Source organism: Pseudophryne corroboree, chromosome 1, assembly GCF_028390025.1.
Source record: "Pseudophryne corroboree isolate aPseCor3 chromosome 1, aPseCor3.hap2, whole genome shotgun sequence".
Lineage (NCBI taxonomy): Eukaryota > Metazoa > Chordata > Amphibia > Anura > Myobatrachidae > Pseudophryne > Pseudophryne corroboree.
In genome coordinates, this window is record NC_086444.1 from 800,860,900 (window position 1) to 801,005,078 (window position 144,179).

At 43.3% G+C, this 144,179-nt stretch overlaps 1 long non-coding RNA gene across 2 annotated transcripts; it reads right to left on the minus strand.

Moving 5' to 3' along the window:
* Positions 1–10,883: 10,883 nt before the first annotated feature.
* LOC134948112 (uncharacterized) lies at positions 10,884–79,459 on the minus strand. 2 transcript variants are annotated; one of them, XR_010182919.1, is made up of 6 exons: positions 79,235–79,459; positions 77,873–78,009; positions 15,204–15,279; positions 15,023–15,080; positions 13,999–14,072; positions 10,884–10,953 (listed from the first exon to the last, which is right to left on the minus strand). It is a non-coding gene; the product is annotated as an uncharacterized LOC134948112 (long non-coding RNA). The 2 variants fall into 2 exon arrangements; XR_010182915.1 differs by lacking the exon at positions 10,884–10,953 and having other exon boundaries at positions 13,880–14,072; positions 79,235–79,456.
* Between the last annotated feature and the right edge of the window lie 64,720 nt (positions 79,460–144,179).

Here is a 144,179-nt window from a genome sequence, read left to right on the forward strand (position 1 = left end):
ACCGGCCCTGTCACCAATTTAGGATTTTTTTATATTTTATCTTTTCAAATGTAACATGCCACCACATGTAACAGGCCCCCAATTCAGTACAGGGGATGGGCTCCAAAACATACCCTTGCTCCAGGCAACATGACACCTGGCTACACCTCTGCTAACAGCAATTTATTGTATAGAAGTATGTGGAGAGACAGTGCAGGACTGCAGGAGGGGAATGTTATGATTTTTATAGTTGGTTCCTGTGAATGGGTGTGTAGGAGCCCCAATGCATTGCTTCCCTGGGCTTACAATGCTGTAAACATGGCCCTGCACGAGAGGAAGCCAAAACTAACATATTATCGCTCCTACAACTCCACCATCAAACACAAGAGCAGCATCTACTACGGAATCAGGCCCTATTTCTCAATTAATGTTTCTGATTGATTAAACTATTATTTTTTGATGTATAGCAAATTTATATGCATCACTTAGTATTATAAGGAGACAGAACAATCCTTGTTTTTTTGATTTTTTTTTAACACTGCAAGATGAAACTCTCAATTTATATTAAAATGAAGAATTTCCTAGGGGACACATAGAACAGAATGAAACAACAAGCAGAGCTTTAGAGGCTTGCTGTGTAAAGTGACAGTGGTTGCTACAGTATATGGTAGGTTTTCTTCCACAGTGGCCCAAAGGATAACAGTAAGAGTTATAGCTTGAGCCACAGTAGCTGCATGTTGGCAGCTTTATCTGGCTTAAGCACTTGCTAAGATGCTTTACAATGCATGGCCTAATAAAGTACAGTGACTTTTCATCCCGGCCTGTCTTAGGTTGTATGTCATTGTGATGAAGTAAGAGATGACTGAATGATGCATCGTCTTTCTATGTCTGTTTAGCATCAGTGAAAATAGATTGATCAAGTTATCGCTTCTTATCCCGTTCAAGGTGCTATCTTGTTTGTCTGGGTATATGCACCTGATTTAGCTATTGTGATTCCAAACAGTTAATACTTATTTTTGCATGTAAACCTGACAGCTCAGCTTCAGGCAACATAACAAATTCATTAATCTCAAAATCCAAAGCAGGGAACAAGATAGCAGATTTTACAGAATTTGCAATGGTAACGTACCATCTTGTTGGGCTCAGGACTGGCTGTTTTGAGAAGCTGTTAGATTTGGAGGAAAACATATATAATTTAAAGTGAATCCACCAAAATCCATGTTTAACTGAGACTCTCAAGGCTGGATTTCAAAATGTATAATTCAAAAAGAGATATCACTGAAAAAAGCTTATAATTAGATATGCAACGATTGGTGCTTTGTTCCTTAACATGTGATAGGAAATCTTAAACTACAGAGTCACAATGCAGAATAATATTAAAATGTAACTTTATTCAAGACATGACAAAAACTCAAAAGATAAGAAATATGCCAAAGAAAGAAAACAATAATGACTTACCGATATACTCAGGAGATATTTATTGGATTATATATATCAGAAGATGTATCTGGGTCAATAAATATTTTAATTGAATAAGTACTGTATTTTAGAATGTGTTCTAGTTAGTATAGTATAAGCTACTGCAGTACAGGTTGAGTATCCCATATCCAAATATTCCGAAATACGGAATATTCCGAAATTCTGACTTTTTTGAGTGAGAGTGAGATAGTGAAACCTTTGTTTTTTGATGGCTCAATGTACACAAACTTTGTTTAATACACAAAGTTATTAAAAATATTGTATTAAATGACCTTCAGGCTGTGTGCATAAGGTGTATATGAAACAGAAATGAATTGTGTGAATGTACACACACATTGTTCAATGCACAAAGTTACAAAAAATATTGGCTAAAATTACCTTCCGCTGTGTGTATAAGGTGTATATGAAACATAAATGCATTCTGTGCTTAGACTTGGGTCCCATCACCATGATATCTCATTATGGTATGCAATTATTCCAAAATACGGAAAAATCCGATATCCAAAATACCTCTGGTCCCAAGCATTTTGGATAAGGAAAATTCACCTGTATAATTTATTGTATTTTGTATAATTTTTAAATTGGTAGAATTTCTATATCTATTCTAAGTAAATGCTTCTTAGTAGAGATCAGATTAAGGTTCTCAGAAATCAAACTTATTATTCTTTATCATTAATTTTCATAAATGCTTCTCGGATTTTGTGTAACAAATATAGGGGTTATTCAGATGTTAGCAAACCAAAAAAAACCCCACTAATGAGCAAAATCATGTTGTACTGCAGGTGGGGCCGATGTAACATGGGCAGAGAGAGTTAGATTTGGGTGGGGTGCATTCAAACTGAAATCGAAATTGCAGTGTAAATATAAAGCAGCCAGTATTTACAATAACAATATAACCTACCCAAATCGAAATCTCTCTGCACATGTTACATCTGCCCCACCTGCTGTGCAGCATGGTTTTGCCCAATTGCTAACATTTTTGGTTTGCTAACAACTCTCAATAACCCCCTTAAGCAACTAGTTAAAAGTCCACACAAGGGCTGGATTATAGGGTGTGCAGTCTCTACTCACACAGGAGCTGACGGGTTTCTGGAAGTCCTGCTGCTGGGAGCCAGTGCTCTGTCATGCTGAGTGTGTGTGTGAAGCATTATCTTTTTATACATTTATATATATATATATATATATATATATATATATATATATATATACATATATACATAATATGTATATACAGTATGTATATATATATATATATGCAGGGGCGTAGCTATGTCATTTGGGGCCCCATAGCATAATTCCATGCCCCCCACCCCCCTGACTGCACAAAGGTGCTCCCTGTGGATTACTCAAAAATACTTCCCCCCCGACCACTTAAACAACCCCTTTCCCTGTGGCTGATCAGCAGCACTCACCATTGGGGCTGCATTTGTTTTTAACTTGTCAGCAGCGTGCTGCTACACTGCCGTCACATCCACTCTCCTGGCCGGCCCGTCTCTGTCTCCTGTCTCCTCACAGATGCTGGGAGGAGGTGTGGGCGTGGTCCGGGGATGTCCCTGCATACTCAGCCACGCCTCCTCCCAACATTGGTACCCAGGGTAGCTACGCCCTTGTATAGAAGCTGTATATCTGTAATGAGAACGCAAAAATGATGCTGCACTATATACACCAGTGCTGACAAATGTTAGATCACCAACCCTTCACAGCTCCCGGCCAGTCTGGGCGTAGAGAACACCAGTAGCCACCAGCACCTGGCCAGAGGGTCTGTGTATGGACTGTGTGAGGTGTGGGAGGGGAATGCACAGGACCCTGGCCCTCCGCCGGCATACAGCAGCTGAGCTGGTTATCTGCCTCCTCCTCACCAGCATCTTCTGCAGCACAAGCACTGACTCCTCCTGCACCTGGTCACCGCACTGCTCACTCCACACAGGGTCTCACCCCTGTCTGCTGGACTGATTCACCTTCTCCTCCCATCGGTAAATGGCCACATTTGATCCCAGTGCCTCTGCTTTGAGTGCTGTGGGACCGTCTGGTGGTCCTGCATCCGATTCCTGGTTACTGCTGCTGCTTGTTGCTGAGTCCCGGGATGGAAATAACCTGGAGTTGCAGCATAGTATATAGAGGAGGAGGTGCAGAGTATGCGGTATACAGCAGGAACAGTATATGGAGGATGGGATTCCCTGTATATAGGGGGCACTATATGGAGGGTTAAGGGGTGCAGTGTATATAGGGGCAGTATATGGTGGGGGCGTGCAGTGTAAATAGGATGTGTGTGTGTGTGTGTGTGTGTGTGTGTGTGTGTGTGTGTGTGTGTGTTCATGTCCTGTATAGAGGTCCGCCGGGTGCCCACCAGTGGCTGGCGGCGGAAATACAGAGTTGAAAAAATCTGCATCTCTCTCGCTCTGTCCCTATCTGCCCCTACCACTCCTCTCTCCCCAGTCCTTAGCTGCCTCTGCCCCTCCCCCTCTCTCCCTCCTGCCAGTCCATATCTGCCCACTGGCGTGCGCAGCACATTTTATTAGGGGGTGCACTGTCGGAGGGGTGTGTCTAGCACCGCCTTTTGGGCGTGTCTAGCATCATCTATTGATGGTCAACGCATATAAAATATCCACCTTTGTACCAATTCTAATAAAGCAGATGCATTGTCAGATGTTGTGGTGTGCACCAAACAAACACCCCTGATGGCACTCACTGCAATTACACTGCTCCTCCTCAGCCTGGTCTGGACCCCCTCTCTTTCCCCTGCAAGCTGCAGCAGCTTACTTACAAGTCAGTCACTTACTGACACTGACAGTCACAGACTAGTACTGCTGCTGCTGGAAAAATGAGTGACATGTCAATGCTGCTGCCGACCGCCTCCCAGTATTGAATTTGTCTTCCTAAGAGGAACCCTGACTGCATGCTGCTCCTCATCAGTGGCTGGCGTTGGCATAGCATAGAAAGAGAGAGCTGTGTATGTGGCGGGTGTGACGGGTGGGCGTGCGAGCAGCATGACGTAATCACGTCACATCACGCTGTTTTTGTACATGGAGGCGGAGCTGGAAATTTGAAAGCCGGTGTCAGTGGCACAATTGATTAACCCAGGCGTCCGGCCAGTAATGCAGTCCTGACAGGGTGCAGCGCAGAGGGGACAGTAATCAGCCTGCTCGGCGATCGCTGCATCAGGCATGTGAGATTGGGGTGCCAGACATTAGGGGGTGCCTGTGCGCACCAGGCACCCCCCCTGCGCACACCTATGTATCTGCCCCTACCATTCCACTTTCTCCATAGTCCCTATCTACCCCAACCCCTCCCCCCTCTCTACTCCTTGCCAGTCCCTATCTGCCCTTACTCCACTCTCTTCCCAGTCCCTATCTGCTCCAACCCTCCTGCCCTCTTTTTTCCCCAGTCCCTATCTGTCCCTACCCAACTCTGCACCCCCTCCCCCCAGCCCTTATCTGCCCTACCCTCACTCTTTTGCTCCCCAGCCCCCTCTCTTTTACGCAGCGAGTGTGAAACAGTCAGGTCAGGATTATTAATATGAGCAGCAGCATTGTAGAAGGCAGTATCACTTTCTCCTGTTAGTCATTTGGTCCATGTGGCAGCCTCTATTGGCACACATAACAAAGGTGAGGTGCAGCCTTAGCCTTTTATTATATAGGATGTACAGTAAACACTCACAATATTTCTAATGAAATCATATGTTGACACAATCAACTACCAAAACATATATAACATACTTATAAGAATGAACAAATACATTTTCTACCAATGATAAAAATTACAATCTTATTTTCTTATGCTGATAAAAATATAAACACAAATATTGCAGCTGGCATATTGTACATGCAATTAAAATAGTTGTTGCTTAATTACCCATTTCTGATGTACAGTATGATATAAACATGTTTGGTGCAAAGAAATAAGACCATGCTCTTGTAATCTATCTGTCTATCTGTCTGTCTGTCTGTCTGTCTGTCTGTCTGTCTGTCTGTCTGTCTATACAGCGGTAACAGGCGGCACTCAGACGACTTCACAAAAAATCTTCAATGAGCCCCTCTTATGTATCAGGGAGTGCCGGCTTCTTGTGGATTTCTCTCTCTCTCTTTATATACAGTATACTGTATATATATATATACATATACATGGTTTTTTTTAATATATATATATATATATATATATACCAATCGAGGGTTCCTTCAGCTATTACAGCATGTCCCCTAGCTGCATGAAAGGAACCAGGCGGCACTCCAAGGATTTGATTAAAGCCAAAAAAAACTGTATTAAATAGAGGTGCAAACCGGGACTTATGACTCACCCGTGACTTCTCTGAATGGACAGATAAGCTGTATTAATTTTTATATCTTGTACGTATGCTACCTGCATTTGCTTCGGGACATTTTTAATATCCACCAATAGGATTGGGCTGTTGCTCACCTGGTGATTCCGTTTGTGGACAGATAAGCTGTATATACAATTTTATTCTTGTACGTGTGCTACCTACATTTACTTCAGGATTTGTTATATTAAATTGTTTGTTTTATAAATTCGTCCAGTCCTTGTGTACTGGAAATAGTACCTATCATCCAGCTTATTCATCCATATTGGGACTAGCAAGGTCCCTAAAGTGTTGAACATTGTATATAATCAAACAGTATACACTATGTTGGTTTTTATTTCTGTTTTACATGTCCTAAAAGTGTCATCAGACTGAAGCTGTTCCCAAGGAAGCTAAGTCAATCCTTCTTAACTTACACTTTGCACTTTTCACATGGTGAACTGGTTATATAGAAATCCTATAAATCCAGAATCCTGATAAACACCAGTAGGCGCTCTATTGCACTTCATTTTTTACATATATATATATATATATATATATATACATATACATATACATGTTTTATATATATATATATATATATATATATATATATATACCAATTGAGGGTTCCTTCAGCTATTACAGCATGTCCCCTAGCTGCATGAAAGGAACCAGGCGGCACTCCAAGGATTTGATTAAAGCCAAAAAAAACTGTATTAAATAGAGGTGCAAAATATTTCAAACAGGCATAGTGCAAGCCACCAACGTTTCAACGCCCGACCGGCGTTTTTGTCAAGGTGCTATGCTATAAAGTGCAGCGTGAAAAAGCATAAACAATACTAATATTTATCCCCGTTTCTCCACATTTATTTTGACCACATGGAGGATGGTTTTGCCATGCGGTTCACAGTGGCCAAAAGTGACTTCCGGATTTGCGTTCCAACTACCGGATGCGGTCCATGTCATGTGATGTAAACTTCCAGATGTGTACATCTCATGCTGATCCACGCAGGGCAGGGACGAATGAGACGTGCGGTCTCCAAGGAGATGAACATAAACAGGAAAAGAACGCTACCTGGCTTCCATAGCGTGGAATCACATGGTGGACGTGACATGTTGAAATCATGGACACTGTTACCCTGGAGTGAAATGTTGACACATTTAAAAAAGGAACCTAATGTATCCATTAGGGATTTTTATAAAACCAAATTAGGATAATGATGAATTTATATGGATATATTTTAATGTAACGTTAGATAGACAGCAGTGTAGGGCTATTGACATATGTAGGATATTGTATTATGTTTTTTAAATACCGTGTTTGTGATACTTACACATTATGAAGGCAGTGGAACCCCATTGGCCGACTGGGACATGTGTCAATGTCCAAGAGGTACAAAAGGACCAAGGGGGTCACTTCCACTTCACACCCCGAGGAAGGATTATATCCGAAACGCATTGGTGTTATCACAGGAGGACCTTGGGCTTGACCATACCACTGATGTTGATACCTAGTTTAATGGGTATTGTTTATTCCAACCTCAAATTGGCTGGTAACATTCCCGATTCCATATAAGGGGTGCTAGTGGTAGTGGCCTCTCTGGTTTACATCAGGGTACCTCCTGGTTATGTTTTTTTATGATTTTATTTATATTTTTGATGGATCACAGTGTTTGTGAACATTAATTTTATTGTAATAAAAAAATATTTTTTTACTATAATTTGCTGTTCTATCGAATACATTGGAGCCATCTGTTGGGGTACAGGAGGTCTATATACAAGCAAGGACCCAAAGACACCTTTCAGTGCACAAAGGGCTTATTTTTAAGGTAAGCCATGTTTAGATGGGTCCCACATTGGAAGTTTGAAGTTACAAGGAGTTTTAAAAAGAAACCTTTATGGGAATGCGTCTTTTTTAATGCAGGTCAGTTTCCAGTGGCAAGATTCAGGATTTATTAAAAGTTTTGAAATCTGCTAATGGACGGATCTTGCATTATGTTTTTTCTTTGAGGAACACAGGAATACACAAACCTGAACTGTGTGTAGCAGCGCTTGGAGATCGCTCTTCTGTATATCATTGTATCTAAAAAGAAGTTATGCTCTTTTGGGTGATTTTTGAGCTGCAGCTAGGGCGCAAGTTACTATTTCACTTCTTTTTTGACTCGTTGACACAGGTGTATAAAATCATGCACCTAGCCATGCAGTCTCCATTTGCAATCATTTGTGATACAAAATGGGTCATGCTGAAGAGCTCAGTGAGTTCAAGCGTGGTACTGTCATAAGATGCCACTTTTGCAATAAGATGCTTCGTGAAATTTCATCCCTGCTGGATATTTAACTGTAAGTAATATTATTAGAAAGTGGAAGTGTTTACGTAGGAGCAACAGCAACTCAGCCATGAAGTGGAAAACCACGTAAAATTACAAAGCAGGGTAAACGACTGCTAAGTTGCCAGTGCTCTGCTGATTTCATAGCTGAAGAGTTCTGAACTTCCACTTACATTAATGTAAGTACAAAAACTGTGTGGCAGAAGCTTAATGGAATGGGTTTCCATGGTCGACCAGCTGCATGCAAGCCTCACACTACCAAGTCCAATGCCAAGCGTCGGATGGAGTGGTATAAAGCACACCGACACTGGACTGTGGAGCAGTGGAAATGTATTCTGTGGAGTGTCGAATCACGCTTCTCTGTTTGGCAGTCAGATGGACGAGTCTGGGTTTGGCAGATGCCGGGAGAATGTTACCTGCCTGACTGCATTGTGCCAACAGTGAAGTTTGGCGGAGGAGGCATAATGATATGGGGCTGTTTTTCAGGGTTTGGGCTAGGACCCTTATCTCCAGTGAAGGGCATTCGTAATGCTTCAGCAAACCAATACATTTTGGACAATGCTATGCTTCCAACTTTGTGGCAACAGTTTGGGGAAGGCCCTTTCTATTCCAACATGACTGTGTCCCAGTGCCCAAAGATAGGACTATAAAGACATTGTTTGATGAGTTTGGTGCAGATAAACTTGACTGGCCTGAACAGAGCCCTGACCTCAACCCCATCAAGCACCTTTGTGATGAACTGAAATGAAGATTGCAAACCAGGTCTTCTCATCCAACATCAGTGCCTGACCTCATAAATGATCTACAGAATGAATTTGCACTAATTCACCACAGAAACACCCCCAAAATCTTGAAGAAAGCCTTCCAAGAAGAGTGGAAGCTGTTATAACTGCAAAAGAGGGACTATGGTTGTTTTGGAGAGCGCCTTGGTATTATTATACAAGAAACCTCTCACCAATTTGTTGGGAAAAAGAGTAAATAAATAGTACCTTTAAATATGATGTGAGTATTCTGATTATTCCTTATAATATATTTCTGAGTACACCCAAACAAATTAATCCTAAGCATAGATGTATACCTTGTAAACCATTTCACACATAGTGCAAGTATAGTTCATTCTTATGGCTACATTTTATGTATATTGATGCCGTCAGTTAACCAGATTTGATATTGGCCAGTTCAATTCATTCTACAGCAATAATAAAATTTTCAGATAATGCGTTTCATCGATAACTTCTTCAGGGGTTTTAAGATTCTAAATCAATGGCCTCTCCTGTTTGGATAGCAGCACAGTTGATCAAATACAAAAAACCTACAACAATTAAGGTTTTCTTAGTCAGTTCCTCAAGTCAGACTACTCTAGGATTGCTAGATTGGTTATCTATACAATCTCTCAAGTTAGGTATTTCTGTGAGTATTTTGAAATGCTAATTTAGCAAATATGTGTTCTCTCTCCTCTCTGTGCAGTCTGAAGTTCAAGTGAAAAATTTATATATAATAAAATTAATTTAATTTGCATACCCAGCTGTAGACACCTCAGACTTTGCTTTCTTAGGACCATTGTTCAGATATGCTATATTTGTCTTTTGTCATGTATTTTTTCATTCTTATCTTTTTTGTAGTATTTATAAAATACTGCTCTTAGAATCTGTCTCTGTTGTGTGGTTCTGGAATGTGGGTCTTATTTCAGTTTAACCGCTGCATACTAAGCCAGTTTCCATTGGAAAGTTAGAAATTGGAAGTAGAAAGCAGGATACAGATAAGATTTTATTTTCTTGCCTGATGTACAAATAATTTATTGTTATCATATGGTGGCAAAATACTACAGTACACCATCAGTGATCACTGGCTTCTTTTCATTTCTGGTTGAAGACTACTGAGAGAAGCAGGGAATTTAATCTAATATTTTATTACTGTCACTCTAAAATATTTTTGCTGAACATTGGAAAGGGAATAATTGATATTGCATAATAAAATACTGTAATTTTTGTGTTAAGTATGTATGTGTTTCCCCTTTATTTCTCTCACAATTGACCTGCATTCATAGTTTAATGGTCATTTATAGAGGTAGAGTAGGATACCCTCAGTTATGTCACAACATTTATTGTCATGCGGCCGCTACTCAGTAGCAGGACACGACAGAAGAGATTATCCCAAGTTAGGATGTCACCAGATCCCATGATGCTATCATTCATTCTTTGACCACTTCTTTGTTGAGGAACATCTCACTGCTGTCCAGTTCCTTCAGCCACACCTCAACAATTGCAGCAATACACACAAAGGACTGCTGTCCTAAGTCTTTTCATTTAATCTATTTGGCTCACACTCATTTTCTAACATGATTTTTTTTTATCAGGACACTGTGCAGTAAATACAATTAACATGAGTATTAATAATTTTATAAACAGTTTATACCTGGACTGAATTATTAAATCAAGCATCATTTACCATTTTCTCTGTTTATCCCTGTAGGCAGTGGAGAGGCATCTAATCTCTGTCTTCAAGATCTCTCTGTGCTTGAACTTTGATTCACAGATTGGTCTTTTCTAACCTCATGGGATCACCAGCCTTGTCCATTTAAATCCCTCTGAGTCGATAGATGCAATAATAGCTTTGGGCACATTTCCACTGAACCCAGAGGGAAAATGACCATTTCAATAAATGTAAAGCTGTGCTACACACAACCTGCACATTATGTAAACTAGGCTCCAGGGAACAATTCCTCTATTATGATCCTAAATAATGTAAGGAATTATTTCCTCTTCTATATACAATAGCATCTTCACTCACTTACAAGTACCATGTACAATAAACAGTTGCAAAAATAATGTAAATAAAATGTACCAGGGAGTGCTTTTATAAATTCTTCTTCTTTGTGATGAACATTAAAAAAAAAAAAGTTTTTTTGTGTCAATCACAATCCTTTCACATTTGTAAGACACTGTTATTATAGTTCATGGTGAATGAAACACTTGTTAAAATGAATTTTATATTTGCATTTAATTATAAATTTGGTGTAGTACATAAATGTTGTCATAGTGAACTTGCATTACATGAAAATCATCTACTAAAGGAACACAAGCATATAAGACACTGTATTTGTGTCCATGTCCCTACATACAGTAACTAACCTAGGGGGCTCCGTAGCAACATTTTCAAACACAAAAAAACTTCCAAAGTTGTGCCACCATTACCTTCCACTATAAGCTTGCCCCCAGACTCCCATTGGGTAGTTCCACGGGAGTCTTGGAGAGGACTTATAGTGGAAGGAGAATAGAAACCTAATGCTGAGTCCTGGGTACAGCAGCGGCTGTGGCACACACAGTACTGTTGATCCCTGGGATAAACAGCCAGCACATATATTACATACAGCATAACAAGTGTGTTTATATGTGCTAATCACCCTCCCTATGCAGTGTGTGGTTGGCACTGCAGCCAAGGGGCAGCAGCCACCACTGTTACATAGCTATTTTAATCGGTAGGCTGACTCCATACCGATGGACGGGATCCCAGATGTCACAATACCAACACCGGGATCCCGCCAGAGGTACCATACCACCACTGGAATACCAGCCAGGTAGGTAATTCCTCCTCTGTGGGTGTCTATGAAACACATAGAGGGAGAATAGAACCTGTGGCGAGCTGAGCTCGCCACCGAGCCGGCAAAGGGGCTTCATTGCCCTCGCCTTCCCTGCTGGCATTCTAATGATTGGGATCCCAACATCGGTATAATGAGATACTGATCCAATTTAATCTATTAAAATGAGAGATGTGCAGTTCGGTTTCCTGAAATCAGATTCTACCCAAATTTCGTGGATCCGAACCAAACCAAAACCTGGTTTGGATCTCCTGCGGAAATCTGTTCCAAACCAAGTCCCAGCTCAGATCTTTCTGCCGTTTGGAATTCGGATTTTAAATCCAAATTCTGGATTTTGGATTACATGATTTTATCTGTTTTTATCGATTTTCATTAATGATTATTGATTTTTAACCAAACCGAAAAACGAATCCGAACACTTGAGGGTGTTTTTTCTCCAAAACAAAAACACAATGATGAATTACAGTAGAACCAAAATCAAAACCAAAACATGGGGGTTCGCACACATCTCTAATTAAAACATTGGTCGTATGTTGCTGGTGTATGGAACATGCAAAACGTATTAGCTAATCTGCAAATTTTTACCAACATAAAAAAATAAAAATCCTACTGATGATGAGCAAAACATTTCATTAACCTTTTATTTAAATATAACTGAACTATGCAATTTCATTATTATCCACTATATTTAATTAACAGTTATTTATATAGAGCACACATACTATATGCAGTAGAATATTTAGTCATTTACATAAGCATGGTTGGTGTAATGATTAGTATTGCTGCCTCACAGCACTGAGGCATATGGAATTCACTAGAACAGTGATTCTCAAACTCGGTCCTCAGGACCCCAAACAGCTAACATTTTCCTTATCATCTAGCAGGTGCACAGGTGTATTCATTATTCACTGACACATTTTAAAAATATACACATGTGGAGCTAATTATTTCACTTGCAATTCTGTTAAAATACTTGGAAAACATGCACTGTTTAGGGTACTGACTGAGGACCGAGTTTGAGAAGCTATGCACTAGAACATATACAACGCAAGTATGTTTAAAAATACTGTATGTTCAATGAAAAGCAGAAAAGCAGACATATTTACTAGCAATGAGGTAGTTAAGTGCAAATTTATACTAAATAAGCAAGCAAACATATGCATTCACTGTCTAACGTGCAAGCTCATTGCGGATTTGTTACTCCAGTTTACTGCAAGTTTACAACTATCAACAGTATTAACAGAAAACCCTCCATTCCCTAAGCATGTCCATGTCTGCTCTTCAGTGCAACGGTATCTGTTCAATTTGCCGGCTGTCGGTATCCTGGCGGTCAGGATACCGACTTCGGAATCCCGATAGCCGGCTATGCCAGCAAAACAGGACTATTCCCACTCGTTGGTATCCACGATGCCCACAAAGTGGGAGTAGATCCTGTGGCAAGTGCAGCAAGCCCGCAAGTGGACTCTTTGTGCTCGCCCCACTGCCGGCATTCAGGCAGGTGGGATGCCACTGTCGGGATATGGACAGCCGGCATCCTGTCCGCCGGTAAATCGTATGTATTCTAGAACTACTATATGTTTAGAAAAAACAAAATTTCCAATCTAGAAGCCTTTTATTATTTGTATTTTACAATATGCAAGTACACTTAAAAATTCACAAGAACCACATTGTATACAGTATGTAATTTTTTTAAGACCTGAATTGTTTACACGTTATAAATTTATGAATATATCAGGCTGTCTGCCTTTTAAATTCATAATCAATTTTAAAATGGCTTTTGAAATCCTTTTTGTGTGCTTATTTTAATTTCTTTTGATATATCTGCAGTGCAGTGAATACATCTTGAAAGTAAAGTATCCCCTCCAGCAAATTCTTTTAGTTGTTTTGCCCTTGAGACTTTTGCTTTAGGAAGAAACAAGAAAACTGGAGCAACTAAAATTCAATAGTCCACAAGGTTTTCCTTCAAATGATCTATGTATAACATAACAGTTCAATAGTTCAAAGATCAATAACATAATCAGCCAGCTGAGCGTCTTTATTTTATCATATTAGCATTAACATTTGCATCAACTCTTTATACTAGTTTCTTTGAAAACTAGTACTTTCTTTTTTTCAAAACACAAAGTTTTCAGAAATTATAAAAATCCAATAAATATATTACTGTCTTATACAATTCTAACATGTGTTATATAGGGAAAATGTATACAAATAAAAACATTGCTTCTAAAAAATTATGTTATCATTTAACAATATGAATATATAAGTAATAAAAAAACTCAGTTTTTCTAATTTCTTTTAAAATGATAGGCCTAGAATACCTTTCACTGTGGAGAACTTCTATATCTCTGAGCCAAATGTTTGGTATTGGCATCATATGCATATGGTCACAGCACTGAGGTGGAAAAAAGTAAAGTTTGAGGGTCAGAAACAATTTCCAGAAATTAAGGAAAAATTATAATTTGTTGACTTTACCTTCTCTTCATCCTACTTTGACCTGAATTGACAAGTAGCACTCACCGTTAGCACCACTGTGATATAAAGTGAACAAGGGCACCACAATGTTATATGGTTGGGTGACATTAAAAAAAAATTGGCACTCCCCCAATGATTACACCCCTCCCCCCCCCCCCCATATGTGGGGAGCGTTTACTGCCAGATCACCGTGGAGAACGGGGGGATCACTGCGGAAACTCCAGTCCTACTTTGGAAAGTCTGCTGCCACTGTGTGCTACCCCAAGCCCTATGTCCTGGCTGGCTCTTCACACAGATGCATTACTGGGAGGAGTCGGGGATGTCCCAGCAGGCTCAGCATGGGCACGCCTATTCCCAGTAATGATCCCCCCATTCCGACGCCCCTGAAAGTGACCCACTTATATATAGGCAGTTGGCTTTTTAATACAATACATTTTAAAAGTTATTTGTATAATGTCCAGCTGAATTATTATTATTATTATTATTATTATTATTATTATTATTATTATTATTATTATCTAAATTGTATATTATACAATGCTCATTTAAATATTTTGTTTTATTACACCTATTTTTTATGTATTCATTCATTCATTCATTCATTCAAGTAATGTACATTTATTTATTTTATAAAAGAAATCCACAGCCTTCAGAGCCTGGTATACTGCCCCTAGTGATAGTAACCACCACTGTTGCAGTGGCTAGCAGCATTGCTAGTTTGCAGTATTGCAACAATGGGTTTCAATCCTTACATGGTGTAGTTTGTGTAGAGTTTAAATCAATGCCCCACCCCCTCCCCCATGCATACTATATGCAGTCCAAAAATAAATAATTGTGATTAAACTGTACTTCACGTGTACATTTACATACCTGTGGCAAAGATATGAGTGTCTAAACAATTTCTGTACAGTGCTGAAAAATATGTTTCCTGCATACAAATATAAAGTAATAGTAATGATGCATCTGCCAAATTACACAATGTAACATTATCAAAATCCATGTTATCTGTCAACTTAAATTCAATTTCAATTATGTAGTTGTTAGTACATACCTTGCTATTCAATATAAATATAATGCCGATGGGGCAAGTCATCAACTGCACCTTGTAGCATGCTGCTAAGTGCTGCCTGAGTTGGAAACAGAAAGATAGCACAGGCAATCCAGGATGATATAGCAAAATCTTCATACTGTATTAGGCAAAATGGGGATGTTACCTCATAAATTATAATTCTTCATGAGTTTTTTTTTTATATTTTCCACTGCCAAACAGAATAAGGTCATGTTTATTTAAGTCTACTGAATTAATAATTTACAACATTATTGATACATTACTGAGAGAGAGAGAGAGAGAGAGAGAGAGAGAGAGAGAGAGAGAGAGAGAAAGACCAAGGAGGGAATGTAATAGGGTGTGAGAATCAGGAAGTGAAAGATTTTGTAAGAGTTCTCCTGTTTTTTTAAAGGTGCAATCATTTACATGGCAAAATCAACATGGTGAACTCTCACAAAATCTCTCACTTCCTGATTCTCACACCCTAATAAATCCCCCCCCCCCAAAAAAAATGCAATTTATAGTCAATAAATAAAAGCCAACCTGTAGTGTAATAGATGTTTCAATAAATAAATAAGTAAATTATTATTATTATTATTGTTGTTATTATGTGTGTACCAAAGGTATTGACAAATTAAGCTCATGCATCTGGAGTTTTCTATGCCTCCTTCACACTGTTCATCTGTGGTGAAATCCAATGAAAATCGCCTGAGGCTCTGATGGCACCTCAATATCTTCTAGGGCTGGATGCATGAAGAATCGCATTTTGCATGTGATGCATTCTGCTACTTATCGTAAGCAAAACAGTGTTTAGTAACAGTATGTTTGAATAAAATAAAAAAGGACAGCTATCTTGTTAAGGGTAGTCACTTACATGTGCACTGCAGGAGACACTGTTAGGGATCTGATTGGGTCCATCTCAGGAAACAGTGCAATTAGAAACCCATAGACATCTATTAGGCAACACCATCTACTGAGAGCATTGCCTACCATGTCCAAGCGGAGCTTGGTGCATATAAAAAATGTGTTCAAACCAAGGTATATGTATCACTTAATATTGACAGAGCAGCTTTCAACAACTCATGTTGTCATCAACTGAGAAACCAGAAACAGTCCAGGGTTATCTATTATCTATAAAGAACAACAACAAAAAGGAGGCTGCACTGTAAAACACTTATAAGAAGAACAATGTCAGAGAGCAATATTAGATTTCTCTAATTGAGCAATTTATTAAAAGAAAATTCATTCAGAAACATATAAAAACATATATGTCACATATGGATTAAAAAGAATGAATTCATACTAGGTATTGGGATAGGATTACCCTTTGTAAAACGTGTGGAACAAATGAGGTTTGAGCTGGAGTTGTCTGTTCCTAGTGCACCCCTGTATCAAAAGCACTTCGAAAAAGCTGCAAGCTGAATGAATGTTTAAGATGACAGACCTAAAAAATTGTCTCTTAATGTAGAGTGTCCATGTCGTAAGATCTGGACTATCCCCTGGATACAAACAACTACCCTCAGTCCCTCACCCTGAGAGGATTCCAGCATTTGCCTTTAAACAAGAGAATCACCCACACCGTAATGCATGAGGAGCTCATTCTAGAGGTACCTTTGGAGCAAACTTTCCTCTAACGGTGAATGTTGCCATCTCTCCATTGGACTCTCATATGTGTATGGGACATTGTTGAATGGACCAGTGCTTTTGATGCAGGGGTGCACTAGGAACAGACAACTCCAACACAAACCTCATTTGTTCCAGACATTTCACAAAGGGTAATCCTATCCCAATACTTAGAATGAATCCATATGTGACATGTATGTTTTTATATGTTCCTGAATTAATTTTCTTTTATTAAATTGCTCAATTAGAAAAATCTAATATTGCTCTCTGATATTGTTCATCTTATAAGTGTTTTACAGCGCAGCCTCCTTTTTGTTGTTGTTCTTTATGTTCACAGTGGGAGTGACTTCCCCTGTTTTTTGAGGCAGCTGCTGAGTAAAGCATCTCATGTCATAAGCGCCTACTATACCTTGGTATAATTTTCTTATCTATTATCTATGAATCACAGTTACAGCTCAGCCAATACATGGGATCTCAGTATATCTGGATTCTCAGCAAGAATGAGACTGCTTGCATGCTAAGAACATTAATGTGGTTCTAGAGTTACAGTGTCTATCAAGATTCATACAAGGATCCTAGGAAATGTTTTGCATGACAAACACTTTGGCACATTGAAAAGGCTTTTGCTAGTAGTTACTTTATGTATGGTGGCCTGGAATCAATGTTCAGATGGAAATAGTGAAGGATGTAAAATGATTAAAAATGCTCCTCAGCAAACTTCATTACATGGCTCTCAACCCCATGGCAAAGACTTCATAGTGATTATGCTAGTCCTTTCATGTGTCAAATATTCCTTTCAGATTTCTAATAGTTGTGGATGAACATTCTAAGGGGCCTGAATTCAAGAAGAAGTCTACAAAATTCCTTATAAAAATGAAATTCTACAAAAATTCATTACCTATTAAATTTATATGGTAATAATGGGCAATAGTTTGTTTCAAAAAAATTCCATGACCCTCAAGGCCATGGGCCACTAGCAAATTATTCTACAAAACAATATTTAAAAATTATTATTTGATTAGTTGAGATACTACTTTGGGTAAACACTATGAACAACACTAGCTGAAAGAAGAGATCTTGTTGGGATTTACTGAAACTAGAAGTACTCTACATAAAGAAGTTCATAATAAACAATTAAAAAAAATATGCATCAAAGTCAGACACAGACTAGAAATGTCAGTGTTGGTCAGGAACTGGTGCTACAATAGCATTAGATATTTAAGATGACATATCTAAAAAATTGTCTCTTAATGTAGAATGTCCATGTCGTAAGATTATTATTGCATAGTCATTTAGATCAAATTCCTAAAGCACAAGGGTGAAATGTCATGATCTCAAATATTGAATCAATTGAAAAGATGAAATGTTGAATAAAATCAAGAGCCAAATGTACTGTTAGTTGAACATGCCCAGGATTCTTCTACAGAAATGTCTATTCAACAAGATATAATCCCAGAGACTCTAGTTGTTACACCACTTATCCTACAAGAAAGTGAATCTTCACTGCATAGGTCAGATCTATCAAAGTGAGGAAAAAGATAAAGTGGAGGGTGAGAAAAGTACCAACCAATCAGCTGCTTAATGCCATGTTACAGGCTGTGTCTGAAAAGTTACAGTTAGGAGTTGATTGGTTGGTGCTGTATCTCTCTACATTTTATTTCATCTCTCCCTATTTAAGAAGAACAAGAGTCTCCAAAGGTAGTGCAACTTTCATACTCCTGTGCCCCAGGGTTTAACATCTGTTACCCTGAAATGCAAGAGGGACCTTTCTAAAGACAATTTATAATCCATAGTATTGATATAGTGAAATATTTGACCTGATTCAGAGATACACACAGTCCAGATGTTCATGTACTTGAGTGATTTTTTTGACAACTTTGCATGCATGAAAGTCGAAAAAATATTGCAATGTGCCTTTCGTCCCTTGGACTTACAACAATCCTTCACTTTAGACACTGGAAGCCTTAATGATGCATGAGGAAGTACTTTTTTTGTGTTTCCGCTAAGAGTCAAGTAGTATACTTACATCTATTATACTATTTTTATATTCTATTGTTTAATACAAAAATACAATGTTGTGATATGACATAATATTGAATATACTACATATATGGTATGCACTTGTAGTTTTCTCCTTTTTTGCCATATCCTTCTAGGTAGTAGAGCAGTGTCCACTGCACATGCAAAGTAGAGATTTAGGGGGACATTTACTAAGCAGTGATAAGAGCGGAGAAGTGAGCCAGTGGAGAAGTGCCCATGGCAGCCAATCAGCATTGAAGTAACATCTATAATTTGCATACTACAAAATTATACAGAGCTACTGATTGGTTGATGGGACAACTTCTCCACTGACTCACTTCTCCGCTCTTATCACTGCTTAGTAAATGTCCCCCATAGTCTTCGGAACATGGCGGGCACTATGTTTCCAGAGATTTGCACATGTGGAGTAGACTCTGGCAAAATGCCATAGTCTACTGCGTCATGAAGAGGAGAGTAACCCTTCCTCTGTTAAAACACAGCTGGAGTAGAGTATCCCTTGAAACTCCTTAACTGTTAACTAATTGGCATGTAACATGTCTATATACTAGCACAGCCTGTAATTTGTTTGTGTCGCTATGGTGACTTAAAATGTGCAAAACCCATTCAGGTGCACACACTAAGAATTGTTAAGGCAAAGCATGGGGCTTTACAGGCGGGAGACTGGGAGGTAGCTAGTAATGCATGCAAAAATAATCCGCTCATGGGCATGTTATGGCAGTGTCATAGGAACTTCACTGAAAGTTACTGAGTACAGAGATGCTCAGTCGCTTACATAGAAGAACAAACTCAGAAGGAGAAACTGCATCTGCCATAGGGCTGGTCCAAGTTTTAATAGTGCAACCGATGTTTGTTGCTTTACTCTCCAGGAAGCAATGGAGTGTATATAGTATTTCAGTCCATGCACATTCAGATGCACGCTTTCTCACAGAGGAAGGGCTTTGTAGTGATAATAGCATAACGATGCAGAAGCGACTGCGGCAAAATACGCAAACAAGGATGATGCTGCATCCATCTCTGAATCAGACCCATTGTGTGCAAGATAGGTGGACTACTAAATAGCTAAATAAAGGTAAATGTTAGCAGTGTGCTGAGAAATGTGTTTATATCATGTACCAAACTGGCATCTTTGTATTGCAGTATGTGCATTTACAGAAACGTAACTGATTCAACAGCTGATGTCCCTCACAGTTCCCAAGTGGTTAGTGTGTTAATTCTACACCACATAAATCAGTGCAATGTGCTGTCCACACCTGTGCATGCTCACCTATATTATTAATAGATAAGGCACTTTTTCTTAAGATTATTTGGGTTATTGATTACAAAGCAGAAATGCATTTTTACCACTTACAGTATTGTAGCAATAACAAAATCTGTAATCACTGCTTTTTATAGGTTTTGTCACTGTACTTATTAAGGGATAGTAGGTTGAATAAGCCAGTAAAGCTCCGTCTCCTGTGCTCATTCCAAAATCTGTAATCTCCCTCTCTCTCTCTCTCTCTACTTGTATCTTTCCATCACTGTTCAAGCATGCAGTAACTACCCCCATTCTGAACCCCCCCCCCCACAATTCTGACCCTAAAGGGGGGGGGGGGGCGCACGCATAGCAATGTGTGCTTAAATACTAAGCAATCTGACTAGATTCCGAAGAAATGAAGCACACATCTCTCGGTGTGTATGCCCCATAGCGATAGCGATGCGTGGCCCCACACGTCACTATCGCTGGTTCTAGATTGGCCTGTGTGCTGAGCAGGGGGAGAGATGTGTGCTGAGCAGGGGGAGAGATGTGTGCTGAGCGGTCTGTGCTAGATCGCTCAGTACACATCGGTACCCCCCTTAACGCTCTCTCAAACTACTATCCCATCTCTCAGCTCCCTTGCCCAAGCTACTTGAGAGACTTGGCTACACTTGCCTCACACACTGTCCATACTAATATGGGCTATTCCCAGTTTGAAACCTCAAAGCAAATCATACATGTTGCAAATGCAGAATGCAGAGGTACAGAGCTCTTAGTCTATTAGTGTGAGGTAATCCTTACCTTGTGCCATTTCCTGCATTAAACTTCAACTACATCACACATCCATGATGCAGTCAACAGCACAGGTAAATGCAGGAGGCAAGAGATGGATGTGTGAGTTAATTTGAGGGGATGTGAATTGTTGGTGGTGGGAATGATGGCATCAGCATATGTGGCAATTCTGTTGGTACCTTTCTGAGTAGTGTCATGTGTAGGTAATAATGAGAGTACCTTTGATATGCATAGAAGTTCCTATGACAGTAAAAACAATGTCTTAACCATGGGGACATAAAATGCCTGATGGGGGACATATGCTGTATATGGCTGGTGGATGGTTTAAAGGATGATATGGCTGGCTCAGTAGCTTGATTCCTCTGGAGATGGTCAATGTCCCATTCTTGCTTCGCTATTTTGTCTGTTATTTGTCATTTCAACATGCTGGTCACTAGTGATGTGCACCGGAAATTTTTCGGGTCTTGTGTTTTGGTTTTGGATTCGGTTCCATGGCCGTGTTTTGGATTCGTACGTGTTTTGGCAAACCCTCCCTGAAATTTTTTTGTCAGATTCGGGTGCTTTTTTTACAAAAAACCCTCAAAAACAGCTTAAATCATAGAATGTGGGGGTCATTTTGATCCCATAGTATTATTAACCTCAATAACCATAATTTCCACTCATTTCCAGTCTATTCTGAACACCTCACACCTCACAATATTATTTTTAGTCCTAAAATTTGCACCGAGGTCACTGGATGGCAAAGCTAAGCGACCCAAGTGGCTGACACAAACACCTGGCCCATCTAGGAGTGGCACTGCAGTCTCAGACAGGATGGCAGATTTAAAAAATAGTCCCCAAACAGCACATGAGGCAAAGAAAAAAAGAGGTGCAATGAGGTAGCTGTGTAACTAAGCTAAGTGACCCAAGTAGCCGACACAAACACCTGGCCCATCTAGGAGTGGCACTGCAGTGTCAGACAGGATGGCAGATTTAAAAAATAGTCCCCAAACAGCACATGATGCAAAGAAAAAAAGAGGTGCAATGAGGTAGCTGGGTGACTAAGCTAAGCGACCCAAGTGGCCGACACAAACACCTGGCCCATCTAGGAGAGGCACTGCAGTTTTCTAGCGAGAGGATGAGTGCTTCCATCCTCATGTGAATCTGAACCACTAGCCATGAACATAGGCCAGGGCCTCAGCCGTTACTTGCCACTCCGTGTCGTAAATGGCATATTGGCAAGTTTTCGCTTCTCATCAGATGCTGTTAATTTTGATTTTTGGGTAATTTTACTGAACTTTTGTAGTATACTTGACAACACGGAGGTAGAGCAGTGGACTACTGTACCGTACTGCTATATATATATACTGGTGGTGAGCAAAATTCTGCACTCTCCTCCTACTATATACTGCGCACAACTAAAATGCAGCACAAGTATGGATGCATAGTATACTTGACGACACAGAGGTAGAGCAGTGGACTACTGTACCGTACTGCTATATATATACTGGTGGTCAGCAAAATTCTGCACTGTCCTCCTACTATATACTGCGCACAACTAAAATGCAGCACAGGTATGGATGCATAGTATACTTGATGACACAGAGGTAGAGCAGTGGACTACTGTACCGTACTGCTATATATATATACTGGTGATCAGCAAAATTCTGCACTGTCCTCCTACTATATACTGCGCACAACTAAAATGCAGCACAAGTATGGATGCATAGTATACTTGACGACACAGAGGTAGAGTAGTGGACTACTGTACCGTACTGCTATATATATACTGGTGGTCAGCAAAATTCTGCACTGTCCTCCTACTATATACTGCGCACAACTAAAATGCAGCACAGGTATGGATGCATAGTATACTTGACGACACAGAGGTAGAGCAGTGGACTATTGTACCGTACTGCTATATATATATATATATATATATACTGGTGATCAGCAAAATTCTGCACTGTTCTCCTACTATATACTGCGCACAACTAAAATGCAGCACAGGTATGGATGCATAGTATACTTGACGACGAAGAGGTAGAGCAGTGGACTACTGTACCGTACTGCTATATATATACTGGTGGTCAGCAAAATTCTGCACTGTCCTCCTACTATATACTGCGCACAACTAAAATGCAGCAAAGGTATGGATGCATAGTATACTTGACGACACAGAGGTAGAGCAGTGGACTAGCAAGGCAGGAAAATCCGAGGCTGCCTCGGAACCGTGTAAAATGGGTGAAGTTCGTTGGGGCTCGGATCCCGAGAAGAGGTAGAGCAGTGGACTACTGTACCGTACTGCTATATATATACTGGTGGTCAGCAAAATTCTGCACTGTCCTCATACTATATACTGCGCACAACTAAAATGCAGCACAAGTATGGATGCATAGTATACTTGACGACACAGAGGTAGAGCAGTGGACTACTGTACCGTACTGCTATATATATACTGGTGGTCAGCAAAATTCTGCACTGTCCTCCTACTATATACTGCGCACAACTAAAATGCAGCACAGGTATCGATGCATAGTATACTTGATGACACAGAGGTAGAGCAGTGGACTACTGTACCGTACTGCTATATATATATACTGGTGATCAGCAAAATTCTGCACTGTCCTCCTACTATATACTGCGCACAACTAAAATGCAGCAAAGGTATGTATGCTATATATATACTGGTGGTCAGCAAAATTCTGCACTGTCCTCCTACTATATACTGCGCACAACTAAAATGCAGCAAAGGTATGGATGCATAGTATACTTGATGACACAGAGGTAGAGCAGTGGACTAGCAAGGCAGGAAAATCCGAGGCTGCCTCGGAACCGTGTAAAATGGGTGAAGTTCATTGGGGTTCGGATCCCGAGAAGAGGTAGAGCAGTGGACTACTGTACCGTACTGCTATATATATACTGGTGGTCAGCAAAATTCTGCACTGTCCTCCTACTATATACTGCGCACAACTAAAATGCAGCACAGGTATGGATGCATAGTATACTTGATGACACAGAGGTAGAGCAGTGGACTACTGTACCGTACTGCTATATATATATACTGGTGATCAGCAAAATTCTGCACTGTCCTCCTACTATATACTGCGCACAACTAAAATGCAGCACAGGTATGGATGCATAGTATACTTGACGACACAGAGGTAGAGCAGTGGACTACTGTACCGTACTGCTATATATATATATATATATACTGGTGATCAGCAAAATTCTGCACTGTCCTCATACTATATACTACGCACAACTAAAATGCAGCACAGGTATGGATGCATAGTATACTTGATGACACAGAGGTAGAGCAGTGGACTACTGTACCGTACTGCTATATATATATACTGGTGATCAGCAAAATTCTGCACTGTCCTCCTATTATATACTGCGCACAACTAAAATGCAGCACAGGTATGGATGCATAGTATACTTGACGACACAGAGGTAGAGCAGTGGACTACTGTACCGTACTGCTATATATATATATATATATACTGGTGATCAGCAAAATTCTGCACTGTTCTTCTACTATATACTGCGCACAACTAAAATGCAGCACAGGTATGGATGCATAGTATACTTGATGACGAAGAGGTAGAGCAGTGGACTACTGTACCGTACTGCTATATATATACTGGTGGTCAGCAAAATTCTGCACTGTCCTCCTACTATATACTGCGCACAACTAAAATGCAGCAAAGGTATGGATGCATAGTATACTTGACGACACAGAGGTAGAGCAGTGGACTAGCAAGGCAGGAAAATCCGAGGCTGCCTCGGAACCGTATAAAATGGGTGAAGTTCGTTGGGGTTCGGATCCCGAGAAACCGAACCTGCTCATCACTACTGGTCACACATCCACTCCTGGCTGTCCAGCTTAGCATGTGCTTCCTCTGGGAGCCGTAGCTTCATGTTACACAGTACAGTATGCATCTGACTATGCGCACACATTATATGACTAGTCAATATGCACATAGATTGGATTTGGGATTGATGTTCCACTAATGAAAAATATAAAATAAATAATGTTAAAAGACAGATAAAAAATATATTTTTTTATTTTTATTTTTAAAAAGATATTTGAAAACTGTTGCCTAATGGAAAAATGTTGCACATATGCTTAGGGTGCATACACCTTAGATGATATATCATGCGATATATAGTTCAGTCGCAGATTGGAATGCTAAATCATCCATGTCATATACAGGGCTGTAACTAGGTGTGTGCTAGCGGTGCTTTGCACACAGCGCATCTCCACTGAGGACTCATCCACTAGCACACACAAGAAGTGGGCAAGCAGGGTAATAGCATTTACCCTGTAGGCGCTGACCCTCCCCCCCCCCCCGCCCCACTGCCAGCCACATTTGCGACCTGCAGTGCTGCGCTACCATTCGGTAGTGTCTAGTTTCTCTTCGTGGAGAGGACATTTCACATAAGCCCCTGGGTCCATGTCCCAAACTATTTAGAATAGTAACCTGTGGCAAGCAAAGTGGGGCGGAGCGAGACACCGAGCCCACAAGGGTACAATGGTGCAGATATAAAATTAAATAACCTCAAACAAACAGAGAATGGATAAAAGATTAAGCTGCTGTAAGGGTGGAAGTTCTCTCCTGCCCTCTCATGGTGTCAGTTCCTCAACCTGATCAGGAAGGGAACATAGACACAACCGCTGCTGTTCCCACCCAGCACCCCAAGTCGGAATGAGCATGGCATTCTGGGAGTGGCAGTGGGAGAATGGAGAAGAGGAGCAATCAGCAACACACCGCAGCAGCGCATCTCGGCGTTGGGAGTGGCCACAAACACTGGTGCGCTGCAACCCACTTCCATGATGGAGCCCCTGAATAGAGAACAGCTGTGTGACAGATGGACCCAGGCTGACTGCGCTGAGACAGAGTTTTTTCCACCTGCTGAAACCACAGTCCCCTAAGTGTGGAGGAGAGGATTTCTGTAAGTGTGCTGTCAGGGTGGGTGGTTGTGGGTGTGTGGAGGGGTTGTCAGTGTCAGGGGGGAGGGGAGGAAGGTGCTTGGATATGCTGTATATGTGCTATCAGTGTGAGTTTGAAGCAAAGCAGTGGAGGTGTTTGTGTGACGGAGCTGTCAGTGTGGGTGTGGTGAGAGTTGTGTGTTTGTGTGGGGGGAGGGTTGCTGAGTGTGTTAGATTTGATAGTATTGTTAGTGTGAGGGTAAAATGAAGTTGGGAGTAAATTATGGGGAAGCGAGAGGAGATAAGGTAGCGTCAGGTCGGAAGAAGAGGGAGATGATGAAGCGACAGGTGGGGAGGAGGAGGAGATGGGGAAGCAAGAGGTCGGGAGGATGGGAAGGATATGGGGTAATGACAGGTTGGGAGGAGGAGGAGATGTGGAAGTGAGAGGTCAGGAAGAAGTGGAGGATATGGGGAAGTGGGAAGTCGGGGGGAGGAGAAGAAAATGGGAAAGCGACAGGTGGGGAGGAGAAGAAGATGGGAAAGTGACACGTGGGGAGGAGAATATATAGTAGTGACAGGTCTAGAGGAGGAGATGTGGTAGCGACAGGTCTGGAGGAGAAGGAGGTGGGGTAGTGACAGGTCGTGGGGGAGGAGGATGAGATGGGGTAGTGACAGGTCGGGGGAGGAGAAGGGGTAGTGACAGTTCCAGAGGAGGGGATGTGGTAGCGACAGGTCAGGAGGAGCAGAAGATGGGGAAGCAAACAGGTGGGGAGGAGAAGATATAGAAGAAGCGATAGGTCGGGAGTAGGAAATGGGGAAGCAACAGGTCAGGAGAAGATATAGAAGAAGCGACAGGCCTGGAGGAAGAGATGGGGAAACAACAGTTTAGGACAATTATCAACTATATATATTAACAAATATATGCACATTTATTTCATGCTTGACTAATGTAATAGCCACACACCTAAAAAACTAAATTGTTGCTTGTTAACGTTAAAGGGGAGGAACAACTTAGAAAAAATGGTGAGAAAGCAAAAAGTAATTAAACTTAATTCATTATGTTATAATTATACTGTAGTAGTTAATAATTTTCTGAGTAGGGGTTAATTAATTGCTAATGAGGAAATTTAATTGTATAGTATCAGAAATACTCTCTATTGTACAGTATGTATGCTTTCTTTTAAACCCTTTGTATTAAAAAAAAGCAGTTACTGTGATGCTTTCTGTATTTTGTGTCTCTCTACCTGCCACCTTTTTCTCTCTCTCCCTCCCAACCCTAACTCGTGACTCTACCTCACGTAATATGTAAAAGGGGACTCTACCTGCCATAATGTGTAAAAGGGAGCTCTACCTAGTGTAATGTGTAAAATGGGGCTCTGCCTGGCATAATGTGTGAAAGGGGCTCTACCTGGAGTAATGTGTAAAATGGGGTTCTACCTGGCGTAATGTGTAAAATGGGCTCTACCTGGTGTAATGTGAGTAAGTTTCGCTACTGTGTGGCGTAATTTGAATAATGGAGGCCACTATGCAGCGTAATATGAATTTGTATTATTTTGTGGTATTTTATTGTCAGTAATAACCTCTGCATTGTACAAACTGTGACTTTCTGTGTGTGCATTTGATAGCTGAGAGGTGTCCATTTTGTGTCTTTCACTCATCTTGCTACCCCCATATTCCATAACCTGAGGGGGCTTGGTGCGTCAGGTGTTATCTAATATAGGATTTTCACAAAGATATACTGTATTACGTATTTTTCTCTGTGATTTAGTCACCATATCTCTCCTTTATCTCTGCTAGTGCTGACTACACTGCGCAGGGGTTTGGGTTTAGAGGTAAAGTGCTGCTGATAATTGTACTGTGTTACCTCATACTGCAAGTTATATCATGTCTGCTTCTGAGGGTAACGGTTCTGGGGCGGAACACACTGCTGGTGTTGCTGAAGCCACAGACAAATATGAGGAGAATATAGCAGCTGTGGGCTCTGGTTCTGGGGGCTTCTTGCCCCCCAGTGGGACTGTGGCAGCGGAGGCACATACTGACCCACTGTGAGCCGCTTTTTCCACGCTTCTGCATACGCTAGTTCATAAACTGACACCCCCAATGGGACCCCCAATGCCGATACAACCGTATGTGGTCCCTGCAGCTAACCCGCCGTGGGCGGACGATTTATCTGCTCAATTAAAGAAGTTGAACCAGTCCTTGACTACTAAAAAGTCTGACCAACGCTCGCCTAAGTCCAAGAGGTCCTCTAAGCGAGCACTTGTCTCCTCACAATCCACTGCCATCACTGACACCTCGTCTGATGAAGACGGCACATATACTGACCCCACAGATTTTGACTCAGATACGGCTGATGGGGAGGGTAGTTCACAAGTGGATGTTCCTGATCTTTTGGAGGCTATTAAATTAATTCTACAGATTACGGATGATCCCGAGCCATCCGTCCCTCCTAAGAAACCAGATAGGTTCAAGCGTCAGAAGGTGGTTAGACAAGTTTTACCTCACTCTAATCACCTAGTGGATATACGTCAGGAACCCTGGGAAAACCCGGGTACGAAGTTTGTGCCTCAAAAGAAGATGCAGGCTCGCTATCCCCTCGTGCCAGAGCTGTCTAAGAATTGGGAAACGCCTCCTCCAGTGGACTCACATGTGGCTAGGATGGTGGTTTCCTCAGCTCTACCTGTCACTACCATCACGTCTCTAAAAGAGCCTACGGATAAATGTGTGGAGCGTTGTCTGAAAGAGATTTACACCCTCACGGGTGCTGCACAAAGGCCCACTATTGCAGCTACATGGGCTGCAGAGGCTATTAAAGCATGGGCCTTGGAGTTAGAAGCTGAAATCTCCTCTGACCATGCTAGACAATGCTTGTCTTATATTGTCACAGCTTCTCGATATATTAAAGAGGCGGCTTCTGATGCCGGTATCCTAGCAGCCAAGGCCTCTACTACATCAGTCCTGGCTCGCCGGATATTGTAGCTGAGATCCTGGTCTGTGGATCTGGACTCGAGAAAAACCCTGGAGGTACTCCCTTTCAAGGGAGGTATTCTGTTTGGGGAGGACTTAAAAAAGATAGTGGTTGACTTGGCTACTGCCAACACTGCCTGTCTGCCTAATACCGCTCCTTCTGTGTCGAAGGCTAAAGATACGTCCTTTCGCCCCTTTCGTCCTACTGGTAAAGCAAAAGGTCAGGCGTACCATAAGCTGGCCCGCTCTTCCAAATCTGGTAAGCCGAAGCCCAAAAGAGCCTGGGCTGCCCGTCAGCCAGCTGCCAAGATCGATAAGCCTGCCACATGATGGGGCGGGCCTCCCCCTGGGGGATCCCAGGGTGGGGGGCCGGCTTCAAGGGTATACCCAGGAATGGTTGAAGACCACTTCAGATGCCTGGGTACGGGAAGTTGTCACTCGAGGTTACGCCATAGCCTTTAAAAACCGACCCCCTCATCGATTTTGCCAGACAGACGTCCCATGGACCAGACAAAGGCAAAAACTCTACACTCAGTGGTACAGACCCTCCTGGATACAGGAGTCGTAGTACAAGTGCCTCTTGCTCAGAGGGGCCGGGGGTACTATTCTCCGCTGTTTCTAGTCCCGAAACCGAATGGGTCCTCCCAGCCCATTCTCAACCTCAAGGTATTAAACAGGTTTGTGAAGATTTCCAAGTTTTGTATGGAAACTCTTCGCTCTATAGTTCTGGCCTTGGAACCTGGGGACTACATGGTCTCCCTGGACACACAGGATGCTTACCTGCATATTCCTATAGCAGTGTCACATCAACAATACCTGAGGTTTGCTATTGGCAACATCCATTACCAGTTTCGGGCATTACCTTTTGGTTTAACAACGGCTCCGCAAGTCTTCACCAAAGTTATGGCGGTGATGACGGTGGTACTCCGCCGTCAAGGGGTCAGGATACTGCCGTATCTGGAAGACTTGTTAATCCTGGCAAATTCCCCAGATCTTCTCCTGCGTCATCTGGATATGACGGTCCAGTTTCTACAAGCCCACGGGTGGCTCATCAACTGGAAGAAATCCTCCCTGGTCCCTGCTCAGAGCATGGTGCACCTGGGAGCGCTGTTGGACACTCACAACCAGAGGTTGTTCTTGTCTCAGGAGAAAGTCCTGAAGCTTCAGGACAGGATTCGTTGCTTCCTTTCTCATCCGCAAGTGTCGATACATTCGGCAATGCAGGTGCTGGGCCTCATGGTATCAGCATTCGACATAGTGGAGTATGCTCAATTCCACTCTCGCCCCCTCCAGAGGCTGATTCTAGCCAAGTGGGATGGCCTGCCTCCCCGGATCAGATCTCAAATGATCTTATTGACTCCGGAGGTCTGTCTGTTGCTGCTTTGGTGGCTCCGGGACAAACAATTGTGCAGGGGTCATCCCTTCTGGATATCCAACTGGGTCCTGTTGACGACAGATGCCAGTCTAAGAGGTTGGGGCACGGTGCTGGAGCATCACCCCCTTCAGGGTCGGTGGACCAAGGAGGAATCTCTCCTCTCGATCAACATTCTGGAATTGCGGGCGGTCTTCAATGCGTTGAACCTGGCCCAGCATTTAATTCAGAACCATCCTGTTCAAGTACAGTCGGACAACGCCACCACAGTGGCTTACATAAATCATCAAGGCGGCACTCAAAGCCGTTTGGCAATGAAGGAAATCTCACGGATTCTATGTTGGGCGGAACGCCATCTACCGGCCATATCGGCAATATTCATTCCGGGAGTCCTTAATTGGGAAGCGGAGTTTCTCAGTCGTCAGGACGTACATGCCGGCGAGTAGGGCCTCCATCCAGAAGTGTTTCAACTCCTAGTGGAAAAGTGGGGTCTTCCAGATGTAGATCTGATAGAATCTCAACACAATCACAAGGTTCCTGTCTTCGGAGCAAGGACAAGGGATCCTCAAGCAGCATTCGTGGATGCGCTGGCGGTACCGTGGAGGTTTCGGCTGCTGTACGTGTTTCCTCTGGTGTCACTCCTGCCCAGGGTAATTCGGAAGTTCAAGCAAGAAAGAGGAAATCTGCTTCTCATAGCTCCAGGGTGGCCCAGACGGCACTGGTTCTCAGACCTGCAAGGCCTATTGTCGGACCGTCCACTTCTACTTCCACAATGCCCAGACCTCCTCGTTCAGGGCCCCTGTGTCTACCAGGACCTAGCCTGGCTATCTTTGACGGCGTGGCTCTTGAAGCTTCCGTCTTGAGGGCTAAGGGTTTTTCTGAAGAGGTCTTTAAAACTATGTTGCGGGCCCGGAAACTGGCTTCTGCTCGGATTTATCATAGGGTCTGGCATTCCTACTTTGTTTGTTGCGCATCTAACAATTATGACGCTTCCAAGTTTAGTAAAGCCAAACTTTTGGCTTTTCTGCAGCAAGGCCTAGATTCAGGCCTGCGTCTGGCCTCCCACAAGGTTCATATTTCTGCCTTGTCGGTATGGTTTCAGAGAAAAATTGCGACTTTACCTGATGTTCATACTTTCACTCAGGGTGTGTTGCGTATCCAACCTCCCTATGCCCCGCCTGTGGCTCCTTGGGACTTGTCGGAGGTTTTGGAGGCGTTGCAGGAGCCTCCATTTGAACCCCTTGTTTCAGCTGACCTTAAGTGGCTTTCCCTTAAGGTGTTGTTCTTGCTGGCTATTGCCTCTGCTAGAAGAGTGTCAGATCTGGGTGCCTTGTCTTGTAGTTCCCCATATCTGATTTTTCACCGTGACCGGGCGGTTCTTAGGACTCGTCCCGGATATTTACCTAAGGTGGTTTCTTCGTTCCACCTTAATCAGGAGATTGTGGTTCCGGCCTTTGTCTCTCCTGATTTGTCTCCCAAAGAGCGGTCTTTGTATGTGGTATGGGCTCTCCGTATCTATGTGAAGAGAACTGCTTCTATTCGAAACCTGATTCTCTCTTTGTTTTGTTTGGATTTCACAAACGTGGCTGGCTTGCTCACAAGCAGACCCCGGCCAGATGGATTAGAATGGTGATTGCACATGCTTATGTGAGGGCTGGTCTGTCTGCTCCTGCTCACATTACGGCGCATTCTACTCAGTCTGTTGGACCTTCTTGGGTGGCCCAATGTGGTGCGACCCTTGATCAATTGTGCAAGGCGGCTACGTGGTCCTCAGGGAACACGTTCATAAGGTTCTGTGCCTTCGATACTGCCGCTTCCCAGGATGCTTCCTTTGGACGCCGGGTTCTTGTGCCCACTACAGTGCGTCCCCTCCCATAAGGAACTGCTTTAGGACATCCCCATTGTCCAATCCTTGTGGAGCCCAGTGTACCCCGCAGCAGAAAATTAGTTTTATGGTAAGAACTTACCTTTGTTAAAACTCTTTCTGCGAGGTACTCTGGGCTCCACAAGGTGCCCACCCTGACGCACTTAGCTTCTTTGGGTTGGTATGGCATTAGCCGCTGACATTTCTCCTGTCGTGAGAGTGTGGTGTATGTGGCTACTAACCATTGTCGTCTCTTTTCCTGCTACTGCATTGGGCTGGTTAACTAAAAACTGAGCTCCTGTGCTGGGAGGTGGGGTGATATAGGAGGCGGCGCTGTGCATTCTGGGAACAGTCAAAGCTTTGAGCCTAAGAAATGGGATAAGAAAAAGAGAGTGGCTGTGCAATGAGCCTTTGAGCCTGTTGGTGCCTCGGATCAAGATCCTATTCTACACCCCATTGTCCAATCCTTGTGGAGCCCAGTGTACCTCACAGAAAGAGTTTTAACAAAGGTAAGTTCTTACCATAAAACTCTTTTTTTTTTCTTTGTGAAACACCAATCTCTTCAGCTTCATTGTCCTCTCTGGCTACAAGGCATTAGTTTCTAGGAGTGGTTAATATTCAGCTAAAAACCATTCTTGTAACAGCAGTTTTCCTGTGCCACTGAGTCCTACAAAACCCAACTGCCTTATATATCCACTGATGTACATGATGAATATTTCTTTAAGTGTGTCTTCCTTTTTCACTAGATGCATCCTGTATTCTGCTTGTGGTAGAACAGTTTATGCTTCATTTCTTTCAGTTCAATACATTTGTCAAAAAAACTTCAAGCTGGCAACTTTGTTGATAAGATGATATTAATGAATTATTATTGAAAACTCTCTTATGAAGATTATTGATGTTTAATAAGCAACATCGTACCCTGGGCCTATTAACAAATTACAAGTCCTACGGGTTGAGGCCATTGCAGCCCCGTTGCACCTGTATTTAGCATGCAGGGTACCAGGACTGGCACATTGCAGCCTTCGGATGCTCTAGGTGTACAACTTCTGCCAGTGGCAAACTGCCACAGAGCTGCCCGGATGCTCAACTTTTGCCTACATTGCCCAGTGCCAGCAGCAAGTTACCGTAGATACACCATTGACCTAGTCTGGATGGTCACACCCCATCATTGTGATATATATCACTTGTCCAAGGGGATGAGCCTGCGCAGGGCACATTGTTGCCCGGTTATTGCCCTCACAAATTGTTTGTTTGTTCTCCAGGTCTTGCTTTGAATTTAGCAGTTTTATATAACTTCAGTTTCTTCATATTTTGACAGATGAATTGAAATTTGGATTTTGAAAGTGGACAGAAAAACAATCTCATCCTTGGAGGCAGGAAGGCAAAATAATTTCTTCAACCCTTGTAATGTCCCTATCTGATAAACTGAAACCCAAACATATCAATCAACCTTTTGACCTTATTAACAACTTTTTGTAAGTAGTAATAAATCAACTGCAAGGGTCAATAAACCTCTAAATGTGCCATTTACTTTATTAATATTTTCCATCTGTTTAATAACAAGTAACATAACTATGGCCCTCATTCCGAGTCGTTCGCTCGGTATTTGTCATCGCATCGCAGTGAAATTTCGCTTAGTGCGCATGCGCAATATTCGCACTGCGACTGCGCCAAGTATGTTTGCTATGAAGAAAGTATTTTTACTCACGGCTTTCTCATCGCTCCGGCGAACGTAATGTGATTGACAGGAAATGGGTGTTACTGGGCGGAAACACGGCGTTTTATGGGCGTGTGGCTGAAAACGCTACCGTTTCCGGAAAAAACGCAGGAGTGGCCGGAGAAACGGGGGAGTGGTTGGGCGAACGCTGGGTGTGTTTGTGACGTCAAACCAGGAACGACAAGCACTGAACTGATCGCACAGGCAGAGTAAGTCTGGAGCTACTCTAAAACTGCTAAGTAGTTTGTGCTCGCAATATTGCGAATACATCGGTCGCAATTTTAAGATGCTAAGATACATTCCCAGTAGGCGGCGGCTTAGCGTGTGTAACTCTGCTAAATTCGCCTTGCGACCGATCAACTCGGAATGAGGGCCTATATTTACAGGACAAACTTTCCTTTTAAATTGGTAATAAAATTTAGACATTGAGATTTTGTTTACATATATATTAATTGAGATATGCAATTTGAGAGGTGAGTAATTTGCACATCCTTATAAATATTTATCAGATGTTAAACATTTGTCACATTTTAAATATGGATAAACATGTACTGTATTGAGATTGTGCTGTAAATAAATATTGATTTATCATTTTCTATGCTTTTGTCTTCCTGTATCTGACTATATACTGTCTATTCTTATCTTCAGTAAAGAACACCTCTGTAAAGTATGTAAAAGGAGCAAACTCATCCACTAATAATGTCTGTGCCAACATTACTACTGAAAGCATTTATTATGTCTATTGTAATTAATATCCTACTGAGGGAAAAATAAGAATTTACTTACCGATAATTCTATTTCTCGTAGTCCGTAGTGGATGCTGGGGACTCCGTCAGGACCATGGGGAATAGCGGCTCCGCAGGAGACAGGGCACAAAAATAAAGCTTTAGGATCAGGTGGTGTGTACTGGCTCCTCCCCCTATGACCCTCCTCCATGCCTCAGTTAGGATACTGTGCCCGGACGAGCGTACACAATAAGGAAGGATATTGAACCCCGGGTAAGACTCATACCAGCCACACCAATCACACCGTATAACTTGTGATCTGAACCCAGTTAACAGTATGACAAACGTAGGAGCCTCTGAACAGACGGCTCACAACAAATAACAACCCGATTTTTTTGTAACAATAACTATGTACAAGTATTGCAGACAATCCGCACTTGGGATGGGCGCCCAGCATCCACTACGGACTACGAGAAATAGAATTATCGGTAAGTAAATTCTTATTTTCTCTAACGTCCTAAGTGGATGCTGTGGACTCCGTCAGGACCATGGGGATTATACCAAAGCTCACAAACGGGCGGGAGAGTGCGGATGACTCTGCAGCACCGAATGAGAGAACTCAAGGTCCTCCTCAGCCAGGGTATCAAATTTGTAGAATTTTGCAAACGTATTTGCCCCTGACCAAGTAGCAGCTCGGCAGAGTTGTAATGCCGAGACTCCCCGGGCAGCCGCCCAGGATGAGCCCACTTTCCTTGTGGAATGGGCCTTGACAGATTTAGGTTGTGGCAAGCCTGCCACAGAATGTGCAAGTTGAATTGTGCTACAAATCCAACGAGCAATCGTCTGCTTAGAAGCAGGAGCACCCATCTTGTTGGGTGCATACAATATAAGCAGTGAGTCAGACTTTCTGACTCCCGCCGTTCTTGAAATATATATTTTCAATGCCCGGACCACGTCCAACAACTTGGAATCCTCCAACTCGTTAGTAGCCGCAGGCACCACAATAGGCTGGTTCAGGTGAAACGCTGACACCACCTTAGGCAGAAAATGAGGACGCGTCCGCAGTTCTGCCCTGTCCGTATGGAAAATCAGATATGGGCTCTTATATGATAAAGCCGCCAATTCTGATACTCTCCTGGCTGAAGCCAGGGCCAGTAGCATGGTTACTTTCCATGTGAGATACTTCAGCTCCACCGATTTGAGCGGCTCAAACCAATGGGATTTGAGAAAATCCAAGACTACATTAAGATCCCACGGTGCCACTGGGGGCACAACCGGGGGCTGTATATGTAGTACTCCTTTTACAAAAGTCTGGACTTCAGGAACTGAAGCCAATTCTTTCTGGAAGAAAATCGACAGGGCCGAAATTTGAACCTTAATGGACCCCAATTTGAGGCCCATAGACAATCCTGTTTGCAGGAAATGTAGGAATCGACCCAGTTGAAATTCCTCCGTGGGGGCCTTCCTGGCCTCACACCACGCAACATATTTTCTCCAAATGCGGTGATAATGTTGTGCAGTCACCTCCTTCCTGGCTTTTACCAGTGTAGGAATGACCTCTTCCGGAATGCCTTTTTCCTTTAGAATTCGGCGTTCAACCGCCATGCCGTCAAACGCAGCCGCGGTAAGTCTTGGAATAGACACGGTCCCTGCTGAAGCAGGTCCCGTCTTAGAGGTAGAGGCCACGGATCCTCCGTGAGCATCTCTTGAAGTTCCGGGTACCAAGTTCTTCTTGGCCAATCCGGAGCCACTAGTATCGTTCTTACTCCCTTCTGCCGTATAATTCTCAGTACTTTTGGTATGAGAGGCAGAGGAGGGAACACATACACTGACTGGAACACCCACGGTGTTACCAGAGCGTCCACAGCTATTGCCTGAGGATCTCTTGACCTGGCGCAATACCTGTCCAGTTTTTTGTTGAGGCGGGACGCCATCATATCCACCATTGGTTTTTCCCAACGGTTCACAATCATGTGGAAGACTTCTGGATGAAGTCCCCACTCTCCCGGGTGTAGATCGTGTCTGCTGAGGAAGTCTGCTTCCCAGTTGTCCACTCCCGGAATGAATACTGCTGACAGTGCTATCACATGATCTTCCGCCCAGCGAAGAATCCTTGCAGCTTCTGCCATTGCTGTCCTGCTTCTTGTGCCGCCCTGTCTGTTTACGTGGGCGACTGCCGTGATGTTGTCCGACTGGATCAACACCGGCTGACCCTGAAGCAGGGGTTTTGCCAGACTTAGAGCAATGTAAATCGCTCTTAGCTCCAGTATATTTATGTGAAGAGACATCTCCAGGCTTGACCATACTCCCTGGAAATTTCTTCCTTGTGTGACCGCTCCACAGCCTCTCAGACTGGCATCCGTGGTCACCAGGACCCAGTCCTGTATGCCGAATCTGCGGCCCTCTAACAGATGAGCACTCTGCAACCACCACAGAAGAGACACCCTTGTCCGTGGCGATAAGGTTATCCGCTGATGCATCTGCAGATGCGATCCGGACCATTTGTCCAGCAGATCCCACTGAAAAGTTCGTGCGTGGAATCTGCCGAATGGAATCGCTTCGTAAGAAGCCACCATCTTTCCCAGGACTCTTGTGCATTGATGTACAGACACTGTCCCTGGTTTTAGGAGGTTCCTGACAAGTTCGGATAACTCCCTGGCTTTCTCCTCCGGAAGAAACACCTTTTTCTGAACCGTGTCCAGAATCATTCCCAGGAACAGCAGACGTGTTGTCGGGGTCAACTGAGATTTTGGAAAATTCAGAATCCACCCGTGTTGTTGCAGCACTACTTGGGTTAGTGCTACTCTGTCCTCCAGCTGTTCTCTGGACCTTGCCCTTATCAGGAGATCGTCCAAGTAAGGGATAATTAATACGCCTCTTCTTCGCAGAAGAATCATCATTTCGGCCATTACCTTGGTAAAGACCCGAGGTGCCGTGGACAATCCAAACGGCAGCGTCTGAAACTGATAATGACAGTTTTGCACCACGAACCTGAGGTACCCTTGATGTGAAGGGCAAATTGGGACATGCAGGTAAGCATCCTTTATGTCCAGGGACACCATAAAGTCCCCTTCTTCCAGATTCGCTATCACTGCTCTGAGTGACTCCATCTTGAACTTGAATTTTTGTATGTACAGGTTCAAAGATTTCAGATTTAGAATAGGTCTTACCGAGCCGTCCGGCTTCGGTACCACAAATAGCGTGGAGTAATACCCCTTTCCCTGTTGTAGGAGGGGTACCTTGACTATCACCTGCTGAGCAAACAGCTTGTGAATGGCTTCCAATACCGTCTCCCTGTCTGAGGGAGACGTTGGCAAAGCAGACTTTAGGAACCGGCGAGGGGGAGACTTCTCGAATTCCAACCTGTAACCCTGAGATACTACCTGCAGAATCCAGGGGTCCACCTGTGAGCAAGCCCACTGTGCGCTGAAATTCTTGAGTCGACCCCCCACCGTTCCTGAGTCCGCTTGTAAGGCCCCAGCATCATGCTGAGGGCTTTGCAGAACCCTGGGAGGGCTTCTGTTCCTGGGCAGGGGCTGCTTGCTGCCCTCTCTTACCCCTTCCTCTGCCCCTAGGCAGATATGACTGTCCTTTTGTCCGCTTGTTCTTATAGGACCGAAAGGACTGCGGCTGAAAAGACGGTGTCTTTTTCTGTTGGGAGGGGGTCTGAGGTAAAAAGGTGGATTTTCCGGCAGTTGCCGTGGCCACCAGATCCGATAGACCGACGCCAAATAATTCCTCCCCTTTATACGGCAATACTTCCATATGTCGTTTGGAATCCGCATCACCTGACCACTGTCGCGTCCATAAACTCCTTCTGGCAGATATGGACATCGCATTTACTCTCGATGCCAGAGTGCAAATATCTCTCTGCGCATCTCGCATATAAAGGAAAGCATCCTTTAATTGCTCTATAGTCAATAAAATACTGTCCCTATCCAGGGTATCAATATTTTCAGTCAGGGAATCCAACCAGACGACCCCAGCACTGCACATCCAGGCTGAGGCGATGGCCGGTCGCAGTATAACACCAGTATGTGTGTATATACTTTTTAGGGTAGTTTCCAGTCTCCTATCTGCTGGATCCTTGAGGGCGGCCGTATCCGGAGACGGTAACGCCACTTGTTTTGATAAGCGTGTGAGCGCCTTATCCACCCTAGGGGGTGTTTCCCAGCGCGCCCTAACCTCTGGCGGGAAAGGGTATAATGCTAATAACTTTTTTGAAATTAGCATTTTTCTATCTGGGTTAAACCACGCTTCATCACATACATCATTTAATTCCTCTGATTCAGGAAAAACTACAGGTAGTTTTTTCACCCCCCACATAATACCCCTTTTTGTGGTACTTGCAGCATCAGAGATATGCAAAGCCTCCTTCATTGCCGTGATCATATAACGTGTGGCCCTACTTGAAAATACGTTTGTTTCATCACCGTCGACACTAGATTCAGTGTCTGTGTCTGGGTCTGTGTCGACCGACTGAGGTAAAGGGCGCTTTACAGCCCCTGACGGTGTCTGAGACGCCTGGGCAGGTACTAACTGGTTTGCCGGCCGTCTCATGTCGTCAACTGATTTTTGTAATGTGCTGACATTATCACGTAATTCCATAAACAAAGCCATCCATTCCGGTGTCGACTCCCTGGGGGGTGACATCACCATTATCGGCAATTGCTCTGCCTCCACGCCAACATCGTCCTCATACATGTCGACACACACGTACCGACACACAGCAGACACACAGGGAATGCTCTTATCGAAGACAGGACCCCACTAGCCCTTTGGGGAGACAGAGGGAGAGATTGCCAGCACACACCCAAGCGCTATAATATATATGGGAACAACCTTATATAAGTGTTGTTCCTTATAGCAGCTTAAATATATCCAGTATATCGCCAAAAAATGCCCCCCCTCTCTGTTTTACCCTGTTTCTGTAGTGCAGTGCAGGGGAGAGTCCTGGGAGCCTTCCTCACAGCGGAGCTGAGCAGGAAAATGGCGCTGTGTGCTGAGGAGAATAAGCCCCCTATTTCGGCGGGCTTTCCTCCCGTGGATTTAGATAAGTGGCATGGGTTAAATACATACATATAGCCTTAATGGCTATATGTGATGTATTCTTTTGCCTTAAGGTAATAAAATATTGCTGCCCAGGGCGCCCCCAGCAGCGCCCTGCACCCTCCGTGACCGCTTGGTGTGAAGTGTGTGACAACAATGGCGCACAGCTGCAGTGCTGTGCGCTACCTTCATGAAGACTGAAAAGCCTTCTGCCGCCTGTTTCCGGACCTTCAATCTTCAGCATCTGTAAGGGGGGTCGGCGGCGCGGCTCCGGGACGAACCCCAGGGCGAGACCTGTGTTCCGACTCCCTCTGGAGCTAATGGTGTCCAGTAGCCTAAGAATCCAATCCATCCTGCACGCAGGTGAGTTGAAATTCTCTCCCCTAAGTCCCTCGATGCAGTGAGCCTGTTGCCAGCAGGACTCACTGAAAATAAAAAACCTAAAAAACTTTTTCTAAGCAGCTCTTTAAGAGAGCCACCTAGATTGCACCCTGCTCGGACGGGCACAAAAACCTAACTGAGGCTTGGAGGAGGGTCATAGGGGGAGGAGCCAGTACACACCACCTGATCCTAAAGCTTTATTTTTGTGCCCTGTCTCCTGCGGAGCCGCTATTCCCCATGGTCCTGACGGAGTCCCCAGCATCCACTTAGGACGTTAGAGAAATATGGTTAACAGGTCAACTTCTCATAATATGCATTTAAAAGTTTAGGTTTTTATATTATAATACTTTTTATACATCACATATTTTGGAACAAAAAAAAAACAGAAATGCAGTAAAGAAAATGTAACTAGCACTTTATTACCTAAATATTTAGGATTTCTGTCCATGTGGACTTGAGTATTTAAAATGTAAAGTTATTCACACAATTACAGATGAAACCAATCAGTTATTATTGGAAAGGGCTAGAGGCTGTGTCTAGAATAAGCAATTAGTTTATATAGTGCTGTTCAGATCTGGTTAGTCCGTGTCTCCAGCCTTATTCCCTGGGCTGATTGTCCTCTGTCATATTGCTTCAAGTAATGTAAATTGTATCATGTCCCTGGGTAATCGAGATCAGTGTTGTCTTGTCTGTCCACTCACTGCTTATGCCCCTCTATCCACTGTGATAATAGTTTTGGTGGGCAATCAGTGAGGATGGCTCCTTCACTCAACTCTTATAATAGAATGTCCTCCTCAGGCAAAATTGAATAACCCCCGACATGGCCTGAAGGGAAAGCAATGAGAATTCAATAAATCTGCAGGGTCAACATCCTGTCATTTTTTGGCGAGTAAGTAATAATCCTGCACTAACATTTAGAAATAGAAGCAGGAAACCGTTATATAGGCACCTTCATTTCGGTTCCTACAGATGATACCTTAAAAAGATTCTATTTCAATATGTTTTATGCATTGCTATTTCTAATGGTATGAGAAGCATTTTTTATTGCTAGAAAAACTCATACAGCAACAGAAAAGAAATATATCTTCCAGTATATGTCATCTATGGTTTTCTAATATCTGTGGGAAACTTTAACAACTTTGCTGTCTCCTATTTTATATTTTCCACTTCTGTAGCAGATGGTTGAGTTGTCTATTTATTTAGTTTTGCTGATTTGTAAAAGATCTATTGCAAATCAGTTTTAAGGAATACAACAGTTTCCCACTTTGCAATTTAAGTTATTTAGCAGTCCTAATATCACAAGCTGGAAATAAATAAAAGGTAAAACAGATTTGTAGTTAAAGAAAAAAATACATTTGATCACAAGTCACAAAAACTGTTCCTTCAGTAGAGCAGACAGATATGTTCCAGCCATATAATTAATATTAAGATTTCATATTATCATTTTATTCTTATAAAATAACAGAACTCAATTAGTTTAGTATTTATATGTTTTAATTTATGTTTCCTGAATCAGTTCACTCTTTTTTAGCCACCTAACCTTTACCTTACACTAATATTGTTATTATTAACTTTTTAGTATGCTCAAATATTTTCTCCAGTGATCTTAAAATAGCAGAATGTTTACTTTGAAAGGGCAGGTTGCGCATGGCTAAATTCCATTCTCTCACTTTTCACATTTGTTGTCCTATTTATTTCACACAATTATGGTCAGGTTAAATTCTAGTACAATTTGAAAATATATGCATATATATCTATAGAATAAGGGGTTAATGTAAAATACTGCATAACACAATTATAATAATGCAAAATGATATTCAGTTTTTTACATTAAAAATATTGAAATCCTCAGCATTTCAAAGGACACACAACATACATATGGCTTGTTTTAATCAACTAGGATAATACTGCAATTAAAAAAAAAAATTAAAAGAACAATTTCTCGCTGTAATGGGGTTTATCTCCTATTAATCCATCCGCAGAAATAGTTAATGTGCTGCACATCTCTTCTTTCTTTGAGAATAGTACATTATTGCACAAATTTGCACCTACCCTATGGTGTGTGGAGGAGATATGCACATGCACGACTAAATGGTGCGCAACCCTGTCAATATGCTTACGACATGCCCAGGTGACAGTTCTCTTTCATGAGTGGTGGACCCAAGTGCAAAAATATGCTTTGGGCCCCCCTCCTCCACCCATTCAAGTTCATAATATGCCACATGGCAAAGGGTGACGGGAGAGGTAAAGTGTGACAGGGAGAGGTAGAGGATGATAGAGAGAGGCAGAGCGTGACAGGAATACAAGCACACAGTCCTGTGTGGTATAGAGAATGGGAGGGGGGGAATGTACCTTGGTGGAGTGGAACAAAGCAGCCTCTGCTCTGTCTGTGGGAGTGGGCCATGCCCCTGTGCTCTCCTCATTTTGGCACTTGGTCTGACAAGCTCTGGCAGCGCCAGTTACACCAGCCATGAGCAGCTGTGCATTAAATTATACATTATACATATGTTGCATTATAATGCATAGGACTATGGTGTATTCTCTACAGTGCATTACTGTTACTAATCTGGTACATTACCATGCATAGACTATATTTATAAAGGGACACAGACCATGCACTTTTTAAGGGTTAGCTAATTCCCTGTGCTGGTTGGCCACACACCCACTACCACTGCATTTGCCCAGTAGGCTCTTCATGCCCCAGTCCGACAATGACTGTGGCTGCAAACACACAAGGTCTCTAAAGTAAGAGGTAGATCCCTCAGGTGGTGGGGCTCACCTTACTTCCAACGCTGGGCCAGACACATGACATTGAGCAAAAAGATTGGGTGATGTACAAGGGGAAAACTAATAGCTGATCTGGGCAGTAGTGGGCCCCTTAGTACCCAGGGGCCCTGGTCCAGTGCACTTGCTCACCAATGGTAGTTCCGCCTCTGATGCATATGCCCAGTTGCTACCCCAAAAATTTCCATTTTCATTACAGTAAGAAATTGTTGAGGTCTGTTTCACTCAAAATCATGCTGCAGTGCATACACAAAGATGTATGCAAAAATTGCTTTATCCATCTATACTTGGAGCTGCATGCAACTCTGAATTAGGTCCATACTGTGTATGGCTATCATTAATAAATGATTCTCCATATAAATGATGTAGAGGATGGCTATCTTTATCAATATTGAGCATTACACAAATGCATTCAATATTGCACCCATCTTCTATCTTTATCAGGTAAAAAGGTGCAAAATAATATCTTTAAGCTCCTTCAATATTATTGTGCTAATAAAGATAAAATGGGGAAACTTGATAACATAGCAAGTTTCTATCTATTTGATTGTGAAAGGTCTACTGTAAAAAGGCATAAAGACAAAAGAGAAAAAAGAAAAGGTTATCAGAGACAGTAGGAAATATGGGATGGGGTGGTGTTGAGAATATAATTATAAAGATGGACCTTATTTGTGTACATGTAATCCAAATATGATTCTGCATGAATCTATAAGTAAACATTTGCATATACTTGCTTTTCATTGTCTTACAGTACACCTGCAAATGTTAGACTGTAGTGACAGGCAGGTATCAGATGTGTACAGTAATGGCAGGTTCATGTAACTGCGATATATTTAGCTGTATCTGCTAATAAGCCTTTTAGGAGAACTATATCTTGTGGGTACTGGAGGCATAGTGCAATATTAAGCAATGATGATTATCAGCAGAACTACAGGGGATGTAGTTATGTAACCGGTGGTCAGGAAACCGCCGGTCACAATACCGACGCTGGGATCCCGCCCCCTCACAATCCCGACAGTCGGCATGCCAACTAACAGTTACTATTCCCACTCGTGGGTGTCCACGACACCCATAGAGTGGGAATAGAACCTGTGGTGAGCGTTGCGCTAGCCCCTTCTCCCCTTCGCCCCTGCAGGTCATCTAAAAGCTGGGATCCCGGGGTAAGGTGACCGGTGATCTCCTGACCACCGGTCAGACGAACCCAACACGAACTACAATATCTAGTCGCCTATAATAATTTGTGTATTGAGCCCTCCAGCTGATTATCCACTTAATTTTGTAGCATAGTTGCTTTATTATATAAAGACATGTCCATTGCATTAATTGACATTTCCATTTTGGTTAGTTTAGGAAAGAATTTCCGATTTGTTTTTTAAAGGATTAAAAAACAAAATTAGTAGACTTCTGCGTTTTCCTACATTTTTCATGAAAGTACAACTCACATTACTATCATAGGAACTGTCTGAACATTATTCTCTCTTTTATATATGACAATTTGTTACAGTATTACATAAACAAATAGGATAATGCAACTTTCCTATTGTTATTACTTACACTACTGAGCTGTTCTGCTGAGAGGCATAAGCAGGGGCAGGCCCCCTCTGGAGCCAGGGGCCCGTGTGCACCGCATTATAGATACACCAGTGGGCATAAATGTACACACTTGTGTGCTTGATGTTTGTCTGCCACAACTGCTGCTATTTTAGAACTGGCAGAATCTTCAGAGGCATACGACTGTATATGTATGTGGAAGTACACGTGTCTTCATTACAGTATGTCTTTCCCTACATATTGTATGCAAATGTCTTCAACTAATTAGAGCTACAGCCTACAACGGAATACATTTGTGGACAAGCCATACCAAAGAAAATGAGCTAAAAGTGCAATGAAGACCAAAAGTTAGATAAAGGGGTACTACATGCTGGCCTGATTGACATGAAAGAATTTAGTGTTTGTTTATCTGGAAATTATTTCTCCATAGGTTCTAAATGTCTTGCTTCTATGAAGACTAGTACTAAAATCTTCTAAGGTGCCCCATCTGTCCTTGCTGACAAAGTTTAGTGCTTACATTCTGCCTTCCATCTCCTAGGATCAGAAATGCATAATTACTAAAGATTATAAAAGTGGGAAGATTGAAATCAAACTCTAAGTAGAAACCTTTTAAAATGCCAATTGGGCCAATCAGGGGATACAATTTAAGAGCTGGCATGTACATCTAATCCATGGCAGTCCTTAGCAAAAGGTCAGTGGTGAGAAATGCTGCTCTATCTAGAAACATAATTTAGTTCTTGCAGCATGAAACTAAACTGATCAGCATATAAGCATAATAATATAGGCACAATTGTGCTTTATGGAAAGCTGGGTAAGAAACCTATCTTGCTGATGGCTTTTTACTGAGGGAAATAATTAAGATTAGCCTAATAACCTCCATCATGTATACGGATGTCCTGTCAAATGGTTTATTATTATTACTTAGAAAAACGTGAAACCTTAAAGTTAAGATCTGCAGAACAAAACAATTTGGACCTACTGTAAACTTTGCCTTAAATGGGACTAGGTAACTGGTAACCTTGTATGTAAAGCAGAGAAAGCAAGGACATTTGCCAATATCAGCAAGACATTAACTGAAGTGAGGCAGAGAGAGGAAGAAGATAGGTAGAAGGAAACAGATGTGGGGAGAGTATAGAAACGAAAATGGGGATGTGGACGAAGAGTACAATATAATGGTATTATAGTAACAATTGCAACATTTGCAACAAAAGTCAATATAAGGCGGAATCATGATCTCAGTTTGTATGAAATGGAAAACCAATGGCAGATCCAGTGACCTAGGAATACAACCCGGCTAGCTGGCAGGGTTGGTCCCAGGAAGAACCCGGATCATGGTGCAGTCTAAATGGGTAAGCTGGGTCGATGTGATCTTACATCCATTCATTGAATAGGAATCTTCAAGCGCTGCCTCCGCATGACGATGATGTCAACAACTTGGCATTTTGCCAAGTCGGGCCACCTGTCTGAAAGTGGTCTCAGTCGAGTCACACCCAGGAAGGAACCATGTGCAAATCTTGTGTGCGACTCTGCATATAGGTATAAAAGCTGATTAGGCGCAAGAGTTAGGGAGTAAACAGTCTGCAAAGAAGACTAATCACTTAACACCTGTTGCTAATTGAAACTCCCTTAAATAGTCAGACTACAGTAGGAAAAGCCATACATGCTGGCTCAGGCTGTCCATACTGTATGTGATCTGTGCACAGCTGCTGTGGCAGTGTAGCAGTGAGCACAGGAGCCAGGAGCAGCAGCCTGTTCACAGAGAGCAGGTTGCAAGTGCTGACAGTGCCAATGTAAAAGGGTTACCTCAGGATACATTTTATCAATCCAACTAGGGATTAGATACATTACCAGTGCAGAATCACCTTCATGGAATTTTCATAATGTGTATGCATCTTATAAAGCCCTAGAACTCGGAATTGGGGATCCATCTCCTCCAGCCAATTCATGGGAATCTTTTTCGGGAACAGTATGATTGACCGCCAGACGGGATGTCAGCGTTCACAATACTGATGCCGGAATCCTAAAGTGTGAAATCCCAAGTGGGACGAGGTAAGTATGTCCCCCCCCTCTCCCCTACCCCCTTACCCTAACTCTCCCCGCAGCCTAACCCCAACCTCCCCCCTTAGTGCCTAATCCTAATCTCCCCCCAGTGGTGCCTAAACCTAACCCCTCTTGCCAAACAGCCTAACCCTAACCCTCCCCCTTAGTGCCTACTCCTAACCTCCCCCCCAGTGGTGCCTAACCCTAACTCCCCCACCCGCAGCCTAACCGTAACCTCCAACATGCACACACACACACACACACACACACACACACACACACACAGCCTAACTCTGATTCCCCTGGGAGGTGCATAAACGTAATCCCATTCCCACCCCCTGCCCTTTCTCTAACCTACCCTCTATACTTACATACTTACATTTGGCATGCTGGCTGTCGGGATTCTGGCGTCAGTATCCTGAACCTGTTGGTATTCTGCCATCCACATTTTGATGGGTGTTGGGATTCCGACATTGGTATTCCTACTGCCGGTATCCCGACAGCCGGAATTGTGAATGCATCCTTCTTTTTCTAGATCTTAAGCCAACAGCAAGAGGCTGTAGATGTAGGCCTGCAGCCCTCTGGAGGAGAAAGCAAGACCTCAGCAGTGCATCAAATAAGATAAAGACTTGAACGGGAGAAATTTATGTGAGAAAGATGAGACATAGGTAAATCTATTTTGAATACTAAGAGTCTTCAATATCAGGTGAAAATTCTGGGTTTTCCCAGATTGGCAGCAGGAAAAAATGGTCAAAATTTAAATTACATTTCCGGGACTGTCTGTTCCAGATTTTGAGTGAAATTGCTACTGTAGGGTCTGGCTAGAATTCTGTATTTTTTCTGCATAATGCAGTGGAGACAAAAACGGAGTTAGTTTAATTTCATTCAGTGGAGACTCAGAGTCTGGCATCAGGTAAGGAGTTCCAATATACACTGATTGAGATGAGTAGCACAAATATAGAACTGAAGATAAGGAATAACAAAGCCTCCCTTTTTGACAGGTTTACTGTATATTAAGAACCAATTTTTGGAACAACCACAATCTCTGCCTTAGTATCACATTTTAAGACTTTCAGAATCACATTACACAGGTCCTTCAAAATAGGTATAAGAAATTTGGGGAATTGTTTGCTAAATAACCATCTGTGGCAGATGAGTTTTGTATGGTTAGTTTGATTTCCTCAGTAGTAGACTTTAAGCATTTTTGAGGTGAGCTTGGCAAGAAAGCAAGCAGTCAAATATGAATTGATCTTTGCATCTAGGTCTTCTAGGACTGTAAAGGGATGGAAGATTATACATGTTGAAGTACAATTCCTGAAAACACAAGGCTATCTTAGGGTCATACAGTGCTGTATGTCAAATTCCCATGAAGAGTATTTACAGAAAATACCCTGTTGCATGTGCATTTAGCATGAAGTTTGGTCACTAATCGAGCATACGTGTGGTCATTCCCCATTTAAACTTGTGTGGGAGGAACCCACCATCACAGCACAGAATCAGGGGCTCACCAAAGCCACCTAGCTTTATTCTACAAAACAACACTTTAATAAATAGGCCCTTTAGTGCAAATGTGTGAGAAAGAACACACATATGATAAATAATGTAATAGAGCAATTATCAAAAACTGGTTGAAAGTAGGTATGTGTGCCGGACCAATTTTACTGGTTTTGGTTTTAGTTGTAATTCATCGTTCAGTTTTGGTTTTGGAATCGGTCTTGGATTTCAGCCGTCACTGGCTTTGTTTTTGTTTTTGAATAAAAAAAAATTACAAAAAAAGCTAAAATCACATAATTTGGGCCTTTTTTTGTTCCCAGAGTATTATTAACCTTAGTACATTAATTTCCACTAATTACCAGTCAATTCTGACCACCTCACAGCTCATAATATTGTTTTCATTTGTTTTAGGCCAAAGTCTGAACCTGAACTATAAAACTGGGCTTTCTGGAGAAACAGAGGTCTGGGTTTTCCAGCTCACCCAGAGACAGCATGAAGTCAGAAGGAGGAGAGAAGTTTATAAGTCCCATTCACCCACTGTAATGCTGCTTTCAGATCTCAAATGCCGGATCCTACCTGGTAAGAGAAACGTGTCCTTACCGGGTGGGATCCGGCATTTGCTCTCCTCTGCTAGCTTTCCGACCCAGCAATATACCGGGTCGGTTGCCATAGCAGGGGCGGGGGGCGCAGCAGCAGCAGGGACGGGGGTGGAGGCGGCGCTGGGAGATGAGCTCATCTCCTGCGCTGCCTCTCCCTATGCTGTGAATGGGAGCCGTGTCGCATCGAAATGGCTCCCATTCACATTGCACCTGACCCGGTATTCAACCCGGTAATAACCCTTCTTTTTAAACGGTTGTATTACCGGGTCAGGCGACCCGCTAATTCGGCAAAGGCGCTTTCACATCGCACACTGACCCGTTTCGACACGGCAATATGCCGTGTCGATACCGAGTTATTTGTGCGATGTGAAAGGGGTATAAGTTGCACTGATGCCAGTTATGGGCCAGAAAGTATGCTGTATTTTTATAGTGCCAGGCACTGGTGACATTGGCTGTGCCAGGAGAGCATGGCAGACTGATTGCTGAGCATAAGTAATGCTAGTACTTTTTATGTTTGTTGGTTTATTTTCTGTATGTACCTGTGTGACCAGGACCAAGTCTATATATGCTATGTGCATAATGTCTGGTTACAGTAAAATACTCTGTGTGTAACTGGAAGACCTGTCTCATGAGTCTGTATTTCCAGTACCCATTTTAAAATATTTTTTTCTTTTTCTTTTTTGAACTCATAGCTTGGTTCACACTGCATGGAGTCACAGGGCATTGAACAAAGTGCACTAGGGTAAAACACACCAAACAGTACAAACAATAGATCTATATATAATTTATTTTTCTAATTTGAAACAGTACAAACAATAAAACATAACTATATATATATATATATATATATGTATATATTATTTTTTTTAACTCGCAGCTCAGTACAACTGTATGGAGTCACACAGCTTTGAACAAAGTGCAATAAGGTAAAGTGCACCAAGCAGTACACACAGTATAAGAATATATTTAATTTCACTTCACAGCTCAACTCTCACTCTGGCAATTCAAGGGGCTTTTACTGCATTATGTACATATTATGTAAAGTTTATTTTTTTCACCTGTTTTTTTTATTTACTTTTTTTTTCAACGAACGAGTGATAATACACCTTGTAGTGCTGCTTGTGAACACACATCCACTTTAGATGGACACAGCACAGCCAAGTTAACCAGCAGAGTACAGCACAGCACACAGCAGTGTGCCCCTTGTATACACTATGTACAAGGCACAGCCATTTGTTGTAAGTCATGGACACAGCACAGCCAATTTAGCCTGCAGAATACAGTACAGTACACCATAGCTACCATACACGATACACAGCCCAGACACTTTAGATGGCCAAACTCAGTCAATTTAAACAGCAGAGCACAGTGCAGCACAAAGCAGCATGCCCATTGTATGCACTATAAACACAGCACAGCCACTTATTATAACTCTGGACACAGCAAGCCAATTTAACCAGCAGAGTATAGCACTGTACACAACAGCCTGCCATATACTATACACAGCACAGCCACTTTAGATGGATACAGCTCAGGCAATTTAAACAGCAGACTAAAAGCACAGCACACAGCAACAAGCCTGAAGCTAGAGAGAAATGGCGCTGTGTCCCGGCCATGGCGCTCTTATAAAAATTTCAAAACATGCGAGAATTAGACGCAGGGAGAATGTGGAATCCGAGCCTGGCGGGAAACCCCGAGCTGCTGCTTGGGTACACTCGGAACCCAGAAGTTTGGAGCAATTTGAAATCCAGGTAATCCAAACCACTTCGGTGGGTGAATACTATATAGAAAGGACACTCAGTGGAGTACATTTAAAACTAGTAAGAGTAAAATACTATTTTAAAACACCAACCTGGTTTTTCCTTGTAAATGGCTGCTGCTGTAAAAATATAGCCATTCTTGAATGAAATCCCGAACCTCCGGCAACTCGGACCCTATTACATTTACCCTCAGGTCTCTTTGAGGTGCAAGGCCTTCATGACTGATTCAGTCAATGTCATGTAATCTGCTTCCGTAGCAAACAGTGCTATGGTTGGCTGCTTCATACTTGTCCAGCTGACCATTGCCTCAGCAGGACTAAGTATCAGATATAAGAATGATAGTCATCTTCATCCGCCCCTCAGTTGGCATCGAAAAATGACTCTATTGTAGTGTTGCCGGGCCCGGAGAACTCCAACTTCATGAAAGGTGTCTTTTTAAGCTACAGTATCTTAGGATCCTTTTTGCAGCCTTCCAATACTGTCTTACTAGCTTTGTTACAAACTAACTTTGCTCACCACATGAGTAATATCATTCCTGGTCTAGACACCTGCATATATTAGGTTTCTGATGGTATTCTGATAAATGACAGTCTTCATATATTCAGCTTCTTTCAAGTATTTTGATGACATATCTTTAGTTAGTTTTGTACGTTTGTCAATGGAAGTAGCCATTGGTTTGGCACCTGGCATCCCATACTTCTCAAGTACATTTTCAATATACAGTATGTTTGCTGGTCAACAAAAAATGATGTCTTCCTCCACATCTTGATTGATTTTCAAGCCTATTAAGTAATGCACATGACACAGGTCTTTCATTTTTAACTTTTGTTCTCCTCATGGCCTGCTAACAGCAGACCGCGCGCATGTACAAAATTATGAAAAGTTTCTCCTATATGTGTTTGAGGCAGTGATCTGTCTTCGAACATTCAAAGCCCATTTTCTGTAGTGCAGCCTTTAATTTAATGTGCCAGCATCGCCCTCTGTGCTTCAGGTCATACGGTGCATGTTTAAGAAGACAGACTTCCCCATTTTTTATACTTTGCCTCATTATTAGAGATGTGCACCGGAAATTTTTCAGGTTTTGTGTTTTGGTTTTGGATTCAGTTCCGCGGCCGTGTTTTGAATTCGGACGCATTTTGGCAAAACCTCCCTGAAAGTTTTTTGTCGGATTCGGGTGTGTTTTGGATTCGGGTGTTTTTTTTTAAAAAAACCCTCAAAACAGCTTAAATCATAGAATTTGGGGGTAATTTTGATCCCATAGTATTATTAACCTCAATAACCGTAATGTCCACTCATTTCCAGTCTATTCTGAACACTGAACACCTCACAATATTATTTTTAGTCCTAAAATTTGCACAGAGGTCACTGGATGACTAAGCTAAGCGACCCAAGTGGGCGGCACAAACACCTGGCCCATCTAGGAGTGGCACTGCAGTGTCAGACAGGATGGCACTTAAAAAAATTGCCCCAAACATCACATGATGCAGAGATAAATAAAAAAAAGAGGTGCAAGATGGAATTGTCCTTTGGTCCTCCCACCCACCCTTGGTTGGTTTGGGCCCCCACCAAAAAAGAAGCAAGCAATCTCTCCTTGCACAAACTGGCTCTACAGAGGCAAGATGTCCACCTCCTCCTCATCGTCCGATTCATCACCCCTTTCACTGTGTACATCGCACACCTCACAGAGTATTAATTCGTCCCCACTGGAATCCACCACCTGTGTACTTTCTGGAGGCAATTGCTGGTGAATGTCTCCACGGAGGAATTGATTATAATTCATTTTTATGAACATCATCTTCTCCACATTTTCTGGAAGTAACCTCGTACGCCGATCGCTGACAAGGTGACCGGCTGCACTAAACAATCTTTCGGAGTACACACTGGAGGGGGGGGCAACTTAGGAAAAATAAAGCCAGTTTGTGCAAGGGCCTCCAAATTGCCTCTTTTTCCTGCCAGTATACGTACGGACTGTCTGACGTTCCTACTTGGATGCTGTCACTCATATAATCCTCCACCATTCTTTCAATGGTGACAGAATCATATGCAGTGACAGTAGATGACATGTCAGTAATCGTTGGCAGGTCCTTCAGTCCGGACCAGATGTCAGCACTCGCTCCAGACTGCCCTGCATCACCGCCAGTGGGTGGGCTCGGAATTCTCAGCCTTTTCCTCGCAGCCCCAGTTGCAGGAGAATGTGAAGGAGGAGCTATTGACGGGTCACGTTCCGCTTGACTTGACATGTGTCTCACCAGCAGGTCTTTGAACATGTGCAGACTTGTGTCTGCCGGAAAGAGAGATACAACGTAGGTTTTAAACCTAGGATCGAGCACGGTGGCAAAAATGTAGTGCTCTTATTTCAATAGATTGACCACCCGTGAATCCTGGTTAAGCAAATTAAGGGCTCCATCCACAAGTCCCACATGCCTAGCGGAATCGCTTCGTTTTAGCTCCTCTTTCAATCTCTCCAGCTGCTTATGCAAAAGCCTGATGAGGGGAATGACCTGACTCAGGCTGGCAGTGTCTGAACTGACTTCACGTGTGGCAAGTTCAAAGGGTTGCAGAACCTTGCACAACGTTGAAATCATTCTCCACTACGCTTGAGACAGGTGCATCTCCTCTCCTTTGCCTATATCGTAGGCAGATGTATAGACTTGAATGGCCTTTTGCTGCTCCTCCATCCTCTGAAGCATATTGAGGGTTGAATTCCACCTCGTTACCACCTCTTGCTTCAGCTGATGGCGGGGCAGGTTCAGGAGTGTTTGCTGGTGCTCCAGTCTTCGGCACGCGGTGGCTGAATGCAGAAAGTGGCCTGCAATTCTTCGGGCCACCGACAACATCTCTTGCACGCCCCTGTCGTTTTTTAAATAATTCTGCACCACCAAATTCAATGTATGTGCAAAACATGGGGCGTGCTGGAATTTTCCCACATGTAATGCGCACACAATATTGGTGGCGTTGTCTGATGTCACAAATCCCCAGGAGAGTCCACTTGGGGTAAGCCATTCTGCGATGATGTTCCTCAGTTTCCATAAGAGGTTGTCAGCTGTGTGCCTCTTATGGAAAGCGGTGATACAAAGCGTAGCCTGCCTAGGAATGAGTTGGCATTTGCGAGATGCTGCTACTGGTGCCGCCGCTGCTGTTCTTGCGCGGGAGGCAATACATCTACCCAGTTGGCTGTCACAGTCATAAAGTCCTGAGTCTGCCCTGCTCCACTTGTCCACATGTACGTAGTTAAGTGGACAGTGGGTATAACTGCATTTGTTAGGACACTGGTGACTCTTTTTCTGAGGTCTGTGTACATTCTCGGTATCGCCTGCCTAGAGAAGTGGAACCTAGATGGTATTTGGTACCGGGGACACACTACCTCAAGCAATTCTCTAATTCCCTGTGAATTAACGGTGGATACCGGACACACGTTTAACACCAACACGGCTGCCAAGGCCTGAGTTATCCGCTTTGCAGCAGGATGACTGCTGTGATATTTCATCTTCCTCGCAAAGGACTGTTGGACAGTCAATTGCTTACTGGAAGTAGTACAAGTGGTCTTCCCACTTCCCCTCTGGGATGACAATCGACTCCCAGCAGCAACAACAGCAGCGCCAGCAGCAGTAGGCGTTACACTCAAAGATCCATCGGAGGAATCCCAGTTAGGAGAGGACTCGTCAGACTTGCCAGTGACATGGCCTGCAGGACTATTGGGGTTCCTTTCTAAAGAGGAAATTGACACTGAGGGAGTTGGTGATGTGGTTTGCAGGAGCTTGGGTACAAGAGGAAGGGATTTAGTTGTCTGTGGACTGCTTCTGCTGTCACCCAAAGTTTTTGAACTTGTCAATGACTTCTGATGAATGCGACTCCAGGTGACGTATAAGGGAGGATGTTCCTAGGTGGTTAATGTCCTTACCCCTACTTATTACAGCTTGACAAAGGCAACAAATGGCATGACCCCTGTTGTCCGCATTTCTGTTAAAATAATTCCACACCGAAGAGGTGATTTTTTTTTGTAATTTGACCAGGCATGTCAATGGCAATATTCATCCCATGGACAACAGGTGTCTCCCCGGGTGCCTGACATAAACAAACCACCTCACCATCAGAATCCTCCTTGTCAATTTCCTCCTCAGCGCCAGCAACACCCATATCCTCATTCTGGTTTACTTCAACAGTGACACCTTCAATTTGACTATCTGTAACTGGACTGTGGGTGCTCCTTCCAGCACTTGCAGGGGGTGTGCAAATGGTGGAAGGCGCCACCTCTTCCCATCCAGTGTTGGGAAGGTCAGGCATCGCAATCGACACAATTGGACTCTCCTTGGGGATTTGTGATTTAGAAGAACGCACAGTTCTTTGCTGTGCTTTTGCCATTAACTCTTTTAAGTTTTCTAGCGGGAGGAGTGTTTCCATCCTCATGTGAAGCTGAACCACTAGCCATGAACATAGGCCAGGGCCTCAGCCGTTCCTTGCCACTCCGTGTCGTAAATGGCATATTGGCAAGTTTACGCTTCTCCTCAGACGCTTTTAATTTAGATTTTTGGGTAATTTTACTGAACTTTAGTCTTTTGGATTTTACATGCTCTCTACTATGATAGTGGGCATCGGCCTTGGCAGACGACGTTGATGGCATTTCATCATCTCGGCCATGACTAGTGGCAGCAGCTTCAGCACAAGGTGGAAGTGGATCTTGATCTTTCCCTATTTTACCCTCCACATTTTTGTTCTCCATTTTTTAATGTGTGGAATTATATGCCAGTAATATATCAATAGCAATGACCTACTGTACTGTACTATATGTATACTGCTGGTCACCAAAATGTTGCACTGTCCTACTATATACTGCTCACAATAATGCAGCAAAGAGATAGTATACTTGACACAGAGCTGCAAGATACAGCAATTGCCTACTGTACTGTACTACTATATATACTGGTGGTCACCAAAATGCTGCACTGTCCTACTTTATACTGCTCACAATAATGCAGCACAGAGATAGTATACTTGACACAGAACTGCAAGATACAGCAATGGCCTACTGTACTGTACTATATGTATACTGCTGGTCAACAAAATGCTGCACTGTCCTACTATATACTGCTCACAATATTGCAGCACAGAGATAGTATACTTGACACAGAACTGCAAGATACAGCAATGGCCTACTGTACTGTACTATATGTATACTGCTGGTCACCAAAATGCTGCACTGTCCTACTATATACTGCTCACAATAATGCAGCATAGAGATAGTATACTTGACACAGAGTGGCAAGATACAGCAATGGCCTACTGTACTGTACTATATGTATACTGCTGGTCACCAAAATGCTGCACTGTCCTACTATATACTGCTCACAATAATGCAGCACAGAGATAGTATACTTGATACAGAGCTGCAAGATACAGCAATGGCCTACTGTATTGTACTACTATAGTTATATACTGGTGGTCTCCAGTCCCCACAATGCAGCACACTGAGCACAGATATTTGCAGCACACTGAGCACAGATATGGAGCGTTTTCAGGCAGAGAATGTAGATATTTTAAGCACACTGAGCACAGATATTTGCAGCACACTGAGCACAGATTACGGAGCTTTTCAGGGAGAGAAGGCAGCCACGTCCTCTCCGTTCAATCTCCAATGCACGAGTGAAAATGGTGGTGACGCGCGGCTCTTTATATAGAATACGAATCTCGCGAGAATCCGACAGCGGGATGATGACGTTCGGGCGCGTTCGGATTAACCGAGTAAGGTGGAAAGATCCGAGGCTGCCTCGGAAACGTGTAAAATAGGTGAAGTTCGAGGGGGGGGGGGGGGGGGGGGGGGGTTCGGATCTCGGAGAACTGAACCCGCTCATCCCTACTCATTATAGTGTTCTAGCGATTCCGTATAAAAATCCTCTGTAAGTTCCCGATTCTGGAATGCCGAATCAAAGTCCATCTGGCACAGAAGCATATCATATAAGGCTGATATAACCATAGCTAGTTGTAGTGTACTATATTTTGCATGGGGGAATAGGTTTCATTATAATTAGAGATGTGCGGCTGGCACTTTTCTTGTTTTGTGTTTTGGTTTTGGTTCTAATTCCACTTTCATGTTTTGGTTTTGGCTTGGTTTTGCCAAAACCACCCTTTCGTGTTTTGGATTTGGTTTTGGAACTGGATGATTTTTGAAAAAAACATAAAAACAGCTAAAATCACAGAATTTGGGGGTAATTTTGCTCTTACGGTAGTATTAACCTCAATAACAGTCATTTCCACTCATTTCCAGCCTATTCTGAACACATCACACCTCACAAAGGCCCTCATTCTGAGATGATCGCTCGCTAGCTGCTTTTAGCAGCAGTGCAAACACTAAGCCACCGCCCTCTGGGAGTGTATCTTAGCTTAGCAGAAGTGCGAACGAAAGTATCGCAGAACTGCTACAAAAAAAGATTGTGCAGTTTCAGAGTAGCTCGAGACTTACTGTTAGCTAGCGATCACTTCAGTCTGTTTAGTTTCTGTTATGACGTCACAAACACGCCCTGCGTTCGGCCAGCCACTCCCCCGTTTCCCCAGGCACATCTGCGTTTTTTACCTGACACGCCTGCGTTTTTCAGCACACTCCCGGAAAAGGTCAGTTGCCACTCAGAAATGCCCCTTTCCTGTCAATCACTTACCGTTCAGCAGTGCGACTGAAAAGCGTAGCTAGACCTTGTGTGAAACTGCATAGTTTTGTGTGAAAGTATGTCGCGCGTGCACACTGCGCACCATACGCATGTGCAGAAATGCCGCTTTTTCACCTAATCACTGTGCTGAGACCGAAAGCAGCTAGCGAACAACTCGGAATGACCCCCAATATTGTTTTTAGGCCAAAAGGTTGCACCGAAGTTGCTGGATGACTAAGCTAAACGACACAAGTGGACAACACAAACACCTGGCCCATCTAGTCATGGCACTGCAGTGGCAGACAGGAGTGCAGATATAAAAAAAAGGCCCCAAACAGCACATCATGCAAAGAAGGAAAAAGAATTGCAATGAGGTAGTTGTATTACTAAGCCAAGCGACACAAACAATTGGCCCATCTAGGCGTGGCACTGCAGTGGCAGACAGGAGGGCAGATATTAAAAAAAGGACCCTAACAGCACATGATGCAAAGAAGAAAAAAAGGTGCACCGAGGTTGCTGTATGACTATGCTAAGCGACACAACTGTTATGCACACCAATGCCAGCAGGAATGTACTGGTGTCTGAACGGTGAGGGATGCAAAACAAATGAACTCGCAGACAGACTGGGGAATGTGACATTACATACACAGAAGGTGATAGGGTAACAAAATAAACACAAAGTGAACAGAGAAGCCCAAAGGCTAAGAAACTGGGTGTCTCCCTAGTATTAGGAATGCTCAGATGGAAAGAAGCGAGATGTAGTGATTTAATACGTAGAGAACCAGAAATGCTGTTGCTAAGGGCAACAGCAAAACCCTAAAGGGTTACCAACGGGTGTGGCAGTAAACTCCTTTGTCAGAGATGGAATATTAGACACAAGGAGAGTCTCCACAATCCTAGTCCTCACTTGCAGTGCACTGGTTCAGCTTACTGCCACTAAACTGACACCTGAACACCGTGCACAGTGAGAAAGGATTTTGGCAGGCAAGTCTGAGAATACAGCCGCAACCTTGCTAGGTTCACAGAGTAGCAAAAGAACCCCAGCAGGTTAAACGACTGACTCCAGTCTTACTGCTAGGTCTGGATTGGCAGAGTGTAATACCAAATCCCAAGGCCTATTTGCAGTAAGCAACAAACAAATACAAAGTTTACACAGTACTAGCTAGCTTTCAGGAACTGACTAACCAACAAAGATTCAGCAGCATCTGCCTAACCTGAGAAGAGGGTTTATATAGCAGGTGCTGTCCACGCCCCACTCAGACCTCACAGACTGTGAGCACAAAAACGAGCACCGGATCCCCTGCCGTGCACAGAGCCTGTAACCACTGCACAGCAAAAGACCCGAACCGGAGTATCAGCTACGCTCAGGTTACTCCGCTAGCACTTGTCTCCCGGTTGCCATGACGACGTGGCAGCACAGAGCAGGAGACCCTAACAACAACCACCTGGCTCATCTAGTAGTGTCACGCAGTGGCTGAATGTCGAGAGTGGGCCGCAATTGTTCTGTCCACTGACAGCATCTCCAGCACGCTCCAGTCACTTTAAAAAAAAAAATCTGCAATTGGTGGACTTATACGGCAGTACCCCCGGACCAATACAGCAGTACCCCTGGACTCATACGGCAGTGTCACACAGGATGGCACTTTTCAAAAACTAGGCCCCAAACAGCACCTCATGCAAAGATGTTGAAGAGGTGCAGTGAGGTAGCTGTATGACTAAGACAAGCAACACAAACAATTCCAACTGGAATTATACATCCAAATCACTGGAATTAATTGGCAAAATCACTGGAATTATATGTCCAAATCACTGGAATTTAAAAATGTAAACAAGGTCATGATTTATCACCGAAAGTAGCTTATACTATATGTAATATGTACTTAGACTGTTGACAGTTAGGTTTTTAAAATACTTGTTCTGTAAATGTAAGTATGCATTAAACTAATGCTAGCCCAACCCCAGCTAAAATAAGTACAGTATGTGAGATTTTTGGCATTGCCTTTAATTTATAGGATATCCAAATGGGTATTGCTCTATATGGCTTTGTTGTTGTTTCTATAATTTGGTTAATATGTGTTTTACCACTGCTCAGCATATCTCTTACAATATATATGAATATGTATGTATGTATACAGTACATACATATACAATATGTATGTATGTATATAAGTATTTATGTAGGCATGTGTATGAATCGGCATAACCAATGCCAGTTTAGCTTTTTGACCTATACCAGCAGCACCTCAATGCTACGCTAATGGAAAGTAAGCCACAATACTGTACTAATTAATGGGAAGGTTAGCCTCAAAACATTGCTTGCTCTGAACATACTGCGACTTAAGTGCTTTTCACAGCGATGCAAGTATGCGGGTACGCTCGGGTACGGAGTACCCTTAAGAATTTGGCAGCGGGTACGCAGTACCACCTGCCACACACTTTGCCATTACCACAATTATAATGTGCCACAAAGCAACAAGACCATGGTGCTTGGCAGTAAGACGGTTCCTTCCACTTTGTCAGGCTTACTAGGAGTGCGACAGTGGCTGTATTTTCGTGTTATAATAGAGGCATTACTATATATTGTTATTAAATTGGGGGCATTACTAGATATTTCTATAATACTGGAGGCATTACTATATACTTTTAGACCTAAACAAAAGAAATGAGAACTACCTCAACTGCGCACAGCTTACAAAGTCCACTTAAATGTCTCTAAACATTCAGGAGTATGTTAGTACATGAAAAAAGGTCTTCTTCCAATCTTTCTTTTCCTAGTCCAATCGGTGGGAAACTTCCCTCTGAGTTGGTCCAATGTCCCTCAAATAAAGAAGAAAATAGAAGAACGATATCGTGTAGTATGTCCTAGATTCAGGGGTGGCTGGTTGTTCTAAATTTTCGTAATTTGACGAGATGTTTCGTACCGTACTCACGTCTAAAAGGAAGAGTTTTCACACATAAAGGTTTCTTTATGGGTCCAAACTTCTCCTAACTGGATGGAAGGTTGTTCGTACTTCTTTCAATTCCTCCCAAAGTGGTATCCCGACGCGAGAGATAATGAAGAGAAGAACAGCCCGATTAATAGACCACAATGGAGTCTATTCCACCAATCTCAATCATAGCCGGAAGAATAAACCAGCTTACCATACTCACACTCAACAAGTGTTCAAAAAGCCCATAAAGGTATCTTTAACCGTAATTCATGCTCAAACAGATCAATTGGTGTTAAAATATCAATGGGTAAGTGTACCCCACTTACAATCTTCTAAGTGTTGTCTAGCCCGTAGCAGTTTCTTTTTCCACCTCCTTCCCAGGAGGTGGAACTCCACTCTTGAGTACTCCCAATCTCGGTATAATAAAATCTCAATAAATGGTGATCTGGAAGGTCCGCCGGTAATATATAGCCCTCACACCAATGCGTTTCGACCAGAGGTCTTTGTCAAGTTCCCGCTTGCATTCAACTACCCATGTACCTCTTGGTTTTCTCATTGTTCTTACCCTCTTGTTAGACATATCAGGTATCTCTCGCGTCGGGATACCACTTTGGGAGGAATTGAAAGAAGTACGAACAACCTTCCATCCAGTTAGGAGAAGTTTGGACCCATAAAGAAACCTTTATGTGTGAAAACTCTTCCTTTTAGACGTGAGTACGGTACGAAACATCTCGTCAAATTACGAAAATTTAGAACAACCAGCCACCCCTGAATCTAGGACATACTACACGATATCGTTCTTCTATTTCTTCTTTATTTGAGGGACATTGGACCAACTCAGAGGGAAGTTTCCCACCGATTGGACTAGGAAAAGAAAGATTGGAAGAAGACCTTTTTTCATGTACTAACATACTCCTGAATGTTTAGAGACATTTAAGTGGACTTTGTAAGCTGTGCGCAGTTGAGGTAGTTCTCATTTCTTTTGTTTAGGTCTATGTTGTATGGTGTTGAGTGACACCGGGTACTACGCAACTGCAGCCGCCTGAGCGCAGTGGTTCACTATTTCTGTTTTTACTATATACTTTTAGCCTTGCCTCCAGATTCCCCCCCCAAAAAAAGGGCTGTCGTGTAGCCACGCCGCTAATGTCATGTAGCCACTCACACTAGCAGCATGTTGCCACGCTCCCTCAAAACACATGACAACGCCCATTTTTCAGCAGTCAGTACCACTAAGAAAATATTTCTATTTGCACCACTGGCTTTTCAACAACTGGGTTTGTAGATCAATTTAAAAAAAGTGCTACAGGCTTATTGTGTCTTTGCATAGTATACCCCAAAATACTTATCTCAAACTTTTGCATGTCTGTTTACTAATTTAAAATTACATTATTCATTCATTATTAAATGAACAGTGCCAGTATTGGCCTCAGCAAGCTTACACAAAAGGACACAGATTAAGGGATAGGGGCTTTACCAATTACCATGGTACTTCTATCTACTGATTCCACCAATGGTGTCTTGAAATCTCACATCTTGCTGCCTGGCATAGGAGGTTCATCGTTGGTGTCATTACACTTTTAACATGCCCCTACTACAAGTAAGAACCTATAGACTGCCACCACTTATGCCAGCACCTGGGTTTTTATGACAGGTACGCTGGCCCAGTGAATCCAGCCAGAGCCGCTTGCATTCAACTACCCATGTACCTCTTGGTTTTCTCATTGTTCTTACCCTCTTGTTAGACATATCAGGTATTCTTGGGAAATTATACCTATGGCTAGTCCTATCTAGGGAAGATGGGCTTTAAAGGATGGCACCACCTCGTTCTATCTTCTGTAACCTGCTGGGACTGGTGATTATGGGTGCCGGCAAGGGGGAGACACGGGTGCACAGAGATCACCAGTATTGGCAGGGGTGGGTGCATGGTGATTCCGGGTGCCAGTAGGGGAAAAGGGGGGAAGGGATAGTGAGATTGACACGCATGCAGGAGCAGCAGCTCTGGTCCGTCTCCCACTCCACTGCTGCAATTGCTTGGATGACTGGGCCCAGCAGTGATGGACTGCCACAGCTGCTCATGGTCCTCTCCTACAGCTCTGTCACTGACAGGGTTTCCGTAATGGTGAAGTAGGCGGACACTGCTGGCCAGCATCAATTTATTTATCGTTCTATTGGGAGGAAAGTTCCCCCTACAATAGAACTAGTTGGCTGGTTGGAATGATATCTATCTGATGTATGGCCCACATTACTCCTTTGGAGCCACTGATTTGTGATAAGTATCTGAAGTAAGTACTGTATGTTAAAAAAAAGTAATGGTAGCGGCTGAAAAGAAGAACACTTGAGTCCAACCATATTGGCTGAAGGATGGAGGAGTGCAGACCCTTGGTGTACAAGCATTACACATACATCTATATGAAAGCAAGTGTTATAATCCAGATTTACCAGCCAGCAGTAATTTCAGTCATTTTCAAGAAGACATCTTAAAAAACACATTTGAGATACTGTAGAGATGTGTAAATATCCTGGAGCTGCAAAGCTGAGTTTTGCAGATGGATCTTGCATGTTTTCACACTGTGAATGCTCCGAAGTTGCACCTCTTGCCAGTGAAAGCTCATGCACCAATGTTAGGACTGGTGCCAGTGTGCACTCTGTAAGTATAGATATGAGAAGTACAGGTGCATATATGCATACAGCTTTATACTGGGAAATAGTCGCATTTTCCTCTGTGTAAGCAGTGTGGTGTCTTTGGCTGACTTGCATTCAGCTCCACATTGGTGCCTCATGAATTAGTCACCTTAATAATATATATGGTGCAACTCTGATTTAGACAAATGGTGCATATTAGCTCCAGTCATGTGGCAGACCCAGGGCCGTTTCTTGGGGCAGGCGAGCAGTGCAACCGCACTGGGCGCCCGCCGCGGCACCAACTGTGGCTCCCTGCTGCCCCCTCCTATTTCTCCCCGAGTAACCCGCTCGGGGGGCGGAGTTTCACGGAATGACGCGGTTGCGTTGTTACGTCACGACGCAACCGCGTCACTCTGCGAAACTCCCCCCCCCCCCTCGAGCGGAGTACAGAAGGGGATACAAGTTAGGAAGAGGGAAAGGCCGGCGCGAGGAGCGACTGGTGAGATGGGCCGAAGAGCGGTAATCGCCTCTGTAAGTATTCTCTCTCTATCTCAATGTGTAAAATGGGGACACCTGCCGTAATGTGTGAAATGGGGACTCTTGCCTGCCGTAGTGTGGGGATTTAATGTATCAAGGGCATTGCGGTGTGTGGCATAATATGGTGCAGGGGGCATTACTGTGTGGGGCTTAATATGGTAGCATTTTTTTTTTCCTGTGGTGGTCGTGATCTGTTGGTGCAGGGTCAAAAACTGGATTGTGAGGTAGTCTTTTCAAACGAGGCCATGACCATTTAAATGAGGCCACACCCATTTAGATGAGGCCACGCCCCCTTGCTGGGTGCGCGCGCAAGTTGTTGTTTTTTATCTAGGTGTGTGGGGGGGGGGCACATTTTTTTATGTCATGGGGGTGGGGGGGGCACATTTTTAAATCTCGCACTGGGAGCCAAATTGGCTAGAAACAGCCCTGGGCAGACCTTTTACTCTATCCACCTCTAGCCTTGCTACACATACACTGTCATAAGAGGGAATGAGTGCCAAATGTCCAATTAATATCTGTTATGTCTCTATGTTATACTGATCTTATATCGTTTTTGTCTATAGGAAAATATTGAAAGTTGCCATAGTGCAAGCTAAGTATAAAATACTATAAAAGTCATCACAGCCTCATAGAATTTAGATTCCACCCTCAGCCAAGATATTGACAAAATGAAACATGTTTTTATGTTCAATGGCTTCTGACATCTGTCTGTAATATATGCATTGTTTTCTCTATCAAACAGCAGAACAAAAAAATTGCTTGAATCTTTGAAAAACAATAAACTGAAGAGGTTAGTAAAGACAGCGGGGCCTTTCATGAGAATTATCACTTTCAAGTTGACAGCTTTCCTCAAGGGGCCTGACAATTCTTAGTCGTACCAGTTTGTGACTAATAGGTGGTTTGATGTGACATGAGCTGGCTGCCTGGGGAAATTGAACCATCTTTTGCTCAATACCCTTTGTGTCTTATTCTTTTGCAGGCTATTGTTGGAAGTCTTTTGGGAGCTTTTTTACAGTTTGCATTCAAGGACAATATGTGTTCAGCAAAAACTCTGTAGTGTTATTGCTGCTATTGACCCGCTGCCATTCAATTTCGGAGCTAATTTGCTTGTTAACAGTAATTTTGAAGGCTTGTTAACTTTCTCAGTTGGCCCAATGCTCAGTGGGGTTTTTATTCTTCTGTAAACGGAGTTGAGATGCGGTCACTTTCCTCTGTGGGTTGCTTTACACAAGGAATGCTAAACAATATTAGTGTGCCTGCGTGTGCAATAATGTGAACATTAACTCTAAATATTATATTAATTTGCTATTTTATTTTTTAATTGAAAAAACAAGCATGAATATATTTCTTTTTAAAACTTTAGTGTTTTAATAATAAACTTTCAAATTAATTTCACTCCAGGTAAGAATAAACAACATCTGCTTTGCCAGTTTAGCCTGGCTGTGGTCAGATATATTTCCATTGTTCTGGTAATGCGTTGGAACAGTACTTCCCCATGCAGGGGTTAACTGCAGTAGTTGCCAGTGTGAATAGAGTGTGACGGTGACTGCAGCCATCAACAAAACAAGGATTGAAGAGAAGTCCAGTGAGCTTAAAGTCAGTCCTGATATATATTTATTTAAACCCTTACCTTATAGGTTATAGAGGGTTAAATCAATATTGCAGTTGCTTAAAAATATATGCAGTTCTTGGGTAAATATTATCCTTTCATTTTACCTTACTGCAGTGCTCAATAATGACATAAGAATTTTAAAACATATGAACTTCTGAAGTCCAGGCAGAAACGAGGAAGAGTATGGGCGTTCACCATTGTGTCCATTACTGCTTACCTTACAGTGTGTGATATTAGGGATACTGAGAAAAGTACAATGAGGCTTTTTGAAGATGTACTTTAAGTTTATTTATTTTTATTACCAGTTAATAATTTATAGTTCCAGCATTCTCATCAGCATTTAGTTTTCTCTTTAGTTTGAATTTATTTATCTGCATTCAACAGCTAATCAAGTAGGGAACAATAAAAATATAAGTTACTCTGGGTACAAACTTTAACCAGGGGCAGATTTAGGGGTCAGGCCGCCCCCTAGGCACAACATTATTTGCCTCCCTTCCCTCCTCCAAAAATCAAAATAAATGATCTGCGTTATCCTATTAGCCCCGTAAGCAGGAAGTTATCGGGGACTCAGGCACGTGAAGCCTAATCCCCAATATCCAGCCCCAGGAGACCCGTTATCGGACGGAAACACATGGGTCCGCGATGTTATCATGTTATTGGCCGATTAACAGGTTATTTTCAGCACTGTAAAAACCGAATGGAATTGGCTAGTCTAATAGCGTTATCAGTCTAAAAAGCCCATCGTTACCGGTAAAGCACCACTCCTAATAGGATACCTCCCTATATGTCTCTTACTGTTACCTCCCTCCATATCTCCCCTGAGCCTTCTCATTAACACTTTCTTACTGCTTTCCAGTCCCCTCCATATATCATTGCTCTCCCCCCTTTCCATAGCTCACACTGCTATCCTCCCACCTCTCTGCTCCCAACAACTCACACTTTCCTCCTCACACCTTATGCCCCCAGCTCACTACCCCACAAACACATGCCTACCCCACAAGCGCAGAGTAGGCTGGCCAGGGATCTGCAACAGCTCACCCTCTCTCTCTCTGACAGCAGCCCTTCTCGGTCCTGCGTAGCTCCGCCCCCCTGCTCCCAAGTCCTCTTCAGGTATAAAAAAGGGCCAGATGCTCGGATGCGCTTCCAGTGTATGGGTGGGGGGGGGGGGGCAGTCTGCTGTGCCGCCCCCAGCAAGTGGCACACTAGGCACATGCCTCATGTGCCTAGTGTGAAATGCGCCACTGACTTTAACGATAGACCTGTTGACTGAATGCCCAATTCTGGCAGCTTTCACACTTATCTGATTGGCCATATTTAAATATGCCTGCCCAGTTGTGATGTCTTTGTCAGCGCAAACTGGGAGACATACAGATATATCTGCAAAATATATGCTCTATAAAAAGGTGGTAACCCTATGTCTGAGGCTACAGCTTTGTTCAGTGCTTTCTCTAATAGTCAAATGTGAGTAGCCGTGTGTCGGAAATACAATTGACTCTATGGACAATTGCTGATTCTTTAAATTTCAAATTAACCTTGCATACTGGTTACACCCACTTACGCTAAATTCTGAAGGGGGAACGGGGTGAGGAGCGATTTTAAACTTCGAATAGTTTGCTTTAATCTCTTTTTTTTTTTTTTTACAATCATTGGAATTCATACTACCTAGGTATATACTTAGAGACCTTGGTGCACATTGCAGACTTTTATCATGTCTGACCGTAGATGAGCTGCAGGAACAGAGAGGACCAGGTCCACAAACTTTTATAACATAATAATATCAGAAGACTGTAATATGTTTATGTATGATCTCTCTGATCAAATTTCCAACATCGTGTTCAATTATTTAGCAGCCTGCAGACCATGCAGAATCCTACAAATTTTGAAACTGCCAAAAGAATAATAGCAAAAACCAATTCATCATTTATTTACAGCAACACAAATAAATACATTTCAAGTTTTCAATACATGAACTTTATCATGGTCATCTATTGTGAAACTGCTACTAAATATACAGTATGCATGTTTATTGTAGTCCTTGAATTAAAGTGATTTTTCTCTGAAAGTATGAATTTCTCAAACCCCTCCTATCCAAGTCATTTGATGGATTTCCTTGCTTGTGGCACCCCGTGCAAACTAGAATTTTGCACCCTCCCATAATAAATAAAGGGATGGTGCAAGCCGAAGGGTTTGGTCTCACAAGGGAGGGCCATGGTCACACAATCTTATTCACATTTCACCGCACATAGTGCCCCTGAATCACATTACACCACATAGTAGTATCCCTTATTCATGTTACAAAACACAGTAGTGCCCATTATTCACGTTATGCCACACATTTGTGGCCCGTTATACACAAAGCCCACAGTAGTGCCCCTTATACACAAAATCCAAAGTAGTCTCCCTTATACACAATGCCAACAGTAGTGGGGACAGATGATGGGGAGAGAGGGGGAGGGGGCAGATGCTGGACAGAGAGAGAGGACAGATGCTGGACAGAGAGAGGTGAGACAACAAATGCTGGACAGAGAGGGGGTTAGCGGATGCTGGACAGAGAGAGGGAGAGGCAAATAATGGGAAAAGAGAGGGGACAGATGATGGACAGAGAGAGGGGAGACAACAAATGCTGGACAGAGAGGGGGTTAGCGGATGCTGGACAGAGAGAGGGAGAGGCAAATAATGGGGAGAGAGAGGGGATAGATGATGGACAGAGAGAGGGGAGACAACAAATGCTGGACAGAGAGGGGGTTAGCGGATGCTGGACAGAGAGAGGGAGAGGCAAATAATGGGAAGAGAGAGGGGACAGATGATGGACAGAGAGAGGGGAGACAACAAATGCTGGACAGAGAGGGGGTTAGCGGATGCTGGACAGAGAGAGGGAGAGGCAAATAATGGGGAGAGAGAGGGGACAGATGATGGACAGAGAGAGGGGAGACAACAAATGCTGGACAGAGAGGGGGTTAGCGGATGCTGGACAGAGAGAGGGAGAGGCAAATAATGGGGAGAGAGAGGGGACAGATGATGGACAGAGAGAGGGGAGACAACAAATGCTGGACAGAGAGGGGGTTAGCGGATGCTGGACAGAGAGAGGGAGGGGCAAATAATGGGGAGAGAGAGGGGACAGATGATGGACAGAGAGAGGGGAGACAACAAATGCTGGACAGAGAGAGGGAACAGATGCTGGACAGAGAGAGGTGAGACAACAAATGCTGGACAGAGAGGGGGTTAGCGGATGCTGGACAGAGAGAGGGAGGGGCAAATAATGGGGAGAGAGAGGGGACAGATGATGGACAGAGAGAGAAGGGAGATAACAAATTCTGGACAGAGAGAGAGGGGACAGATAATGGGGAAAAGGGGGGCAGATGCTGGACAGAGAGAGGGGAGACAACAAATGCTGGACAGAGAGGGGGTTAGCGGATGCTGGACAGAGAGAGGGAGAGGCAAATAATGGGGAGAGAGAGGGGACAGATGATGGACAGAGAGAGGGGAGACAACAAATGCTGGACAGAGAGGGGGTTAGCGGATGCTGGACAGAGAGAGGGAGAGGCAAATAATGGGGAGAGAGAGGGGACAGATGATGGACAGAGAGAGGGGAGACAACAAATGCTGGACAGAGAGGGGGTTAGCGGATGCTGGACAGAGAGAGGGAGGGGCAAATAATGGGGAGAGAGAGGGGACAGATGATGGACAGAGAGAGGGGAGACAACAAATGCTGGACAGAGAGGGGGTTAGCGGATGCTGGACAGAGAGAGGGAGGGGCAAATAATGGGGAGAGAGGGGACAGATGATGGAAAGAGAAAGGGGGACAGATGCAGGGAAGAGGAGGGGCAGATGCTGAGGAGAGAGGAAGTGGGCAGATTCTGGGCAGATGCTGGGGAGAGAGGGGGCAGATGATGGGCAGAGAGTGGGGACAGATGCTGGAAATAGGGAGAACAGATAATGGGCAGAGAGAAGAGGAGAGGCAGATGCTGGACAGAGAGGGGAGAGGGGCACATGCTGGGCAGAAAGAGGGGAGACAGATACTGGACATAGAGAGGGGGGGGGTGTCTGGAGAGAGAGAGAGAGAGAGAGAGAGAGAGAGGGGGGACAGATGCTGGAAAGAGGGGGAGGCAGATTCTGGGGAGAGAGGGTTGACAGATGCTGAGCAGAGAGAGGAGAGGAGACAGATGCTGGCCAATGAGAGGGAGACAGATACAGGAAAGAGGAGGGGCAGATGCTAAGGAGAGAGGAAGTGGGCAGATTCTGGGCAGATGCTGGGGAGAGAGGGGGCAGATGATGGGCAGAGAGTGGGGACAGATGCTGAGCAGAGGGAGGTCAGATGATGGAAATAGGGAGAACAGATAATGGGCAGAGAGAAGAGGAGAGGCAGATGCTGGACAGAGAAGGGAGAGGGGCACATGCTGGGCAGAAAGAGGGGAGACAGATACTGGACATAGAGAGGGGGGGTGAGTCTGGAGAGAGAGAGAGAGAGAGGGGGGACAGATGCTGGAAAGAGGGGGAGGCAGATTCTGGGGAGAGAGGGTTGACAGATGCTGAGCATAGAGAGGAGGGGAGACAGATGCTGGCCAATGAGAGGGAGACAGATACAGGGAAGAGGAGGGGCAGATGCTAAGGAGAGAGGAAGTGGGCAGATTCTGGGCAGAAGCAGGGGAGAGAGGGGGAAGATGATGGGCCTAGAGGGGGGACAGATGCTGAGCAGAGGGGGGCAGATGCTGGATAGAGGGGGGCAGATGATGGGTAGAGAGAGAGGGGGGGACAGATGCAGAGACAGAATGAATCATGTAGCAGTCACAGAGAGACAGACGCGGCATAGAGAGGTGGCACTGGCAGGGATAGGTAGGAGCTATAGAGACAGGAGCAGGCACTGTGGAGATTCACAGAGGGGGCCATGCTGTGAGATCCATGGTGTTCCAGGGGGTCACAGGAGCATGTGATAGTCTCCTCCAATCAGGGGCTGTACTAATCAGCATGAGTTGAGCACCTCCAATCACAGCTCGGCACATGCTCTTCTGACCCTTTTGCTGAGATCAGGGAGGAGAGACTCGGCACCGCAGTGAGTCTCAGGGACTTCCCCTGCTGTTGCTGCTCTCTCACAGTCAGAGAATAAGCATACAGTCTATCCCCCCCTCCCACCCCTCTGCTGCCAGCGCCACTACCTTTCATACAGTATAATAGACGCAATGGCAGCCGGCAGTAACAGCAGCAGATTAGCAGTGCAGGGAGATTACCTCTCCAGCCTGGCGCTTCCCTGCTTTGCAGACTCTGCTGAGTGGGTAGCGCCATCTCTGGTGGACATCAGAGGTCCCAGCCAGGGCCGTAACTACGTGTGTGCCAAGTGGGCCTGGCACACAGCGCAGTTGCCCTGAGGGCGCAACGGCCAGCGGCATGTAATGAGTCAAATTGACTCATTACATGCCGCCTCTACTGTGTCGCCGCCGCCGCGCTGTGGAGGGAGAAGAGAGCAGCGCCGGGCAGCGGAGAAGGAGGAGGAGGGAGGGGGACTGGAGCCGCAGCAGTGCTATTTCATTGGTAGTAAGCGCTGCTGCAGCTGTCCCCTCTCCTTCCGTATTGGCTGCCAGGCGCTGCTGTGGATGCTGGGATGTGGTTCCTTCATCCCAGCATCCACAGCAGCGCCGGGCAGCCAATATGGAAGGAGAGGGGACAGCTGCAGCGGCGCTTACTACCAATGAAATAGTGCTGCTGCGGCTCCAGTCCCCCTCCCTCCTCCTCCTTGTCCGATGCCTGCACCGAGGGAGCTGCCAGCACGAGGAGCCTGTCAGTGGGGAGATGGTAAGTATCTATCTCTCTCTCTCTCTCTTTCTCTCTCAGGGGGTCACCATCTGCCATAATGTGTAAAAAGGGGGCCTGGCTGCTGCAATGTGTAAAAAGGGGGACTGGCTGCCGTAATGTGTAAAAAGGGGGACTGGCTGCCGCAATGTGTAAAAAGGGGTATACCGTCTGCCGTAATATGTAAAAAAGGGGGCCTGGATGCCGCAATATGTAAAAAGGGGGCCTGGCTGCCGCAATGTGTAAAAAGGGGGACTGGCTGCTGCAATCTGTATAAAGGGGGACACCGTCTGCCATAATGTGTAAAAACGGGGACGCTGTCTGCCGTAATGTTAAAAAAGGGGACGCTGTCTGCTGTAATATGTAAAAAAGGGGGACGCTGTCTGCCGTAATGTGTAAAAAAGGGGACGCTGTCTGCTGTAATGTGTAAAAAAGGGGAATGTCTGCTGTAATGTGTAAAAAGGGGGACGCTGTCTGCTGTAATGTATAAAAGGGGCTCTACCTGGTGTAGTGGCGCTACTGTGCAGTGTAATTTGAATAATGGAGACTACTGTGCATCGTAGTATGAATTGCTATTATTTTGTGGCCACGCCCCTTCCCCATGAAGCCACACCCCTATATATTTTTAACGCGCCTGCAGGGTGCGCACTGCCCCTATCTTACATGGGGGGCACCAATGTCCTTTCTTGCACACAGCGCTAAAATGCCTAGTTACGGCACTGGTCCCAGCTACTGAATACAAAGGTACCGTACAGAAAATTTCAATGAGACAGACCCTTACCAAATTACTTACATTTGGTAGAGATAGGATTATGGATATGGAAAAGTTATAGCTAAATCTAAGTTGGCTAAATAACCTCTGAGGTCACCAGGGGAGGAGGAAGGTCAGAACATGATACCTGAAATGTACAATTGTGGGCTCACTTTGCTCGCCACCAGGTTGCTAAAGGGAGTAGTTGTTTACGAAGATAGTGAAGGTACTATACCGCCGTACTTGCTCCGCCCCCTGACGTCAGAGGTCCTTTAGCCCACTTGGATCTAGCATCAACCGATATGGAAACCCTTGTAAGAAACATGCATTCAATTATCTGAAAAAAAAACTTTATTCAAAGGTTATCTGTCTCCACTTTATCACTTTTTAAGGCTTAATACATTTGGGCATTAGGGCCTTATTTAGCTTCACTTGCAAAATTGCAAAATCATAGATAGGCCGATAATCGGTCATCTGTGCATGCATTGTGAACATATTGTGCGTGCACGGCCGACGATCTGTGAATCTGTTGTGATCGCATCTTTCTGGGATGCAATCGCAGTTTGATTGACAGGCTGCGTGCATTTGTGGGCGTGCACATGACATTTATGGAGAGTGGTTGGAAAAACACATGCGTGTTATGGCCATTTTCGTAACGTACATCTGACTTCAGCTGCAATTGCGGTGATTGAAAACATGGTGCCCAGTGTGACTGCATTCTCGTTATTCTGAGTAGCCCTAGGTCAACCGGAACTGTCGATGGTGCTTGATTTTGCAATGCATTCGCAATTCTGGGGTTGCATTAATAGAATTGCAAACTCAACAGTGGGTGGCTTGTTCTGTGCTGGGTGGACTTTTAGTATGCTGGGTGGCTCTTGCTGTGCGATTCTCAGCAGTTGCAGTCCTGCTACAATCGCAGAACTGCAACTGAAGCTGAAGAAGGCCCTTACTATCTACCTTGCTCACTGTTGTTTAAGGATGTCTCGAAGTAAGTACTCTCATATTTTATTTACACTCTTACTCAACAAACACTAAACTGTAAAAGACATTTTGATACCCTTATACTCATTTGTCAAAAAAATGTGGGATCATTATATTTTAATAAATGACAAAATAATGAATCAAGTGTTTTTGCTTTCTAAATTAAACTATTTAGAATAGAGTATTAAATGTGGAGAGTTAGATTTTTAAAGTAATTTTAATCAAGCAACTAATGGTGATTTAATACCCATAAGGATCAGCATTTTAATACTTATACTGTTTGTTAGAAATCGCTTGGGAAATGAAAGTGCAAACAGTGAAATTGAAAATAGCTTGTTTTTTTTATTTCACATCAACAATATCAAAGAGGTCACTGGAGTGCTAGGATATCAGCACCACATGTGACATTATTACTTGTGCATTCTCCAAGGCAAGTATTACAATATTGCCTCAGAGATCTACATGAAAGTATTGAATGTATGCATATGTCAAACAGGTAGATTATGTACAGCTTGGTGCAGGCCACAGATCTGTATGGGTACACACCATGCATCTGTGTACACACTTTATGATGAAATATACAGGGGAGCTTGTTGATAAAGTGGGTAGGTAAGCAACTGCTCTCATAATATCTAAAGGCACAAACTGCTAAACAATGTGCAGTACAGTAATCACTAACTATGGTTCATTGTTGTTGTTTTCTAACAGAGGAATTGATTCTAAAAATACTTATACTCTTCAGATTTCATTGTCCAGTATAAAATAACAATTGATATTGTTGTCAGTCACTCCTCAGGACATTTCTGAAGTTACACTCACATCTGTTCAGGAGGTTAATTATATAAATCCATTCTTGTCTTATGTATGTTCTTATCAGAGCTGCAGTGCACTGTGATACTTTACATATTTAAGAGTAATTGTTGATAATAAAATTATTATTATTATTATTATTGCTATTAATACTAATACTACTACTATTATTACTACTACTACTACTACTACTACTACTACTACCACTTTTATTATTATTATTATTAATAATAAAAATAATAATAATACTTATCTTCAGCTCTTAGCTAACTCACAGCATTTGTACTTATTGGAAGTCATATCAGCCTCAGTTGCGCTCTTATCAACAATCTGTGACAATGTGAAGATATGTACCAGCAGACAGCCCTTAGAAAGAGACTACACTTGTATACAACTACATACAGTATGACAGTCAAATAATTATCAAGACAAAAGATTGAATGCAATCCTGCAATATCAGTCTATGGGAGTGATTGAATTCGGTGGTATGTGTGGCTGAGTATTGCCATGATGCTCACTTGCACACATATCCGCCATATATGGTACCTGCAGCATTACAAGCTTACCTGCTCACTGCTACTATGGGGTGTGAGGAAAACCTTGCTATGTTGGTAGAGTCAATGTGCCATTCTCATATAATTGAATGACCCACTATGAGTTGTTTTTTTTAACTTATAGTTATTCATAGGCTACAGAAGAGAATGAAATTACTTGATTTTCTGAATTAATCTAAGAGCCGAAAACAAAAAGGGACCAATAGCACAAAAATCATTAGTTAATGCTGGTATCAAAGGGCATAAAATGACAGACTTTCAGTAAAAAACTTCTTTACGTATTCTCTTCTGTGCTCTATTTGAGAGGTTCAAGCAATTAAATACATTGCAAGTTTTAAGAACTGATGGATTTTTTCCTGCAAAAGTGAGAAGGGTGGGTAGAGGGGAAAATAATAATATAATGGTAATTTTCCAAATATTTGTATTTGTTAATTCTCAAACATTTTCTCAGTAATTTTCGCCCTGATTGTGGTTAAGTCATTTATATTGGGCAGATTTTATGTTTGTTTATGCAAAAAAGAAAGTCAACACTATTTAAAACGTTTAAATTATAATTATGATTTAGAACAGTTTTCAATTAGTGTCGGATCCTCTCCGACGGAGAGGATCCGACACTTCAGGATTCAATTTGAAGGCATTTTCGACAGGTTTAGTCCGTTTTCGACAATGCCGATTCAACTTTTTTTAAAGTTGAATCGGCATTGTCGAAAACGGGCCAACAAGCTGACGAAAATGCCAGCAAATTCGCCAAAATGCGTGGATCGGTGGAATTTCTGACCAGTTGGAAAAACGACAACGGACCTGAATAGATCAAATCCTCATTCGACCTAAAAAAGTTGGAAAATGCAGTTTTTCCGACTTGTCAGATTAATTGAATAAACAGCTTAGTGTGTTAAATTCATGTCTTTTAATTTTTTATGCCATATTTAAGTGTTCATTTAATTTTTTGTTGAAATAAGTGATTCGTATTAAATCATATTATTGAAATTCTGAAAACTAATGTCACTAAGGGGGTCATTCTGAGTTGATCGCTCGCTAGCTACTTTTTGCAGCCGTGCGAACGCATAGTCACCGCCCACTGGGGAGTGTATTTTAGCTTTGCAAGTGTGCGAACGAATGCCTGTGCAGCCAAGCACTACAAAAACAGTTTGTGCAGTTTCTGAGTAGGTCTGAACTTACTCAGCCGCTGCGATCACTTCAGCCTGTCCAGTCCCGGAACTGACGTCAGACACCCGTCCTGCAAACGCTTGGACACGCCTGCATTTTTCCAACCACTCCCTGAAAACGGTCAGTTGGCACCTATAAACGCCTTCTTCCTGACAATTTTCTTGCTATCGGTTGTGCGAATTGATTCTTCGTTAAATCCATCGCCCAGCAACGATCCGCTTTGTACCTGTATGATGCGCCTGCGCATTGCGGTGCATACGCATGCGCAGTAGTGACCTGATTGCTGCGCTGCGAAAGAATTACCCCCTTATTCCGATCTAACCTGGATAATGGTTGAGTAAAAGGTTAGTTTGTAATACAACTTGCTAAAACAACTGGGCAAGTTTTGACCTTTTATAAAAGTGTTATACAGTATATTTTTAATAAGACCTGGTAAAGGTGGACCAGTAGTTCATACCATATAGCCAACATTAAGGCCAATATCATTTAGCTAATTCACAAACTCCCCTCCAGGGGCTATACGATTAGCCCCAATGCCGGCACTCATCAGGGATCTTTTTACACCTGCCAGAGGCAGGCAAAAAAAATACACGATAACCAACCCTAATCATCCCCGATTCCTGCAAAAACACATAGGTCCATGAACTTATTACGTATTCTATGTGTCTTTCCCCCAAAATTTAATTATTTTTTTTTAGGTGCAAAAATTGGGGAGTACTTCAATAGGCCAAAAATGTCAGGGCTAAATGAATATACCCCTAAGTAGCATAAAAAGTTTTGCCATCAGATCTTTGTCTTGAAAGACAATTTCTAAATCTAAAGGACTTGTACATATGAATTGCTGCTTGCTAAGCACCTTGAGTCCTGTTGGAGAAAGAGCGCTATATAATTAAAATTATTATTATTATTATTATTATTATTATTAAGTATATTTCTATAAATCCTTAACCTTGCTATCAAAGCAATCCTAACTTTTGTATCTCTCTTTCCTTGCAAATTCTACATCCTGTACTTGGAATTTTTATTACAGTAATAAAGAAAGACCAATTGTTATCCCCTGAATGCTTGTATTGGGTTATTAAGAAATCAATAACCAAAATTCTAGACAGCATAAGACAAATGTAGAAATAATGAAAGATGGAAACATTGTAAAGACTTTTACAATATTGTAGCCATTAGAGTTCCTTTTCCCTATAGTAATTTAATAGTAACTTCAATATGCCCATTTTCCTGTAGTACTTTATTTACCAGTGGTGTGCGGTGAGGTCAGTGGCTGGTGAGGCACTGCAGCGATAATGTCCACCGCGTTCCGTTGATGACCCCTACCGCCACTCACTACTGCACCTGAGCCGATGCCAGCTGCCGCCGCCCCTGATGCCCGCTACTCCTGCCACTAATGGCCACAGCTTCCGTCAATGGGTTACAAAATCCCCATCAACTACCCCAACCCCCCACCACAAATTTGCATCTCAGTCCACTACCGAAACTTGTGATGAGCAGGCGACTAATATATTGTCATTTTTTATCAAATAAAAAAATAAATATTAGTGTTTAGGATTGGGGAGGGAGTGGTAGGAGGACATGAGTGCAATTTTGTTGTCCAGAGCTTCCATTAACTTAATATTGCCACTTGAGCGATGCTATTAAGTTAATGAAAGTCCTGGACAACAAAATAGCCAGCAAAGCATGACAGCAAGAGTGTGATGCTAGGAACCTGGTGACAGAAAGAGGGTGGCAGGTAGAGGGTGGCAGCAGTCGGTGCCAACTGTGGGTGACAGGAAGTGTGTGATGCCAGGGAGAGTGTGACAGTAGTGGATGGCAGCAGTGGGTGACTGGAGAGGGTGATGATAGGAAGCTGGTGACAGAAAGAGGTCGACAGGGATAGGGTGGCAGCAGTCAGGGCCCACTGTGGGTGACAGGGAGAGGATGACACCAGGGAGAGGGTGACAGGAAGAGCGTGACACCAAGGAGAGGGTGACAGGAAGAACGTGATGCCAAGGAGAGGTTGACAGTAGTGGGTGACAGGGAGAGGGTGGCGACAGGGAGAGGGTGATACAAGGGAGATGGTGACAGGAAGAACGTGATGCCAGGGACACAGGGAGAAGGTGACAGCAGTGGGTGACAGGGAGAGGGTGACACAAGGGAGAGGGTGACAGGAAGAACGTGACGCCAGGGAGAGGGTTACAGCATTGGGTGATGCCAGGGAGAGAGAAACAGCAGTAGCAGAGGGTGAGAGTGTGATAGAGAGAAGGAAAGGGTGATGAGAATAGGTCCTGGGCCTAGAACTGCAGCGCGGCTCCTCTGCATGGACTTCACTCAGAGTGACCATAACATACCTCCCAACTTTCTTTATCCTGAAAGAGGGATGAACACGTGGTGAAAAGGGGGTTGGCATCGCGGTGATACAGCTATCGTAAGCCACACACCCTAGTCCGTCACTGAAGGGGGCATGCCCAGTGCTCTGTGAGCTGCTGGCATGACCCCTCTCCCTCTGTCACTCGTGAATAGAAGCACAAAGCAGAGCAGCAGTGACAGGAGCCTCTCAACTGCCCCACCACCACCACCGCGGGACACTGCTACCCACGGGAGGGACAGCGGGACAGTCCCACAAAAACGGAACTGTCCCGTGAAAATCGGGACAGTTGGGAAGCACAGTATGCCATAGTAAGCCAGAGACAGGCAGTGGCGGCGGTGTCAAAGGGGGAGTGAGGTACAGGGGCAAACGCAGGATTTAGTCGGGGGGTTCCGTATGTGTGTGTGTGTATATATATGTATATATATATATATATATATATATATATATATATATACATATATATACTTACATGCGCTCGGCACTGCCAATAAAGATAATCTACCTGCCGAGTGCCCTTCTTCAATAAAAATAATATATCTGGTGTAACAGGCGGCAGTCACGGACTTCTCACAAACAGAACCGGACTCTCCCGTATTTAGTTAAACGTTTCGGTCTTTAATAAACCTTCGCCAGGAAGGTTTATTAAAGACCAAAACGTTGAAATAAAAATGGGAGTCCCTTCTGTTTGTGAGAAATCTGTGGGAGCCGCCTGTTACACCAGAGATAGATAGATAGATAGATAGATAGATAGATAGATAGATAGATAGATAGATAGATAGATAGATAGATAGATACACACAGACACAAAATAAGTCCGGCACTCACAATGTGAACAGACAAAACAACTTGGTCCGGTGCACAACCCCTTAAAAGATTATACAGGATGGAAGAAATGGTGGCACTCAGAAATAATTTAGAGGACACAGTCGCTGGTTTGGTCGACGTTTCAGGGACACCTCCCTTTTATCAAGACACGACCAGCTTTTACAAAATAGGAGATATATATACAAAAGTATAACTTACCAAACACCAATAGTGGACTGCAGGCCACCGCGTCCAGCAGAGGGGCGAAGACGTCACCGGCGCGACCCTGCGCCGGGAATCACAGACTGTCGGGTAGGAGGTGCAGCTTGCCAGTGTCGGAACAGTTGATAAGCAGCCTATACAAACAACATAGGGGGTCATTCCGAGTTGATCGCTAGCTGCTTTTGGTCGAAGCGCGGCGATCAGGCAAAAAAGCGGCACTTCTGCGCATGCGTATGGGCCGCCGTGCACACGCGCCAAGTACTTTCACACAAAACTATGCAGTTTTACACAAGCTCTAGTGACTCATTTCAGTTGCACGGCTGATCTGGGAGTGACTGACAGGAAAGGGGCATTTCTGGGAGGTAACTGAGCATTTTCCGGGAGTGTGCTAAAAAACGCAGGCGTGTCAGGTAAAAACGCAGGCGTGCCTGGGGAAATGGGAGAGTGGCTGGCCGAAAGCAGGGCGTGTTTGTGACGTCAAACCAGGAACTAAACTGACTGAGGTGATTGCAAGGTAGGAGTAGGTTTGGAGCTGCTCAGAAACAGCATGAACATTTTTTCTGTGCAGTTCTGCTAATCTTTTGTTTGCACTTCTGCTAAGCTAAGATACACTCCCAGAGGGCGGCGGTCTAGAGTGTGCAATGCTGCTAAAAGCAGCTAGCGAGCGATCTACTCGGAATGAGGGCCATAGAGTGCAATGGCGGACATGGAATAACAAACAATTCTACCTTCATGCTGTACACAGAAACCTCTACGGAAATCTTGTATCACCAAAACTCTTGTAAACAGATAAATATAATAAACCTTAAGCGTTGTTATCTATCCTAATCAGATAGTGCCGTAAGAGACTATAAAACAATATATACAATGTTAATTAGAGAGACAGCGCTTGGGGTGAAGTAGAGCATACCAATTGGGCCAAATAGAGGTACTGATCTGGGGTCCTAGATACATACTGTAAATTCTGAACTGACTAATAGCAGGGACCTGTCGGGTGCCCTCCTTCAACAAAGGTAATATATTTGGTGTTAACAGGCGGCACTCACAGACTTATCACTCACGGAGCAGACAGCCAGCAGGGTGAGGACGGAGGGAGCTGCTGTGGCTGACCATGCACACCCAGCAGCTCCCTCTCAGACATTCTCTGTTGTTCTGCAGTGGGAAGCTCTGCGGTCGCGATTGCGATCGCGGTCGCGCCTTTTTCTGAGATGGAGACACTGCTGTCTTCGTCTCAAAAACAAGTGGGGGATTCCCTGCATACACCACTGATGGTGGAAGTGGGACTGGGGTCTCTGTAGCAGCACCGAGCACAGGCAACTTTTCTCCATACAGTTCCCTGACTAGCGGCTTCCTCTTTACCTGTTGCAGGGGGGGCGGGCTGCTGGAGGACGGGCAGCTGTATGTTCTGGGGTCCAGGCTGGAGGACGGGCTGCTCGCGAGCGGGCAGGGATGGCCGCATACAGAGTCAAGTGTAGAGATTTGATATCCTTGGTGCCCGCTCCTCCCCCCTACCCTTCCCGAATCCTCTACTCCCCAATCACAGTGACAGGGGCGTGCTTTCATATGGACTGAAAGCACGCCCCTGCCAAAGAGGCACTGCTATCAGTGCCGCTTATAGGGATTTTTTCAATGGCCTTTTTCTCCCTGATGCTTGGCCCCGCCCCCCTCTTCCGACCCTGTCAAACAGACAGCGGGAGGCACCCCAGAGCGGTGCCTCTGAAATGCTTTTAAAACTGTTTTTCACAGGAGAGAAATAATTAAAATAATATAAAGGGTAAAGCAGATACTTATGACACAGAATATGTGTCATAAGTATCTTCTTTATATTATTTTAATCATTTTGACAGGGGAGGCACTGCCTCCCCTGCCTCCCCTGACTGCACGTCCCTGTTATTTACTAGTAAATAGCACACATATAATTTATATTTAATTATTTGACAATCTTGCTTTTTAGTTAATGTAACCCTTACAGTATACGACTAGTATTATATTTCACTAAGATAACACTTGCCAGTACAACAAAGGGAAACAACTATATCAGGAAGTCTATAACGTATGTGTCTTTTGTACTTCATGCAAATGAATAATAATAGAAAACCACGATATCATTTATCAGAACATTTTTTTTCGAGCATTGCAAGTTTTAGAATTATGTCATTTTTGGCTATGAAGAAAATAAATCCGGTTAATCATGTCACTGACAAATTACAGTAATTAGCCAGTCTTAACTAGAGATGAGTAGTTTGTATTCCTTGGAATTCAAGCCACTCCGAACATCCGGGATTTCCGTACAGACTCAGATTCCACTTCAAGGCAAAATGTCATCCTCCAGGCGTCGGATTCTCACAGGTGTTGGATCTATATATGGTGTTGCAGCCGGGACTCTGCACCATTTTGCTCTCAGGCACGCTGCAGTTTGAACTGAGCTGCAAGTTAAAATAGTAATATATAGATCTATCGTTTGTATTTTTTTTGTGCTTTACCCTAGTGTGCTTTGTTCTCATGCATATATAAGCATTGGCGCAGAGAGGGGATGAGCGGTTACAAATTACTGAGGCCCGAGCTGCTGGAGGGACCCAGAGGGATCCAATCACCCCCCCAGTATACCTGTTTCTGGCATCAGCGCTGGCATCTTCCCGGTGATCTCTTTGGGAAGATGGCGCTGCACATAGGAAGCAAAGACTCTGACACTGCCAAAGTCTTTGCTTTCTAGTGGCCAGCATCATCTTCCCAAATATCACTTGGAAGATGGCGTTGGCTGGGACTGCAAGACTGCTTCCCATTCAAGTGAGATAGGAAGTGGGTGTCCCCCCACCACCACCACCACCCCACATTAAAATTGCACCCTCCTGTGGTGTGCACAGGGCCCGCAATTATATATTTATATTAATATTTTTATAGTATGAAGACCCTTTTTTAAGCCACGCCCCCCCCCCCCCTTACCAGGGCCCATCATTACTCTCTATGGCCCTGAATATAAGCCCTGTGACTCCATGCAGTTTGAACTGAGCTACAAGATAACAAATAAAAAAATATATATAGATCTATTGGTTATTTATCAGAGTACTTATTCTATGGTGTGTGTGTGTGTACTGTATTTATTGTAATATTTTTTTACAGGTACATTGCAGGTGCCATCAGGCTCTTACTAACAGGGAATGCTCTCACTTACAGTTCTCCAAGAGCCTGCATGTCCTGACAGCTATTTAAATGTCAACATCTCATCCACCACCCCACCCCCACCTAAGGGATTTGAGGAATATCCATAGTACTGTCAGTTCAGGGATGGTAATTCATAGGGTGGGAGTGCATTTTTATTGCAGGCTCCACTTCCCTAGAGCTGGTTGGCATTATGGTAAGGGGATTGTAGGTGGTAATTCCAGGTGTAAATTTAGTAAGAATTGTGTTGGTCCGAGTTTGCACTCTTGTTCGCATTTAGCCTAATTTTAAAACTCGGAGATTTACTTGATTGGCTTAAGACAGACCACTCACAGCCAGTGGAGGCTGCTGGCGATGGGCTGCAAAGCGGACCACACATTGCATGGGTGGAGGATGTGCGGTTAACACGGGTTGGGACTGAAAAGTCAGCAGGGAGGATGCCAGCTGTCAGAATACCGACCACGGTATCCCACTGTTTAGAATCCTGACAGGAAATGGGGAGCATGCTACCCCTCACCCCCTTACCCCCAACCCTCCCTTACTGCAGCCTAAACCTAAGCCTCCCCAGCCCCCCGCCCCCCGTAGCCTAACCATACCTTTCCCCATAGGTGCCTAAACCTAACCACACCCTTTCTGCAGCCTAAACCTACTCCCCCTTGCTGCAGCCTAAATCTGACCCCACCCCGTGGCTTACCTCTCTGATGTCCCGGTAGTCACTTGATCGGGATGCCAACTGTCAGGATGCCGATGCCAGCATTGTGATCCTATTCGGGATGCCGGTGCAAGCATTCTGATCAGTGTTGGGATTCCGGCGTTGGTCTTCCAACATCCGGGATCCCAACCAGCGTGAATCCTAACCAGATCTTGTTAACACATATAGACATACATGTAATGTATGTAATATATGTGCTGGCTGTGTTACCCGGGGATCAGCAGCGCAGCTGTGTTTCACTGAGCCACTGCTGCACAGGACACAGCACTCAGCTTGTCTTTCCTCTATAAGCTCGTCCTCAGAATCCCATTGGCTAGTTTCACAGGAGTCTGGGGGCGGGCTTATAATGCACCTGCTTAGTGAAACCCATTACATGTACAGTATGCTTATGTATGTTAATCAACCCCCCCACTCCTCGCAGCCAATCAGCAGCCTGATCCCACCCATGGTAGCGACTGCTGATTGATTGACAGGCCTAGAGTGACTGTGTCTGGTTTATTGGGTTATGCGATTTTTTTATTTTTTCATTTGCTTATGTGCTTAGCTGTGTATGTAACTCACATAGCAGTGGCATTTATGAACTGAGCGCCTCTTTCGTGCCTGCAGCTTATGATGCTGCCGCAGTCACAGAGAGGCAGGGAACACTATGACAATCCCCAATGTTTATCTTATACCGCATCAACCCATATTTTGTCTTATGAACATAAACAAAACTCAGAATGAATGTTTCCAGCCAAACTTCTTGCAAGGTAATCCAGCAATCCCTTTAGCTTTGAGTATTTGTCATTTATCTCTTTTTCAAATTAATACCAGTGACATTATATTCAAAGAAGATGGAGGAAACATCAGCTGCTGGAGTTCTGATTTTTAAGAGACGTAGCCATGCTCATCTTGCTGCATACTGCATGGCGTGACAGTCTGTGACTAATTGCAGCCGGCGATCACTAAATTAATTCCATTAAGAATAATGGCGCGATCGCCGTCTGCGAGCAGTTACAGGCCAGCATGCCATGAAGCAAGCCGTGTTGCAGCATGCTGCATCGCAGCAAAGATGAGCATGGCGATATCTGTTTACTGTACAGTAGTTGATCACTGCCACTATAGACCTGAAAAGTGCAATAAAAACTTCAGTGAAAACATGTATTTATTGATTTAATTAATGTAGTTTGCCAGTGTATAAGACAGAAATGATTTACAGACTCTAAAAAATGATTATGTGATTTTTTCACCCCAGCATAATAGTGGCCATTTAAATATTGTGATCTTAAAGTTAATCATTTACAGTTCACCTTAATTTAGAACTGCATCAATAACTAGAGAACAGAAAATCATTACTGTGATACATAATAAAAGAGTCAAGGGGGCAATCACAAGAATTACTGCATGGTCTACAATGATCCCACTGTATATGGAAGAGCAATAAAACCTCACATTATTGGTGACACCACATATCAATGAAAGTGATTGACTTGCTTTTTTTATTAAAGTTAAATAACAGAAACGTACGGCATGGTAATTTTACAATGAATTTATATTTGTAATGAACAACAAATAGAAAAATATTAGTTGCAATAGAAGAAAAAAAAAGAAGAAGAAGAAGAATAGTGCATAGGCTCTATGGAGAGGTGAATGCAAATGGGTTACAGCTGCACCTGCCTGTATCCATATACTTGGTTTTAAAAAATATCATTATTTGGGCAGGATGTATTAACATACATTGCCGCCCCTCGCCACCAATTGCAGCGATGTTGATCACATATGTACTAACATATGCGATTAACATCCCAATGCGGTGATGGAGGCACCCCGCAATACCTGTGAGGTAGTGAGCGGGGGGGGGGTCTCCATCACATCCCTGGGGTCACCTGCTCACCTGCTGGGAAGCAGGCAGCAGGCTGTCCATGGCGCCTCCTCCTCCTCCCCCCTGCAGCCGGAAGAACCTCCAGCTGTGTTGCTAGGGGAAGGAGGAGTTTAGCTTCTGGGATCAAGGCTGCCTGGAAGAGGATATGCCGGGGGAAGGGGGGTCGGCACCTGCAGCGGGGGGAGGTGGGTTGCGGCGACCGGCGTTGAGAAGCCCTTAGGCTTCTATAGGGTATCGCCATCAAAAGATGGCGATACCCTCAGGGGCGAAAACACGGTGGCTGGGGGTTAGTACATACAAAAATGTGATAAAACCCCAAAAAATTGGGGTTTATCGCATTTTCCCTTTTGGACATCCCGCCCTTGTGCGCAATTGCACCAGTATAATCCTTGCTACAAGAAATCCATTTGAAAACAGTAAGACCTCTGTGTATATACAACTTTGCTTAGCTCACAATTACATTTGTAGTACATGCTTAAAACTTACCTTGTATCACTTCTACTTTACACCATTGTGAATGAACCACTTCTACCAAGAATCTAAATGGATACTGAATCTGAATGGAAACAAAATGGAGAATGAGTGTGTACAGATGTGTGACCATACAGCTCATAAACAGGGACACTTGCCCAAAAAATATATCTTTCTTTGTTCACGAATGATCCCCACAGAGTACAAATTATCTTACTGTCAGATATATGTATTGTACTTTGCATTTTTTTTATGGAAAGTTATTTGTCAGCTAAAATGCCATTATTTTACTAAGCACGATTAAGGGCCTAATTCAGTATCACTAGCATATTCTTCTAAATAACAAAATATGCTACTGAAACAATCTTATGCTGGGGGCCGCCCAGCACTGGACAAGGCTGCCCAGCATGACAAGCACCGATCAGCGCTGCGATAGCATCACAATTAGATCTCAATCACAGCAACTAGGTTCGACCCCTGCCTGCACAGCCTGGCGCACCACCTCCATGTTTTTTCCCGGAGGAGCTGCGTGTGACGTCACGCAGACACCCCTAAAACGGTCCGGACATACCTGCGTTGTATGGATCATTCCCTTATAATGCCTCATCATCGTCGCCCGGATGCCTGCTGCTGTCAAGCAAAGTGCAATCGCATCTTGCTCATATGCAAATTCCCAAAAATCACCCGTTTGCGATTTTCGGACATTTGCGACTCGACCTGAATGAGGGACTTAATCTGGAGAATGAATAAATAGTTAGGGAACATTTCTTCTATGCTTAGTATTTATCAGCCAAATGTCCATTATTTTGCTAAGCAAGATTAAATCTGGAGAACGTGGATCATTTTCAAGAAATATATTTCTGTACTAAAAAAAGAACTATAAAATGATTTAACACCTATTTAAGTAGGTGTGCAAACCACATGTACGGCAGGGCATACCTTTACTGAATTTACTAAGTATCAGATCCTTTGTTAATTTATATTTTCAATGTTACATGTTGTAGAAAAATACAATATCCCTTTCTGTTTTTTAATGCGTAAAGGCCGAGTCAAACAGTAAATCATGCCACATCGGTATGAGTAACTAATGTTATTGATACACAAACAGATCTGCAATATAGGTTAATGGTAAAAACATTTGTGTGCCTTTCTGATTAGTCCTCAACAATAAATTGTAATATGAAACTTTGAGAAATGTACTATGCATTAGACATGGATATAGTATATGTCATTCATTATAGTGTGTCTCTATCAGTGGTTCATGGAGCTACAAAGGGTACATTCATACCTGATATGTTTATTACTCACTGTTATATTTCTCAGTGCTGAAACTCATTTGTCTTATCCTGTACTTACCTAATCCAAGATTTTAATCAAATCCATAGAGAACAAATTTTCTGAGTTGATAGCCATATGCTTTACTATACAGTCCAATGTTGTGGTTAAAATAAAACTGAAATAGAGCTCACAAAACATGGTCTACATTGCTTAACATTCTTATTAAAGTATACGTTCACTTATTAAACGACTACTAATTCCTGCATCATTGTAATGGCCCATACACACGGTGAGATTCGGGCTATGCCCAATTCTCACTATGCGCAGAGCCGGCCCTAACCAATATGATGCCCTAGGCAAGATTTTGGCTGGTGCCCCCTAGCACCACCGCTAGTTCCGCCTCTGACCCTGCACCCCTTTCCCAGCACCATCACCCCCCCCCCCACCCATAGCAGTCCTTTTTTTTTTTTTTTCCTACCCCCTGTAATTTAAATAAGAACAGTGTGCACATTTGTCCTTACACATATGCCGCACATTATTAGTGCCCTTATACACATAATGACACACATAGTGCCCCTTACACATATGTTACACATTATTAATGCCCTTATACACATAATGACACATGTAGTTCCCAGCGTGAGTCAACTGGCAGCTCTGCTAACGTCGGGTCCCTATTTTTTTAATGAAAATGCATCTTATTTGCATTGCTATGAGGCTAGGGTACACAAGCAGCTTCTGCTGATTAAAATGATATGTGGCATGCCTATATACTGTGTGCGACTGTGGCTGTATCTGCGTACGAAATGCTACACAGAATATAGGCATGCCGCATATCATTTTAATCAGCAGAAGCTGCTGATGCCCCTAGGCATACCAGATGCCCTATGCAATTGCCTAGTTTGCCTATACCTAGGACCGGCTCTGACTATGCGACAGGGGCTAGTTCGGCACATAGTCAGTATTGCAAGCACACTCATCGTGTGCTTGCGATACTGACTATGTGCAATTTTGGCTAAGTGTCAATTTTGACTATCTCTTCAAAATTGACTTGCCTGCACAGTCTATTTTTTCTTGCGATGCCGACCGCGCAGGGCCGCGCATCGGCACTGAATCGGCATTGCAAGGTGACTTTCACTTTGTGATCTGCACTAACTTTTCTTACGATTTTGACTATATAGTCAAAATCGTAAGAAAAAAATCTCACCCTGTGTTCACGCCATAAAAGAGATCTTTTTAGGTCCTTTGTACAGCCATTACCAATATGACAAGCAAAATTATGGTTGGAAAAAATGTGCTACATATAAGGAGGACAAATTAAGCCTTAGCACAGTTAACTTTTACTTAGGGCATGATAACAGCTTCTTAGCAGCACCCAGTCATACTTCCACCGGGATGTAGTTATGTGACCGGTGGACAGGAGACCACCGGTCACAATACCTCCCCCTACATCCCAACCACTTACAGTTCCGATAGTGGGCATGCCGACTAACAGGGACTATTGCTACTCGCAGTGTCCACGACACCCATAGACTGGGAATAGAACCTGTAGTGAACACAGCTTGCCACCGAGCCCGCAGCGTAGCGAGCACAGCAAGCCCACAAGGGGCTTGTTGCGCTCTACCAACCCCCCCGGAATCATACCGTCACCAAGATCCCACCGTTGGTATGGTGAACAGCGGTCTCCCTTCCATCACCCCTGGCTCCACTCGAACTATACCTTTTGTGACTATTATCTCAGTAAGTCATCTGCTGCTCTTAGTTATTAGTGGTCAATCGAATGGTGTACAAGTTTCTCGCACTCTCAAATCAGTGCGACAGCAACCACACTTTACTGCAACCTTAACTCGCTCAAACTGCTTGCAGCCCTATAGGCAGAAATTGGGCTGTATTGAAAGTAAAAGCTGCAGAAACTGCAACTCACACCCTTCGCACCTATGTGTATTGACCTTTTAGTGGGATTCAAATCCTACCTGGTAACTAGGCTATATGAGTGGACCAGATTCTGCACATGTTTACAGACTCTGCTAGGAGCAACACTGATTGACAGAGCATGATGAACAACCAATGGGCTAATCTAGTATCCTAGTGTGCAGTAATTTTGGGGATGCTACTAGCAAGATACTGTCTCACTGAGGGCAGCATGGCTCGTCCTGGTCAATTTTTATGAAATTAAGATGGCAGGTGGTAGGCAGGTGATAGGCAGGTGGTGGTGTGGTGGGGAATTTTGGCTGGTGAGAATGGAGAGGACAGGCAGGCAGTTCATAGTCATCAGTGTAACATGTGGCATCCCACCCCTTGTAGGGGCTTTGCAGTTTATAACTAAAGAGCACAGCCCCTGCTTTCCCTTTAATGGACCCTTATGCCCACAAGCTGCAGCAAGATTTGAGCTTCCTGCACAAAAGAGAAAAAAATAATCTTTAAGCGATTAGTAGGACTGGATTTAGAAATTAGTGCAATTGAGGGAAGAGGAACAGTTATTGTGTATTAAATATCTAGGGGTAAATTTACTAAGATGGGAGTTCTATTTAAGATGGGATGTTGTCCATAGCAACCAATCAGATTCCAGGTATTATCTTCTAGACGGTGCTAGATAAATGAGAATTAAAAGCTGATTGGTTGCTATGGGCAACATCCCATCTTAAATAGAACACCCATCTTAGTAAATTTACCCCCTAGTATGTGTATGTCTACATTTGGCTTGGCAAGGGTTAATGTATTGTGGTGTGTGTTCAGTTATGGCCAGTTGCAGTTAGCCAACCAGCGGTTCTAGGGCTGTGTTTGTGGATGTAGTTTTATTGTTTTTCTAGTATTTTCTGTGTAGAGCAGGTCCCTTTGTTTTTGGACATTCCCTCCCTCCCATCCAGTTATGGTATCTTGGTTGTGGGAAATAACAGTAGCAGTGGCTGTCTTACTTGTACATATTGAGTTGCTTTCCCTGTCAATACACAGGTTAGGCTGTATTTACCCTACTGGGGTTAGCTCCATCATCGTTCCTTGTGGACCTTTGTTGTGTCATTGGAAGAGGAGATTGGATACCTTAAGTGTGTGCATGATGGGTTGGCAGAAGGACTCCCATCCAGCCCTGACTGGGGTAGTGAGCAGATAGCGACACTGCCGTGTAGGACTGTTCTTTCTTTCTTCGCCACAATTATTTTCCTCCTCACATACTATTATTACGTTTTTGTGTTTTTATTCATGTATTTAAAGTTTTGGTTTATCAAGAAAACCTGCAAAAAACATAGACAGACATCAGACCAAGTTTATGTAATATTAAGACCAAGAGTGTTAGTATGATATGATTGTTTTTTTTATGAGGGTAAAGGGATTAATGCTTTTTATAGAGTAATTTTAGATGAAGGGATCCTTCGAAGATAATGAGGTAGGTAATTACTACAAATGGATTAATTAATGATGTTGGAATTACTTAATAGACATCAAATGTAAAAAGAAAAGTATAATACAAGTATAAATGTCCTTCCATTTTGTTTTGTAGTAACTAGGCAGTCATTTTTGTAATGGGTACGGTGTGTACACATATTATCTATACTTACAGTATAATAGCTTGCAACCTTAGCTAAGAAAAGCTTCATTATTCAAATAATAGACATTTTTACTCAGTTCCAGATTTTTGAAAGGTCAGAAAATGTTCTTTTTCTCTATCGTTTCTTAACAGTTTATCTCTTGTACATTCTTAATGTCATTTTGCAGTACAATATAAATTATTTAGTTGTCAAAATGTTTTATGGAAAATAGCTATGTATTTCTCTGGCTTTACCATGGTAGTATATCACGTTTCAAGTAATGTGCACTGAGAGTGGGAAAACTGCTGCAGTTTTACTTAACTTTAATGATTTTCACCAGTAACCACATTCAATGACCCACGGTAGCCTCTTAAACAGTAGTCACATTCACTGTTAGTTAAAAATCATTATAAAATGTTTTGAAAGGAGCGAAGCAAAACATTGTCTTTTACAAATGAGTACAGAGTAGAATTTTAATAGAGTTCACTGAATACAATTATTCCAAGCTTAAATCTGACCAACCAGCTGCTATTTTCATGGCAATAAGAATTAAATTACGCAATAACAAAATGTAGTGCTTTGAAATGTCTCTTAGACATAACACATGGATATTCAATGTTTTAACTGCAGCGCACAAAGCACCTGATTGACAGTGCTATCCTTAAGTTTTTGACATCACTGCTGACAAAATTCCTAATCAGTAGAGTGGGGAGGACATCATCACCCTATCTCTTCACTTTTCTCCTCTAGGAGGAGGACATAGAAGAGGTGGACAGGGATTCATTAATTGCTAATGAAAAAGAAAAAAGAAAAATAAGCATTTGTAAATTATTCAAAAGTACTAAGCTCTTTAGCTCCACGTGTTTTACCTATATAATGATAGGTTCATTTTAAGTACTTTTTGTTACAAATGCATGCACATATTTCCCATGTGTACTATTTTTTTCAAGGATTGTCCTATATTTTTATCACTGGAAACCTTTGTCTTTGCACAACTTATTATATTGTTTCTAAAATACATACTGATGTACTAAGATCAACAGGATTACTAGAATAAGGCAGAAATCTGATATATCAAATATGTTGATGTTTATCACCCACTGTGCTATGAACAAGCGAAAGCAGTTATCATAGGGTTAAATTATCCCTAATATTGTACAAGGGGAAATAATAAGTGTGGCAACACTCCAATAGCTAGATCCCGGGCAGCCATCGGGGGGGGGGGGGGGGGTACTATGTGGACTGGTGTCCCAGACCCATACAGTGAGGGGGGCCCACCCCTTGCTCCTAACACCAATAACTGTAGAGCTGCACCAGTCTGTGAATCAACAACAGGCTGAAGTGCAGAGAGGACTTCATAAAACAAGCCTTCCCTGCGCTTCAGATCTCTGTGAATCGTTTCTGTAGGTCCGCAACACTCCACCTACATGTAACGTCACAATGTATGACATCACATAGGGGTGGAACAGTGCAGCAGAATCTTTTTTGGGGGGAGAGAGGGACCCTGTCTATTTTGTCAGTCCCGGGCCCCACAATTTCTGATGGCAGCCCTGGCTAGATCTGTGATGTAACTAAGTCCTAGCAGTTATGTATGCTGCAGAATTTATTCTTCACTCCCTTTGTTGTCTTATGAATCACACAAAAAAGAACCAAACAAATTCATATATCACAGTTCCATTGGAACATTAGCTTAAGCTGGCCACAGACTGGATGACAGTGCAGCCAACCTGCTAACTGGGTCATGGGGAGGAGGGACAGCCCGCTAATCAAAGCAATTCCATACACTGCACATTTTACATAGGTGATCTTCATACACAGCCTGTAGTTGACTTATTGACGTTGATAAGCAAATGATCCAGTCCGATTTCAAGTCACTCTCAGGCTGTGATCCACTGTCACTCATGTTCATACACTGAATGATAATCATTCCAACCAGTTGATTGGTTGCTTAATGCTTTCTATTATGATGCAGTCTTCTTTGCTCTCAGTCAGAGCCAGCGCTACCATTAGGCAGCTTCAGGCAGCTGCCTAAGGGCGCCGGCCCCTGAGCGGGCGGCTCTGAGGCTGCTGGCATCATAAGGGTGTCTCTCAAATAGACATCCTTATTTTACTTATCACTGGCGGCGGCTGTGGTTTGCATAACCAGCGGCCGCCACTTCCGCACTTCCCAACTGCTGTCTTGCCGAGTCTGCAGACATGTCACAGCTTGACATGTCTGGTGCAGCCAGCAGCAGCAGTTCCCTCCGCCCGCCCCCTTTCCTTCTCTGCACAGAGTCCCGGGACCAGCCTCCAATGTTCTGCTTCCCCTCCCGAGGCTCCGCCTTCTCCCTCAGGCTCCGCCCCTTTTCAATCCTCCGTTCCTGACTGTCTTGAGCCTGCAGTGCTATGCTATAGTCTTCTGGAGTTTTACAGTATGGGGGAACCATGATGATGACTGACAGGAGACTACAGGACCTCCTTCAAGCAGAGGTAAGTATCTTATGGTGATTTTTATATATATATATATATATATATATATATATTTATTTTTTGTTTGGTTTTTTTTTTTTGTTGAGGCATTTGCATGTAATCTGGAGTTTATTAATATAATCTGGGGAGGCGGGTATTGCAGCAATATTATATGGGGTGGGGGTGTAGTACTATTATGGAGTCATGGATTAATGTTTTATTTTGGTATATTGATTTTATTTGTGGGTGACTTAAATTTGTGTGTGGGGGGGAGGCTGTACTAATATTTTGTGGGAACTCATTAAGCGGATGTATTGATGTTTAACATGTACTGTAGATAGGGCTGTAAGGGGTCTATTCAAGTAGCAGAAAAAAGCCCAGTTTTGCGTAAAACAGGGCTTTTCTCTGCCTAGTGCAATCCACACAGCGGGTTACCGGGGAGCAGTCCCCGACTTCCCCAGCGGCATCCCCGCTCTGTGCCTGATACGCATCACCATACTTTTGTGTGGTGAGTGCGATTCATGAAGGAGTGAAAAGCTCTGCTTTCTGCTTCTCCATGGAGTTCAGGTTCACCATCTCAGGATGGTGTAACCTGAAATGTGGTGCAGAGACGGAAGGGAAGCTCAATGCTTCCCTGCTCTCTGTCCGCACTCGATGCTGGCTCAGCCTCCCGACCTCCCAGCAGCCACTGCTGCCTGCCAGGAGGTCAACAGGTAGCGCATGTGCATAGGGACCCACCGGCTGGCTCCACGCATCGGAGAGGGGACTGCCTGCAGAAGCCGTCACCGCTGGACCCCCGGATTCCGCAGCGCTTCATCGGAAGGGTGAGTATACATGAATTGTTACTTATTACAGCTATACATCGGATCGAAGCGATGCGATGTATAGTGATAAGTAACAATTCAGTTTTCATTTTCTTAATGAATAGACCCCTTAGTAACAAGTCCCAGGTGCAGCACAGAGGAGCCAGGATATAGGTGATGGGATGGATGGTAAGCGGCATAGAGGAGCCGGGATACAGATAATGGGATGGGTGGTAAGTGGCACAGAAGAGCCGGGATACAGGTGACTGGATGGGGGGAAGCTGTAAATAGGAGCCGGGACACAGGTGACGCTATGGGAGGAGGTGGCACAGAGAAGCCGGGATACGGGTGACAGGGTAGAGGGGAGTAGCACAAAGGTGCAGAGTTGCAGGTGACAGGTTGGGCGGAACACAAGTGACTGGATGGGAGAAAACGGCACATTGAAGACAGGAAACGGATGATGGTATAGGGGAAGCAGCACAACGGAGCAAGGATACAGGTGGCAGAATGGGAGAAAGTGAGAAAGTGATACAGAAGAGTTTGGAAATGGATGATGGGATGGGGGAAGTAGCACAGAGGAGTCAGGATACAGATGACCGAATGGGAGAAAGCGGCACAGTAGCCTCGACACAGGTGACGGGATGGGGGGCGGTGGTACAGAGGAGCTGGGATACAGGTGATGGGATTGGGACAAGGGTTACAGGTAATGGGATTGGGATAAGTGGGACAGGAGATCCAGGACACAGGTGACGGGAAGGGGGAAGCGGTACAGAGGAGTTAGGATACAGCTGAAACCGTGGCACAGGTGACGGGATGGGATGACAGGACAAATTTTGCCTAGGGTGCCCAGAAACCTTGCACCGGCCCTGCTCTCAGTTAAGAAAGACATCAGTATGGCCCATGGAAGCTAAGAAGTAGAGGCTCGAATCCAAAACAAGTTGGTACTGAACTCATTTGTCGCAAGACCTAATGAAGACAGATGTTTCAAGGCATGACAGAATTGGTACTTGGTAACCTGGAACTCATCTGCATCATCAGTCATGCTACGGCTTGATCCACTCACACCTACATGAAGGCCCATATCAACATCACCAGACGCACTTTACTCTTGGAACACAGCAAAAGGGAAAGTCAATGACCTTTGCCAGCTTCATCAGTCTTGGATTGGCGTAGATTGCACTAAATTACATTTTGCAGGATTTTCAAATCTGAAAGAGAAAGGGACGAATCTGATCTTTTAGAAGGACCAACAAGCTTGCAAACTCAAAATGCTCCATGAAACACCATGACAAAACATAATTGAAACAAAAAACTTTTATAGCAAGAATAACAAACTGAGAGAACCGAACATAACAGATGGAACAAAGGCAAAATGTCAGCCGGACACCTGTCATCAATTGTTAGATGTGATGACCTAGACCCACCCCTCAAATCCCTCAACATTAAGAAGAACCTGTAGGTGTCAAGGCATTCATAGAGGGAAGAAAAATAAAAACCACCTGCCAAAATACACTGCACAACCGCAAACGAAAACCATTGGGTGTACAGGCTCAAAAGCAAGCATAATTTGGTACAGGCTCTTACCTACTTGAGCTGCAAAAACATGGAATTGCTCCCACTCGAGCCAATCCTCCTGATAGCAGCACAACATCCTAATTCCCAAATACCAGCCTTATGATCTGCCAAACATGAGCAGAAAACAAACCAGCTCAGTCTCTGGGGCTAAATCCCAAAGCTGAGGACTAGTCAACTGTAAGAGTGCATTCACAATTAAATTTTGCAAGCAGAATTAAAAAACCTAATGTTGATTGCATCAGTTGCAGAGTGAGTTTCCCAACTCCCAGCGTGATGCTTGCCATACCTCACAATTTATAGATCTTATTCTGGGAAAGAATACAGTAACAATCTAAGGTATCAATTTCAATACCCAGGAAAGAAAGTCTTATTACTGGACCCTTGGTCTTCTCACTTGCCACGGGCACCCCAAAAAGTGCGAATAAGGCTTGTACTGAAAAAAAAAAAAAAAAAAACAGCTCAGCGCAACAAGGAAAATAAGTTGGGCCAATGCACAGGTAATCATCAAGGTAGTGAATGGAAGAAATATTACCAGTATTACCAATGTAAGAAATATTACCAGTTCTTTATATATGGAGTGTTTTACAAGGTATATTTGCCCATTCACATCATTTATTGCCCCAGTAGAGCTTACAACCTATATTCCATGTATATGGAAAGGACAGTTAGACCAAAGAGACAATGCACAGGTCTATTAGATAATATGAAGAAATTCAGTTCTTAACCAACTAACAAAGAATATCCTAAAAGATTATCTATCTGCAGATCAATAATTTACAAAGGGTTGGAGGTGCGCCCCTAAGTTTTATGTAACATGTAGGGAAAAAACAAATCGGTGAAAACCACTAGTGGGTTAAACACCTATAGAGACTTAGTGTGTGGCGCACTCTTTTAAATGTTTGAATGAAGTAGTTAAAATGTAACTTTTAATAATATATCCTTAAAAAAGTTATTTTCAAAACAGGCATAGAGACAATGATCTGGCTGCCTGAGAGTTTAAATAATTAATTTATAATATCCTCTTTGTCTCCCCTTAACACTTTCAAATTGTTTTTAATTGTACATGGAGTAAGGGTAAAGTATATGCGATTGTAGCAAAAATATATCAAAATTAATTGAATAATTAATAAATAGATGAGATGGCAATATTTATTACCCAATAACAGTAAATTTGAGATCCTTCCATAAATTCTGATCTCTTTGAGTAGTCTATGGCCTGTGGTTCCCTGCATGATGTTCCTCCTAACAAGAGGACATTAATAGCAATATTGCTGTAAGCTATAATAGCTCAGCTAATATGAATCTATTGCTATGTCCCTAGAGTTAAAGCTGGTAGTTCACATAAGCAGAAACAATAATTTTGATGGCACTAGCTATTTTCTCATATATAAATACAAATGTATCAAATACTGTTATAGACATTCTTACATAGATGCAGACACATTTAATATTACACAATAGCAGTATCAAAGGTGTGCTTGGCTGGGAATAGTTAAAGTGAAACAAATTTGTTACTTTGTCCCAAAGATTGAAATATAGCTACATATGTAGCATTAACAGTAACAAGACACTGCAAAAAAATTTGTTTCATTGCTCGCAACCTTCTGATGCGATTATACATGTATGGATTCATATTATCTAATCTGCTATACAGTGACCTGTGTGGTCATGCAATTTCTGAGTTGATGTATATAAACCCTTATTTGAAGCATATGGAAAGTTGTCCGCAATTCACGGATATGAATGTATATGTAGGAATCTGCATTATCTAATCATTATCTAATCAAAAAATTATTGTTTCTGCTTATGTGAACTACCAGCTTTAACTCTAGGGACATAGCAATAGATTCATATTAGCTGAGCTATTTTAGCTTACAGCAATATTGCTATTAATGTCCTCTTGTTAGGAGGAACATCCTGCAGGGAACCACAGGCCATAGACTACTCAAAGAGATCAGAATTTATGGAAGGATCTCAAATTTACTTTATTGGGTAATAAATATTGTCATCTCATCTATTTATTAACTATTAAATTCTTTTTTGATATATTTTCGTTACAATCACATATACTTTACCCTTACTCCATGTACAATAAAAACTATTTGAAAGTGTTAAACTTAGGGAAGACTAAGAGGTTATTATAAATTCATTATTTAAACTCTCAGGCAGCCAGATCATTGTCTCTATGCCTGATTTGAAAATAACTTTTTTAAGGAAATATTATTAAAAGTTAAATTTTAACTACTTCATTCGAACATTTAAAAGAGTGCGCCACACACTAAGTCTCTACAGGTGTTTAACCCACTAGTGGTTTTCACCGATTTGTTTTTTTAACCTATGTTCCCTACCACATGCACTCACATACATACACAAAATGGTTAATTTTTGTCAGGTGCCAATTAAGTTTACAATATAATTATGTATTTTGGGAGGAACCCGGAGTACAGTCTATGGCGTAAACCCACACTAGCAGAGGTTGAATATACATACACTACACCGTTAGGGCTTCAGTGGTAATCAGACCCAGGACCCTGGGAATAGAACCAGGTTCACCAAAGGAAGTGAAGGAAAGGGGATGGCCATCCTTTCCAGCTCCACTTCCTTCCAATTTCTTTTGAGCACCACATTGTCTCAGAAAATCACCTCCATTTTAGCAGTTAAAGCGGAAACATTAACATGCTTCAACTTATTAATCTTGTCTCTAATACTCCGACGCAACCCCTGAAGCACCACAGTGTTGTCACAGTAGACAGCCCCACCCCCACTAGAGAGCCCAAACTGATCTTACTGGATGAATGGACTTCCTAGACCTATTCCTTGAATGTCCCCGGCAGATTCGTGAATGTTTTGGGAATGTTTAACACTGTTGACCACAGAACCATCTGTATTGGGACTGGAGGAAGATAACAAAGATACTGGGTGTCTGCTAACCTGCTGTGTTGGCATAATGGTTTTACCGGAAGAATGGACTCACTTTAAAAAACATTATTAACGTATCAACAGTGCCAACATTACATCAGCATCAACATGCTGAATGTCCACATGTTCAATGTCAACATAATGGAATTCCAACATTCTGACTGGAGACAATATACCTAAGCCTTCAATATTACTTCTTATGGTAGTATGCTTATTACTTCATGGGGTCACCATAGTTCAGTGCTAAACAGTGTGAAGCCCTGGTAAGGAAATACAGGTTCTTGTGCATGCAGAACCCTATCCTGGTAATTTCTGCAGAATGTAATCCATAGGCTAGAGTGTCATGATCCGTGCCATATTTCCTTTCTGCCTCTTGGTCTGTCTAGCAGTTTTGACTCTGTGACCTTGCAGGGTTGATTACCTGGTTATGTGCAGCTGTGGTCTATACCTGGAAAGCTGCTATTTATCCTCTGCTCACAAGCACTCCTATGCCAGTTCATTAAGTCTACCTTTGTAACTGCAACATTGGGGTTTCCCTGTGCAAGACTTAGTCTGAGCCTCCTGCTTCTCCCGAGTCCACTAACTTGTGATTAGACATCCCTTGCATTGTCCTGTAACTGGTAGTTTACTGTTTACTGTTTACAGATTTTGGTCATTGGCTCCCTGCAACTCTGCTAAAGTGTAAGAGCATCTGATCATTTTCATTATTATAACTTCAGTGTCTGTCTGTATTCTGCTCCAGCATTGCCTTGTTATCTGGAAGTCCTGCCATGCTTTCATACTTGTGACGGTGTTAATCTGGACTCTCCTAGTTGTATTCAGAACTGTGTCAATCATCCTTTCAGCATTGTCTACACTCTGGAATTTTTATGGTTGTTTATATCCCCAGTTGCAAGAATCTGAAACTATATTGCTAAGTAAATTCTGCCTAGGACTTCTGCAATCCTCTAAATGAGTTTTCAGTTCTGTTCAGCAATATCTAGTCTGCTATCCTGGTGCATCCTGACAAGTACTCATCCTGCTACTGTTTCATTTACATACAACACCTCAATTCAAGTACAGCTGTACTCACCTTGCCTGGCTCCAGTTACTCAGTCTATGTATCTACCTATTTCAATACTCCTCTTACCAAAGACGGTCAATTCACATTATTCCGTAATCTAGTCATCAGTGGCTATAATCTACACTTGTCTTCACCTGTGTTCAAAAGAGTTAATGCAATACGTGATCCGGTATCTTGCCATTCAAGTGTCTGTTACCTACATTTACAAGTGTTTGTCTGATCTCCCTGTATTCAAGTATTTTACCCTTTGAGAGACAATAAATCTTTATATACTCCTTCTGGCCTCCGTATAACCTCATTTCATTTACCTCCTGCATACGCACACACATGGAAGCCTAGTAGTCATGACAGAGTGGCTAATGCCATCTTCAGATGGAGTTAGCTGCTGGGCCAAACTCAGAAATGCTATGCATTGCAGTGCTTGATAAACTGAGGGACTACAGCAGATATGGAGATATATTCTGCGGTCCCTCCTTCAAGCATTTAGGGATTTCGTGCAGGTACCGCACGAAAACAGATGTTTAGGGGGATATGCCTCAAATAAATATTAATTGATAGATAGCTAACTCTAGCTCTGAAAATATCGACATTTCACCTGTCAACATTGTCTGAGAATGTCAACATTTTAACAATGTTGAGATCATAACTGTCAACATTGTGCTGTCAACATTATGAATGTCACCATTGTTATTGTCGACCTTTTGACCACATCCCAACCACATATAATTCTTCCTGGTTCCATGCTAACACACTTCTGAACAAGATTATAACAGTAAATAGACTGTTCAAAGTAGAATTGTAAGCTATTCCTCGTGCCTTTATTCTGTATACACAGTGATGGAACTCTTTGTGGCTTATAAATTCCTATAAAAATTGACCTACCATAAAGGGTTCATTATATCCCCTGTTTCAGTAGTGTATATCTAATGAGTACAATATGTGCATGGGCCTCTCAGTCAGAGAGAATCTGGGGCGCCCAACCTGCACCAAACTTAAAAAATAAATAAATCACAATGTTATACACAGTGGTCACTCACATCAAATTTCCAGTAATAAGGGGTTCATTTATCAATGAGTGCTAAAACTCATTGCGAATGATAAAGCTTGTTATGTATGATAAATGGTGTTCCAGCCAATCAGGTCCTGACTGTCATGTGTTCAGCTCCTGTCATATGTTCAGCCAGTGGCGGAACAAGCGAGCGGTGGGCCCAGGTGCGACAAAATGCTTTGGGCCCCCCCCCCCCCCCCACATATCCCCACACACACACACATCCCATCCAAGTCCACCCCCTCACCCCTGGAGAGGATCTGGTGAGGGGGACCTGCTCAGGGCCAGAGAAATGGATACTTAGCAACAGTGCCGTAACTAGACATTTTAGCACTGTGTGCAAGAAACGGCATCGGAGCCCCACCCCTGCATGTAAAACAGGGGCAGTGCGCGCCGTAGGCGCGCGCAAAAATACATAGTGGCGTGGCTTCGTGAGGAAGGGGTGTGGCCACAAAATAATACCATTTCATAAAACGGTGCACAGTAGTCTCCATTATTCAAATTACGTCGCACAGTAGCACCACTACACCAGGTAGAGACCCTTTTACACCTTACAGCGGACAGATTCCTCTTTTTACACATAACGGCAGAGAGCGTGCCCTTTTACACATAACGGCAGACAGCGTGCCCTTGTTACACATAGCGGCAGACAGCGTACGCTTTTTACACATAACGGCAGACAGCGTGCCCTTGTTACACATAACGGCAGACAGCGTACACTTTTTACACATAACGGCAGACCGCGTGCCCTTGTTACACATAGCGGAAGACAGCGTCCCCTTTTTACACATAACGGCAGACAGCATCCCCATTTTTACACATTGCGGCAGGCAGATTACCCCTTTGTACACATTGCGGCAGGCTGATTCCCCCTTTTTATCATTGCGGCAGGCAGTCCCCCCTTTTTACACATAGCGGCAGGCATTCCCCCCTTTTTACACATAGCGGCAGGCATTCCCCCCTTTGTATACATAGCGGCAGGCATTCCCCCCTTTTTATACATTGCGGCAGGCATTCCCCCCTTTTTATACATTGCGGCAGGCATTCCCCCCTTTTTACACATAGCGGCAGGCATTCCCCCCTTTTTACACATAGCGGCAGGCATTCCCCCCTTTTTATACATAGCGGCAGGCATTCCCCCCTTTTTATACATTGCGGCAGGCATTCCCCCCTTTTCATACATTGCGGCAGGCATTCCCCCCTTTTATACATTGCGGCAGGCATTCCCCCCTTTTCATACATTGCGGCAGGCATTCCCCCCTTTTTATACATTGCGGCAGGCATTCCCCCCTTTTTACACATAGCGGCAGGCATTCCCCCCTTTTTACACATTGCGGCAGGCATTCCCCCCTTTTTACACATTGCGGCAGGCATTCCCCCCTTTTTACACATAGCGGCAGGCAGTCCCCCCTTTTTATACATAGCGGCAGGCATTCCCCCCTTTTTATACATTGCGGCAGGCATTCCCCCCTTTTCATACATTGCGGCAGGCATTCCCCCCTTTTATACATTGCGGCAGGCATTCCCCCCTTTTCATACATTGCGGCAGGCATTCCCCCCTTTTTATACATTGCGGCAGGCATTCCCCCCTTTTTACACATAGCGGCAGGCATTCCCCCCTTTTTACACATTGCGGCAGGCATTCCCCCCTTTTTACACATTGCGGCAGGCATTCCCCCCTTTTTACACATAGCGGCAGGCAGTCCCCCCTTTTTATACATAGCGGCAGGCATTCCCCCCTTTTTATACATTGCGGCAGGCATTCCCCCCTTTTCATACATTGCGGCAGGCATTCCCCCCTTTTATACATTGCGGCAGGCATTCCCCCCTTTTCATACATTGCGGCAGGCATTCCCCCCTTTTTATACATTGCGGCAGGCATTCCCCCCTTTTTACACATAGCGGCAGGCATTCCCCCCTTTTTACACATTGCGGCAGGCATTCCCCCCTTTTTACACATTGCGGCAGGCATTCCCCCCTTTTTACACATAGCGGCAGGCATTCCCCCCTTTTTATACATAGCGGCAGGCATTCCCCCCTTTTTATACATTGCGGCAGGCAGGCCCAAGAAAGAAAGAAAGTTAAAAAAAGAAAGAAAGAAAAAGAGAAAAAGAAAGAAAGAAGAATTATACTTACCCTCTCCGCCGGCTCAGGCTCCTCGGTGCAGCGTCTGACGATTCCCGGGCTGTTGAGAAGAAGGAGGAGGGAGGTGGTGGAGGGAGCCGCAGCAGCGCTTTGCTACTGGTGGAGGCGCTGCTGCTGCTGCTCCTCTGCTTCCCTATAGGCTGTTCTCGGAAGACAGCCTATAGGGAAGCAGAGGAGCAGCAGCAGCAGCGCCTCCACCAGTAACAAAGCGCTGCTGCGGCTCCCTCCTCCGGCTCCCTCCTCCTTCCCCCGTCCGTGCCGCTGGCCCGCTGCTCCTCTCCTCTCCTCTCAGGGCGGCTGTGCGCTGTGGGCAGCGGTTGCCTGCAGCGCACAGCGGCATGTAATGAGTCAGTTTGACTCATTACATGCTTGGGCCCCTGGACAGAGGCGGGCCCCAGTGCAGTGCACTGCCTGCACTGCCGGTAGTTCCGCCTCTGTGTTCAGCTCATAACTGTCTTTTGTCCAGCTCCTGTCATGTGTTTGAAAAATGACAGTTGGGAGCTGATTGACAAGTTTTATCATTCACAACAAGTTATCACTTGTTCATAAATGGGCCCCTTAATATGGTGAATGCGCAGAAGATACTGTAGCTAAACTCTCGCACTCTGCAAGAGTCCCTCTTAAGGGGGGTACACGCGGAGAGATCCTTGCTTATTTTCTAAGCAATCAGACTAGACTGCTTAGAAATTAAGCAAGGATCTCTCGGTGTGTATGCCCCATAGCGATAGCGATGTGCGGTCCCACACATTGCAATTGACGGCTCTAGATTTGGCATGCATGCAGGCACAATCTAGATAGATTGCTCATTTCACCGCTGGGGGAGAGATGTGTCCTGAGCGGTCTGTGATAGATCGCTCAGCACACATCTTCCCGTGTGTGCCCCCCTTTATTTTCTGTGCCTACAACATTTCACCTGCACATGTACAATGTTGTCATGGGGGAGGGGGCCAGAAAATGTGCACGTTGCCCTCCACATGTCTCCCTTGCACTATTGCACTCTAAATTTTGTTAGGATTCACTTTCTTCACTGGAACATATTTTCTTTGCTATTGTCAAATCTTTCAACATAATCCACAGGTTCCCCCAAGAATCCATTGAATGAAATTTGGAATGAAATCTAAATTTGTCAAATAAAGATAGTGAGAATCAGACAATACTGAGCTTATAAAGGAGCTTATAAAGGAGAATGAAATCCCTGCCAGACTTTAAGCAGACTCTAATGGGCACTAATGACATTGTAATATAGCAGGCATGAAGTGAAAAAAGGCCTGCAATGTTTTTTTATTGCCATGTGTAAGGTGTCTACACATAAAAATGGCCTACAATTCAATTCCATTCAATTTTTATTCATTCTCAAGTGTGATTATTTAGCGCTGCTATTTGTTCTTTTTGTAGTTACTGTGCTGCAGGACACTGGACCACAAATAAGTGAAGTTGGCAGGATTTGGGAGTTTAGGAGAACTCCCCAACATTCAGGAGTCTCCCAGACATTCCATGAGAATAGGCAAGCATGGGATTACAAATTACCTAATGATAACCTGATTTTAAAGTCAAACACAAACTTGAGATTTTATTTACACAAGATTTAGGGGGTGGAAATGTTACGTTTACCAGGCTGTTACCAGGTACTGGCTGGTAACTTTTAGCTTGGGGGGGGAATACAATTAAGTGGCCATGGTGCACGGCAATAGAAATATGGGTGTGACAAAAACATATGTGTGAGGGTTTGTCTAAAGTGGGTATGGTTTCAAATAGAGATGAGCGCCTGAAATTTTTCGGGTTTTGTGTTTTGGTTTTGGGTTCGGTTCCGCGGCCGTGTTTTGGGTTCGAACGCGTTTTGGCAAAACCTCACCGAATTATTTTTGTCGGATTCGGGTGTGTTTTGGATTCGGGTGTTTTTTTCCAAAAACACTAAAAAACAGCTTAAATCATAGAATTTGGGGGTCATTTTGATCCCAAAGTATTATTAACCTCAAAAACCATAATTTACACTCATTTTCAGTCTATTCTGAATACCTCACACCTCACAATATTATTTTTAGTCCTAAAATTTGCACCGAGGTCGCTGTGTGAGTAAGATAAGCGACCCTAGTGGCCGACACAAACACCGGGCCCATCTAGGAGTGGCACTGCAGTGTCACGCAGGATGTCCCTTCCAAAAAACCCTCCCCAAACAGCACATGACGCAAAGAAAAAAAGAGGCGCAATGAGGTAGCTGTGTGAGTAAGATTAGCGACCCTAGTGGCCGACACAAACACCGGGCCCATCTAGGAGTGGCACTGCAGTGTCACGCAGGATGGCCCTTCCAAAAAACCCTCCCCAAACAGCACATGACGCAAAGAAAAAAAGAGGCGCAATGAGGTAGCTGACTGTGTGAGTAAGATTAGCGACCCTAGTGGCCGACACAAACACCGGGCACATCTAGGAGTGGCACTGCAGTGTCACGCAGGATGTCCCTTCCAAAAAACCCTCCCCAAACAGCACATGACGCAAAGAAAAAAAGAGGCGCAATGAGGTAGCTGTGTGAGTAAGATTAGCGACCCTAGTGGCCGACACAAACACCGGGCACATCTAGGAGTGGCACTGCAGTGTCACGCAGGATGTCCCTTCCAAAAAACCCTCCCCAAACAGCACATGACGCAAAGAAAAAAAGAGGCGCAATGAGGTAGCTGTGTGAGTAAGATTAGCGACCCTAGTGGCCGACACAAACACCGGGCCCATCTAGGAGTGGCACTGCAGTGTCACGCAGGATGTCCCTTCCAAAAAACCCTCCCCAATCAGCACATGATGCAAAGAAAAAGAAAAGAAAAAAGAGGTGCAAGATGGAATTATCCTTGGGCCCTCCCACCCACCCTTATGTTGTATAAACAAAACAGGACATGCACACTTTAACCAACCCATCATTTCAGTGACAGGGTCTGCCACACGACTGTGACTGATATGACGGGTTGGTTTGGACCCCCCCCAAAAAAGAAGCAATTAATCTCTCCTTGCACAAACTGGCTCTACAGAGGCAAGATGTCCACCTCATCTTCACCCTCCGATATATCACCGTGTACATCCCCCTCCTCACAGATTATCAATTCGTCCCCACTGGAATCCACCATCTCAGCTCCCTGTGTACTTTGTGGAGGCAATTGCTGCTGGTCAATGTCTCCGCGGAGGAATTGATTATAATTCATTTTAATGAACATCATCTTCTCCACATTTTCTGGATGTAACCTCGTACGCCGATTGCTGACAAGGTGAGCGGCGGCACTAAACACTCTTTCGGAGTACACACTTGTGGGAGGGCAACTTAGGTAGAATAAAGCCAGTTTGTGCAAGGGCCTCCAAATTGCCTCTTTTTCCTGCCAGTATAAGTACGGACTGTGTGACGTGCCTACTTGGATGCGGTCACTCATATAATCCTCCACCATTCTATCAATGTTGAGAGAATCATATGCAGTGACAGTAGACGACATGTCCGTAATCGTTGTCAGGTCCTTCAGTCCGGACCAGATGTCAGCATCAGCAGTCGCTCCAGACTGCCCTGCATCACCGCCAGCGGGTGGGCTCGGAATTCTGAGCCTTTTCCTCGCACCCCCAGTTGCGGGAGAATGTGAAGGAGGAGATGTTGACAGGTCGCGTTCCGCTTGACTTGACAATTTTGTCACCAGCAGGTCTTTCAACCCCAGCAGACCTGTGTCTGCCGGAAAGAGAGATCCAAGGTAGGCTTTAAATCTAGGATCGAGCACGGTGGCCAAAATGTAGTGCTCTGATTTCAACAGATTGACCACCCGTGAATCCTTGTTAAGCGAATTAAGGGCTGCATCCACAAGTCCCACATGCCTAGCGGAATCGCTCCGTGTTAGCTCCTTCTTCAATGCCTCCAGCTTCTTCTGCAAAAGCCTGATGAGGGGAATGACCTGACTCAGGCTGGCAGTGTCTGAACTGACTTCACGTGTGGCAAGTTCAAAGGGCATCAGAACCTTGCACAACGTTGAAATCATTCTCCACTGCACTTGAGACAGGTGCATTCCATCTCCTATATCGTGCTCAATTGTATAGGCTTGAATGGCCTTTTGCTGCTCCTCCAACCTCTGAAGCATATAGAGGGTTGAATTCCACCTCGTTACCACTTCTTGCTTCAGATGATGGCAGGGCAGGTTCAGTAGTTTTTGGTGGTGCTCCAGTCTTCTGTACGTGGTGCCTGTACGCCGAAAGTGTCCCGCAATTTTTCTGGCCACCGACAGCATCTCTTGCACGCCCCTGTCGTTTTTTTAAAAATTCTGCACCACCAAATTCAAGGTATGTGCAAAACATGGGACGTGCTGGAATTTGCCCATATTTAATGCACACACAATATTGCTGGCGTTGTCCGATGCCACAAATCCACAGGAGAGTCCAATTGGGGTAAGCCATTCCGCGATGATCTTCCTCAGTTGCCGTAAGAGGTTTTCAGCTGTGTGCGTATTCTGGAAAGCGGTGATACAAAGCGTAGCCTGCCTAGGAAAGAGTTGGCGTTTGCGAGATGCTGCTACTGGTGCCGCCGCTGCTGTTCTTGCGGCGGGAGTCCATACATCTACCCAGTGGGCTGTCACAGTCATATAGTCCTGACCCTGCCCTGCTCCACTTGTCCACATGTCCGTGGTTAAGTGGACATTGGGTACAACTGCAATTTTTAGGACACTGGTGAGTCTTTTTCTGACGTCCGTGTACATTCTCGGTATCGCCTGCCTAGAGAAGTGGAACCTAGATGGTATTTGGTAACGGGGGCACACTGCCTCAATAAATTGTCTAGTTCCCTGTGAACTAACGGCGGATACCGGACGCACGTCTAACACCAACATAGTTGTCAAGGACTCAGTTATCCGCTTTGCAGTAGGATGACTGCTGTGATATTTCATCTTCCTCGCAAAGGACTGTTGAACAGTCAATTGCTTACTGGAAGTAGTACAAGTGGGCTTACGACTTCCCCTCTGGGATGACCATCGACTCCCAGCGGCAACAACAGCAGCGCCAGCAGCAGTAGGCGTTACACGCAAGGATGCATCGGAGGAATCCCAGGCAGGAGAGGACTCGTCAGACTTGCCAGTGACATGGCCTGCAGGACTATTGGCATTCCTGGGGAAGGAGGAAATTGACACTGAGGGAGTTGGTGGGGTGGTTTGCGTGAGCTTGGTTACAAGAGGAAGGGATTTACTGGTCAGTGGACTGCTTCCGCTGTCACCCAAAGTTTTTGAACTTGTCACTGACTTATTATGAATGCGCTGCAGGTGACGTATAAGGGAGGATGTTCCGAGGTGGTTAACGTCCTTACCCCTACTTATTACAGCTTGACAAAGGGAACACACGGCTTGACACCTGTTGTCCGCATTTCTGGTGAAATACCTCCACACCGAAGAGCTGATTTTTTTGGTATTTTCACCTGGCATGTCAACGGCCATATTCCTCCCACGGACAACAGGTGTCTCCCCGGGTGCCTGACTTAAACAAACCACCTCACCATCAGAATCCTCCTGGTCAATTTCCTCCCCAGCGCCAGCAACACCCATATCCTCCTCATCCTGGTGTACTTCAACACTGACATCTTCAATCTGACTATCAGGAACTGGACTGCGGGTGCTCCTTCCAGCACTTGCAGGGGGCATGCAAATAGTGGAAGGCGCATGCTCTTCACGTCCAGTGTTGGGAAGGTCAGGCATCGCAAACGACACAATTGGACTCTCCTTGTGGATTTGGGATTTCAAAGAACGCACAGTTCTTTGCGGTGCTTTTGCCAGCTTGAGTCTTTTCAGTTTTCTAGCGAGAGGCTGAGTGCTTCCATCCTCATGTGAAGCTGAACCACTAGCCATGAACATAGGCCAGGGCCTCAGCCGTTCCTTGCCACTCCGTGTGGTAAATGGCATATTGGCAAGTTTACGCTTCTCCTCCGACAATTTTATTTTAGGTTTTGGAGTCCTTTTTTTTCTGATATTTGGTGTTTTGGATTTGACATGCTCTGTACTATGACATTGGGCATCGGCCTTGGCAGACGACGTTGCTGGCATTTCATCGTCTCGGCCATGACTAGTGGCAGCAGCTTCAGCACGAGGTGGAAGTGGATCTTGATCTTTCCCTAATTTTGGAACCTCAACTTTTTTGTTCTCCATATTTTATAGGCAGAACTAAAAGGCACCTCAGGTAAACAATGGAGATGGATGGATTGGATACTAGTATACAATTATGGACGGACTGCCACGGTTAGGTGGTATAAAAAAACCACGGTTAGGTGGTATATAATACAATTATGGATGGACGGACTGCCTGCCGAGTGCCGACACAGAGGTAGCCACAGCCGTGAACTACCGCACTGTACACTGGTTGATAAAGAGATAGTAGTATACTCGTAACAACTAGTATGACGACGGTATAAAGAATGAAAAAAAAACCACGGTTAGGTGGTATATATTATAATACAATTATGGTTGGACGGACTGCCTGCCGAGTGCCGACACAGAGGTAGCCACAGCCGTGAACTACCGCACTGTACACTGGTTGATAAAGAGATAGTAGTATACTCGTAACAACTAGTATGATGACGGTATAAAGAATGAAAAAAAAACCACGGTTAGGTGGTATATATTATAATACAATTATGGTTGGACGGACTGCCTGCCGAGTGCCGACAGAGAGGTAGCCACAGCCGTGAACTACCGCACTGTACACTGGTTGATAAAGAGATAGTAGTATACTCGTAACAACTAGTATGACGACGGTATAAAGAATGGAAAAAAAACCACGGTTAGGTGGTATATATTATAATACAATTATGGATGGACGGACTGCCTGCCGAGTGCCGACACAGAGGTAGCCACAGCCGTGAACTACCGCACTGTACACTGGTTGATAAAGAGATAGTAGTATACTCGTAACAACTAGTATGACGACGGTATAAAGAATGAAAAAAAAACCACGGTTAGGTGGTATATAATACAATTATGGTTGGACGGACTGCCTGCCGAGTGCCGACACAGAGGTAGCCACAGCCGTGAACTACCGCACTGTACACTGGTTGATAAAGAGATAGTAGTATACTCGTAACAACTAGTATGACGACGGTATAAAGAATGAAAAAAAAAACACGGTTAGGTGGTATATATTATAATACAATTATGGATGGACGGACTGCCTGCCGAGTGCCGACACAGAGGTAGCCACAGCCGTGAACTACCGCACTGTACTGTGTCTGCTGCTAATATAGACTGGTTGATAAAGAGATAGTATACAATACTACTAATATACTGGTGGTCAGGCACTGGTCACCACTAGTCACACTGGCAGTGGCACTCCTGCAGCAAAAGTGTGCACTGTTTAATTTTAATATAATATTATTTATCATGTACTCCTGGCTCCTGCTATAACAACCTGCAGTGCTCCCCAGTCTCCCCCACAATTATAAGCTTTATATACAATACATTGATGTGCAGCACACTGGGCTGAGCAGTGCACACAGACTGAGTCACTGTGTGACTGTGTATCGTTTTTTTCAGGCAGAGAACGGATATATTAAATAAAACAAACAACTGCACTGTCTCTGGTGGTCACTGGTCACTGTGGTCGTCAGTCACTAAACTCTGTCTGCACTCTCTTCTAATCTACAGTATCACAGCAATCTCTCTCTCTCTCTCTTCTAAATCTAATCTAAATGGAGAGGACGCCAGCCACGTCCTCTCCCTATCAATCTCAATGCACGTGTGAAAATGGCGGCGACGCGCGGCTCCTTATATAGAATCCGAGTCTCGCGAGAATCCGACAGCGTCATGATGACGTTCGGGCGCGCTCGGGTTAACCGAGCAAGGCGGGAAGATCCGAGTCGCTCGGACCCGTGAAAAAAAAAGTGAAGTTCGTGCGGGTTCGGATTCAAAGAAACCGAACCCGCTCATCTCTAGTTTCAAATTGTTATGTCACATTACTACAATATAACCAAAGGCTACACTTACCGTAACAGCCCATTCTCACAAAGCAGAGACTCTCCTAAATTACTTCTATAAATATACAGAGCATTCCAGGTGCAGCACGGATGGTGTAATGGTTAGCATTACTGCCTCACAGCACTGAGGTCATGGGTTCGATTCCCACCATGGCCCTGTGTGGAGTTTGTATATTCTTCCCGTGCTTGCGTGGGTTTCCTCCGGGTACTCCTATTTCCTCCCACAATCCAAAATATACTAGTAGGTTAATTTGCTTCCAACAAAATTATCCCTATCATGAATGTGTGTGCATGTACATGTGGTAGGGAATATGGGGCCTAATTCAGCAAGGATCGCAAAGCAGCAAAAATCACAGAAAATGCAGAAAATCGCTAAATCTGCACCATATACCACAAAAACTGAGAAAAAAATGCAACTTCTGAGACGAAGCAAAAACTGCGTATGCACTACAAAAAGTAGGCATGTAGGGGGCGTACTAAAGGGATGAACTCGCAAAAACTATGACCAGGGGAGTGTTGTGGGCATATGCTGATGATCGGTGGGTGGTGCATTTGCAATTTTTATAACTGATCGCACATTTATGGTGTGCAGTTTCTGAGTGACTACAGGTCTACCTTGAAAACTGCACAAGCTGACCACAGTTGTAGACTGCATGTATGCTGCAATCATTGCTTCATTACACCCAGCTGAAGAAGCTCACACCTCAGACCACAAATCACTTCATTCAGCTGTATTGGAACTTAGAAACATGTAAGGGAGCTTTAAACTCTGTAACACGTGTTTCTTTATAAAATATAGGTTAGTAACCTAATTGTTTTTACACTTACTAACAATCGAGGTTTGACAACCAGACTATTTTTTAAAAGCAAACGTTAATGAACATTTCCAAGCATTTTGTTTTGTAGGATCTGCTTAATGTCTTTTAGCTTCATAACAGTTTTTTAATGCATTTTAAGCAACCAACACGCTTTTTGTTAACAAAACATACCCACATACATTTGGTTATTTATTTTATTTTATTTTATATCGCTACACACACAAACATATGTTTAAGAACAGCAACACCATTTTTTTTTGGCCCCCAAAGTAGGTAGTGCAATATTTGAGGTTAAAATACAGTTGTTTGCAAAAATTGCAACATCAGAAACATGTAAGCAAAAAATGCGTAAAATTGTAAATTTCTATGCAAATAATGCATATTTTTTTAGGTCTTCGCAATATATGCACATTTCACAAGCCCACCTTCTTTTTGTAACATTAAATTAGTGTTGCAGTTTTTCCATTTTTTTCCAATTTTACGATTGCTCGCAATTTTTGCAAATTTGTAATTTTTACAATCCTTACTGAATTGACCCCATAGATTGTAAGCGCAACTAGGGCAGGGACTGATGTTAATGGCCAAATATTCTCTATATGAATAACTGGTAATAAATAAATAATAATAAATACATTCTAGTAACCTATACTTAGACAATACAGGGACCTCTTTATTGATCAATATTGAACACATGGACGAAACTTATGATCTTTATACAATAGCAGCATTAAAGTGACAATATACAATACAGGAAACACACTCTAGTAAATAACATACAAGGGGCATAATAGTGACAAACATACAATACAGTGCCCAATCTAGAGACCAATATACAATACAGGAAGCAATCCACAGATGCTAAGCGTTAGAACAGGCATTCCCAACTGCGGTCCTCAAGGCACACCAACAGTGCAGGTTTTAGTGATATCCAGGCTTCAGCACAGATGGTTAATTCAAAATTACTTAGGTACTAATTAAGTCACCTGTGTTCAAGCCTGTATATCACTAAAAACAGGACTGTTAGTGTGCCTTGAGGACCGAGGTTGGGAAACACTGCCTTAGAATAACAGGCTATAAGATATAGCAAGTACATGTTACCATCTGACACACCTGTGCATACCTCCCAACATGGCCCTCTCCAGGAGGGACACAATGCTCTGCTTCTGGACTTTTCTCTTAATTTATGATTGCCAACAGCTGTTTTGAACAGGTTACTGGATAAGAAAGGTGTTTCAGCACAGGTGATGGCAATTATAAATTAAGAGGGAAATCCAGAAGCAGAGCATTCTGTCCCTCCTGGAGAGGGTCATGTTGGGAGGTATGCCTGTGTCATCGCTCATCATGCACCTAATGCTGAGGAAAATGCATGTCAGTTGGTGGAACATATCTTGCAAGTTTTTGCACTGCTCATACTCTGGAATCAAGCATACATAAGTACCAATGATACAGATTCATATACATTTCACCATAGCATCACACTCCGAGGAAGGAACTGTCCCTCTATTACAGAACTGTCTATTAAAATACAAATGTGATTGTTGGCACTGGTCACAACCTAAGGGGGTAATTCAGACCTGATCACTAAGGTGCGTTTTTTGCATCCCTGCGATCAGGTAGTCGCTGCCTACAGGGGGAGTGGGAAATCGCTGTGCAGGTGTGTGATCGCATGTGCAGGAGAGTTGCACAAATAGCAGTTTGTGCAGTCTCTGCATAGCCCAGGACTTACTCAGCCACTGCAATGATCGGTGCCAGAGCTGACTTCACGAATCCTCCCACAAAATGACGGGTCCCTCCTGCAATTTTACAGACACTCCCTAGAAACCACCCACAAACACCCTCTTCCTGTCAATCTTCTTGCTGCCCGGTGCTGTGGACCATCGCACTTGTGAATTGTGGTGCATACGCATGCACAGTTCAGACCTGACCGGCCTCTGTGCGTAAATGCACAGCAACTATCAGGTATGAATTAGGCCCTAAGGCAAATCATAAAAAGCATGAGTAATACATATAGGGATTGATTTAGAGATAAATGTAGTAGACACAGCTGCTGTGTGTAAATATGCAAAAGCTGCAGGAGGTGTCTTGTTTAAATAGATGCCCCCACATGGCTTCTATGATCCACTGCTGCGTTCGAGGATACAGCACTGGATCATCTGCGAAAACATCAGCCATCCGAGTAACCCTCTGGTTAAGCAGGATGGCAGATGTTTTCACTGTGCCGGTTCCAGGAAACAAATAATCTGCTACATAGAAACATAGAAACATAGAAACATAGAATTTGACGGCAGATAAGAACCACTTGGCCCATCTAGTCTGCCCCTTTTTTTTTATCCTTTAGGTAATCTCAACCCTTTTTGAACCTTAATTCTTTGTAAGGATATTCATATGCCTATCCCAAGCATGTTTAAATTGCTCTACAGTCTTAGCCTCTACCACCTCTAATGGGAGACTATTCCACTTATCCACTACCCTTTCTGTGAAATATTTTTCCTTAAATTTCCCCTAAACTCCCCCCCCTCCAGTCTCAGTGTATGTCCTCGAGTTCTAATATTTCTCTTCCTTTGAAGAATGTTTCCCTCCTGAACTTTGTTAAGACCCTTGATATATTTGAAAGTTTCTATCATGTCCCCCTTTCTCTTCTCTCCTCCAAACTATACATGTTAAGATCTTTTACCTGTACAGTATACACCAAAAACTTGAACAAAATAGTGTCCACCTTATATTGGTAAAATAAATAATAAATTCCTCACATTTAAATCAAACCCGGCCTTTAAACATCCCCTCCTTCCCTAAATTACAATCATTCCCCAAATCCGACAGCCCGTCACCATTACATTACATTCATATTACCCCAGATCTGACACCCCCTTCCCTAAATGACAATCATACCCCAAATCTGATATCCCTCTCATCCATAAATTACAATCCAACCGCATATGTGACAGCCCCCATCCTATCTGAATTAAAAATAGAGATGAGCGGATTCGGTTTTACTCGGTTTTACTCGGTTCTCAAAACCGAATCTTATTGGCTCACGGATGTCACGTGTTTTGGATAGCCAATAAGATTCGGTTTTGAGAACCGAGTAAAACCGAGTAAAACCGAATCCGCTCATCTCTAATTAAAAATCATACTCCAGATCGTACAACTCCCTCTCACAATTAAAATCATGTCCCAGAACTGACATTCCTTTCCTCCACAATAACAACCATGGCCCAGAACTGCACCCTCCTCCAACAATTATATTGGTCTGACCCCCCTCCCACCACAACTATTACCATATCCCAGAAATTACTAACTCCCCCTACAGTTATTTCCCAAAACTCCCCCCTCCTCCAACAATAAACCCATAACTGTCCCCTTCTCCCACAATAATAACGACCCAGCGCTGCCCATTCCTGGCATAATTATAATTATGTCCCACCTCCTCCCACAATATTACTGTAATTGTCCCATAACTGCTGTGATCTTTCCCTACAATAATAATGACATATAACTGCCCCCTCCTCACACAATTAGAATTATACCATAACTGCCTCTCCTCCTCCCTAAATTATGTCCCATAACTGCCTCTCCTCCTCCCTAAATTATGTCCCATTACTTCCCCTCCTCCTCACACACTTATATTCGTGTTGTCCCAGTCATACAGTTCCCCATCCCTCTTCCCCATCTCCTGCATAAAGGATCTATTTGATAGCCAAAATCTCAGATCTGTGGTGGCGCCCATCTCCTACTGCTCACGTGGGGGTCTATTCATGCAGCAGTAAAACATGCGGAGAAGTGAGCCAGTGGAGAAGTTGCCCATGGCAACCAATCAGTGCTTAATTAACATTTTATAAAGTGCCTTCTATAAAATTTTACGGAGCAGCTATTGGATGCCATGGGCAATTTCTCCACTGGCTCACTTCTCCACACTTTTCACTGCTTCATGAATAGACCCCTCAGTGCTGTCTACTGCCCCTCCTGTACCACCTCTCCCAGTGCATGTGCTGTGACAGCAGCACGGCTTGGAGGAGCATCATGTGAATTACAGCCGGGAGTCTGGTGGAGAATGCTGCCGCTGCCTGGCTGCCGTGATTAGAGACTGACTGTGGCGGAGCAGTATCCTCTGATTGACTCCGAGGTGCATCCCTAAATGGCACAATGTGTGCAGGCTCGTGCGGCATATGTCACCCTGCCCCCTTACCCAGCCCACCACTGACTGTTACCTGGTTTGCAGACAGTTGCAGATTATCCTCCTCCCCACAAAAGGACTTAATTTATTTCATGTCCTATTAGGTGGTGGAAAACAGGCCTAAAAAATTGTAAAATGCTTAGCATGCACACTTACTCTATGAGTTGACAACTTTATTAAATCTAAAAGTTAGGAAATGTTATTACTATTGGCAAATCCTATAGGTGTTGATATAGCTGCCAACAGCGTGCAATGGAGATCAGTTCACACAATAATTACTTAACAGGTAGACTGAATTGCAGGATAACACAGAGTATACACACCATACAGCAGGTTCTGTAGATCCAACCAGGAACATGTATGGCTTAATGCAGGTGGTAAGCGTATAGGGGAAGATACATCTGTATATATATATATATATATATATATATAAATAGTGGCAGCAGTGGAGTATGCGCTTACTTATATATAGCAGTAGTAATACTGTGGCGTTTGGTTGGCCTCTTCTGCATCAGAAGACACTCTTACTGAGAAGACTATTAGGGACACGCCCTTTCTCTTTGGAGGACAGTGCTGAAGACGCATGGAGTCATTATTAGATATTTTTTAATAACAGTTATTTACATTGTGTATGCGCAGTAGCATACATAGGGCCTAAGTCCGACCTGATCGCAGTAGCATAATTGTTCTCTAATGGGCAAAACCATGTGCACTGCAGGGGGGGGGGGGGGCAGATGTAACATGTGCAGAGAGAGTTAGATTTGGGTGGGTTATATTGTTTCTGTGCAGGGTAAATACTGGCTGTCTACACTGCAATTTAGAGTTCAGTTTGAGCACACCAAAATCTAAATCTCACTGCACATGTTATATCTCGAGATGAGCAGGTTCGGTTCCCTGAGAAGCGAAACCCCCCCGAACTTTACCACCCGAGCCCGGCTTGGATTTTCCCACCTGACTCGGAAACCAGAACGAGGCAAAACATCATCATCCCTCTGTCGGATTCTTGCAGGGTTTGGATTCCATATAAGGAGCCGCGCGTCTCCGCCATTTTCACTCCAGTCCGGGAGAGTGTAACGAGAGGACATGTCTCCGTCCTCAGTGTGCGGGAGGGAAAGTGGGGTGGCGATTCCAGTGCTATTTTGTGCTGCTCAGTCCAGTGTAGTTTCTTAAGCTGCATCAGTTACAGTGGTAGTGTCCTCTGCTGCCATATGTCCAGTGTAGCTGTATAAGTCCAGTCCAGTGGTGCTGTATTGTGCTGCATCAGCCCAGTGGTGGTGTCTTGTGCTGTATCAGTCCAGTCACAGTGGTGGTGTCTTCTGCTGCCATATGTCCAGTGCTGCTGTTTAAGTCCAGTCCATTGCAGTGGTGCTGTGCTGTCCTGCATCAGTCCAGTGGTGGTGATGCTCCTGTATAAGTCCAGTTATAATACCATATATGTCCAGTGATACTGCCGTATATGTCCAATGGTACTGCCATATAAATCCATTGGTTCTGCCGTATAAATCCAGTACAGTGATACTGCCGTATATGTCCAGTAATACTGCCGTATATGTCCAGTGGTTCTGCCATATAAATCCAGTGGTACTGCCGTATAAATCCAGTCCAGTAATACTGACGTATATGTCCAGTGGTACTGTCGTATAAATCCAGTGGTACTGGTGTATAAATCCAGTCCAGTGATACAAGCGTATAAGTCCAGTGGTACTGCCGTATAAGTCCAGTGGTACTGCCATATAAATCCAGTAGTACTGCCGTATAAATCCAGTGATACTGCTGTATATGTCCAGCGGTACTGCCATATAAATCCAGTCCAGTGATACTGCCATATATGTCCAATAGTACTGCCGTATAAGTTCAGTCCAGTGGTGCTGCCATATAAGTTCAGTGGTGCTGTCCTGTGCTGTATATTATTTACTCCAAATAAAGGAGTTATTAATATTTTATCAAAATAATTTTTACAGGGTTTGCCCTGTGTGGTGTAGAGGTATACTCTCCTGTGCTGCATTTTGTTATATAACTCCAGAAAAATAATTGAGAACAAAAATTTGGAGGATAAAATACGGAAAGATCAAGAACTACTTCCTCCTACTGCTGCTGCTGATGTTGCTGGTGGGAGTCGATCGTCATCCCAGAGGGAAGTTGGAAGACCACTTGTACTACTTCAACTAAGCAATTGACTGTCCAACAGTCCTTTGTGAGGAAGATGAAATGTGACAGCAGTCACCCTGTTGCAAAGCGGATTACTGAGGCCATATCAACTATGCTGGTGTTAGACGTGCATCCGGTATCCGCCATTAGTGCAGTGGGACTGCAGTGCCACTCCTAGATGGGCCAGGTGTTTGTGCCACACACTTGTGTCTCTTAGCTTAGTCATACATCTACCTCATTGCACCTATTTTATTTTTTGCATGATGTGCTGTTTGGGGACTAGTGTTTTTTAAGTGCGATTCTGTCTGCAACTGCAGTGCCACTCCTAGATATGCCAGGTATTTGTGCCGCACACTTGTGTCGCTTAGCTTAGTCATACAGCTACCTCATTGCACCTCTTTTACTTCTTTGCATCATGTGCTGTTTGGGGACTAGTTTTTTTAAGTGCCATCCTGTCTGCAACTGCAGTGCCACTCCTAGATGGGCCAGGTGTTTGAGCTTGTGTCACTTAGCTTAGTCATACAGCCACCTCGGTGCAACCTTTTGGCCTAAAAACAATATTGTGAAGTGTTCAGAATAGACTGGAAATGAGTGAAAATTAATGTTAATGAGGTTAATAATACCGTAGGATCAAAATTACCCCCAAATTCAAAAATCATTCAGATCCAAAACCAAAACACGAAAGGGTGGTTTTGGCAAAACCAATCCAGATCCAAAACACTAGCATGGAACCAGAACCAAAACTAAAACACAAAACATAAAAAGTGCCGCCGCACATCTCTAGTTATATCTGCCCCATCTGCACTGCACATGGGGGGTCATTCCGACCCGATCGCTCGCTGCAGTTTAGCGCAGCGATCGGGTCGGAACTGCACATGCACCGGCGCCGCAGTGCGCTGGTGCATGCCAGCCGTCGTTGCCTAGCGATCTCCTCTGAGGCAAAGGCGGTCGCTGGGCAGGAGGGGGATGAACGGCGGCGTTAAGCCGCCATTTAGGGGGCATGGTCCGGCCAATGTAGGCGTGGCAGAACCATTGGGGGGCGGGTCACGGCGGCTGCGTGACATCACACGCAGCTGCTGCGACCTGGGGCAGCAAAGAGGTTCTCCCGGCCAGCCGCAGGAGCTGTGCTGGCCGGGAGTAACTCCTGAGATGCAAAAGCATCACCGCTGCACAATGCTATTGCATTTCTGCGGGGGGGGGGGGGGGGGCGTCACTCTGACATGCGGGGCGAACTAGCCCTGTGCTAGGCGTACCCCTGCATGTCTGAGTGCCTGATCGTAGCTGTGCTAAATTTAGCACAGCTAAGATCAACTCGGAATGACCCCCATAGTTTTACCCATTAGAGAACAATGTTGCTGCTGTGATCAGGTCTGAATTTGGCCCCTAGGTCAGAGATGAACCCAGCAACACTGAAGAGGAGACAGCTCCAACAATTACAATTGTAATATTATAACTTCAAAGAAGTGACAACTAATATTTGTAAATAAATTGTCACTATCTGAAAACGGAGCTCTTTATACTAAGTTCTAACACTGCCTTAATTTCATGTTTTCTCCCTATACATTTTATTATTATTGTAGGTCTATTAATTATATTTTATGTAACAGCATTCAGAATAATTAGATACTTCCATGAACAATTTAACTCAGCATGTGTGGGAATATTGGGCCTAATTCATGTTTGTAAGTAAAGCAAATGATCAAGCAACTGGGTAAAACCATGTTGCACTGAATGTGGGGCAGATATAACATGTGCAGAGAAAGTTAGATTTGAGTGGGGTGTGTCCAAACTGAAATTTAAATTGCAGTGTAAAACAAAGCAGACAGTATTTAGCATGCACAGAAACAATATAACCCAAACAAATCTAAATCTTTCTGCACATGTTACATCTCCAGTGCAACATGGTTTTGCCCAGTTGCTTGATAATTTGCTTTACTTACAAACATGAATCAGGCCCATTGTAATACAATGTATTTCATAAATTGTATTAGTATTGACAATTAAAAGGATTAGAAAAAATCAGGTTTAAGAAAGTCGAGAGTAAGAAACCTTTGCAGAACTCACTGGCTTAGGGTATATATGTTTGAAGCTAGATAACAAGACCATTTCTGTGTAGTGTTTAAGTAAAATCATGCATGAAGGCTTGTGTTAAAAAGATATGTAAGATTTTATAAGCATTTATAATACAATTGTTCTAGTCGGGGTGAGCAGATCTAGTTTGCTTCATTTCATGCCAATGGATGAGCTCAGGATATAATCTAGTGCTGCAAGCTCATGGGATTCATGCAGAATCAGAGAATTTTTCATTGTGTAGTTGAATGCTGTCATCCACGGTTTGTGAACAAATATGATAGGTTTTTAATATAATCCGACCAATGCTCCTTGAATGTTACATCACCTCTGTTTGGGCCAAGAGTTTGTACTCCCCAGATGGCTGACCTAAAGCTGCTGACAGAACATCTGACTGAGAACTATGGAACAGCTAACTTCTAATTTGTTGAGCACTACTGACAGACGGAGAGCTGTTGATATCTAGTGCAAAAGCTTGCATGAGCCATTACATAGTGTCTGTGTTCTCAGTATGTTTTGGGCGTGAAAAGTTCCAGCACATGTTTTCTGACATCTTCCTGCCTTTCACTACAGTCTAGAGTTTCCTGAACGAGAAAATCAGGGTGACAAAATGGACAAAACAAGCCAAGGGTGATATCACCAGCAACTGGTAGCAGTGATAGGATCATAAATAATATTTTATACTGAAGCCCCCCTCTCTCAAAATAGTTGAAAACTGCACACACATGTAATGCAATTAATGGAGCACTTTGGCCTCATACAGCAGCTGAATCTCAACACTCCCGCTAACAAAATGTACACTTGCTATGTTTTAAGAGATGCTTATATCAATACAGCAACACAGTACAATGTATATTTTTTTTTATCTATATAGCTCTCGAGACAGAAAGAAAGAAAGAAAGACAGATAGATAGATAGATAGATAGATAATTATTTATATAACGCACACAAATCCGCAGTATTTATGTTTTTTATTATTACCGTATATACTCGAGTATAAGTCAACCCAAATATAAGTCGAGGCACCTAATTTTACCACAAAAACCTGGGAAAACTTATTGACTCGAGTATAAGTCTAGGGTGGGAAATGCAGCTCTAGCCGTACACAGCCCTCATACTGCCAAATATGCCCCCACAGTGCCAGATATGCCCTCATAGTGCCAGATATGCCCCCCACAGTGCCAGATATGCCCTCAAACTGCCAGATATGCCCCCATAGTGCCAGATATGCCCTCATAGTGCCAGATATGCCCCCACAGTGCCAGATATGCCCTCATACTGTCAGATATGCCCTCACACTGCCAGATATGCCCCCACAGTGCCAGATATGCCCCCACAGTGCCAGACATGCCCTCATACTGCCAGATATGCCCCCACAGTGCCAGATATGCCCTCACACTGCCAGATATGCCCCCACAGTGCCATATATGCCCTCATATTGCCAGATATGCCCCCACAGTGCCAGATATGCCCTCACACTGCCAGATATGCCCCCACAGTGCCAGATATGCCCTCATACTGCCAGATATGCCCCCTCAGTGCCACATATGCCCTCCCAAGTGCCAAATATGCTGCCCCAGTGCCAGGTATAACTTACCTTCCGCCGCTCCCACGCTGTCTTGTGAAGGAGGGACATGGAGAGCACAGCGCGTGCCTCTCCTGTGTCCCTCCTGCGTCTCCGGCGGCCGCGGCGGGCCTGTTAAATGAAGTGCCGGTTCATGAGCCAATCAGAGCTCACAAACAGGTACTTCATTTAATAGACCCGCCGCTGCCACCGGAGATGCAGGACGGACACAGGAGAGGCACACGCTGTGCCCTCCATGTCCTTCCTTCCACTGACTCGAGTATAAGCCGAGGGGGCTTTTTCAGCACAAAAAAAGTGCTGAAAAAGTCGGCTTATACTCGAGTATATAAGGTATTATTTTTATTATTATCCTTTAATTATATGGCGCCACAAGGGATCCGCAGTGCCCAGTTACAGAGTACATAAACAAATAAGCAAAAACAAGAAAACAGTGACTCACAATTCAATACAATATAGGACAAGTAGAGGGTATATAACCATAGCTGTGTCAGTAAACAGCACTGAAATAAGTATCAGGGTGGTAGAAAACCGAGGGATTTGGTGCCGTCAAAGGGAGTATTGAAAAGAAGATAGGTTAACTAAGAGACGTAAAAGCACATGAGGGAAGAGGGCCCTGCTCATGAAAGCTTACATTCTAAAGGAGAAGGGCACACAGACAGGGGTGACACAGATGGGGTAGAAAAGGAGCATGGGCCACAGAGGGCTTAGGATGACAGATGGCTGGGTTTGGTGAAGAAGTGTGTCTTGAAAGCCCATTTGAAGTTTTGTAGAGAGGTGGAGAGTCTGAGAGGAAGAGGTAAGGGAGCATTCAGAGAAAGGGAGCAGCATGTGCAAAATCTTGGGGGTAGGAGTGCGAGGAGGTAATCAGTAGGCAAGAGAGGCTGTGTGCATTAACAGAGCGAAGAGGATGGATGGGAGTGTAAAGGGAGATAAGGTCAGATATGCAAATGAGAGAAGAGTGGGTGAGTGCTTTGTAAGTGAGTGTGAGAAGTGTGAATTGGATTCTGAAGGGTAAGGGAAGCAAGTGAAGGGCATGTAAGAGTGGGCAGGTGGATGTCATATGTTTGGTTAGGAAGAGGAGCCAGGCAGCAGCATTGAGGATAGATTGGGGTGGAGAAAGGCATTTGTCAGGGGTGACAGATAGGAGACGATTACAGTAGTCCAGTCAGGAGATGACCAGTGAGTGTATTAGGGTCTTGGTGGCATCCTGGGTGTGAAAGGGTCTGATCCTGGAAATATTCTGAGATGAAAATGACAGGTTTGTGAGAGGTGCTGAATGTGTGGTTTGAGGGAGAAGTCAAGGATTACTCCAAGACAGCGCACTTGGGGGCTAGAGAAGATAGTAGTACCATCAATAGATAATGAGATTGTAGGAGGTGAGGTTATGCGGGAGGGAGGGAAGATGATCAGCTCAGTCTTAGACATGTTAAATTTAAGAAAGTGCTGGGACATCCAAAAAGAGATAGCAGAGAGACAGTTGGATACACGAGTGAGGAGAGCAGGTGAGGGGTCAGGGGAGGAAAGGTAGATTTTAGTATTGAGTTTTACAAAGAATATATGGCCACTCACATCATTCCCTTCCCCGGCGTAGCTTGCAATCTATATACCCTACACTTATTTTAACATTGATCTTTATTTCAAATAAATTCATCAAATGCCCCTTATATAAGCATGATAATTATAACACTGCGGGAACAATACATTAATAATCGCCGCTGTGGATATTTTCATTTTATTCAAAATATCCTTGCTATGTACTTAAGGAGACCCACAGGGACAGCGGTAGTGATAACCGATCTCTCCGTGAGTTTTATCCCCTGTGTCAGCTTCCGGAATCACAACCAGTGCCGGACAGAGACTGCAGGAGGGGGATCAGAAGATCTCTCTCCAGCTACTATGCCTCCATAGTCTTAAAGGAGTTTACACTTCGCTATTCAGAGCTTAGTGCACACATAGGGGTCAGATCAAAGTCCCCATTTCTAAAAATGGGGACTGTGATCTGTAGTGTTAATTAGCATTCTGCAGATCTCCTGCATTATGCTATTAGTACATACAACAAACCATAAAATTATACAGAAACTTCAGATTCTACATAATGTTATGGAAAAATATCCCAGTATGTCTTACTGCGGGATCTATTGCACCAAATGTTTTGTCTAAAAGATGGGAAACATTACCTAAATAATAAGTGTCTTTTTTTCAATATACATTTTTGTATCAGTTCCACTGAATGCAGAAAATATTCCTGTAATGTAGGTAGATAATATTGTCTCTACGATGGACATTGCCTCTATGGTGGCTTGAAGCGAACAGGATACTAGTCTGTGTTAGACACTAACAGCCACCCTTTTTATGCTGGAAGCAGTGGTGGAACTCCCAGAGCCAATGGAAGTGTTTGCTTCCAAGCGCCAAGTGTTCAGGGGTTGCAGAGAGGGGGAGCCATAGTGTAACAAGCATGCTTCCCTGAATCCACTCTCATTGCAGTTGTTAAGGCAGGTCAGAACCTGCTGCACCCTTCATCCAGGAATTGTGCCTTTCCTCAAGTTCATCTGTGCCCCCTCTTAGCTCCCCAATCACCAGTGAAACTGAAGCACTTAGCCTGGGAATCAAGAAGTTCCCCAAATCTAACTCTCTCTGCACATGTTACATCTGCCCCACCTGCAATGCAACATGGTTTTGCCCATTAGTGTGCTTTTTTCGTTTGCTAACTAGCTTGAATTAGACCCACAGAGTACCGTCCTTACTACCATAATCATCACATAAGTTGGCAAGTTACGGCCTTCCACATCATCAGCAATGTCATCCCCTGCTGCTGTGAACTTCATACTTCAAAACCGAAGACAGCTCAGATAAACAGTAATTAAGGATTAATTACAATACAGTACAAGATGCTCAGACCAAAGTCATACTGTATGGTCCTTAAATCCACCTATACCACTAAGGATTGGCTGCAACAAAAGAAATTTAACCCCTTAAAAACTCTGTATTGTCAGCTCTATCCTAGGGGTTTAAAGTCCGTCACGTACAAAGGATACCTATTGTCATTATCATTACACTTACATTTCTCCATTCTTCTCTGTGTTTTTGCTTCTAAAACACTTTTCAAAGTTGCAGAAATCCCTTTAAGATATTAAGATCTGGTTATAATGATCTCTTTCGACACCTTGTGTAGTAGAGCCCTCCACAGTAATTATAAGATGAGATGCTCACTGATTATGTCTGTGTATGGGACAGTGCCATCAAACAATATATATTATTTATGGGTTTTACGGCACAAACTTTTTGGGTCTGATTTTAGAATAATTTTGTGAGACTGAAACAAGCAAACAAATACCAGAAATATATCCCCTTTACCATTAAATAACTTGTTATTTTTTTTGTATGGTGCTCACCAGCTTTACTTGCTACTTTCCACTGTAAAGCCCCCAAAAATGGACTGTGTCAATTTCCATTGTATACGGACGCTTTTCATTTTTTCCATTAAATTGATTAATGAAATGTCTTTGTCCTAAACCAACCCCAGTCAATTTGCAGGCACTTACAGTGCCCATCTGGATATCAAATAAATCAGCATTATTGTGGTATTACACATACTTCATATAATGGAATCTAAATGAATACATCAGCAGGGTGAACTGGGGCCGTGATAATTAGTTCAAAGAATAGAACTATTGTATAAAAGTTTTATAAAACATTGAATACCCTTTTTGGAAATTGAGCTATAAAATGCTCAAACATAGTATACAATATCTTGAGTTGTTTATACCAGTTGTTAATGATACATTGCCTATATTTATGCTGTAATGTCTCTATACAACGTAATTCAATAAAGCGATGCCGATCTTTTAATATCATGCACTTTTTATGAGAGCACTTTACACATTAAGTATATGAGGTATCATGTTTTTAGCCTAAATATATATCTTGCTTTTAATAGTGTAGTGTAATATTTGTTGCAGTTTAAAGACAATTAGTACTGTCATCCATGTTTGTTGTAAATGATTATAAATAATAAGAATTAGTAATACTACTATAATTTTTCATACATTTAGTGGCAAAATTTGCAATCTATTGTATTTGAAATAGGACCACCCAGATCATTTTAGATTATATTTGGGGAAGCTATCATATTGGCTGCAATATTTTTTTATAATAAAGGATAGTTTACAGTATTTAAATTAGTTTTTTATGTGCAGAACTATTTCATTTTTTTAAGCTAACACTTGACCAATTTAGCCAATACTAAAACTTGCATAGCCCCATGGCAGTGATCTATAGTGATCTATACTTGAACATTTAATATCATATGGCTATGATTTTTAAATGTTATATACTATACTAATATTTAATTACATTATTTTTTTCACAAATAGACCGATACTATACTCCTATGGCAGGGTTTTGGATGGCCTAATTAATATACAATGCCTGATTAATATGATGTGCACACTGTATATACATACAGTGTGCTCATCAATAGTATATGCCAGTGGTTCACAAACTTTTTTGAATCACGATGCTCTAGAGTATCAGAATTTTTTTCACAGCACCCATAGGGCATAAGGTTTCTTATTGAGAAATTTAGAAATAAATATTGAATTAAGTAAATTGTGTTTATATGTCATCCTTAGGGTCAGTTGTGTGGTGAGGGACAGGATTTGCTTCTGTTTGTTCACATATGTTATGATTGACAGCCACCAACCCTGGTTTTCGCTATTACATTGACCATAAATAATTTGAATTGGTCCTGGACCACCAATCCAAGACACCCCTGCAAGTGTCCCGAGGCACCCCAGGGTGCCACGGTACACAGTTTGAGAACCACTGGTATATGCATTAGCTTAGCATTGTGCATTTTCCTGTACACACTTATGTATTTGCATAATCTTGGTATGATGTTGGAGCAATGTAGGAGCAATGATGGGTGATGTTATCTACATTTGCACAAAGTCCCATCGGAACATTGCATACATCTTTCCAATATTGATAGCAATTAAATCAGGTCTGTAGTGGTTGTGGTAGGGAGAAATTGTAACAAATCCATCCAAAATATGTATAAAGGGGTAGAGGTGGTCTCTCCTGCACAAGAAGCTAAAATGTATAGTTATGTCTATGGAAAGGATTAATAAAGCTTTGGCATGACCTAGTACTGATACAGTATATATTTTGTGAATACAAAGTAACTTCCACTCTAGATGAAAGTGACAATTATTTATATACTAGCCATAGTAATAATTTTTTTAACTTATTAATGTATAGCTATTAAAAAGCTAAAACAAATGCTGTTCAGAACAGTTACAACTTCCGGCAGTTTGTTGCTGATATGTAAGTATTATATCCAATTATAAATTAAGCTTATAATCAAAAGACATATTTAGGTTTTTGTTGAGTCTGTAACTTTGCTCATCCAGCTCTGCCACCAGAAATATATGCAGGAAATGTAATACTGCCCAAGCTACCTTACATGATGGCACAGACATTACTGAACCCAGCTCAAGGCAATATTCTATTTCTGTGTGGCCACTGCATGAAGGCTTCAAGCGTATAAAATATATAAAGTATACATGATATATGCCAGTGTATTAAATGATCATCCTGCAAAAGGCCACTTTTAAACGTCCAGATGCTTATATTTCGTTTGACATACTGCAGTAAAAGAAAGAAAAAACTTTAGAGAAGGCGCTGCCTGTTTCTATTTTTACGTTTAAAATAATGAAAGGAAAACACCACAAAATTCCCACATTATTAAATAAAACAGTTAAGTGGCCAGGGGCCAATCATTGTCACGCTATGAACAAAAGCCTCTCGGTAATATATTCCATAACTATTTTCTAGAAACTACTGATTTTAACACATTTGCACTTGATTAGGGGTAATATGAAAGTTGCTTATTAAATTCAGTATCTTACTGGTGTTACTCACACCCGAGGGAACATAAAGCTGTTTCCTTCCAAAACCGTTAGAGAAAGGTAATGTAAAATCAGTTCCATACTGCAGAATCATATCATAAATAAAACTCTGATCGCTTTAGCATGGCGAGTTAAGAATATTTATAACAACATGGCTTTTCCATCCCTTTCCAAAGAAGGCTGTCCTTCATTTCTGACCTTCTGACTTGCAGACACCCAATAAATGGTGATAACCATCCTGTGTATATCATTCCCAGCTTTTCAGCAGTTCAATTGTTTTATTGCTTTCCATTGGAAGTAAAGCAGGGGTACTGTGATCTCAACTCACTGCAAAGTACATGCTTGACAATCATTTTCATAACTGCATTCAAACATTGTAATTTACTGTGGAACCTTTATGCATCTAACCTGCTAAAGCAGATGGTTTGGCAATTAACACACATAACTCATTTTATAAATTGATGTTTATGATTTTATTTAAGTAACATTTATTTTGATAATATGGATTATACCTTATATATTCCCTCTTACCTCTCTTTTTATTTTTTCATCTGCTTATTTATTAACTGTGTTTTTCTTAATAATATGTAATAGTTTAACATTGTTCTAGATAATTGAATTACATATCAACATAACTAATTAAAGTTATTAACATCACAAAGTGATTTCTTGACAAAGGTAACATTGTTCTAGATAAATGAATTACATATCAACATTACTAATTAAAGTTATTAACATCATGAAGCAATTTCTTGACAAATACAATCAGTTACATCAATATTTTAGTAAAGTGTGAATGCTGAATAAACTTCTATAATTTAAATAGTTGCCATCACTTTTCTTTTAAACATGTAATAGGTCTTTAACTTCAAAACAATTCCTTATTTAAGTGGCTGTGGTAGAGTCTGTTTATCCCTTTGTGTACTCCTAGGCTATAAGAAAATGTAGATATAGTTTCCACCATCTCTCTTCCTCCTCTCTGACATATATTTGGTCCTTTGCAGAGTTGGCCACCACGATAGCACATCACACTCATTCCGCAGTGATGTCACACATATTCCTTGATGCTATGTCATGGTTTCCAGCTGTTATATTATTAAAGGATTATTAGTACACTTTAAAAAGAATGATAGCGGGCTCTGGGAGGAGATAAAGGGATTATGAGGTAGAGAAAACAGACTAAGGCAGCTCTAGTGAATGTAAGCTCTTCAGACAGATTTACCAGTACCATCATATAAATGAGGTAATGTCTTATAATAACAATATTGTTTGCATGTATCTTTTAATATGTACATTATAAACATATACAATATACAGTATAAATCACCTTTTTGAAAAACAATGTGATTTTTGACAAGATTGTCTGCATTTTGGATTCTTCCCAACCTTTAAAATTCCATGCAAATGTGTAGTCATTTTTTGGTTTATGTAGAGTTGTAGCTTGATTTTATGTATTGATTTTAATGGGATACATACTGTAGATCAATGATCGCTATGATGACAGTTACGAGACCGACAGCTTTATGCAGATGGTGGTATACCGACAAAGTAAAAATTATACTTATAGTATTTTTTAAGTGCAGGTACAGGTTGAGTATCCCATATCCAAATATTCTGAATTACGGAATATTCCAAAATACGGACTTTTTTGAGTGAGAGTGACAAAGTGAAACCTTTGTTTTTTGATGGCTCAATGTACACAAACTTTGTTTAATACACAAAGTTATTAAAAATATTGTACTAAATGACCTCTAGGCTGTATGTATAAGGTGTATATGAAACATAAATGAATTGTGTGAATGTACACACACTTTGTTTAATGCACAAAGTTATAAAAAATATTGTCTAAAATGACCTTCAGGCTGTGTGTATAAGGTGTATATGTAACATAAATGCATTCTGTGCTTAGACTTGGGTCCCATCACCATGATATCCCATTATGGTATGCAATTATTCCAAAATACGGAAAATTCTGATATCCAAAATACCTCTGGTCCCAAGCATTTTGGATAAGGGATACTCAACCTGTATTATAAATTCAAATACGCATCAAAATCTGCATATTTAAAGTTAGTTAAAGTTATACTGCCCATTAATAATTTCATTATATCACCCTTAAGCCCTTAATTTTTTAAGTTGATTTCTACAGTTTAACGGTTCCTTTTAAAGGAGATGGGAGGATCAGTGTCTATTCAATAAATCTACTTGTTCCAGTCAGATTTCCATAATCTCTCCTGTTCTAGAAACTGTTTTCTCAGGTGTGAGCCTTTAATGCTGAAGTAGGACTCACCAATATAAGCAAATGCAGGCATCGCCTGGTGAATTACTTTCCTGGTAGAAAGCAAGAGCATCTGCTATAGACTGTAAAGCCTCTGGGGAAGATATTATATACTCTAGAAATCTCAAAGATAGAGGTGGTATAGTATAACAAGTACTGAACCATCTACAGTATAAAATCACAAAGGAAGGAGTACAGTAAGTACGGGAGTGATAGGTATATTCCTCTACAGGGGCAGATCCATGAACCCAAAAGCGCTGTATAGGTGGAGTAAACCATGATTCTCAGGAGGAGCAGGGGGAGAGGAATGAGCAGGGGAGAAATAAAGTGGGATATAAACAGATCTAGCCTAAACTCTGGATCTACAGTGTTTGTGTAGGAGTTGAGGTACAGGGAAAAAAAAACAATGGAAGAATGGCATAGACAATGTCCACCCGTGTAGGAACACTTTTGACTTTGTCAAAAAAGAAATCTATAACAATTAGAGCAGGTCTTTTTAGGTTGGAATAGGGAGACCTTTGTGATAACAGCTACATACTATGAAGATAACCCATTATCATTAGATACATTTAAAATATAAGCAACCCATGTGTGAAAAGATAAACAATTCCTTTAAATTCCATATTAGCAATCTAACATGGCAATGGTAATAATTATGTGAAGAACATATCTGCCATGTACAGTATAGTTGAAAGGAAAAAAATTACATAAACATTCTTCATATAACTTATCTCTAGAGAATGGTGAAAAACATATTTGGAATTAATGCAATCAACATAGTAGACCACGGTATCTTTGGAGGAGACAGTGGGTCCTAATGGGCATCACATACATAGGGTTATTACACCAAATTCCTTGTAGTCTCACATGGGAGGTAACTCAGATCTAATCACAGCAGCAAATTTGTTAGCTAATGGGCAAAACCATGTGCACTGCAGGTGGGGCAGATATAACATGTGCAGAGAGAGTTAGATTTGGGTGGGTTATATTGTTTCTGTGCAGGGTAAATACTGGCTGCTTTATTTTTACACTGCAATTTAGATTTCAGTTTGAACACACCCCACCCAAATCTAACTTTCTCTGCACATGTTATATCTGCCCCCCCTACCCTTGCAGTGCACATGGTTTTGCCCATTAGCTAACAAATTTGCTGCTGCGATCAGATCTGAATTAGGCCCATAGTTTGGGACCATCCTTGTTGTCATTTAATCAATTCCACTATTATTTTAGGTATATAAGGAGCAACAGGGTACCATTTTGATACAGTACCTGGTGATCAAGCCAACCCCTGGTAAAATGCGGTTGTTAGAATCTAGTCCTTGCCTGGACCGGAGTGCAACACAGCTTCTGAACACAAGTATTTTTTAAAATTTTCATTGCATTTACAGTATATGCTATGTACACTGCATGCAATTAACTCCATGTGGAGTGCCCTGTGAATTAATCCCACATAATGCAATAACTGTGACTGTAACGTGTGATCTGTTCCTTTATGTGGCATTGAATTTTTCTCTGTATGTCACATTTTTTGGGACTCTAATGGTGTGTACACACGGTGAGATATTTTCTTACGATTTTGACTATATATATATTTTTATTTATTAACAGTTTATTATATAGCGCAGCATATTCCATTGCACTTTACAATTACATACAGTATAGTAAAAATTGTAAGAAAAGTTAGTGCAGATCGCAAGGTGAAAGTCACCTTGCGATCCCAATACGATGCCGATGCGCGGTCCCATGCGGTCGGCATCGCAAGCCTAGATAGACTGTGCAGGCAAGTCAAGTTTGACTATCTCGTAGAAAAGATAGTAAAAAATGACAGCCAAAATCGTACATAGTCAGTATCGCAAGCACAGTCATTATGTGTTTGCGATGCCGACCTAGTCCCTGTCGCATAGTGAGAATCGCGATTAGCCCAAATCTCATCGTGTGTATGCACCTTAACTGAGGGAAAGTCTCCCATCTCTGCACTGGATCTTCCAACAGGGGTCATGGAGGGAACCATTTTTAACAAAAGTAAATTCAACTCACTTCTATCTTTTTACCTTCAGAATCCATTCCAAAACTGATGCTCTCACTCACCTGTACACTGCCTCATCGGCACACAGGTGGGAAGTAGAAACCAAGTGGAATATCCCATGATTCATGATATAGTTTATTTCATCTTATGTCCACATACAGTATATTACTTGAGGAACAATTACAGGATCTTACATGTATGTCAATTTACAGGTACTAAGACTATTTACCATAAATCTAATGAAATAATACTTTATTTAACAAAAGGTTTTCCCCACAAAGATATGTTGCCATATTGTACTTTTACATCACTTGGATGTTTACTTGTAACTGTGAAGATCTTATATCTTTTACACAATTGGTACAACCTTAAACTACAGTGATCTACAGTATAGTCCCTTATCCAAATTGTTGTAACCACTGAATATTGGCTGTTTTATCTCCACATTTTTTCATATGTTTTTATGTGCCATTTTAGTGTACCTCCACTGATTGCACACCCTGCAAGCGACGCCCTACGCCAGTGATGGCTAACCTTGACACTCCAGCTGTTGTTGAATTACACATCCCAGCATGCCCTGCATAAGTTTTAGCATGGCCAAAAAATAAAACTGTAGCAGGGCATGCTGGGATATGTAGTTCAACAACAGCTGCAGTGTCAAGGTTAGCCATCACTGCCCTACGCAGTGCACCCCACATGGTTGCCCTGGCTGGTTCCTCCACGGGCAGGATGTTCTTCAAGTGGATCTTTACGTTAGAGTATATCATACTACTGCATAAGTGTTAGTTTTCCCATATACAGATGGAGCAGCACTCATCTAGTGCAGCTCCATCGCCACACGTGCACTCCCGGCAGGACTAGGCAATCCGGCGCCTAGCCCTGATACGGGAGTGCACAGAAATGCTCCCATTAAAGTGAATGGGGCACATGCGCCTCATGGCCCAGACGCTGCGATTACTCCATCTGTATGTATTGGGCCCTTGTATGGCTCACCTCCCACAGTGTAACCTACGTAGTGCGCACAACATGGCTGCCTCATCTTGTACGCTTGTGGATGTGATGAAAAATACATGAACCTGACTGTTTTGTTGGGACCCTACTCTGAGCATTAGGATGCTGTAATCACCCTATTTTGTGTCATCTCTTATAGGGATAGACTATTCCACCCAGGGTAATCCTTTGCAGCGTGCCCAAGATGGCTGCCTCACCTGGTACCTTGTGAGGGTGGAATATACAACCCTGGAAGTTATTACCCAAAATGCTTATCTGGGGATTGTCCATATCTATTTATGTAGCTATTACATGAGCACTTCCTTACTGTACAGTGTATGTGCACCACTGCTGCCCATCCCCATTCCACCTTTCCAGGTGATCCAAGCCAACTACAGTATAAGGAAATCTCTAAATATAGACGTACAGTATGCACATTATTGTGATCCATGGTCAGTAGGGAAAATCTGGTTTACACTTAGTTGGGGGCTGATTCTGGCTACAACTGCAGGCAGCCATGGAAGGCAGATTTACTTCCTTATGCTAAAGCAAGAATTCATGTTACACCAGTTGCTGCAGCTGTCATCATTAGTACCGGAGCTTGCACCAGCCCCATGCTAGAGATCCACCAGAATAGGCTTCCCTTTCCCATATGCAGGACTCAGAGTCGTGCAGAGATTTACATGCTTGCCCATGACACATCAATGACATCCCCACAAGTCAGGTAAAATGCGATTGCAATGTCACTCCCCAGTTTCTGCTGCAAAATGCCCAATTTCATGGAAAGACAGACCCAACCAAGGGCCTAATTAAAACCTGATTGAAAAAGCAAAATCTTGCTCTAGCGGACAAAACCGTGGGGCAGATATAACATCTGCAGAGAGAGTTAGATTTGGGTGGGTTACAGTATATTGTTTCTGTGCAGGGTAAATACTGGCTGCTTTATTTTTACACTGCAATTTAGATTCAATAGAACACACCCCACCCAAATCTAACTTTCTCTGAAGATGAGCGGGTTCGGTTCCTCGGAATCCGAACCCCCCCCGAACTTCAGCCTTTTTTGAACGGGTCCGAGCAGACTCGGATCCTCCCGCCTTGCTCGGTTAACCCGAGCGCGCCCGAACGTCATCATCCCGCTGTCGGATTCTCGCGAGACTCGGATTCTATATAAGGAGCCGCGCGTCGCCGCCATTTTCACACGTGCATTGAGATTGATAGGGAGAGGACGTGGCTGGCGTCCTCTCCGTTTAGATTAGATTAGAGAGTCAGAGACACTTGAGTTGATTTACTAATTTGGGGAGCATTAGGAGGAGTACTCAGTACAGTGCAGCAGAGTTTTGCTGATAGTGTGACCACCAGTTTAATTTTAATCGGTTCTCTGCCTGAAAAAAAAACGATACACAGTCACATACCATATCTGTGCTCAGCCTCAGTGTGCTGCATGATAATATGATAATGATAATATATCATCTATGTATGTATTATATCTGACTGTGCTGAGTGCTCACTGCCAGTGCTGCTCACACAGCTTAATTGTGGGGGAGACTGGGGAGCAGTTATAGCAGGAGTACAGTGCACACTTTTGCTGCCAGTGTGACCACTGACCACCAGTATATTGTCTGCCTGAAAAAGTTAAACAAACACTCCTGTGGTGTTTTTTTTTTAATTCTATAAACGCATTCTGCTGACAGTGTCCAGCAGGTCCGTCATTCATTATATTATATAAATATTTACCTGCAGTAGTGTTATTTTTTTTTGTTCATCTCTATCATCTTTATCATCTCTATATTAGCAGACGCAGTACGGTAGTCCACGGCTGTAGCTACCTCTGTGTCGTCAGTGCTCGTCCATAATTGTATACCTACCTGTGGTGGGTGTTTTTTTTTTCTATCTTCTTCATACTAGTAGTTCAGCAGTCTGCTGACAGCGTCCAGCAGGTCCGTCATTATATATTATATATACCTGCAGTAGTGATATATATATATTTTTTATATCATTATCATCTCTATATTAGCAGACGCAGTACGGTACTCCACGGCTGTGGCTACCTCTGTGTCGTCAGTGCTCGTCCATAATTGTATACCTACCTGTGGTGGGGTTTTTTTTTTTCTATCTTCTTCATACTAGTAGTTCAGCAGTCTGCTGACAGCGTCCAGCAGGTCCGTCATTATATATTATATATACCTGCAGTAGTGATATATATATTTTTTTTATATCATTATCATCTCTATATTAGCAGATGCAGTACGGTAGTCCACGGCTGTGGCTACCTCTGTGTCGTCAGTGCTCGTCCATAATTGTATACCTACCTGTGGTGGGGTTTTTTTTTTTCTATCTTCTTCATACTAGTAGTTCAGCAGTCTGCTGACAGCGTCCAGCAGGTCCGTCATTATATATTATATATACCTGCAGTAGTGATATATATATTTTTTTTATATCATTATCATCTCTATATTAGCAGATGCAGTACGGTAGTCCACGGCTGTGGCTACCTCTGTGTCGTCAGTGCTCGTCCATAATTGTATACCTACCTGTGGTGGGGTTTTTTTTTTTCTATCTTCTTCATACTAGTAGTTCAGCAGTCTGCTGACAGCGTCCAGCAGGTCCGTCATTATATATTATATATATATATATACCTGCCGTAGTGATATATATATATATTTTTTATATCATTATCATCTCTATATTAGCAGACGCAGTACGGTAGTCCACGGCTGTGGCTACCTCTGTGTCGTCAGTGCTCGTCCATAATTGTATACCTACCTGTGGTGGGTTTTTTTTTTTTCTATCTTCTTCATACTAGTAGTTCAGCAGTCTGCTGACAGCGTCCAGCAGGTCCGTCATTATATATTATATATATATATATACCTGCAGTAGTGATATATATATATTTTTTATATCATTATCATCTCTATATTAGCAGACGCAGTACGGTAGTCCACGGCTGTGGCTACCTCTGTGTCGTCAGTGCTCGTCCATAATTGTATACCTACCTGTGGTGGGTTTTTTTTTTCTATCTTCTTCATACTAGTAGTTCAGCAGTCTGCTGACAGCGTCCAGCAGGTCCGTCATTATATATTATATATACCTGCAGTAGTGATATATATATATTTTTTATATCATTGTCATCTCTATATTAGCAGACGCAGTACGGTAGTCCACGGCTGTGGCTACCTCTGTGTCGTCAGTGCTCGTCCATAATTGTATACCTACCTGTGGTGGGGTTTTTCTTTTTCTATCTTCTTCATACTAGTAGTTCAGCAGTCTGCTGACAGCGTCCAGCAGGTCCGTCATTATATATTATATATATATACCTGCAGTAGTGATATATATATATTTTTTATATCATTATCATCTCTATACTAGCAGACGCAGTACGGTAGTCCACGGCTGTGGCTACCTCTGTGTCGTCAGTGCTCGTCCATAATTGTATACCTACCTGTGGTGGTTTTTTTTTTCTTTCTATCTTCTTCATACTAGTAGTTCAGCAGTCTGCTGACGGCGTCCAGCAGGTCCGTCATTATATATTATATATATATACCTGCAGTAGTGATATATATATATATTTTTTATATCATTATCATCTCTATACTAGCAGACGCAGTACGGTAGTCCACGGCTGTAGCTACCTCTGTGTCGTCAGTCACTCGTCATCCATAAGTATACTAGTATCCATCCATCTCCATTGTTTACCTGAGGTGCCTTTTAGTTGTGCCTATTAAAATATGGAGAACAAAAATGTTGAGGTTCCAAAAATAGGGAAAGATCAAGATCCACTTCCACCTCGTGCTGAAGCTGCTGCCACTAGTCATGGCCGAGACGATGAAAGTCCATCAACGTCGTCTGCCAAGGCCGATGCCCAATGTCATAGTACAGAGCATGTAAAATCCAAAACACAAAATATCAGTAAAAAAAGGACTCAAAAATCTAAAATAAAATCGTCGGAGGAGAAGCGTAAACTTGCCAATATGCCATTTACCACACGGAGTGGCAAGGAACGGCTGAGGCCCTGGCCTATGTTCATGGCTAGTGGTTCAGCTTCACATGAGGATGGAAGCACTCAGCCTCTCGCTAGAAAAATGAAAAGACTCAAGCTGGAAAAAGCACAGCAAAGAACTGTGCGTTCTTCGAAATCCCAAATCCACAAGGAGAGTCCAATTGTGTCGGTTGCGATGCCTGACCTTCCCAACACTGGACGTGAAGAGCATGCGCCTTCCACCATTTGCACGCCCCCTGCAAGTGCTGGAAGAAGCACCCGCAGTCCAGTTCCTGATAGTCAGATTGAAGATGTCAGTGTTGAAGTACACCAGGATGAGGAGGATATGGGTGTTGCTGGCGCTGGGGAGGAAATTGACAAGGAGGATTCTGATGGTGAGGTGGTTTGTTTAAGTCAGGCACCCGGGGAGACACCTGTTGTCCGTGGGAGGAATATGGCCATTGACATGCCTGGTGAAAATACCATAAAAATCAGCTCTTCGGTGTGGAAGTATTTCAACAGAAATGCGGACAATAGGTGTCAAGCCATGTGTTGCCTTTGTCAAGCTGTAATAAGTAGGGGTAAGGACGTTAACCACCTCGGAACATCCTCCCTTATACGTCACCTGCAGCGCATTCATCATAAGTCAGTGACAAGTTCAAAAACTTTGGGCGACAGCGGAAGCAGTCCACTGACCAGTAAATCCCTTCCTCTTGTAACCAAGCTCACGCAAACCACCCCACCAACTCCCTCAGTGTCAATTTCCTCCTTCCCCAGGAATGCCAATAGTCCTGGCGGCCATGTCACTGGCAATTCTGACGAGTCCTCTCCTGCCTGGGATTCCTCCGATGCATCCTTGAGTGTAACGCCTACTGCTGCTGGCGCTGCTGTTGTTGCTGCTGGGAGTCGATGGTCATCCCAGAGGGGAAGTTGTAAGACCACTTTTACTACTTCCACCAAGCAATTGACTGTCCAACAGTCCTTTGCGAGGAAGATGAAATATCACAGCAGTCATCCTGCTGCAAAGCGGATAACTGAGGCCTTGGCATCCTGGGCGGTGAGAAACGTGGTTCCGGTATCCATCATTACTGCAGAGCCAACTATAGACTTGTTTGAGGTACTGTGTCCCCGGTACCAAATACCATCTAGGTTCCATTTCTCTAGGCAGGCGATACCGAAAATGTACACAGACCTCAGAAAAAGACTCACCAGTGTCCTAAAAAATGCAGTTGTACCCAATGTCCACTTAACCACGGACATGTGGACAAGTGGAGCAGGGCAGACTCAGGACTATATGACTGTGACAGCCCACTGGGTAGATGTATTGACTCCCGCCGCAAGAACAGCAGCGGCGGCACCAGTAGCAGCATCTCACAAACGCCAACTCTTTCCTAGGCAGGCTACGCTTTGTATCACCGCTTTCCAGAATACGCACACAGCTGAAAACCTCTTACGGCAACTGAGGAAGATCATCGCAGAATGGCTTACCCCAATTGGACTCTCCTGTGGATTTGTGGCATCGGACAACGCCAGCAATATTGTGCGTGCATTATATCTGGGCAAATTCCAGCACGTCCCATGTTTTGCACATACCTTGAATTTGGTGGTGCAGAATTATTTAAAAAACGAGAGGGGCGTGCAAGAGATGCTGTCGGTGGCCAGAAGAATTGCGGGACACTTTCGGCGTACAGGCACCACGTACAGAAGACTGGAGCAACACCAAAAACGCCTGAACCTGCCCTGCCATCATCTGAAGCAAGAAGTGGTAACGAGGTGGAATTCAACCCTCTATATGCTTCAGAGGTTGGAGGAGCAGCAAAAGGCCATTCAAGCCTATACATCTGGCCACGATATAGGCAAAGGAGGTGGAATGCACCTGTCTCAAGCGCAGTGGAGAATGATTTCAACGTTGTGCGAGGTTCTGCAACCTTTTGAACTTGCCACACGTGAAGTCAGTTCAGACACTGCCAGCCTGAGTCAGGTCATTCCCCTCATCAGGCTTTTGCAGAAGAAGCTGGAGACATTGAAGGAGGAGCTAAGAAAGAGCGATTCCGCTAGGCATGTGGGACTTGTGGATGGAGCCCTTCATTCGCTTAACCAGGATTCACGGGTGGTCAATCTGTTGAAATCAGAGCACTACATTTTGGCCACCGTGCTCGATCCTAGATTTAAAACCTACGTTGTATCTCTCTTTCCGGCAGACACAAGTCTGCAGGGGTTCAAAGACCTGCTGGTGAGAAAATTATCAAGTCAAGTGGAACTTGATCGGTCAACAGCTCCTCCTTCACATTCTCCCGCAATTGGGGGTGCGAGGAAAAGGCTCAGAATTCCGAGCCCACCCGCTGGCGGTGATGCAGGGCAGTCTGGAGCGACTGCTGATGCTGACATCTGGTCCGGACTGAAGGACCTGACAACGATTACGGACATGTCGTCTACTGTCACTGCATATGATTCTCTCACCATTGAAAGAATGGTGGAGGATTATATGAGTGACCGCATCCAAGTAGGCACGTCAGACAGTGCGTACGTATACTGGCAGGAAAAAGAGGCAATTTGGAGGCCCTTGCGCAAACTGGCTTTATTCTACCTAAGTTGCCCTCCCACTAGTGTGTATTCCGAAAGAGTGTTTAGTGCCGCCGCTCACCTTGTCAGCAATCGGCGTACGAGGTTACTTCCAGAAAATGTGGAGAAGATGATGTTCATTAAAATGAATTATAATCAATTCCTCCGTGGAGACATTGACCAGCAGCAATTGCCTCCACAAAGTACACAGGGAGCTGAGATGGTGGATTCCAGTGGGGACGAATTGATAATCTGTGAGGAGGGGGATGTACACGGTGATGAATCGGAGGATGATGATGAGGTGGACATCTTGCCTCTGTAGAGCCAGTTTGTGCAAGGAGAGATTAATTGAATTTTTTTTGGTGGGGGTCCAAACCAACCCGTCATTTCAGTCACAGTCGTGTGGCAGACCCTGTCACTGAAATGATGGGTTGGTTAAAGTGTGCATGTCCTGTTTATACAACATAAGGGTGGGTGGGAGGGCCCAAGGACAATTCCATCTTGCACCTCTTTTTTCTTTCATTTTTCTTTGCGTCATGTGCTGTTTGGGGAGTAGTTTTTTGAAGGGCCAGCATGCGTGACACTGCAGTGCCACTCCTAGATGGGCCAGGTGTTTGTGTCGGCCACTAGGGTCGCTTAGCTTACTCACACAGCTACCTCATTGCGCCTCTTTTTTTCTTTGCGTCATGTGCTGTTTGGGGAGTAGTTTTTTGAAGGGCCATCCTGCGTGACACTGCAGTGCCACTCCTAGATGGGCCAGGTGTTTGTGTCGGCCACTAGGGTCGCTTAGCTTACTCACACAGCTACCTCATTGCGCCTCTTTTTTTCTTTGCGTCATGTGCTGTTTGGGGAGTAGTTTTTTGAAGGGCCATCCTGCGTGACACTGCAGTGCCACTCCTAGATGGGCCAGGTGTTTGTGTCGGCCACTTGGGTCGCTGAGCTTAGTCACACAGCTACCTCATTGCGCCTCTTTTTTTCTTTGCGTCATGTGCTGTTTGGGGAGTGTTTTTTGGAAGGGCCATCCTGCGTAACACTGCAGTGCCACTCATAGATGGGCCAGGTGTTTGTGTCGCCCACTTGGGTCGCTGAGCTTAGTCATCCAGCGACCTCGGTACAAATTTTAGGACTAAAAATAATATTGTGAGGTGTGAGGTATTCAGAATAGACTGTAAATAAGTGTAAATTATGGTTATTGAGGTTGATAATACTATGGGATCAAAATGAACCCCAAATTCAATGATTTAAGCTGTTTTTTAGGTTTTTTTGAAAAAAACACCCGAATCCAAAACACACCCGAATCAGACAAAAAAAATTCGGTGAGGTTTTGCCAAAACGCGTTCGAACCCAAAACACGGCCGCGGAACCGAATCCAAAACCAAAACACAAAATCCGAAAAATGTCCGGTGCACATCTCTACTCTGAACATGTTATATCTGCCCCACCTGCACTGCACATGGTTTTGCCCATTAGAGAAAAAGTTTGCTACCGCGATCAGGTCTGAAGAAGGCCCTATGTATGCTACAACACAATGTAAATAACTGTTAATAAATAATAAATAATGACTCCATGCGTCTTCAGCACTGTCCTCCATAGAGGAAGGACGTGTCCCTAATAGTCTTCTCAGTGAGAGTGTCTTCTGATGCATAAAGCACTATTATTATTTACAATTATCCTTATATCTGGAAAATGTTCCCAGTATTTACTGCCACCCAGAAACCTAACAATGGATCGTGATAGTTTAACGGTGGTACAAACGAGTCTCAGGGAGTTTTCTGGTCATCCATCTGTAATCTTTCACTAGGCTTTTCTGAACACATACAGGGACTGGTGCATGCACAGTAAAGCCATCTATGTGCTTTGAGATCTAAAGAACTATATACTGCACAAAAGGTGTAATATACAATACTCTGTGACTTCCTTGCTGCCAAATACAAGGGCCACTTCTGCTCATTCTCCTTGACCTCTGCTGCTTTTGACACTGTGGACCACCCTCTCCTCCTACAGATCCTTAATTCCCTTGGTCTGCATGGTACAGCCTTCTTCTGACTGTCCTCCTACCGCTCTGATAACTCATTCTCTGTCTCCTGTCTCCTCTCATGACTCCACTCCTCCCTAATAGTATGTGTTCCACAAGGTTCTGTTCTTGGACCTCTCCTATTATCCATCTATACATCCTCTTTTGGTGAGCTTATTAGCTCTTTTGACTTTAAATATTATCTCCATGCTGATGATCTCTTGGATGTCCCTGCACTATCTTAAACTTAACATGCATAAGACTGAGCTAATCCCATCATCCCACCCTTCGGCATAACCTTACCTCCCAGGTTTTCATTATCTGTTTACAGCACATCTATCTCCTCTAGTGCCCATGTGCACTTTCTGAGAGTCTGCACTCTGTCCTCAATGCTGCTGCCCGACTCCAAATGTACTACATTCACCTCCCCTCTCTTTCAAGCCCTACATTGGCTCCCCTTCTCCTTCAGAATCCAATTCAAGCTTCTCACACTCACTTACAAAGCCCTCACCTGTTCCTCTCCTTTACATCTCTGACCTTGTCTCCCTTTACACTCCTGCCTGCCCTCTTCACTCCACAAATGAATACCGCTTCTTCTGCCTACTACTGTTTGTCTGGAATTATTTACCTCTCCCTATCAGACTGTCCTCTCTACAACCCTTCAAATGGGCTCTCAAATCCCACTTCTTCATCAAACCCAGCCATCTCTCATCCTAATGCTCTGTTGCTCAATGTTTATGCTCAATGTCTACCCCATCTGTGTCACCCCTGTCTGTCTTCCACTCCCCTTTAGAATGTAAGCTGTCATGAGCAGGGCCCTCTTCCCTCATGTGCTTTTCCTGTTCCAACTGAGACTATCATCTACTCCATACTCCTACAATGGGCTCTAACCCTCGGTTTCTGCCACCCTGATGCTTTTTGCAGTGTCATGACCACGGATGCAGCATTATTTATATACCATGTACTTGTCCTGCATTGTCTTGTACTGTAAGTCGCTGTTTTCTTGTTTTGCTCATCTGTTTTTGTACTTTGTTAGGCGCTGCAGAACCCTTGTGGTGCCATATAAATAAAGGATAATAATAATAACAATAATATTTTCTACAGGTTGATGAAGTTAATAAAAGAATAAAAACATCATGCACTCTATTTTTTGATGAGTATAATAACAGAAATACAAGCTCCCGTACTCTGCTTAATACCATCCTAGCATAAGATTACGTAAACCACACTGCTACAGAAAGGTAATTGAATTAATGGAATAATGGCACGATGACAGCAAAGTATTTGAATCAAGCCGTAGGCAAGGAGCTAAGCTGTAATGGCTCTTAAAGTAACATGAGAGTTACTTTCCATGCATACCTTGGTGTAATAAAATATGAAAGCTGTAAAATTGGAAGTTGTAAGTCGATATGAAAATAAGAGGTACATATTAAAAGTAAAAACAGGTATTGACTGAATATATTCTCAATAGTACTTGACAGCAACCAATTCTACTTGCAAAAATGACTTTAAATATCCCTTTAGTTAAAACTAATAATAAAAAAAGAGTAAGGATATTTTATGATAAAGGCCCTGATTCAGATGCAGTCGCAACTTTGCAACTGAGAGATTATCGGTATGCTGCGCATGGATTGCAGCTGCATTGTGCATGCGCCAAGTTGCAATGTCACTTGCAGTGAGGAATCAATCACAGAATGATTGACAGGAAGAGAGGTAATGGGGAGTTACACAGGGGTGTCATTCATCTGCGTTGTGGTTGGGATGGAGTACACAGTTGCTTGGCAAGTTTGCGATGCTTTTGGTGAGCATCCTTGTTCATTTGTGGGCGGTTGCTTCACCTGCATCGCCTCGCAGTTCCGTCACTAAAAGAGATCACTGCTGCTGCTGCGTCTGCATTGCAACCAGATCTGAATCAGGTCCCAAGAGAAGGAACACTGCTTTCCTAAAATTTCAGGTGAGCTACAGTATGTGGCTGTGTGGTTCAGATGGTTGGAATTCTGATTGACCTCCTCTTATAAGGCCTTGATACCCATAGACCCTGATTAATTGATATTGATAGATATTGATAATGATTTGGATAGTGATGATATTATTGTAAACATTTTTATTGATTCCAATTAAAATGTATTTATTGTTTTGACCATTCTGAGAAATCCCAGCATTTAGGAAACCCTGCCATGTGGAAATTTCTTTTTTTGTCTTTCCTCCGCTCCTTCCCATCTCTTTGAGTATTCTTTCTTTGTGATTCCTGTTCGATTATTACCTAAAGTCATTGGAGTATATGCAATTAGCGGCGAATCGCGGCAAATTATCGGCCGTTTTGACACAATTCGACAGTGTAATTTCGGCAAGTGGGTGCCGAAATTGACCATATGCAATAAAAAACGGATTCGACAGTCCCGCTGCCGAAAAACGGCCGATTTGACGGATTTGTTCTGTTTTTTTAAAAACGGGTAAAAACGGGAAGAAGCACGGAAAAAAATGGCGTGGGGTCCCCCCTCCAAAGCATAACTAGCCTCGGGCTCTTCGAGCTGGTCCTGGTTCTAAAAATCCGGGGGGAAAATGGACAGGGGATCCCCCGTATTTTTAAAACCAGCACCGGGCTCTGCGCCTGGTGCTGGTGCAAAAAATACGGGGGACAAAAAGAGTAGGGGTCCCCCGTATTTTTTACACCAGCATCGGGCTCCACTAGCTGGACAGATAATGCCACAGCCGGGGGTCACTTTTATACAGCGCCCTGCGGCCGTGGCATTAAATATCCAACTAGTCACCCCTGGCCGGGGTACCCTGGGGGAGTGGGGACCCCTTCAATCAAGGGGTCCCCAACCCCAGCCACCCAAGGGCCAGGGGTGAAGCCCGAGGCTGTCCCCCCCATCCAAGGGCTGCGGATGGGAGGCTGATAGCCTTGAGAAAATGTAAAGAATATTGTTTTTTTCCTGTAGTACTACAAGTCCCAGCAAGCCTCCCCCGCAAGCTGGTACTTGGAGAACCACAAGTACCAGCATGCGGGAGAAAAACGGGCCCGCTGGTACCTGTAGTACTACTGGGGAAAAATACCCCCAAAAAAACAGGAGACACACACCTTGAGAGTAAAACTTTATTGCACACCTGCCGACACACACATACTTACCTATGTTGACCCGCCGACTGCCACGTCTCCTGATCCGACGATCCGGGGTACCTGTGAATCAAATTATACTCACCTCAATCCAGTGTCCAGATATAAATCCACGTACTTGGCAAAAAAACAAACCGCATTTACCCGGACCACGGACTGAAAGGGGTCCCATGTTTACACATGAGACCCCTTTCCCCGAATGCCGGGACACCACGTGACTGCTGTCACCGAGGTCCCTTCAGCCAATCAGGAAGCGCAACTTCGTTGCACTCACCTGATTGGCTGTATGCGCGTGTGACCTCAGACAGTGCATCGCAAAGCCTCTCCATTACTTTCAATGGTGGGAACTTTGCGGGTAGCGGTGGGGTTACCCGCGGTCAGCCGCTGACCGCGGGTGACCTCACCGCTGATGCAAAGTTCCCACCATTGAGTATAATGGAGAGGCTTTGCGAGGCGCTGTCTGACAGCTCAGACGTGCAGCCAATCAGCAGAGTGCCAGGACGTTGCACTCGCTGATTGGCAGAAGGGACCTCGGTGACAGCAGTCACGTGGGGTCCCGGCATTCAGGGAAAGGGGTCTCATGTGTAAACATGGGACCCCTTTTTTCAGTACGTGGTCCGGGTAAATGCGGTTTGTTTTTTTGCCAAGTACGTGGATTTATATCTGGACACTGGATTGAGGTGAGTATAATTTGATTCACAGGTACCCCGGATCGTCGGATCAGGAGACGTGGCAGTCGGCGGGTCAACATAGGTAAGTATGTGTGTGTCGGCAGGTGTGCAATAAAGTTTTACTCTCAAGGTGTGTGTCTCCAGTTTTTATTTGGGTATTTTTTTTCCTGTAGTACTACAGGTACCAGCGGGCCCGTTTTTCTCCCGCATGCTGGTACTTGTGGTTCTCCAAGTACCAGCTTGCGGGGGAGGCTTGCTGGGACTTGTAGTACTACAGGAAAAAACAATATTCTTTACATTTTCTCAAGGCTATCAGCCTCCCATCCGCAGCCCTTGGATGGGGGGGACAGCCTCGGGCTTCACCCCTGGCCCTTGGGTGGCTGGGGAGGGGGACCCCTTGATTGAAGGGGTCCCCACTCTCCCAGGGTACCCCGGCCAGGGGTGACTAGTTGGATATTTAATGCCACGGCCGCAGGGCGCTGTATAAAAGTGACCCCCGGCTGTGGCATTATCTATCCAGCTAGTGGAGCCCGATGCTGGTATAAAAATACGGGGGACCCCTACTCTTTTTGTCCTCCGTATTTTTTGCACCAGCACCAGGCTGGTTTTAAAAATACGGGGGATCCCCTGTCCATTTTTTCCCCGGATTTTTAGAACCAGGACCGGCTCGAAGAGCCCGAGGCTGGTTATGCTTTGGAGGGGGGACCCCACGCCATTTTTTTCCGGGATTTTACCATTCCATGTAAAAAAAAATAAAAAAAATTAATATTTTTAAAAATATATAAATAATACTTGTGCCTCCCAAAAAGACAAACCAAGTACCTAATCCCTTCTAATATAAATAGATATGCTATTACCAATAAAAAAAAAACACCAAAAAAAACATGTTTTAATTTTTTTTTATTAGATTCACCCACCAAAGTGTGGCGGATTGAAAATGACGAATTTACTGTCTAAAAGCACTGTTGTCGAATTTCCAAACTTCAATTGAATATACTTTTGGCG